The 142316-nt window shown below is 40.9% G+C and overlaps 4 protein-coding genes across 7 annotated transcripts; 2 read left to right on the top strand and 2 right to left on the bottom strand.

Moving 5' to 3' along the window:
• Nucleotides 1-4863: 4863 nt before the first annotated feature.
• On the bottom strand, nucleotides 4864-10533 carry CEP20 (centrosomal protein 20). 3 transcript variants are annotated; one of them, XM_082490406.1, is made up of 5 exons: nucleotides 10487-10533; nucleotides 9788-9985; nucleotides 8522-8606; nucleotides 7552-7694; nucleotides 4864-5308 (listed from the first exon to the last, which is right to left on the bottom strand). In XM_082490406.1, exons 1-5 carry the CDS (start codon nucleotides 10512-10514, stop codon nucleotides 5232-5234), a joined length of 531 nt encoding a protein of 176 aa, XP_082346532.1. In that variant the 5' UTR covers nucleotides 10515-10533; the 3' UTR covers nucleotides 4864-5231. The 3 variants fall into 3 exon arrangements, with proteins under 3 accessions (XP_082346532.1, XP_082346531.1, XP_082346530.1); XM_082490405.1 differs by having other exon boundaries at nucleotides 7552-7691; nucleotides 9788-10510; XM_082490404.1 differs by having other exon boundaries at nucleotides 9788-10510.
• Nucleotides 10534-14430: 3897 nt separating this feature from the next.
• On the top strand, nucleotides 14431-71219 carry ABCC1 (ATP binding cassette subfamily C member 1 (ABCC1 blood group)). 2 transcript variants are annotated; one of them, XM_082490447.1, is made up of 32 exons: nucleotides 14431-14537; nucleotides 27537-27713; nucleotides 28474-28599; nucleotides 29976-30113; nucleotides 31241-31366; nucleotides 34363-34424; nucleotides 35344-35475; nucleotides 36496-36723; nucleotides 37380-37557; nucleotides 38309-38470; nucleotides 39233-39325; nucleotides 40526-40729; nucleotides 43264-43410; nucleotides 43789-43876; nucleotides 45266-45335; nucleotides 46262-46388; nucleotides 47535-47711; nucleotides 48752-48919; nucleotides 49291-49468; nucleotides 54262-54306; nucleotides 56211-56295; nucleotides 57590-57728; nucleotides 58454-58661; nucleotides 59507-59817; nucleotides 60678-60877; nucleotides 61311-61437; nucleotides 62919-63020; nucleotides 64049-64195; nucleotides 65438-65596; nucleotides 67270-67436; nucleotides 68215-68409; nucleotides 69683-71219. In XM_082490447.1, the coding sequence occupies exons 1-32, from the start codon at nucleotides 14490-14492 to the stop codon at nucleotides 69789-69791; spliced, it is 4623 nt and encodes a 1540-aa protein (XP_082346573.1). In that variant the 5' UTR covers nucleotides 14431-14489; the 3' UTR covers nucleotides 69792-71219. The 2 variants fall into 2 exon arrangements, with proteins under 2 accessions (XP_082346573.1, XP_082346574.1); XM_082490448.1 differs by lacking the exon at nucleotides 54262-54306.
• Nucleotides 71220-77616: 6397 nt separating this feature from the next.
• On the bottom strand, nucleotides 77617-103660 carry ABCC6 (ATP binding cassette subfamily C member 6; the record flags this gene model as incomplete). The annotated part of the gene is made up of 31 exons (XM_082490810.1): nucleotides 77617-78073; nucleotides 78619-78813; nucleotides 79293-79459; nucleotides 79702-79860; nucleotides 80415-80561; nucleotides 81302-81403; nucleotides 82009-82135; nucleotides 82820-83019; nucleotides 83766-84076; nucleotides 85141-85348; nucleotides 86481-86598; nucleotides 87115-87178; nucleotides 87675-87858; nucleotides 89324-89491; nucleotides 89922-90098; nucleotides 90573-90699; nucleotides 91414-91470; nucleotides 91771-91868; nucleotides 92597-92743; nucleotides 93352-93555; nucleotides 94153-94245; nucleotides 95804-95965; nucleotides 96407-96584; nucleotides 97453-97665; nucleotides 98256-98387; nucleotides 99172-99233; nucleotides 99810-99935; nucleotides 101013-101150; nucleotides 101721-101846; nucleotides 102205-102381; nucleotides 103607-103660. 31 exons carry the CDS (start codon nucleotides 103658-103660, stop codon nucleotides 77965-77967), a joined length of 4530 nt encoding a protein of 1509 aa, XP_082346936.1. The 3' UTR covers nucleotides 77617-77964.
• A 586-nt stretch (nucleotides 103661-104246) lies between these two features.
• LOC309677532 (BOS complex subunit NOMO1) lies at nucleotides 104247-134125 on the top strand. Its single transcript, XM_082490351.1, has 31 exons — nucleotides 104247-104378; nucleotides 104761-104850; nucleotides 106099-106144; nucleotides 106570-106670; nucleotides 106794-106900; nucleotides 107081-107153; nucleotides 107681-107833; nucleotides 109653-109790; nucleotides 110571-110660; nucleotides 111284-111389; nucleotides 111788-111938; nucleotides 113195-113372; nucleotides 114140-114281; nucleotides 115222-115353; nucleotides 116118-116254; nucleotides 116533-116620; nucleotides 117538-117601; nucleotides 118805-118900; nucleotides 121072-121281; nucleotides 121535-121617; nucleotides 122621-122780; nucleotides 122901-123027; nucleotides 123661-123774; nucleotides 124439-124566; nucleotides 125130-125271; nucleotides 126105-126188; nucleotides 127950-128060; nucleotides 129898-129999; nucleotides 130207-130326; nucleotides 131284-131376; nucleotides 132295-134125. Exons 1-31 carry the CDS (start codon nucleotides 104250-104252, stop codon nucleotides 132424-132426), a joined length of 3627 nt encoding a protein of 1208 aa, XP_082346477.1. The 5' UTR covers nucleotides 104247-104249; the 3' UTR covers nucleotides 132427-134125.
• The last annotated feature ends 8191 nt before the right edge of the window (nucleotides 134126-142316 follow it).

Here is a 142316-nt window from a genome sequence, read left to right on the forward strand (position 1 = left end):
CCTGTGGATGGAGACATCCCAAAAAGGGAAAGCTAGGATCCTCTAGGAATTCCCATCAACGTGCCAAATACAAAATACCGAAACAACCCCCTCTCAGCAACAGACTAAATATGGTGTATACCCAAAGGATCAGAGCACAGTCCTGGGTGAAATAATTTCTCCTGACATCAACAGCCCTGTCTTCTCTGGAAAATAAACCTTCCTGGGGAAGACGGATGAGGCTCATACTGGTCTTGGCATCCTAAAAAAAAATACCTATGCGGGGAGGCTGGGCTGAAGACCTCTGCTGTCACTTGGTCAAAGCACCAGCACTTGCAGGTTTGACGGACCTGTAGCCCCTTCTTCTAGCTCTGGCCAGGGGTGAACAAGTTTGGGTAAACAGGAGAGAAGGGAAGAGCATTGGGGTTTCTTCCCTGCAACACTTCAGAAATACAGGGTACAGACTCATGTTCAGGCCTTAGCTGGAGAAGACGAGATTTGCTAACACAGTGGTGTGGTCCCAGCAGTTGCAGCCCGTCCTTCCAGATGGAGGGTCAGTGTCCGCCGAGGTGCGGGGCTGCCGCACAGCCATGCAAAGCCCTCCCAGGACCCGAGAGGCAGCAGTGTCATATCAGACTCATGCACGTGTGACTGTGTTGGAGCAAAGCCAGGGAAAATGATCGCCAGGACGTAAATCCAAGAAACTTGCCCTTGTTAGCAGAAAGTTCCTCACAGGGTAGTTCACCCTGGGTTTTTTTTTTCCCCGCAGTTTCTTGGTTACAAACTTAGCTTTGAAATAGGAACATAACGCATATAAAATAATGAAATGCAAGGGGATCCTCTGAAAAATCTGATCATTTTAACATTCCTCAAAGTTATCCTAAGAAGTTCCTTTTAAACCCATGCAGCTGTTTCACAAAACCAGACACATTTTTAATAGTAGCTTAAAAAGGAGTGGAAATTATTCCGGCTGGTTTGCAAACCGCTGCATGTGCACACGCAGGCTTGCTGCCCGAGTAGCGTGTTTAACAGAGGCAGCAGTGGAGGGTGATATATGATGTGGCATTAAATGGAGCTGGAAAGTCTAAAAAGTACTACTGCTGGGACTGAAAGAGTTGCACTCTCGAGCTGTGTGGGGTAGGAACTGATAAGCGTAAGCGTGGCTTCCAACCTCCGCTTAAAAGTTAATGTAAGAATATACTAATATAATAGCCTGGTTGGAGTTTCCTAAACGTTGTGGTATTTTTTTAAACCAAAGTTGCCTCAAAATGGAAGCTGTGGATTCCCAGTGGACGATGCCTTTGTGACAACAAATAAGCTTTATTTAACCCCCCTGATTTGTTTATTTGTTTTAATTACTTTTCTAGAAAAAATAAAGTATTGAGCGGCCTGCCCTTAAAATATCTCCTTGCTGAATTTGCACTGTAAATATTGTGCTTGGAAAAAGTAAAAAAAGAGGACTTGGGAAGGAAAGAAATGAACTTTCAGCTGCCTTACTACGGTGTAACCTGAATGCAACGGAGGCAAAAAAGAAAAGCGCGGATGGTGATGTTAGTTTGTTAAATAATGTGTGTCAGGTAAGCAATTTTTTTTTGTGTTTAAAAATGTTTTTACCGAAGTTTACCAACCATGTTTCCCTAAGCTGACATACCTAATCGGAACTGGCAGGGGCACCGGTGGGTAACCCTCTGTGTTGAGCTCTGCTCTTGTAACAGGAGGGACAGACTGTGTCCAAACTAGAACAATTAATCATGAGAGTAGTCTGACGAGGTGAAATAGTCACCAACTGCTTAATGTTAAGCTGTGTGATTAACGCTGGCTGCAGGTCAAGCGAAGTACGTGAAGCGCACAGGTCAGTTCTGAATCAGTTGGACACCAGCTGCTCCTGAAAGGCTGCCTTTGCACCTGTGAACAAATATTTTGTAGTTTCTTTTCCTAAACGTAATCACCCAATGATAATCACTCCTCCGGAAAACTGATCAACTGACACTGAGATTCGGCTTGATACGAAGGGCGCTCAGGAAGGAAAGCGTAACCGACTCCTTGGAGCGTGTTGATAATAAAGCCTAGAAAAATATCCCCCTATGCATGACAGAAACTAATACCTCTGAAAAAGCACTGATGCTGTAGAGTCTATAAACATAGTTTCCTCTGACTCTAGGGGAGAGCAAAAAATTTGATTTTAAAGAATTTTTTTTTTTAAACTTGTGGGTTTAAGTTCTTCCAAAGTGCTTTCCAGATCTGATATCCACGCCAAACTGGCTCCTTGTCACCTTCACTTGTGATAACACGCTTAGACAAAGAACAGCCTCTTTTAACATAATTCCCTGCATAACAGTCTCAGTTACAGCATTCTATCTCCAATAAAATTCAGAAACGCATTTTTCTCATTATAACCCCCAAACTTCTACATGCTTTTATCTTTTTTTTTTTCATTTTCTGATGTCAGTAAAAAGAATAAGGGCAGTTAATGCAAGACATCACAGTCTGTAATTAAGCTAGATGGAGCTGCTTAAATTATTTGAGAAAATAATTTTTGTGCATGCTCAGCTAGGTGGTGATTTTGTCTAAAACCTGAACCTGTGACTCTAGGATTGTGAATTTTCATCTAAATACTGACCTCGCTTAGCTTAAACTTTTAAGGAATGATTTTTTTTTTTTTTTTGAAGTGCAGCCATATTGCACAGGCTCTGCAATTCCTCTCCATCCGTTAACAAGCAGGGCAGCCTGGCATTCACAGCCCTCGCTACACGTCTCTTGTATTTCACGTACTGTCAGGATAAATACTAGACCATTAATAATGTGATTAGACCAGTATATTTTCATAGATATCTCAAAGCTTTGTTGTACAAATAAATATCACTGAAAATACACTTTAATTTGATTTTAATTTGCTTGTATGATGACTATACTTTGAAACAAGAGATTGTTCCAAAACCCCCAATCTGTACTGTGAGGGCATTGGGGAATAGATGAAACACATGTTGCACCGAGAGTAAACGGGCCAGATCCCACCCTCCCACCCACCCACCCTCCCAGCGCAGGATCCTGGCACAGGGCTGCAGCGGCAATCCCCAAAGAAAATATTTCTGAGATTCCCTCTGTCTGAAACAGATTTCTCCTCTGGCGTCAGATACACGCTTTTACCTGGAAGCTCAGTGAAGCACGCCCTTGTCACAGCCTCTGCTTTCGTGGCCAGGGAGACCACGAGCCTGCTGAGCTGTGTGCTCGGGGAGAGCTCAAGGACTAAACTTCCCTCTGCCCTCTTCCACCAGGACAGAAATTGTATTTTATTTCTACCACTAAAAATCTATTTCTCAAGGAGATCTGTGGCACCCGGGCAGCTTCTGTATGTTCCGTGGTGGGAAGACAGAAAGCCGACGCAATGGTTTTGGTCGCACTGGAAGATTTGCATAGCATGGAAGGTTAGAGCTGCTGTGTTTCCCAGAGCTTTGTTCCTTGCCCTTGAAAAGACAATTCAGATGCCAAATATACGTAACAATTTGACCTACTGGTTTATGGAGAAACGGGGTCTAACATTTAACCTCTGGAAAACCAAAGTAAAAAATTCAGGGATTTTTGTGTCCAAAGCAATTGTAGCTGCATTGTTCAAAAGTTCATTTTTGTGACTTTCCGTAGAGGTACTTTCAGCTCATTCCAGAATTAAGGTAATTTGCAAATAAAGGCTTTGAAGACCATTTTTCTACTATATTTTTAGACAGAGAAATTGAGAGAGATCGGTGATTGTGAATATTGGCATTGATGTGGCAGGAAAGACCCTGGTAATGAGGCAGAATCCCATGGCGGTGGTTTTTACACGGATGGTTCTTCAGCCAAGTAGTTGAACCTGATGGTGGTGGTAGCACAGAGCAGACAGTGAGGGCATACAGAAATAAATTTGCTTGCTCGACCCAACGGTCAATTATAATTGATGCAAAGCTACAAAAGACTCAAAGATGGATTTGATTGAGGTATGTTTGCAAACACATGTCCTCCCCTCCTGGAAACAGTCCCGAGATACTTATAAATCAGCAAATGGGGAGCTGGCAGCATTGCCAGTCACACGAAGGGGATGAGCTCACTGCTGAGGCTTCAAATGGATAAATACAACTGCCCCTTTCAACCCATAGCTGTTCTCTGCAACGTCACATTAAAGTAGTGGCGAGGCTGCTTATCAAAATAAAAAACCACCTGTAATACTAACTGGGTCAAATCAAGATTAAGACAAAACTTTGCGGTCTGTACCGCTCGGAGGCCTTTCACTTAAATGCACAAACTTCATGTTCTTTTCCTCTCTTTTTTTCCCCACTTACGGTACCATTTAGTTATGATTTTTAAGAATGCAACCCTAAAAATTTATTTATACAAAACTCATCTCAGTACCGCTGCAAGCAAACACTAACATCTATACATTTTGTTAAAACAAGCAGAGAAAAATAGCTAACTTGTTATTTTTTTTATGTACCCCTGTAAGTTTAGCTTTTAAAATACATTACCATTTCAAAACACGTAAATACCTTGGCTAAAAAAAAGTTCTGGGAATCAGTAATCTATTCCCAACTTTATTTTTAGCTTTGCCTGACTTTGAGTTTCATGTCGTTTGGGAAAAAAACAGAAGTTCCTCCCCTCTCATATACTCTGTGTTACACCCTACAATTTTTAGCAACTCCAGATGGAAAAGACTTACCCTCATTTGTTTGTTGGCAGGAAGATAAATATAGTCCTGATTTCCGGAGAATTAAAAACAACTGTTCCTCTAAAGCACTTTAATTTTCTATTAAAATTTATTTTCCCATACTTATCCGAAAGTAGCAGGTTCTTCTTGAGGAAGAATGATAAAAATGCTTAGTTCGAATAATTTCAAAATACCACAAAGAATAAAGCTGAAAAATTTTATTACAAAAACACAGGAAAGACACACAAAGATGTAACATACTGAGGAAAGTGCAGAAGTTATAAGTTATCTGATAAATTTTTATAAAGTAAACCCGGTATTTTTAGGCCCAATTCTAGCCACAGGCTTCGCTAATCTGACTTCATATACAGTTTTCCTTCTATCAGCACTAGAGGAAGAGAGCCTTTGCTAACATTTTTTTCTTTGACAGTAAGTATGACCCTGCCATCCTGTCTCATGGGCAGATCTAACAAGCTGAAATGGTCCCACTGGACATATTGAGGAAATTTATACAAAGAAGAATTTCCTAAATTAACTCTCACATAACTTTACATGAGAAATTAGCATATAACAGATATCATCTGTTTATACTTTGTAAAACAAGGGGCTCTCCGAAGCTCGTGCCAGCCATCCTTCCTGGTTCTGGAATTCTATCTGAAAATGAAGCACAATTGTAAATATTCTCACACATCTGGAGATCCAAAGGTATAAGTGTTATATTTCTACTACTATCAACTTTGATACAGAATATCATCATAGGAAACTCGGGCAGTTTTACAAATATGTTTTTCCATGCAACAGTATGAGGTAAGAGCTTTGCATTACGAAAGATTATATTTCAGACAACTTCAAGTCAGTTCTAGTGAATGAATTAACAGAAGCACCAGATTCCACCTGTTGTATCAGGATTCCCAGTCTGTATACCAGTTTATTGGAATATTCATTCAACTAAATAAGCAAGATAATTTCTAACATGAAAAGCCAGTTAGATGTTAAATATGAGTTTTGGATGGTTGAGTTTATGAATGGACTTGATTACTTTAATATGCAGCCTAATTAAAATAGCTAGATAATTAGCATTTTAAACCCACTGCCGTTAGGTCTCCACTGACATATTCCACAAACACACACAAAAAATAATTTCAGACTATAGTTACTTAAAAGTTAAAAGCCTTAAAGCCATTATATTATTGTTTATTTCAAAAAGCAATGTGCAGTCATGTCTTATGATTAATCCTGAGTTTTGTAACTAACTCTAAACAATTAAATCCCCACGTGAAATTATACTGGAGTCAACAGGTCAAGGTGACCCTGCCACAGTCAATTTCAGAACTGACTTACAAAGTTATACTTAAAAAACAATTCATCCATATACTGAGTTTGTTTTAAAAATGGAGAAATTTCTGATAGGAATAATTATTTTCTAACAAAGACAATTTATAGCAGTTTTGGTATTGAAATTTTATTTCTTCAGCCCCCTCTTCTGGCAGAATGGAAACACCATTGGCTGAATGAATTAACTGTTAAGGTGGTTAGTACTTCTCTCACACTTTTTAGATGTCAATAATATCACAGGCCTCATAATTTTCAAATTTTTGGATACAAAAGAAATGGTTGATAGTACTAAATTCTCACAGTAGAAAGTGAATACACCAAGCTGACTCTTTGAAGGAAAAAAATGGACCAATGATCCCTTTCATTCTGTAGCTTAGGTGGTATTAATTGTAACCAGTCAAAAAGCAGACCAGAAAGGGAAAATAAGATGTAAGTGTTCTACTACAGAGCAATGAACTTGGAGCTTAAGTTTCTGCAGTCAATGGGATATGAGTTATGTCCTCGGACAAGGCTTATGCCCATATACAGAATTGACAGCTAAAGAGTTAAGAACTTTCTGTGGAAATTAGGTAGAGATACGCCCACTAGTTAATATATTTTACTGAGAATTTGGGTTAAATTCTTATATTAAATTGCCAATGTAATAAGACTGTCCCTAGCTGACCCATTCCAGACTTGTAATAGTGTAAGGGAGTACAACTTGGCCAGTTTAACTTTTAAGGAAATGGTAAAGTGATTTGGTGGATGACCTTTCTGATACCGAGAACAGGGATATTAATATTTTCCGGTCTTTACCAGCAACTGCATAGCAGTAAATCTCTGTTTCCAAAAGGATAAATGGCATGACAGATATTCTACCATCTACAAATTAGAATAACACAGCTGTCCAATTTAAATGAGTTTTCTGGTTTTAACAGTCTTAACAGAATAAAGCTAAACAATTATGTTTTTTTCCCCTTCTTTCTAGTAACTAACAAGTAGCTACAGGTACCACAAGGTAACAGGAGCTTCACAGTACCCTCCACTGTTGAGAAATTATATAAATTTGGCTGTCTGCAATATTTAAAAATGTCAGCTTTATAAATAAAATACATTCCCAAGTAAGAAAGTTCTACTACTGACACATCTGAAGGCCAGTCAAGCGCTTCTAAAGACAATCAGATTTGTATGCTGTATATGCTGCCTCATTAGCATACCAGAACAGAGACGTAGGCCTAAGAGTTGGTGTAAGTTGGTCACTTGTTTAAACAAAGGCATGTATATGGGTTGTTTTAGAAATCACAGGTGGGTCTTTCTTGAGTTGGATATAGTAGGACCTTTCTTAAATGAATAAGTGAGCACAGGGTATGGTCAGGTCACACAGCTTAATGGTATTTTTGAGGTATAAACATCATTCTGCTGAAGAATTTTTCTTACTAAAGAGGCGTCAGCTTAAAGCATTCCTTGCACAGTGAAGGAAGTACGCTGTGTCCATCTGCACGTTTATACTGTTACAAACATATGCATCACATAGAAAATCTTGTCACAAATAAAACTTCTGCAAAAACGACCAACACCCCCACCTTTTTGATTTCTCTCAGTAGTTGTTTTGCCAAGGTTCTGCGTTGAGTAATTCAGCAAAGACACTTTTGGAAGTGTATTCTGGGTACTTTCTTCTTTACCACCACGTAAGAAATGAGAGAGAATTCCGTACAAGAGAGGTCTGCTTAAGAGAGAAATGACAAAAGCAGTCTATGAAATACTGAGCATTAAAACCCACCCTCAGAACTTCTGAGAACTTAATGTTTACTTCTAGAATACATACAGATGTCTTTAATTATTTAAATACATTATGCCACGTGGCATTATATAAAGAAGCATAGACCTAAGCCCACCCTAAACACCAACACTCTCCTAAACACCTCACACTGAGACACTCGGATAAGCTCCAGATCCCCTGCAGGTGAAGAACCGGAGCATGCTTCTTAGCACAAGAACACAGATCCACATTCTCACTCCTACAGTACAAAGGATCAGATTTTGGCGGGCTGCACATCCCAAACTTGACTCTTCCTAAGCACCTGACAGATTCTGACAGCACAAAGTACAGAGAAGAGTGAATGTGTTTAAACCTGCTTTAGTGTCCTAGCTCATTAATGCGGTCGTATCGGAACACTGTGAATTTATATCTAATTTCAGAGTACAATAATCTTTTTATTGCTCTACAAAGCAATTCACTGATATACAAAGTGTATCTGTCTTCTACTTCTGACTGTATGGAAGACTGTACTGATAAGAGACTTGTGTTTTGGTGTCCAAGTATACTATCTGGAGAATGCTATAGAGCTGGCAGAATGAAATGTGAGTTTTGAGTATGTTTGAAAATGGCCCTATATGTTTCACATTATGAGCCTGAATCCAGCATGTCAGAGCAGCCATGTGATCTAGTCACATTTCAATTGGTGAGAACATTTATACGCAATTTATAGTAACACTAAAGAGAAAAATATACGCAGAACAGAATATACTGTGCATTCCAAAATCAATCCTTACACTGATTTTCCATTCGTGTCTTCGACTATGTTCAGCTCTTTGGCAAGAAACTCTCTATCCAACGGCACTTCAGGCTGGCCAGATTCTGGAAAAGAGATTTCCTCAAAATTCTTAAGATTGGTAAGAAAAACATCACCAATTAACTTTTAAAGACTACTCAGGAGACTTCAAAAGAGAATGAGAGCACACGCATTGACTATTAATATCTAACAGTATATTGTAATTCCAGGGAACTCACTCAAACATTAGTGCTTCGTACTCTTATAATTTACAATAGCATATTACAATTTTTATCTTCACTCTAAAGGAATCTAAGAAAAGTATTAAAGAAGTCTTACAATATAAAGATAAATTAGTCAGGCAAACAACTCTTTCTCTAAAGAAGTACTGTTATCAAACAGATTCCATACGTTAACTATTGTACAGACTGTCTCCATTCCCTCTTGTCAAGATGAACCTTTGTGCCTGTAATTTTAATAGTGAAATATATAAAATTATTAAATAGCAAAATGTAATTACTGTATCTAAGCACAACTACAGAACTTCAAATACAAGTTAGCAATAGCTGCAAAAATAAGTAAGTGCTGTACCATATAAATTACAGCTACTATTTAGATGTTGTAGTCTAAACAGCTCTCAAATATTGGTATTTTAGCACAGCCAGTAACAATAGTACTTAACTGAAGTTGTTAAAAAATACAGACCTTCTTCATATTCTTTCTTGTTATTTAAGCTGAGGACATCTAACCACATTTCTGATACAGTCTACATGCTTGAATTGCCAGAATTGCCATAATTCAGACTATCACTACTTTGTGTACTTTAAATTATTCCTCAAAGTTTTGTTCATTTGTAGGATTTTTATTTTTTTATTTTACCCAAATGCCAGTGAGTACAAAAATGTGACGTATGCTTTAAAATACTGTTAGCCATTTTCCAAAACAAAAGCAGACATTTCAAGAAAGGTATTTTGATTTTGCAGGCTGTTATCACGTTTTCTTGTTCTTGCAACAACTGCTCTGTCAGAGCATTTACCTCAAGGATAAGGAGCAAAGGGTAAGTTTTCTGGAAAACTTATGGTACGATGTGGCTTAATGCTGCAAGTAAAGCTGTGGAGAGAGCATTCGTATCTTACTTATTTCCAGGGGAAGACAAGATTGTGCAGCTTTGTCCCACTTTTTAATTTCATAGTATCAGTGGAATTACTCAACCAAACTATAAATATCTATTAATACAGAGATGACAACAAAAATACAGCCCCAATACCTGCAGTTAAAACAGATGCTGCGTATTTGTATTTGTTATATTCCAGGTATTCACGAATTAGTTCATTGATTAAGAGATTTTCATGCGACAGTGGTGGCCGTGGTTCACTTTGGTCATCCAGTGCGTTAAAAACTTCAGCTCTGATCCTTGCTTTTATTTGTCCAAGAGCACCTCTTTTTTCCAATGTGTCCCTTAAAACTATTACCATAAAAGGATCTGTTAATATAAAGTCAAATGTATTCAAGCAGCATTTATCACCCATAAGATAAACATAGTTTCGACGTATTCACAGTGAAATAAAGACACCCGCACCTGTGCATATACCAGTCGGTAACATCACTAGGAACGTTACAGATAAACGTTCAGCCTCCAAAGAAGTCACAATTATATATTTTTAGCACTAAATGTACGTTCTAGATATTTCAGAGGTGGGATGTTACTGGACCAAGATGTTTTTAACACGTGAAAACCAGACCAAGATAAACGATAGGGGCGGAGTGCTTGTGTGGAGGTTTGGGGACGCTTCTCCTGCGGCTCCCCGACGGGCGGTGTGAGGAGCCGGCGGCTGCCATTAGCGCCCGGGGCCACTAGGAACCCCGACCAGCGGCCGGGTGCACGGGAAAAAGCGAGCTGCCCGCCCTGCCGGTGTCCAAGGCGCCTCCGCCGCCCCCCGGGGCTCCCCCCCTCCCCCAATCCGACCTGCTTTCAGCTCCGCCACCGTCGCCATCACCTAACGGCCGCGCCGAGGACCCGGATGGACAGCCCGGCGGCGGCAGGCGGCCACTGCGCAGGCGCAAGCGCGGGGGCGGGCCCCTGTCGGCCCCGCCTCTCGGCGAGCTCCAGCCAATGGCACAGCTCCGGCGGGCGGCGCGTGCAGTTTGAGCTGGGGACGGCGCACTGCCTGCGGTTCGCGGGCGGGGTCGCGCGCTCCCTGAGGTGGCTGAGGCTGCGGGCGGGTTCCCCCCGCGCAGGGACCGACAGCTCAGCCCCGGGGCGAGTCCTCTGCTGGTAGGCAAGGTCGAGCCGGGGTAAAATAATTGGCAGTGCCTGCCCGGTGTACATGGAGTTACCGCTCGGGATCCTGCCTGTGCCCGACGTTCAGTCCTGTCAGCTGGGGCGGGGGGGAACGAGCGGCGTTCCAGGGTGGCTGTACTTTTTTTTTTTTTTTTTTTTTTTTTCTTCTTTTCCTCTGTAATTTTGTCAATGTGCCTTATTTGGAGGGCGAGTGGGTGGGAAGTGAAAAAACGAAACATGGAGAATGAGTGAGAGTTTCTCCCTGATGTGTAGTGGAGGAGTTTTGTACTGAGCCACTGAAAGATGAACTTTTAATCAAAGGGACTTGCCAGAAATTAGCTTTTAATCAAAAAGTCTTGCCAAAATGTAACCGTATACGGGGTGTTTTGCAAGTCTGTGAGGATCCCTGGTGTGTGTGGAGGCATGTGTATGTGCTTCGTGTTGCTGGGATGAGTCGACAGTGTTTATTTCATGAATGTATTAATTTTTTCCCAAAGGAAATGCAGTCACTATGGATGAACAAACTGGATTTGTCATGATCTAGATGGAGCAGCCTGCTTGGGCTTGAAGGAAAATGTGAGTCTTCTTAAGCAGTAAATCACTTATGGCCTTGAAATGTGGGGTGGGGTGGGTTTTTTTTGTGTGGGTTTGGTTTTTTTGGTGTTGGTTTTTTTTTTTTTTTTTTTTTAAACATTTCCTCTGAAAGCAAATATTTCAATTCTGAGCTTCCAGAGAATCTCTGGCAGGGAGCAATAAACAAAATTCAGGAGACGAGAAGTCTTCAGAAGTAATGGTGAAGTTAATCTGTTCCTTTAACACAGCAGTAACCTTCAGTGAGTCAGCAGCAGTAAGTGCCTCTGTATATGCTAAGCCTGCTGCCTAGATCCCTGATGAAAATCCAGTGATGAACAGCCACTTACCTTTAACGTGCACGGCATTTTTACAACCTAAACATTTTTCTCTGCATCGTTCTAAATTTCTCGATGTTGTTATGGGCGAATGTTCTATTACACCTAATTTCTAGTTGATAAATTGTTGTTATTTTCCACCCTATATTTCCTATCCAGCTTTAACTTGTATCCTACAAAGCAAAGTTCAGAATCCAAAGTAGAATTGGGGGGTTTGTGAGAGGGGAGCTTCTAGTTCCCCTTTTTAAATAAGATTGCAGTTTCTATTTTATATATTAATCTGTGTTTTAAAAGATGCTTTTATAACAATGGTTTGTGAAATCCATGTTCAGTGACTGGTATTCTGGAACCTTGCTTCTGCAGGTTTGCGCGTCAGTTCTGTTTTTTCTCCTCCACAACAAATATTTTGAGTCTGTTACATGTTGCTTTGAACTCTTATGCTTCCCCTGACATTTAATTATTTACTCTGCATTTTGACTGTACTTTGTTTAAAATCTGTGTTGCTATTGTTTAGCGTTTCTAAGGGAAGGAGAAGGAACTAGTTGGAAGGGAACTAATTTGAGATGCAGATCCAAGTATCTTTATCAGATGAGAAACATTATTAACCTGGTACATGAGCATTGGTACGGGGATAGTTTGAGGCTGAAAAAAAATTATATTGAAGTACTTGGAAAGTTTGAATCCTGAAAGTGTAACTTAAATTCTGTTAGTCTTCTAGCATACAATAACATCTTGAGAAAAAAATGAGTGGGTAAAAATTTGTTTTCCTTGACCTTCCTCACTTCATGCTTGCTTACTGTCTTCTTGTTTGGAGCAATCCCTGTGATATGATCTCCATATCCTAAATAATTTTCAACTATACATTTATATTCTATTATTACACATAAAAAATGCGTAAAAGTGTAAGTTCTTAGAGGCTGTATTATCTGTTTAGCATTTTTTTCCGGTTTACTATGCTATTAATAATGCTATTAAAAAAAAGAAAAGTTCTTCCAACTTAGTGACTGGGTAGTTTGTATTAATTCTCAGAGCTATTGACATTTATATGCACTGCAGAGCAGCCAGGAGAAAAAAAGTATTCCTTGCAGCCAAGGGGCAGTAGGATAACAGATGTTGGAGTGTGAGGTAGCTTTTTCAAAAGGACTTTTACTGAACATCAAGGCATCAAAAATCCCACTGAGGTCTTTAATATGATTTTAAGATGAATGTAGAGAGTGCACAAAACAGGACAGAAATATTCTTAATAAAAATAAGAATGATTTGACTTCAATGTTTACTATAAAGATTTTAATATGGTATGAAATAAGGTATGGGTTAAACTGACACAAACTCGTATAGCTTCCAACATCCGATTTGTTTGCTTTGGTGTTTCTGTGATGATTCTGCTCAGTTCATTAAGGCATATGTGACCTTGCCGTGGGCTGAACTCTGCTGCTGCCACTCCTCGACCTGACACCCTGGGAGAGAGAAAGCTGGGGGGATAGACCAGAAATGCAACACTCAGATGGATGGTCAGGCCACAGCTGTCCACCGGCACAGCTCTGAGACTGCAGTGGAGTGTGCGGGTGAGTAAGGACCAATTGGTGATACCTTTTTTGTATGTGTGACGCTTGCTTTTTGGTTATACATTGACAAATGAGACCTGTGTCTCTTCTAACAACTTTGTTGGTTACTGTAATTGCTCTGGATGCAAAAGAACATTTTAAAATTGAGGTTCTCTATATAGCTTTTGTGATTAAAGCTGTCAGATGTTACTGTAGGGTAGTATGTAGCCACTTTGCTCTTTCCTGCAGCATATGATGCCATTCCTACATATGCACCATCCATACTCCAGCTGGCCTATTCTAGTAGGTGTGATAGTCAGCTGAGCATGGATGCTGTCTGCGGGTTAAACCGATGCGTTTCACATAGGACGTGAAGAGTGCAGTGAGACACAGCCGAATGCCACCACAGGGGCTGTGTGCAGTTATTTCAACTAGTACCTATTTTGGATGAAGTTATTTTGGTTCAGTTTCGGTTCACGCTAGTCAATCCGAAATAGTACAGTGCTTTGAAACTGGTTTAACTGGTTCATGTTGAAAAGTGAAATATTTGAAGGTGACCTTAGGCTTTCACTGTGGCCTCCCCCAAGGACAGTGCCCTGGCTCTGTCCCCCGGGTGCCAGCAGGGCACGGGGGCTGCGCGGGGGTCCCTGTGCCCTGGGGCCGGAGCCGTGTCACGGGGAGGGGGATGCCGCGATGCCCGCCGGTGGCTCTGGTCTATCCCGGCGGGCAGGTGCGTCCGTTGCCGGCGGTGCGGCTGGGAGGTTGCTGCCAGGGGCGGGCAGTATCGCGTGCTGCCGACACGGGGAGGGAGGCGAGGCGGAGGTGCGCCGGGGAGGGGGGCGATGCTTCCGCCCCGGTTACCCTGACGGGGGCGCGGGGGATTTCTGCGTCGAACAAAAAAACACGTGTTGGGCTCTGGTCCAGCTCGCAGCCTCCCGGGCCCGTCCTTCGCCGCGGGCCGCCGCCTGTGCGGAGGCGACGGGCGCCCCGCGGGACGCCGCCGGGGCGCGCTGGGGCGCGCAGCGCCTCCTGCCCCCGCCCCCGCCGAGGCGGAGCTGCGCAGCGCGGGCGGCGGCGACGACGCCGGGGCTCGGCATCCCCGTGACCGCGGAGCCAATCAGGGCGCCGTGCTGGCGCTGCCGACCCGTCTCCGCCCGCCGCCGCCCGGGCACGGAGAGGTGCGGAGGTGGAAGCGTAGCGCTGCCGTGGGAGCCCGCGGTCGCCTCGCCGCGCCCCATGGGGATCGAGAGCTTCTGCAGCGCGGACGCCTACGAGCCCTTCTGGGTGAGCGGCGGGATGGGGCCGCGGGGTCTGTGCTCGGCGGCGGCGGCTGCCGGTGTGGGCGCTGAGGGATGGCAGGGAGCCGGGTGGGACGGGGATGGTCGCGGGCCGTCGGCCCCGCCGGGCTGCGCCCGGCGGCGGGGAGCGAGAGCGTGCCGTGCCGGCGCTCACCTCGGGCAGAGCGCGGCGGGCTGCGGCGCGCCCCGGCCGTGCGCCAGCCCCTCTGGCCGCCGCGGCGTGCGTGCGGGAGTACCGGCACCGACCGGCCGCGGGCTGGGTGGCGGGGCAGGGCCGTGGTCGGGGGCTCGCCGGTCTCCGGGTGGGTGCGATGTCCCCGCGGCCGGGTCGCAGAGCGGGAGCTGGCGTGCCTCGAGTGCGGGTCTTCCGGCAGGGAAGCGCTTGGAGGGGGAACTAGTGGGTGAGTGCTTGCCTGGGAGACTGGAAACGAGGTTTCCTAGTGACCGGAGCAGTCCCTCTCTGCTGCTTTTGGCCGCTTGTCTGCGTTGCTCTGTGCGAGTAAGAACAATAACGGTGACTGCTAACTGCTGCTATCCTGCTAGAGTGGTGTGCTGTCCTGTGAGGGAGGCCAAAGATACACTTTCTGCAGGCTAGCAGCTGTATCACATGTTTGCGTAGCAATATTTTTGCTCTTCATTAATGAAGGGTGGTGAGCACAGCCTGCTCTGGGTGAACTGAAAACCAGCTATGCAAAGGTGAGTGATGTGGAAACGTTGCAGTGTTGCTGAGCTGAGACCCAGGGCCCCTCTGCAGAGGCACACAGGTGCAGGCAGCAGTGAGGCCTGTGTGGGGGCAGGAGGGTAGTAAAAATCCTACTAAGGAGGAAACAGGTCGTGTGAAGGAAGGGAGGAGAGAGAGCTGGAAGGTTTTGGTTTGTTTTGTTTTTTTTTTTTTTTAAAAAAAAAAAAGGTGGGATGAGAGCTGCTGAAAGCAATGTGCAAGTAAGAGGGAAACACGTGGATTTTCTTAGACTGTTCAGAGAACTTTTCACATATTCATCCGGTATTTGCCAGATAGTATTGAGCAAATGAGCTGCCTTACTAGGAAAAAAAATATAAAATCGGATGTCTCAACGAATGCCATTGTACTATTTATCTCAAGAACCATTAAAATATCACTTCGCAAATATTGTTAAAATGATTAAGACTTTAAGATATTTAGCCTTTTTGGCTGATCAAAAGTGATTCTGTTTACCTGCTTTTACATCGTTTAAGTTCATACCTCTTTTCAGCTAATTTTTGTGTTTCTCAGAAGTGGCTACATTATGAGTTGTCATCAAATGTATTTTTTTCCTCTCTCAGGATGAGATATTTTACTTAAAGAGCTTTAGAGAATACATGTTTCAGAATTCAGCTTATGGAAAAACTTGACAGAGTAGTAGTTTTGTGAAAAAGAGCTGCCAGTTCTTTGAATGGTGGAATTGAAACATCAGGTAGAAGCAAGAACTACACTCAGGATGGTGGAAACAACTAGTTTATATAGAATTTCTGATGGCAAGTTCTTTCATTATGAAAACACAATTCTTGTATATACTATAGCCTTTTCTGATGTTTGTGGTGTGTCATAACTATTCCATACTTTTTTTTTTTCCCCCACTGGTTACGTTGGTTTCCAAGAATATAGATGGTTTTGTGATTTGTCATACTTCTTCAAATCATGTGGAGTCTGCCTTTCGTTTCTTCCAGCTAAAGATCCTGTGGGTGTGGTTGTTTGATTTCTGGATTCTTCTAATCCTGCAAAAGAACAATTGTGAATTCCAGTTGGTGTAAGATGCATCTGGAAAAATCTTCCTTGCTGAACTTGTCCTCATAAACAACACTCTGTATCCACTTTGTTCAGTTGTTAGCAGTAGTGGGGAGGATATTAATGCTAGTTTTGGTGCTTATGGATACCCTGCATACCGAATTTTCTGGTATTTCCATTGTTGCTGCTATTTGAAGCTGAAGTTGTAATGGATTTTCAGAAAATGCCTATGTATATGGTGTTCCACTGGACTTCTAGGTACCACCTGTGTGTGTGCTACTGTCCTTCCTATCTTGTGGTCTGCACTCTTCTGCTTCTCAGAGCTGGGTGCTAGCCGGATACCCGGTGGCACGTGTTATTGCATTCTTGTGGTGAACTATATGGCCCCATCAGCTGTTTTGGTTGGTGCTGAAGCCTTGCTAGTGGATCAGTGGAATCTCCTAGCGCTGCCAAGCTTGGCTTCAAGGAAAAGATGTGTTGTCTGTCAAGGGTGGTGCTGAGTTTGAGGCAACTCAGTTTTAAATTGTGGGGGAGGCTTTGCAGGTTGAAAGGACCTAATGGGCCCTTAAAGACTGTATGCTAATCTTCTTAAGCTTGGCTGGCCAGGATTTTTCTTGTTTGCACACCCAAGGAATGTTATTGTTGAAAGTTCTTGTCTGAGAATTAAACAGATTGGTTTTATTTAATACTTCCTCTGAAAGGTCAACAGCCCAAGCAAGTTTGCCATCTTCTTCATTCCTTTTTTTTTTTTTTCCTTCTCACTATTTAACCTGTCTGTGTCCCCACTCAACGTATTAACTTCACTGCAATCAGATTTGCTTACAGAATTTAACTGTTTCTTACTTCCTTTGAGCCAGACTTCCTTTTTGGAAGGGTACTGTTTCATCCTTGCTTTCTCTGACATCAGGGAGTATCTCAGAATGAGTATCCCATCCACAATATAAAGAAAGGTACAGCTGTGTAAGATAAAGTTACTATTTACTAATAACTGGTGATGATGGTGAAAGATTTAAAAAACACTAGTGGGCTAGGGGTAGCATTTTGCACTACTTGCATTTCAGTTCAGTGACTTTAAGGGCCTGTTTAAACTGGAAAACTTTTCTTGTGACCTGACTTACTGAGATAGCTTTGCCTAGAGTATCACTAGTGTATGAGTGCAGTCTGCCTTGCCTCAATACCAGCACAAAAAAACCACCCGTGAAGTGAAGTGAAGTGGGGTGGGGTGAGGAATTCTGTCATTCTAAGTAAGCAGAGTAAGTGTGAAGGCAGATCTAGAACTTAACGTACACTTTGGCCTGCTGACCTAGCTGTCTGGATATATGCACAATTGATGGTGGTCTCAGTGTGGTTCCATTTTGAAATGGTCTGCTGGTTTTCCTTTCTTTTGAATAAAATATCAGTTTTTCAGAGCTTGTAAGCTATGCAGTATCTCATTTAGAGAAGTGTTTTCATGTTTGAAATTGATAAAGGAGGAGGTTAAGAGTTCATGTGACACTTTGGGAGTTAGCCTTAAAAACTCAGTAGGGCTTTTATGAAAAAGACACAGGAGATATGAAAGTAAAAGTGAGTTCAAACTAAGCAGTTCCTTACAGTGCTTGGCCAAGTTTTACAGGAAGTCTCAGTTATTCATTCATTAGAAGACGCTTATAAGTCTAATAGAATCTTAAACTTTTGAGGTTCTTGCTTATACTTAAGGGAATGTGAGAGAAATGGCTGATATTTATATAAGCTTTTATCATGTCCTTAACAGGGAAATACATTGTGTTTTTTAAAATGAATTTATTTTCTATTTCTTCTTTATGTCAGTGGGAACTTAGTGGATTTTTTTTTCCTTGTTTTTCTAGTTGGACTTTTGATTGTTGGGGAAGGATTGAAAGCAAGTAATTTCATTCAGTTCTAGGAGAAAAGCAAGTTTTCATCTCCTGTTTTGTTTTGAAATGCTTGTAATGGTGTATAATGCTTCAAGATGTGTCTGCCTGTTTAAATGAGGCCTGTTTCTTTCCTGTTGGTGCAGAAAGCTTTTGTGGAGCCTCTTCTCTGTCAGTAAAGAAATTGCATCCAAACGCTAGGCCTAGCTCTTCTTTGTGTGGTACCATGCTAGAGTAGGTAAACGGAATGGATGGGAAAAAGTGAGGCAGAGCCTTGGATGCAAAATCCGGGGACCAAGTTGGCGGGATTGGGCTTTGCTTCCCTTGCTATTATGTAGAGTTCTGTCTGCCTTAATAAATGTATTTTCTTGAGTGTTTGTCCAAAGACATTATGTTTTGTATTTGGGCTGACAATGTAGCTAGGGGAGATGCACCAACCTCTCTCGGCTGGTTGCAGACATGTTAGGAACTTCTAAGACTGTAATGTGGCTTAAAAGGCTTTTATTAAGAAGAAAAAATATTCTGTAAGTCATTATAATGATTAGCTGACACTTGGAAAGTGATATTGTGTTAGGTAAACAGCTGCTATGCTTATGTTGTTTATGAGGATACTGGGACACCGATAGTTTTCCTGAAATATACTTCTGAAGGAAAACCAGATGTTTTATGTAAGGAGTAATTTCATGTTCTCAAGTTCTGTGGCTTATGCTTTCATGTGTTAGATAAGCAGTGAATTAGCATGTCTCTGAGAACCTTGCAGCTTTTTGCACTGTAAAATATGTCTTTACTGTTTTTTCAGTGTGTTTGTGGGATTTTGAGGTGCTGTGAGCGGTGCTGAGTGGACTTGGTAAAAGTTACGAGTTTAGGCTCTTCCCTTTAGTTGTAAAGGTATCGAGCTTATGAATGCATTTGTGACCAGCTACATATTAAGGGTTTGAAAGAGTATGCAGATCAGAATACTACTTACATTAGCTGACATAGGAAGGTCGTACATGGACAGCGTTTGGAACAGAGGAGGAACAGCACCAGCAGAGTGTTAAACAGAAAAACCTTTACACAAGATGCTGCCTTTATTATACTGAACAGCTGATTGCCTGATTTTTAGTTGTTGCTGTTTGGTTTTTTTTTTTTTTTTTTTTTTTAGCAATCAATGCCAGAGGCTTGTCACCTTTCTCTTGTTTAAACCTGTAAAACATTTTTATTGGTCATGTGAACAAAGATCTAAATTTGCATAGAATTTATACTTATATTAGAAATTAAACTTACCTCTCTTCATCCAGGATAGATCAGTTTTGGGGAAATACAGGGAAATGAAGGGTCATATTCTGTTGTTGATGGAGGTTTCCTTAACAGATGACCTGTCATTTTACAGCTGTCAGTTCAAGGTTGCTCGGAAAACTTAAATGAGGGGGAAAGAAAAACCCCAGCAAAATGTCTGAATAACTTGTGCTGTTCCTTGCAATTACAATGCAGTTTACGTTGAAACACTGTGCTATACTGGGACTAAGTGAAGGTTAACTCGGGTTGCACTGAAGTCATTCTGGGTCACATCTCTAAAAAGCCTACTGCCGGGTACTGACCTTTTGCTTACTTTTAATAGAGTCAGAATTCCGTGCATTACTGTTTTCTCACTGTTTGCATCTGTGTTAGCTTTGGATACAGTTTATTCCGATTTAAGCTGTTACCTTAGTCCCTTTGTAAGATTATAACCCAGGTGTGTTCAAACATCTCACAGTGATTTGAACTTGAAATACGGGCTGTTGCATTATTAAGCAGAAGTCCTGGTTTTGATGCAAAAAGGAGATGAGAGCAGGAATCTTTTTTTTTTTTTTTTTTTTTTTTTTTCTTTTCTGTATGCTTTTAAGTGATTTCACTGAAAAATTTTACAGAAGGGCAAAACCCATCCATTTGATTCTGAAACTGAATGGTAAATATTTTGTTGTCATGTGGCCAAATGTTGTCTCATGGTACTTGTAGACATGTCAGGGTACAGAAATGCTGTCTGTAGAAAGAGGCTAAACATTTTAATTTTGCAAGTGCAGAATGTATTCTTTTGTATGTTTTCCTGACACAAAAAATAGGCATAGTTCAGTAGCTTTGAGCTTCTTGGATTGTAAAGTTCAGCTCTTGTAAATTCTGCAGCTGCAGGTGCTCCTTTCTCTGGCAACTTGTTAGCACCAGCTTCTTATTTTAGGCTAACGGGAAACAAAGGCAAAACATGCTTTTTTTCTTGTAATTTTACACACAGTTTCAGCTGATGCAGTGCTGTCCGTAACAAAGGATTTCAACTCTTTGTAAACATTAGCAAATACCGATGTTGGGCTTTTGGACAAGGAGGTGCTGACATCTGATTTACATTCAGGACTAGGTGTTGGAAGGTAGAGGCTTTTTCTTCGTTGTGTTAACAGGTCAAATCTGTATTATATAAGTCATTACTGTTGAGAATTTAGTCTTGCTAAAACCATTTCTAATAGAAAACATGAGAAACTAAGGGTATTTTCTGTTGCTAGAAACACTCTTATTTTTCCCCCTAAATCTTCTTTGTATAAATGATTTTAAAACTTTAGGATCCCTATTTATTATGTGATTATTCATTTCTTTAATGTTCTCCCTCTTCCTCTGATGATCTTGTTACAATGTTAAAAGATTATAAGAGTAAAGCTTAGGTTTCAGAATTACTTTGAAACAAAGGAAGAAGAGTCATGGTCTCTTTCCCTCATCTGAGGTCTCGATCTGAATGTGGTGTTTTGGGAGGCTAGGCTAGAAGGCTTGCTTGTGAGTGATTTAAGGCTTTTTATTCAGACACAAGACTCGCACATCAAAATCTTAATTGAAGATCTGTATTTTTCAATCTTCTGCTAAACTACTATCTGTTCCTTGCTTCCCTGACTGCTACTAGCATTTTAACCAATGAACTTCAGATTTAATAGCAGTAGTTTTGTTCCTTTCATGGTTTTATGGGGAGAAATGTTTTGTGTTCTTGCTGTTTGGTGAACAAACGGGAGAACACTTCTTTCTCCTCCCTGCCTGCTCCCCCCCCCCCCCCCCGACTCTAATGTAAAGTAAGAGAAGATCCTCAGTTGCATGGTAGGTTTAGTTGTCCTGTAGGAAAAAACACTCAACCCCCCAAAAAAAACCAAACCACTAAACTATGGTTTTTCTGTGGATGAACATGATCTCCATGAGAGTTGGAGATCTGAATCTCATTCTTACATCCCAATGTAGTAATTAACATTAACACTTCTTACTTCACTTTTGTGGCAGTAGAAGAACAAAAAGGCAGAAACTTACTGATCTAATAAGGCTGTTTCTGGCCTGAAGAAATGTCTGAGGACTTTGTGGGGATATGAGCACCTATCCTCAGATGAGACCGTGAAGGGAAGTCCTGAAGTCTCTTCCCAGATCAGCAGTCTGGCACACTCTCTGTTCATTTGTTCCATTGCTTGTGGTGGGTGGTATAGTTCTGTGCAGGAGCATAATTTTGTCATTTCTTCTGGCAGAAGTAGTTTTTAGAGTCTGTGGAGGTCTGGGAAGAAGATCAAGTATTTGGTTGTGTGGCTTTTACTTTTTAGTAGAATCCTGGTTTTGCGTGTTCTAAAAATAAAATAAAAAAATCTCTCCTGGCTGTCTTTCACTAAACATAGGAAGTAGCTGTTGGAAAGATATTATTGTAAAATCTGCGTGAGTATCTTAAGTTTTTCTTCTATTTCCTCTTTCCAGAGTACACTCTTAGATGATACAATAAACCACTAAACCTTTAATTTCCTGTAGTTAGTATAAGTATTCAAATGAACTGGTAGTGTATTGAAAGCTTTACTTAAATGCAGCATGAGCTCACTTTGTGTGCATCACAGCAAAGGTGCCATTTTACTTGTACATTCTGCACTAACTTCAGTTGCAAGAATAACTACATTGTGTCACAGGAGAGATCTGTGCATTCTGGGTAACTTTGGAGAACTCTTTTGAGTTCATCACTTGAAAACAGACCTCCTTCTAATCTACAGCAAAATCTGCATCACTTTTGTAGTTCATTGTTTTCCTTAATTCTCAGCGTGGTCAACAGTGTCACTGTTTTTACTATTGGTTTTGATGGAGAAGGGTAGTCTCTGGGACTTTTAAAGCAAGGTCAGAGTTCCTTTAAAGCAGCCTTAAAAGGAGAAGTCCTTTTCTGCTAGAAGCTCTTCTGAGGGTGTAGGCTTAGCGAGATCAGGCAAATCTTCTGTCTGGGTAGAGGCAGGCAGGAAAATTAGGCTGTCCTAGATAGTGTAGGCTAAAGGCCGATGGCCCTGTGGCATCTGATGGAGAATGGTTGAGTCACCTCATGGATTTATAGGTGCTACACTGGGAATTTTTTTTTTATATGATATCTAGAGCTGCCAGATTTGTGAGACTTCCTATTTCAATGAGAAAGTGATGATACTATTATAAGGAAAGGTGTCAGCTGCAATGACAGTGTTAGTGCTGGAGAGAGCTAATTACTTGCACTCTACTAAATGTAAGCACTGCATTAAATGAAAAACGGTTTTTATTGTTAGGAAAATAAGATTGAGAAATCATATCTAGGTATTACAAAGGAAGTGGTTCTTCTGTGGGTGATATTGAAGTAGTGGGTACACACTGATGTCAATGTCAAACTCCATTTGAAGGAGTAAATGTTGACCATGATATTAAGATTTCAGTGTGGTTTTCTAATTTAATTTTCTATGTTAGGTGTGTGGTAATGTTTAAGTAATTTTTCAGTCACAAATTGTTCATGCAGGTGGATTTAATAGTGTGGCTAGCAGCCTGCATGTCTAGCACACTTGTGCACAGCAGGCGTGAAACTGAGCAATTTTGTTGCCTCCATTTCTGCCAGTGAGAATTATAAAATGTGCTGTGGGTCAAGTAGGATTATTGATATGAGGACAGGCAGCTGCTGGCTGCTCACTTAACAGCCTTTCCTAGCTGCCAGGAGAGAGGCAGCCAGCCACAAGGTCCCGTCCAGTGTCAAATAAGATTAGGCACACTGGAGGCATACGGCTTCCCTGTAGTCTTCCTTCCTTCAACAGAGGCAGAATAACTGATCTTTTGTGTTGCAACTTTGTCTTACAGTCCTACTGCCAATGTTTTTCTCTCTCCTGTTCCCGAATTTTTAGACAGGAATGAATATAGTGTTCTCTTCCTTGGCTTTATGCACTGTTAATAAGTGGTTTACCTGTGAATAGATCCATGGGATTCTAGGGAACACCAAGCATTTTTTGTGCTCTTCTTGGAGATAGAGGGTTTCAATTCAAATGTGATAGGAAGCCTTTTTCTGCTGTAACAGAAAATGTGCCATTGGGCACAAAAACTGTGGACTGTGTTGTGTTTGGTTTTTTTTTTTTTTTTTTTTTTTTTTTTTCAGCGGTAGTGCTGGTGATGGAAATGAAAACTGAGAAATAGGTCGGATAAATTTAAAAGTACCCATTTGCTATTCTGGGAAACTTTAAAATTATCCAGGGATTTTAAAAGGAAAAAAAACAACCCCAACCTGAAACAGTTTAACATCTGAGATGTGGTTCTTCTGGAGTAGACTAAAACTAAGCCAACAGCACACCTCTTCTCTCCAATGTCTACCAAGAAAGGAAGAAGGATCACACTGATTCTTCTCCTGGGGGTTCCTGCAGTCATGGCTTAAATTGAAGGCTGCTTCCGGATTATAGAATCTAATAGCTATAGATCCAACCCCTTTTTTCCTCCTCCTTCTCCATTGCAGGATGCTGCTAGTTTGTGTAGTCTTTCAGTAGATACTTGGGTTTCTGTCATTTGATGTACTCTTGCAAAAGAGAAGATTAGCTGATCGGTCAGTGTGAAAATTGATATTAATCTTTGAGATGTGAAAATAGGGCAACTTAGTGCTTTAATAGGACTTGCTAAAATAGTGTTTCTAAAACTTGAGTCAGAAGAAATGTCATAAATTTTGCTAATTAATGTCTGTTAAATACAACAGCCTGCTTCAGTGAGTGTTCCTGCATTGACTTGCAAAGAATTTTGGTTTGATAAAACTCTGTAACTAGGTTTATGTAAAGCAAAGGAGAAGCATGTACTTCAGACTGGCAGAACTAGTCTACACTTGTGTAACTGAACATTGTAATTTGCATATGAATACATGTTGGTTTCATGATGAGAGTGACATATTTTCCAGCCAGGATTGAGCCTCTCAGAGCTGTGGTATCCTTTATGCAGAACTTAGGGTATGCCTTTCTTTTGTAATGGATTGAGTTCTGCTTGGCTTTGCCCACTGAGGGCGTTAACATCTCAGTTCAGACTGGGAGCCTGCCTCTGATGTGACCTCCTGACAGTCCCCTGTCCTGCTTGTTGGTTTACTGAGTGTCCCAAGTGCCTTTTGGACAGGCGTTAACTGGGAAACGTGTTCCAGTGGCTGATGGGCGGTCTGGCCAGTCTGCGGGGGAGCCTTCAACTTGTCCTGTGCAAACCTGAGTGAAAGGTGTGTTGTAAGGACATGGGGTGCTCAGCAGCAAGTGTTGGGTCTAAAGCTCTGTTCCTGCCTGTGCTACTGCCTGCTGTAGACATAGCCTGAGAGAATTGCACCTAGGGGATCACCAGGGAAAAAATACTACCATGTCTCTCTCTGCATGCATGCTTTCCTCACCTTTTGTCACCTGAAATGAATCTAAAATGAAAGGGGCCTCTGCACCTCCCCTGTGTGTAGCCATTTCGCTTGTACAGAGGAGAATATTTAAGCTAAGCAAATGATTTGATATCAACAGCTTCTGGATCAAATCCTGGAAAATTGTGAAAGAAGATACACTGTTGCTGTAGCTGTTAAATTCTGGCAGTAATCTTACCTCAAACTGCCCGTTTGTCCCAACTTTCTGTTCTTAACCCTGAAGTACCATTGCGTCATATACCCTCTTGCCTTTCATGCAGAAACACCTCCAGATAACTTGCAAATATGAAGGTCAAATGAAAGATTGCACCTGTTTTTAGAGTATCCCCCAGGCTTATATGCATAGCAGTCATGCATAAAACACTTCTTTTATTTAGCCATGTGGCAGTGACATGTGTTTTACCTGCTCTGTCCTTTTTGGTAATTGCCTGATTCATTTTACAGCAAGCATTTAAAAACACTGAAAAAGGAGATAGTAACTTTCTTAAGCAGTATGTAGATCTCAAAAAGTTTACTCGATAAAATGTCAGTGCTCTTGTTTGTTGTAAAGCTAATTACATCCTGTCAATTTACGTGTATAATCATATGAACTATCTTAATTTGTGAATTGTAAACTGTTCTGCAGAGTCATGAGACTTTTTCTTGGCTGTTGTGCTGGAGCGGAGCAGCTGGGACTTAGAAAGGCAAAACCGTTTGTGCGGTGGCTAAATGTAAGGATGACTCAGCTGAATTTTCTGATGATGTTATGCAGTTGGGGAACTTAATAAGCATGTGGCTCGGCCACAGTGTCTCACAGCTGCTGCCTCGTCACGAACAACTTACATGACCCCTGTGCAGATACACTAAAACATAATTAAGCATTTTTATGCTCTACCAGTGTAAATTTCCTTGAATTGGTGCTATTAAGTTTGGCAATTTTAATTTCTTTTTTAAACTGACAAAATTAAAAATTATATTGAGAAGAATTCTTAGAATGCTGTGGGATTAGAGGAGAAAAATAACAGCTGCGTGTCCTGTGCGTATTGTCTGTTGTATCTAACCAAGAAAGAAGTCCTAGATTCTGACAGAAATTGAGAGGGAAGTGGGGAAGGAAAATGTTTTTGTTTATACATTTTCAAGAGAAGTTTGGGTATGTTTTTGTTGTGTGTTGTTTTTTTTTTTTTTTTTTTTTTTTTTTAAACAAATCTGCCCCAAACCAAATCAGTAGAAATTACCATTTTAATACAGAATGGTCAAATTTAAGGGGAGACCTGCTCTGTGATAAAATAATGTCTGTTTAGCTTTAAGGTGAAATTTTTGCAAGTTATATCTTTGATTTATCTTTAGATCTGTTTTCCTCTCTTTGTAATTGTGTTAGAAACTGTTTAATCAGTGGAAGATGGTGACAAATAAAGATCAAAGCCTGGCGATTCAGAGCAGTGGGATCTGTTTCCAGCTTCACTGTTGGAACAGAAGGGGCAGGCGCTACAGCTCCTTTTGGTTCTATTTCCTCATCTATAAAATGTGGATGAAGGTGCTTGTTTCTGTGACCAGCTCACAGTTTTATAGAGGAGAAGGATTACTGACTGCCATTATGTCCCAGTTGTGATACTGGTGTTCTGTGCAGTTGTAAGCTGTGCAACCGTCTGAAAAAATGCTTTGCAACCGAAAATGACATTATAGTTAACAAGCCTTTGGGCGTGGGACTGCTTCTCTTGGCTGTGTGGCTTTTAAACAGAAGCTTGTGAGCTATGCTTTGGCTGTTGAATACCACAATCTGTCTGCAGCAGCGATATCTCTGTATTGCATCATTGTGGTGGAGAGTCAGAAAGCTACAGCACTTAAGAAGTGTCCCTTGTGATAATTTTACAGGAAATACAGTAATTTTAAGGTAAAATTTCCTGCAAGAGATTTCCCTAACTCAAGTCAATCATAAATATGGTATGAAAGTTCATTTTACTAAATAGCCTGTCATTGTAAATAGTCCGTGTACCAGTAATGGAAATGGTGATCATGTTTTTATTACTCTGTTAGTTTTTGTTTGATTGTGAGGTGGTTTATCTTGTTTTCAAGAATAGTGTTGAGAGAAGTAGGAAAACATGGAATTACATTGACTTACATTTTCCTGTTGTTCTGTAGGAAACAGGCTGTGAGGGTGAGCCCTTAGTTCTATGCCCTGTTGTTATGAATTACAAAAAAGTCTCAATCGGTTTTCTGCAGACAGCTTGGGAGCTGTGAGACTACTTTACAAATAGCGATGTTGTCTTGTGCTGTTCACTTTTACTGTATGCCAGATAATGTTTCCACACTGAAATTTAGGAATGTGGTGTATCTGAGTATTTATATGGATGTGCACAGTGGTTATAATGGGAGATAGCTGGCATCGTCACCTTACTTTTCTGCAATGATAATGTGAAAATCCTTGATTAATACTGTTTTAATACTGTTAAAGATCCTGATAAGTACTGTTAAGGTATTACGTTCAAGTGAGTTATGTGAAATGGTCAGCTGTGTAGAACCAACAAAAGTGACAGTAATGTCTTCTTGTGAAGGTTTAAAACTTCTGAGCTATGAAAAGTGCAATAAAATCATATACAACACAGAATGGAGCAAGTTTAATACAAGTATAAGTAAATACTCAATAAGAGATACAGAATAAGGCAGATGGCGACTATTTCTGGGTTTCAAAATACTGAAGTTCTGTGTTTGCTTTTCCTTTAACTTCCATCTATTTTCTCTCCTCAGGACTGGAATTTGACATGGCACACAGAAAATCCAGACTTCACCCAGTGCTTTCAGAACACAGTCCTGGTCTGGATTCCTTGCATTTACCTGTGGGTCTGCTTCCCAGTGTACTTCCTATACCTTCGTTGTCATGACAGGGGATACATACAAATGTCAAACCTCAACAAAGCCAAAACGGTATGTGACTTCTTAAAATTGGAAATTATTAAGCTTATCTGGAGGTGTGAATATATTTTCAGCCATGTTTTAGCACACTGTTTTTGTTGAGCCTGTGTGCACCATATAGCTGTAACTTAACTCGTTCTGCTTGTGTTTGATTTCCAAGCCTTGAGTGTTCCTGTTGCCCTCTTATCAGTAGGCTTTCTGAAATTTACCCTGCCATATCAAAAAAGCATGCAAATCCTTTGTAAGACCAGTTGGAGAAAACTATTTTAAGGCACCTCAACCTCAAGGCCTTTATTTCAATAATAAAAATAATTTTTCATCCCATCAACTTCCTAAGTTATGCAGCATAGATTTCTAGAGCTGCTGCAGGTATTCTATTCCACTTCTATTGTGAAATAGGTACTCAAATGTTTTCTTATTTTTTTTGTTCCTGTAGAATAAGTGAAAAGTTTTAAGAAGGACTGTAATAGCATGGTGGATTGGAGAGTTTTTGTCTCTGCAGTCTGTTATTCAGGAGTGAGATTCACCAGCTTTCTGCTTCATAATACACTGAATTATATGGTACTAAAAATTAGTAAACCCTTTTCTTCTAATGGGGATCCAATAGGTAAAGCCGAATTACTCTTCTTTTGTGCATGTTGTAGAATTGCCCAAAAGAGGTGATCTGATTTTGACTCCTCTTGTACTAACACATCACATCTAGTGTTCGTGTATATATTGTGCTGCCTACTATGTGTGAACTGATGTATAAAATTCTCTTTTTGTATTACAGGCTTTGGGCTTAATGCTGTGGATAGTCTGCTGGGCAGACCTTTTCTACTCTTTCTGGGAAAGAAATCAAAATATTTTTCGAGCTCCATTTTTTCTTGTTAGGCCTACAGTATTGGGTATAACAATGGTAAGTTCTTCTGTTATGGCCTTTGTTCATGCAAAGTCTTAAGCAGTAACATGCATCTTAGTATTATTCACAGTGTTGTAATTGTTTAAGCTACAATCTTTACATACAGATTTGATCTGCTGTTGAACTATGAAATATTGACTCTGAAATGTCTGCTTCTTTTTAATTTGAAAATTTAAAAAAAAAAAAAAACCAAACAAAAAAAAACCCAAAAAACAAACCAACAACCCCAACCCAGCTGTTGCATGTCAGCACGCAAGCCAGTGCTAGTTGTCTTGCCGTATTTTGGTAGCCTTGAGTTACCGTTCATAAATAGCTTGACTCAAGCATGGGGTGGAGGAATCAAGTTGAGAACTGATTAAATGTAGATAATACGAATCACACTGAACTTCGTAAAAGACTGTTGAAGGCATTGCATTATTAAGTATCTTATTACAAACTCTCTTGCATGTAACATTCTTTAGTGCATGTTTTCTTTGTTACATTTGATGACATGGTGGAAAGTCTTAAATGCTGTGAGGCACATACATAGGTGTCCCCAGCTAACTCTTCCTACTTAGGTGCGCAAGTATTGTCTACTTTCACACCAGTATCTCTGCAGCCTTCATTTCAAGGAAAATGCCTTGCTATTCATTTAATTTCAGTTGCCTTACATTTATCACAGACTTGGAATGGTAGCGATTAAACATGATACTCAAGGGGGGACAGGACGGGACAGGACACAACAACCCCAACAGCAGTAACAACAAAAAAAAGCAAAGCAAAAAAACCTCAACAACCCTGACAGATGCAAAAGCTGCTAGTTTGTGGTTACTTAATAATGTAATTGTCAAGCTTTTGTCAGGCTGGTTGGAAATGCATGTTGCAGCAGCCAAGTGAGATTACTGAATTATGCCAGCTTCCTAAAAGACTCTGAAAACACACAAAATACAGAAATAGAGTAATATTTGGTCAGTGGTGTTTGGTGTTGTGGCTTGTGCGTAAAGAAATAATTTTATTTTGAAAAGAATTAGTCAGGAAATACTTGGAAAGGACATAGTGTCACTATAATTGCATGTTGATTTGTGATGTAGAACCAGAAAAGTAAGGAAATAGACTGGCAGCTTTTCACAGTGCTTTTGTGTATGTAGTCATTTACTTCTATGTAATACATATTCCTTTTCCCATTTTTGCAACTTCCTATCTTTACTGCTGCAGAGAATTTCCTATTTAAATATATTTTTGAATTACACTTAAAATCTCTGGGTGTTACAACGTATGGGAGATTCTGGATTTGAAATGTTAAATAAGCACATTTTAACACAGTAACTTGTATACGTGTATAATGTCTTGTAAAACTTAAAGCTTGTGAATGTATTTTTCTTATTTGTCCACAGTTGCTTGCTACATTTTTAATACAATATGAAAGAATAAAAGGAGTCCAGTCTTCAGGTGTAATGATGATTTTCTGGCTCATCTCATTGTTATGTGCCACTGTGGTTTTTCGATCCAAAATAATACATGCCTTAAATACGGTAAGTCATTGCTAGCCTCATTCAGTTGAAAATAATCTGAAATGGCAGCAGTAATAGAGTAGTCGCTTGCTAATTATGCTAGTCAAGCCAGTTAATGATCCATTCCATGTGCCTTCGTTCCTTGAGTTATAAAAACAAAGCAAGCAAGACTTAATGGCCCTTGTTTTGAAATGCTAGTGAAATTTGTAGTGATCTTAACTGTAACAACAGTTGCCAAAAAAATTCTGCCATCTGTTCCAGAAAGGGGATGTGTGCGCTTGAGTACAATAGAAGTGTATAATCTTTGATATGAAACCGTTCTGGGAGTTTACGTCGTCTTCCTGTTGATTATACAGTGGATTTCCTGAAACACTTAGTTTGACGGTCTCATCTGATGAGACAAAATGAAAGTGTAGAAATGAAATGTTTTTATGTCAGTCTGCTTTATAGTAAGGCCACTTCAAATATCAGATTAATTGTGGAGCTGCCTGAAAATGGCATATCACTTCTATTTCTTGAAACCTTTAAGGCATGTTGTGAATTTTAGAACTTTCAGCCAACTTTTGGCTTTAGCTGTTGGGAGTGGGATTTTACTGGTAGGGGGTGTGTGTGTCCATCTGTCCCTGTGCTTTGATTTCTGTGGATTATGCTCTACTTATCAGTCCCAGTCTAAAAAATGGAAGTACCTCTGGAATTTGAGCACAATGCAACAAACTGTAACCTAAACTCTGCTCCTCTGATTCTTATTTTCTGTGTGCATACTGATTAACAAATTTGCTTTGAAAAATCCTTACTATCCAGGGCACAAATGCCTTTTGCTTGTAAAGAATACTTTGTCTTCAGATTGGGGCATGCTGTGTTGGTACAAACCATGTCTTAAAGAGAACTTCTCTACAGAAGAAGTTCATGCTTGTGTGTTTATGGCAGTGATTGTTTAAAAGTAAATGTTATCTTTCATTTTCTTCACCCTCTCTTCACCTTCCCTTTACCAAAATATACTTTGTCTTTAATTTGCATGGGAGCAGCTAGTGTAACATTTATGTAGTTTGCAGACTTTACAGTAAGGAGCTGTTTTATGTTTAATAGTAACATGTTGTTTTAAAGAAATTCCTCAAGCCTTCTAATTGGAATATTACTTTCCTTTGTAGGGTGCTGAAGTGGATGCATTTCGTTATGTCACCTTCTGCATCTACTTCATCCTGTTACTTGTACAGCTCATCCTGTGTTGCTTTCCAGAACGACCACCTTTGTTTTCTGAAACAGTGAATGATCCTGTAAGTGTTCAGTCTATACTGAGTGCTGAGTATCATACGTGCAATATTCTGTACAATGAGTTATAAGGCTGTAGTCTCCCAGATGCCAAATAATTCAAATCTTGTTGACTTGTTTGCAATAGAGTGTTCTAGTTGCAGAAGATGAAGCCCATAACATGCAAAGCAGGGTGGGCTGTATTTAAAAGAAAGAGCAAAAATACTGTTTCAGTCATTCCTGAATAACATTCCAGAAGGTTAAGTCATATGTATTTATATTCAATTGTGCTTCTGGCAATTGGTGGGAAATACTGATTTGAAATGCCCTCCTAGTCATCTCGTACCATTCGGTAGGCAGTCACTCATAAGGATGTGTATTCTCTTCCTGTCAGGTAGAATCTACACCTGGAAAATTTTTGAATCTGGATAGATACACTTGATTTGCATATTTACCTCTCTTGTGTGAAGCAAAAATTTAACTAGCTCCGTTGCAAAAGCAGTTAGTGTTAGAGGCTGGTCTGAATGTAGAAGTTTAATTTTGTCTAGACATGATCTTTTTTGCATGTGTTCCTAATTATATGTGCTAGCTACATGGCATGGAGCTAAAGAGACCCAAGGGATGCTGGACGATTACCCTGCTTGTTAGCCCCAAGCTAGACCTTCTGAGTCACAGTGCAGCGACACCTGTCACTGCCTGGTGTTTGGGAGTGCAAAGTTTAGAAACCTCAGTTCTATTTTTTTTTTTTATAAGGTGTAGTTCTGGTTTGATGGAAGTTAGGTGGCGCTGACTGATGAAGGAAGGTGTGAAATGTGTGAGAGGGGAAATAAATGTAACTTTGTAACTGTGGAAGAGGTCTGTAACCAGTTGTACATAATGAATTCCACAGTTACCTTCTCTGTTGATATCCAGTGTGCCAGTGGTGCTCTGTATTGCCACTGGCAGACAGTCTGCATGTATGTGCCTGGAGGGAAGAGTATACTCCTGAGTCTTTTGGATCCTCTTCATCTTTGGGTTCTTTTCATCTCATTCAGGGATTAAATGTATTTGAAAGGATACCGTGGATTTATGGAAACCCTCTTTTCTGCTTTGATCATGGTAACAATAATTACAAGGTGCTTTGAGACCACAGTAGTTTGTGTATTCTGAGTATTTCTAGGATTGTCTCTAGGAAAATGGCTAGACTTCAAATTTTAACCTTTTTTCATGAGTGGTGTGTTTGTTGAATGTTATGATGGGGAAAAGAACAAAGCAAGTCACGTTAATCATTCTTAAATTCTCATTATTATTCCCTTATGCCAAGCATTTCCAAACTTGAAATGTTTGTGAGTCTTCAGTAAAATCTTATTATATGTTTACTTAAGCCAAAAAACTACAGTGAAATTTCCAAGATGTAGATGCTGATGTATATAGAAGTCAAACAATGCATTTTGTCTCATGTTTTCACTTTGTTCACATTACCGAAGTGCAGACTTGTTCCAACTTGTCTTCCTTCTGTCTGGCATGAATGTCAATGGGATTAATAATTCTGTGTCACAAGTATTTAATTTTGTCAAAATACCATTATTTTAACAGTAATCTAATATTTTTTTAATGTTTTATACTTTTGCTTTATGGAAATGAAGTCCAGTTTTTGGTAATACAAGATCTAGTGGACTCGAATTTAGAGTTTCCACCTGCAAGTAGATTAAAAAAAGTATAAAGGAAAAAAGTAATACAGTATTTTGTTGGTGTATTTCATGAAGTAGAAATCTGTCTGTCAGGAATGTTGATGTGGCCAAAGGCTGAAAGTACTACTCCCCACCCCCCAGCCTTTTTTTTTTTTTTTTTTACTACTTTGAGTTTAAGAACTTGTATTTATCCATTAAGGGATGGTGTTGGATTTGCTTGCAATCATTTTGTTGCAAGAGTTTAAATACTTTGGATAAGTGGAACTCTTATCCCCTTTCAAAAAAAGTGACTGTCTTATACATACTCCTATTGTTCCCTACAAAGTTGCAAAAAAAGTTGCCTTGTGAAGAGGAAATGCAGGAGTCTGTTTTGTGTAGCTTGATTGCAACGAACTTCAGTATAGCTTAATGGAGAAGCCATGTTACACAAACATAAGTTGAAAAATGCAAATCTTGGAAACGCTTGGCTCTGTTTTAATTGTAGTACTCTAATGATATTTGGTGACTTTTGTGGATGGAAATACCTGAGTTGCTCCAGTTATAGTTGGTGATAAAAACCTAGTGGTTTGTGTGCCAAAGGAGTGGCTGGTTTTAGCATTCCTTAGAAGTTGTTCAGAGCAGTGAAAGAGGGAAGAGAGAAAACTGCACTGGAATTCTGCAAGTAAATCACCTTTAGTGCCTTTTAAATTCTTCCAGCCTTCCTTTCTGCTGTTTTAATCCAACTGGATGAGGAGAGGATGTTAACCTGAACAGTAATTAAAACAGTCATTGTCCTGGATGTAGAACACGAGCTAGCAGCATACCTTTATGGATACTTAAGATTCCCATGCTTATTGATGAGTGAGAAGCAGCGGTTTTAGGGGCTGTTTTGGGGTGCTTTTATGGAGTTTACAATTTTTTTTTAATTTGTGCATCTGTTTTGATGGAGTCACAGCACTTAACTGCTGTAACAGTAGAACTGAATTCTTCATTTATGACTATCTCTACCCAGTTAACATATTTATGCTCTCATATGGTAGCATACCTTGCATTGATATAGATGGGCACTGATTGTGACGTCTTGAGAGGCTGTCTGGCTGTACTATCTTATAAAACTCCCTCAACTATTTGTTGCGTTGTTGATATGGAGCACTGCTATTCCTGTGTCACAGTGGTCTAGTCTGCTGACAGCCCTGAAGCTGTGGTTGTATTTTCTGAACAAGTTCTCAACAGCATAAATGACAAGTTTAGTAATGTGGAAAAAAATACTATAAACAAAAGGAATTTCAAAAGCATCTTTCTGCTTGGTTTGTTTCTTTTGGCACTGTATCAGTCACTTTGTATATGGATTGATTTCTTTTTTTCTCCTTTAGAATCCATGCCCAGAGTTCAGTGCTTCTTTCCTCTCCAGAATCACGTTCTGGTGGATCACTGGGTAAGACTAACTGGTGCTTTATGCATCATCTTCAAGTTAGATTAAAGTTAGGATCCTGCTTGCAGTGTTAAATTAGTGATACTCATAAAACAATAATTTTGGTTGTTTGGGTTGGTTGTTTTGTAGATAGATTAATCAAATTTGGAAAAATAAAAATCAGTTTAGTCTTTTAACTTCTTTGTAGTGTCTTTGTAATTTTAAATTTTTGCCAGTATATATTTAGTATGTTTGCTGAAAGAGTATGATTAAAAAAAAATCTTTAGAAAATATAAGAAGGTAGAAATTATCTGCTGCATTTAGAAACTAAGGCATTCAAAACTGTTCACTTGTCCAATAGATTCTTTATTTTCATTAACTTATCTTTGGTTATGCTGTATATTTGATAACAACACATGTTCTTGTGAGTTAAAACACAAGAACATGTAAAATAATATTGGTGTATAGTTGTTGTTGGTACTTGGCCAGAGTTCCCATGGAAAGCTAGATGAAAGGAATTGCTTTGTAAAATTAAAGGGTAATAAAGATTTTGAAACTTGGTAGGCATGGAATATTAATTGCCTGGCTGACTTTCAAATGAGATCACTTCATCCTTTCTTTTATTTTCCCTGAAATTTGAATTCAGTGGCATATTCTGGATCCTTAGATGTTCTGGTGTCTAATTCTCACAGTAAAGACAGGAGGATGTATATTTATAAAGACAGGAGGATGTATATTTTGGCATCTGGACCTCTGTAGCTAGGGGTACTAACTCTAGCATGCATTTCTGTGAAGAGCTGGCTCTGTTTTGGGGCTGAATGTAAGGACCACTGTCTTACGACATATATATATGTCGTGTGTGTATATATATATATATACACACACGCATGCACATGTATCTCTAGTGTTCTTAAATATATAGTGCTGATTCTTTCCAACACAGGTTGATGGTTCAGGGTTATCGGAGACCTTTGGAAGCCAAGGATTTATGGTCATTAAATAAAGAGGACAAATCAGAGGAGATAGTGCCAGGTTTGGCTAGCAACTGGGCAAAAGAATGGGCAAAGACCAAGAGGTAAGTTCAGCTATCCTGGCTGGCAGTTCTTTCAAGATGTGGAAGTTCAAAAGCTCAAGTTACTCAGCCTCTACTTAAAGGTGCTTCTCATCTTTTATCAAGCCTGCTTTTGTAAGGCCCAAGTGGCAGCTCCGTATTTGTCCTTAAGTGCATACAGAATAGCAGCCAAGTAGGGTGTTGTGTGTCTTCTTCATGAAGAGCTGCATCAAGCTTCCCTTAGTCTTTCATGATCCAAAGCTGATTATTGTTATTTTTGATGTGTAGTTTTTCCCTGAGGAGGGAAGCTTTTCACACAGTCAAACTTCAGTCATGTAATTTAAGAGCTTGGGCTCCCTCTATAGTTAGTGAAGCCTCAGGAGGGCAGTTCAGGGTGTAAAAGTGTCAAGCTTATTTCTTTCCTGTGACTATATAGGGAGCCTGGGCATCTAAACCAGATGACTAAAATTAGAAAGACTGCATGCCTGCAGTTTTCGTCCTACTTTCATCATCCTTTTCTGCAGCGAATAGAAGTACTTTTTCATTGAAGGCAAATTGCTTGCTTGCTTACACAGTGTAAATACAGTTTGTCCTCAGAAGTTTGGAAGTATGTAGTTTGGTGTAAGCCAGATGTGTGAAATGAATGTGTTGAGTCCATTGAGGATGATGTGGCATAAATCTGACAGCAATCTTCTAACTCCAGTGATACAGTGAGGCCCTTATTTTGATGAAAGCTCAGCAAACTGGGTTCTAGAATAATAATGTCCTTTGCTTTTTAAGTTTGACACAGGTTGCAGCCCTATTCCTTGTTCCCCAGGGCAGACTTAGAGGAGAGATGCAACAGGAGTGTTACCTGTCGCCACAAAGGCGGCCATTTTTGAATGGCTGGTTCATTTAGCTATGGTTGTATGATTAAAAAGATGTTTGATTGACAGTAAAACCCAGTAAAACTATAAATAAGGGCAATAAAGAGCTCATAAACATCTCATTTTTCCAGTTGGCTTTATGCGTGAATAAAGGCTACATTATATACTTTTATTTCAGGCAACCGTTAAACATGTTATATGCGCCTAAAAAGCAGCAAAAATCAAGTGACTCAAATGGTGATGTGACAGAAGAGGCTGAAGCTTTGATTATAAAACCATCTCAGAAGAGCTCTGAAGCATCTTTATTCAAGGTGTTATATAAAACCTTTGGACCATATTTTCTCATGAGCTTCCTGTTTAAAGCTGCACATGATCTCTTGATGTTTGCAGGCCCAGAAATTCTGAAGTAAGAACTGTATACTTTATTATTGTATTAAAAGTACATGAACGGAATTTAAAACACACTGGTATTTCACTCGCCAAGCTGCTTTGCCTTCAGCTGGTTCAGTAGGGAGGAGTTGTCATGCAACTTAGACCATTTACACAGATGATTTTGGTTCACTGGGTTTCAAATTACAACATAACGCATTAAATGTTTGACTTTTTATGTTCCTTTCCAACACTAGGAAGGGCAGGAAGGAATCAACAATAACAGGGGTAATGGTTGTAGGACTGCAAAGCACAGTATGTGAAGCAGCAGAGAGCTAAGGGGGTAGGAGGAGTTGCATTGCTATAAGGTGAGAAGAAGTAAACCAGCTGTAAGCAGTTGTATTTTAGCTGGAGGGAATATGAGACTTTTTAGCGTAGCTCCAAGAGAATGGTGTACATGTAAGATATATGATACTTTATGTTCTAAAGTGGTACATTGTTAGGAGGAGGAAGTGATGTGTGCAAGTATAAAACAATCTCCAGTTTCTAAGAAGTTTGCTTACATGTTCTATCTAAGTTTGGGACTTTGGTTGCTTGTGTGACCCACATAATGTTTGGAATAATCTAAGGTTGTAACCCTGACATTTCATTTTGATTTGCATCTATCAAGAGAACTAATTCTTCTCTCCACAGATGGCTAATCAACTTCGTAAATAACAAAGCTGCCCCAAACTGGCAAGGCTACTTCTATACAGGACTGCTCTTTGTTTGTGCCTGTCTTCAGACTTTGATTCTTCACCAGTATTTTCATATTTGCTTTGTAACTGGAATGAGGCTCAAAACAGCGATTGTTGGTGTAATTTATCGAAAGGTAGGTGTTTCTTTATATATATATATATATATATATGGCAGTACCTCTTGGTGACTGTGTGAATGCGTTGCTTAAGTCTGAATAATTAGTTAGGAGACTCTGGTAGGCTGATTCCTAACTCTTAATAGAAGCAAGAGAGTATCTAGTTTATAAATAAAACCTTTAAGATAGAGCAATCTTCTAAATTACTAGTTAAAGTTCAGGCACCTTATTCTTCCCACTGCCAAACAAGAAACGTTGTCTCATTTAAACTAGGGGTGTGAAACTGCTTCAGATTGTGCAGAAATTAAGATGCATATACATTTACAGTTTCATTTGGGACTTAGCAGCAGTGCTACCGCATCTTGGAATAGGCTGGAACCCTTTAGAAAGCTGTGGACTGATTGCTCTGTGTGATAAAAATGTGTGACAGGAATAAGATTCTGCTGCTTACACTAAAACACAAAACAAGCAAAAAATACCCCTCCGTGTCTCCCCCCGGAATAAAACCACCGACTAACCAACCCTAACCTCAAAGGCTGCTTGTTGCCTTTAATTCTCTATTAGTTTAAACCCAGCTGCTTGCTTCAAACTATGCTACTTCCATTTTGTAAGATGTGCAGGGTAAACAGAATATGAAGCAGGAAAAGAATTGTTTGTGATTTTAAAGATGAATCTCTATAAAGCAATTGAATTCTGTGGAGAAAATACAAATGATTCAGTCTTCCTTCATGTTGCCTTAATATTTTTTTTATGTTTAATCTGCACCTAGGCACTTGTTATCACAAATTCTGCTAGAAAGTCTTCTACTGTGGGTGAGATCGTGAATCTAATGTCTGTGGATGCTCAGAGATTCATGGACTTGGCCACCTATATAAACATGATTTGGTCTGCACCTCTCCAGGTGATATTAGCGCTGTACTTACTGTGGCAGGTGAGTATTTCGTGTTGTTTCCTGTTTTGACTTTGGCAACGTGCTGCTTCCTATGGTCATGACTACAGACAGCTGTTGTTCAGACCACTGGAGAGCTGTGGACCACTGTGCAGAAAATGCTGTTTGTTTAGAAACCATTTAGAGCTGCTTTTGTCACTGCTGTAAAGAAGTCAGGAGGTTCTTAATTTGCACATCTGAGTGCATGTGGGGAGGATGCAGATGTGAGCTACTATCTTTTGGGGGACTGCAGCACCTATAGTATCACACTTGTCACTGAAAGAAAAGCGGTCTTGGTTCTGCACTCTGAGAGTCACCATATGAGATGTTTGCTGTTTCTAGTCCAGACAGTCACTAAGCTGACTCTTCCTGATTCTTATTGTCGGTCAGGAAGGTAATGAAATTCCCAAAGAAGTCTGTCACTCCCTGCATGGATCTCTACTTCAGAAGAACAGACAAACCAGCAAAAACTGGAAAACATTAAAAGATCTCATTGTGTATATAGATAGGTGTATATATAGAGAGGTTGATCTGTATCTATATATACAACTCTATATGGTGGCTGTACATTTGTTTCAAAAATCAAAGCACATAAACATCAACCCAAGACCCTACTTGATCTTCCTCCTCTTCCCCCAAGCTGTTTTTGGAAGAGGAAGAAGAGGTTGAAAAACTAGTTCAGAATGCTTTTCTGTAGTATATGCAGTGGTTTGACCCAAGATTTTTAAAAATAATAATAACTGTTTACAATTAAATGCGTTTCAGAATTTAGGTCCTTCAGTGCTTGCAGGCGTGGCTGTCATGATCCTTCTGGTTCCGATAAATGCTGTCATGGCAATGAAGACAAAAACCTATCAGGTTAGAACCTTTATATATGCAACAGAGTGCTTTTAAGAAACACGTTCTGTTCCTTGACATGTTCCTAAGTTTGTCCTTTTACATTTTTTTTTCTCTCCCTATACTTATCCATTAAGAAAAAGGGAAGGGAAAGAAAGGTCAGAGGTGTTCTGTATGCAGAATAAACAAACTCATGTATTTTTCAGCCTTACAGCGTATCTGTACATAATGTCTAAAAATTTTGCAGTGGTTATGACCAAGGTAGCAGGTTAGCCAGCCTCATGAAATACCTGATGATTGCATTGTAATTAGTTTAGTATTTAGCTTGCTGTCTAAGAACTAAAGTGCAAATGTAAACTACTCTCTGCCTAATGAACCTTAAGTGAAATATTCACACTTCTTCTCATGTTTTCTACTACAAAAACTACTTCTAATAGCCCCACCACATGTTTTCTGGTGCAGACTTCATTACTGACTGAATTTATGAATGTCAGAGGAGATTGATTTCTTTAAATGAAACCTTTTATGTCTACATGTTCATCAAAATATACCACAGCATTTGGTTTCTACATGGGACGAGGAGGGATATCTAGCCTATCACAGCCACGCTGCCACTAGTAACAGCTGTCGGGGATAGCTGTACCAGTGCAGTCTACTGACTCTGCCTAGTGTTGAGTCAGAACATAGTTTCTGCTTTGCACTGCTCTCCTTAAAATATTTTATGAAGATGGAAACTTCTGAGGAGTAGACTTTCTTCTTATGGCTGAATGAAAAGCTTTTTACCTCAGTGCACCATCAGAAGGCCATTGATAGTGCTGAAAATAAGGCAAAACCAAGTTTGGTCTAAGGTTAGATGCACACTGCACATCACTGAATCTACATTATAGTGACAGTTTTTTAACTGCATATTATACCCAGGAGGAACCTGAGTCCCAGGGCTCCCTGATGCAGGGTTAATCCTACTTAAACAAGTGCCACAACTGTTTTGATCTTGGTTTGGATTTTTAGTTGTGTGAAGCATTCTTTTAATTGGTTTAAAACATTTTGTTAATTCTGCATGTTTGTTTGTTAGATAGCATCTCAGATTTCCTGCTTGGGAAGCTAGTAAGCTTTTGATGATAATGAGGTAAATTTTGCCATTGCAAAATACAAAGCTCAGAACTTTGTGGGTCTGCCAAGTTTTGTGCTCTGCTAATTATTTTTTTGCAATGTTGTTTTTAGGTGGCTCAAATGAAGAGCAAAGACAACAGAATTAAGCTGATGAATGAAATTCTCAATGGGATTAAAGTTCTGAAACTTTATGCTTGGGAATTAGCCTTCAGAGAGAAGGTATTAGAGATCCGACAGAAAGAACTCAAAGTTCTAAAAAAATCTGCTTACCTTGCTGCAATGGCAACCTTCACTTGGGTTTGTGCTCCTTTTTTGGTAAGTGAAACAATCTAGAAGTCTGCTCTCCTTTTTGGGATCATGCTTTCCAAGGCAGTGCTTAAGAATTTCTTTTGGTTTTGTTTTTTAATGAGTGGAAGAGTCAGAATGCCCTCCACAGTGGTGGGAAATTGAACATTTATATCTCTGCTTCTCTATGAAAAGGCACTGCTGTTTTCTTTGAAGCTTAGTAACATCCAAGTTGGATGTATTCTAGAAGTTAATGTCTGAAGTATTTAGAAATAAAAACCTCCTCAGCATTCCCCTCTGTTTTTGGTGGTGTACTTGAGGAACCTGAGATTAAAAGTACTGTCAGATTTAGAAGAGGTTACTAATGTGCACAGTACCCTCCAGGTGGTAGCTGTGGCTGACAGAGTAAAACTTCCCTTATTTCAGCATCTTTGTGAGAGCAGCAGGTCCTTAGATAAGAGTCCTTGATGAACTGGGACATTGTGCACCAGGCATACTGCTGGTCTGGGTTCTTCCAGCATCTGTTTGAGAACAACAATGTGGAGAGTTAGAGCCATTATGTACCCTAGGATTGCTTTAAATTCTTATTTAAAAAAAAATATTCTTGATATGTGAAACATCCCCACTGTGTTTGTGGTTAGCTTACGTTTCAACTAATAAAAGTGAGAGAAGGGTAAGAGCACATCAAAATTGCTTCAGACCCTATTAGAACAAGGGACCATTGCTCTTGTCTGCAGAAGCAAATAAAAGCCATGACTACATTAGGATAAAATATGTGCTGTTCCAGTTGAAGGTGTTTAAGTGTACTTTCCAGTCTCAGATTCCTCCCCCGCAAACATTTTTAGTGTTTACGTTATGTTTTGGGCATGATGAAAGGCAGAAGAAGCAGTGCCCTGGGTAGGAAACATCAGCTGCATTCTTAGTGAATGCTTTTCTAAAAGAAGTCTGAGATGCTTTTAATATAAATACATTATTAAATGAAGTTTCTAAATAAAACTCTGCAGGTGGACTCCTTAATGCTCTTATGTGGAGTCTGAGAAGACAAGTTTGCCTAAGGAGTAGCTCTGTTTCAGCACACATGCGAATATGTGGCAACGGTCCTACACCATAGGGGGTTTGCCACTGGGGCAGAATTGGTACACACCGAAGTGCAAGCCTGCTGTTTAACATCCTGTTTCTTGGAGTTTTGTTCTTTTGTATATGTTCTTCTGAACTTCTGAATAAAGAATTATTGAAGTGCCTATTTGAAAGCACTTTTGACATGCAAAACTCTTCATTTCCTCTATTCCTTCTCCTGTTTCCATGGCCAGGGCTCTTTAAAACATTGTTTAATAATGGTGTCAGGAACTATTAATTTTGCAGTACCTCCCCTACTGCTGTGTGTGCTGATAAGGGTTTATTTCAGACTAATTGCTGGTAACACGAGAGTGCAGACATGCTGCTTGTGAGGTTATTCTCTGGACCCTGTCTTGTTTTTGATCTCTGTGGGAGGGCTTTCTCCCTGGGATATGGTTGTCCAAACTAAGGATTGTACAAACAAGCTACTGTACCAGGCATAGCTGTGTCAGCTGCTTTACGTAGAACAATACATGTCTTCACAGCAGTCAGATTTTTAACAGAAATACTAATGTCTTCAATGGATGCTGTGCTTAGATGAGACTGTGTCCTTAGGCATTGGAGCTAATTGTTTCACGTCCTGTGAGAGGGGGAACGCCAAAGGTTAACCTACTTTGATTTCTTGTTTTAAGTGGCAGGAAGGAGTTGCTGGATCTTGTGATATACTGTGAGGTATAAGTGTTGTTACCATGGAAGAAAACACTGTGAAGGGGATAGATCTGAAAGTGGACGTTTGGTTTTACTTAGCTTACTTTAATTTTGCTATAATTTAACACATTTTAAAAAAATGTACATAAGTATGGATTTTTTGAGTTATTTTTATACCTTATGATTGATGATAACAATGATTCAATGTCATTTTCTTGTTCAGCATGGATCTTAAGCTTTTCCGTTGTAACTGTTTAGGTACTATAAGGCTTCATCTTTGTTATACAGTAACATTTCAAGTTTCTTGGAAAACAATCTGTCCATGATAAAGTGGGCTGTACTTGGAAATCTAGGGTTGTGGTAGTCGCCAACTAAATATTAAATGGGTTAGCATTGGGAAGTTTCTAACTTTTATGTCTATACATGTTACTGATCCCATATCTGATACCATGGGGAGTGCCTTAAAACTGAAAGAGAGCAGGGAGAAACATAAGTGATCATTCCTCTATTTCCCTTCTGCAGTGTGACCACAAATACCCTGGGACATTTGTGGTTTCACCCTTGCTGTGTGAAGAAAGCGAGCACTTGACACCTTCCCAAGAGGAGCCATCAACTTCTTTTTACAACAATAGATTTAACACTTTTTGCAAAACATTTTCTTTATCAGGAACAAGGAAGTTATGAGAATATTGTTCTTTCTTTGATTTGTAGAACTCTGATTCCAGTTGTCAGACTGTGACTCCTGAGTTAGTCGCTTTAAAAAATGTCACCCTAACTGTAACCATTACACTTTGTTTCAGGTTGCCTTGTCCACGTTTGCTGTGTATGTCACAATAGACAAGAACAACATCTTGGACGCTAAGAAGGCATTTGTTTCCCTAGCATTATTCAACATCCTCAGGTTTCCATTGAACATGCTTCCTATGGTTATCAGCAGCATAGTAGAAGTAAGACTTCAGTCATTAACGGGTGTTTCTGCGCAGAAGTAGCCACTGGGTGGAAAGATTACATTCTTGTGCTTAGAGAATGTCCACTGGTGAAAGTCAGCTGCCTCAGAAAGGGAGCTTTGAATATCCTGTGTGTTAAGTGCTGTGCAAGTAAAATTCTCAATCCTAGTTAAGGGTGGATGGGAGTTCCCCAAAGCAATCATATTTCTTGTGGCTTGGGAAGTGCGAGTTTGATGACTATCCAAGAAACTATGCAATGGATTTAAGGGGGGATTAGGAGTGCATAATAATGATGTAATGTATATGTGGTGCAAAACACCAAGCTCTTAAATGTAATGAGCAGAGTATAAGATAGTTTTGCATCCTTTTCCCATGCAGGCCAGCGTCTCCTTGAAGCGTCTTAGAGTGTTCCTGTCTCATGAAGAGTTAGATCCAGCCAGCATAATCAGGGGTCCCATCACAGAGGGTGAGTTTCGTTTTCCTGTTGAAAATCAGTGCGTGCAGGTTCGATGTGGCTTTGCAGTGTTTCTTTTGCTTTCTGTAACAAATTTAATGCATTTTGATGGATTTCACCGATAAATTTTAGTCAGAAAGCAGAGAAGGGAGAAAATTATATAAAGTTTCTACCACCTTCTCAGATAACTTCTTTCTTTTCCCCAGCTCCTGTGTCCAAACTACAGAATGGTTGCATCCAAATGCAGATGGTCACTTAAAAATTACTTGTTAGGCTGTTTTAAGTGTAGCCATTTGAAATTTATAGGCAGTTAACAGAATGATAATTAGTGCTGTGCCAAACCCCAGCATATTGGAGAACGGTTGTGTAACACTTCAGCACCCTTGAAGGAGAAAGAATAACTCCCGATTCTGGCAAATGCTTCTACTTTCTGTTTTGTGCAAAGGGTGTTACTCCCAGCATCACTCCCACTTTATCCAGCATTGCCGGACCGGTTATATAGAGCCATTTAGGAGATAGATAAGTATGAAGGCAGATTTACTGAAAAACTAATGCCCTTTTTCTTGCAAAACAAAACTTGACTTTAATTATGTCAGTCACTTCTAAATTATTTTTCTTACTTCCTTTTTACAAAGATAGTGAAATCCCCATCACTCCCTCTCGTGCAGTTAGCTAAGCTCTATATCATTTTCCGGTAAGCAGTCATCTGCTGTATTTTTTATTTTTTTCCCCCTCCATCTTCCTTTTGGGAAGATCTCTTCCCCTTTCTCATCTGATAACCATGAATACATTGCTCACAAATCTTTAGTTCGGGGTTTTTCTGTCCTTAATGGGTTGTACTTGCATACTAACATAAATATTTACCTAGGCTAAGTATTTATTGCATACTTGGTTGAATTAGGAGTGATATATTTTGAGTTGTCACGGTAAAAATCTACAGATGCCGGTACCATGCAACTTTATTTGGTAGTTTGATTTATTCTCCCTTATCATTCTTGTAGTAACTTGGCTTCACACATGGAATTGGCATTTTATCTGATGCTTCCATTGAAGCACAAGTCAGACTGAGGCTGCTAGTTTATTGAACTGACTCTGCAGTGCTGCAGTGGAGTTGTTGGATAAAGGAGGGTGTAGCTGAATAAGTCAGGATCTTGCTATAGTTGGCATTCATGTACCTCCTGGTTACTGAATTAGTGTAACCTCTGAACCTCTGCTGTCTTGATCAATTCAGTAAAAGCAGAACACAAGCTTTTGGTAAGCAGTGGGTTGTTTTTCTGCCAGAAAAGTAGCTTTATACCTCTGTCTGTCTGTGCTTAGATTGAATTCTGTGGCATGATCCTGAGCATACAATTTAGCTGCTTGCATTGGCACTCTTATAAATATGAATTTTCTATTTGTCAGCTGAAGGAAGCATTGTTGTAAAGAATGCAACGTTTAGCTGGTCTAAACATGATCCTCCTTCACTGAACAGGTAAGAATTAGTACACTTCGTTCTGCTCCACAATCTTGCTGCATCATAACTGTCCTGTATTTAAATTGCAAAAACTACATGCAGAAGAGTTTGTTGCCTTAAACGAACAGGAGAACAAATAACAGTTGTTCTCTCTCTCTCTCTCTCTCTATATATATTTTTTTAAACCAGGGCTTCATGAACGAGAGGAATTTACAAAGTTTATTTTACATATGGAAAGCATAAAGGGGAGTAGCAAGAGGTATAAAAGGAGGAGAGAAAGCCTCAAAGATTTCAGGCTCTTGCTATGTCCTGCAGATGGGGTGAGCTCCATCTAGAGGATGCAGCCAGTTTAGCCCCTCATAATTCTCCACAGTCCCTCATGTTTACACTATGTCCTCAGAGTCTTCCTTTTAAAATCTTATTCTCGCTGACTTGTAGACATCCTTGATCTCGTGCTGGAGAAAACCAGTGAAGAACTGTGCACATGGTATGACTAACCAAGTAACTGGGGTGATGCAGCTACGAGCAGTGTCTTACCTGTGCCCTGTCCCCTTCCTTAATTTCAGCTGTTCTTTCTTGGGTCTTAAATTGCATATTCTTTGGGACAAGGATGCTGTTTGGGAAGCATCCATTGGTATTTACACTTGTGTTCACAGAACATTTGAGAGAAATATTGGACAGGTTGTGTCAGTGCTTTTTTTTTCCCCCTTTTTTTCTTCCCCTTTTGACTAATTACATATTAAGATGCTGTGTCTTACATATAAGAAGAGCTGGGTCCTTTCTGAATAAGAGGTTTGTATTTGCAAACAGTTAAAGTTTCTGTGCTGTCAGCATTTGCAGTAGGTGTTCCCATTGCATCTGGCTTTATATGGGCTGTTCAATAGACTGTTTAATTACTGGGATGTGCCAGCAAGCAAGGCTGTATTATGTGCACTTTATTTCAGCATTAATTTCACCGTTCCTGAAGGCTCCTTGGTAGCAGTTGTTGGTCAAGTTGGCTGTGGAAAGTCTTCATTGCTGTCTGCATTACTGGGGGAGATGGACAAAAAGGAAGGCTACGTGGTTGTCAAGGTGTGATGTGTCTGAAGAATTGTTCAGCTATTTGTGGGTATTGCCAAAGGGATTCTAGATTTCCAAGTGGTGTGAAGAGGGGAAGAGGCAGCCTTTCAAATGAATGGGTTTTTAGCTTGATTTCCTCGCAAGCCATGTGTATGCACTCTGTGTAATTGCCTGTTAAGCCTCGACCCAACAACTTCTAAATCTGTTGGTTTCAGGTTTAGCCAAATAGACAGAATGACTGAGATTGAGGTCTCAAAGATAAGTATTCTGGTTAGTCTTGTTGGCTGCCAGCGTGAGGCAGGAAGACCCTATTATACGTATTCCAGCCTGAGGTTCGTACCTCCTCAGACATCAGAGAATTACTAGGACAGAGGGTACACCCAGATACCCAAACACGGGAAAAGCTGCTGTGTACTTTCTTAGACGTCAGAGTTGCACAGAGCTCACTGAGGAAAAATGACCTGTAAGTAAATAAGTAAAAAGTCCTTATTTTGGATTTTGCTGCTGCTGTAATGTATGGAAAGAGAATTATTTTAAGACCAAACCAAATACTTTGCATTTAAAAGAAGGCACGTTTGGTCACCTCCAAAATTGTCCTGGAAAAATAAAGTAGGTGATATCTGAATCACTGATTGTTTGTGCAGAAAGAGAAGGCAGAACTAATCTTCAAAGCAAAATATTTCGGAATAGCTTAGTCTCTTCCTTTGAAGTGACTTTTAAATAAGAACTACTTTCCCTACTTTCTGCAGTAATCTCTTGGCAGGGATGCATTTGTGAAACTCTTGCATTACAGATTAAATTGTCTTATGGAGAATATAATTTATAACTATATGAAAGAACTAATGACTTTTGACCTTCAGTAATTGTGCAAACATATTCTCTAAACAAGTGTTTCCTCCAAGTTTATGTTAGAGAATCATATTTTGTTTGAAGTCCTTTATTTTCCACCAACACTTTGTTACATTCACTTGTAGAGAGGATTATAAAAATAACATTTTGGAGGAGGTGGTAGCCCAAGAACTACTTTGTGCAGTTTTGAAATGACCATAGGCAATTTGCGAGGTGATTAGCACTGCCTGCCTCACAAAGTTCTGCTGTGCTTTGACTTTGTGTGCAGACTTTTAGTCTAATGAATAAGGAACTTTATTTTTCTTGCAGGGCTCAGTAGCCTACGTTCCTCAGCAAGCCTGGGTCCAAAATGCAACTCTGGAAGATAACATTATCTTTGGAAGGGAGATGAATGAGAGCCGGTATAAGTGCGTGATTGAGGCTTGTGCACTGCTGCCTGATATAGAGATTCTTCCTACGGGAGACAAAACAGAAATAGGAGAAAAGGTATTTAAATACCCACTCTACCATAACAATGCTATTGCTTGTACTTCGGGCCATATGACTTCTAGTCTACTTTATCTTAAAGTTGTATTGAATTTGAAACATTTGGAGTAGAAATCCTCTAGAATAAGAGGCAAATTTGAACAGTATGTTTTCCTTGTCTTTAAGCCTCAAAGGGGAGGAAATCTTCCTCAATTACAAATGCAAAAGCATCTTCCCATGGTTATAGAGCAGAAAAATGTATGGAAACAGGAAGAGAAGAATCTTCTGAATGCTTCAGTTTCATTTAAATCAAGCAAACAGCCCCCACCCTCCTCAAAAAAAACCCCAAACCTCAAAAGCAAACCACAAAAACAACCACCACCCCAAAACTGGCACTTGGTTGCAAAAGTATGTGTGGTGTAGGATTTAAAAACTTGCATAGAGTTGTAGTGCTCTGCTATGGGAGCAAATCTGGGTGTCCCCTAACCAGGTGGCAGGCAGGTTGTGTGTATGTAACCTGCTTGGCATTCTGCTAAGCTGATGTTCTTCAGAAGACAGGGATATGTAGGGGTATGTGCTTTGCCTGCTGACCAGTTATAGACGGGGTACAGCTGCCACCTGGCAGCCCCACATTCAGTAAAGGGTGCAGCTTTATCTTCCTTATTGGTCAGTAGGCCAACCAAATTGTAGAATGTGAACAGAGTTTGTTTATTAAATCAGAGACAGTGCTGCAGAAATACAGCTGAAAAGAAAAGTAGCCTCTGAGTGTACGGAATTAGGTAGGTTGGTCTGGATTAATTGCTTTATAAGACTAGCAAACACTTTTTGTCTAGCCGCTCACTGATAGTGGGAACTTAAGAGCCGTGCTTCCTTCCAAGAGGATTTTGACTGTGATTGCTTGTGTTATTGCAGTAGTGAAATTATTCATGATGGAGATCTGTTTTATACAATATTGAAATTTCTCTAATTTGCATAAACCACCTATGACTTGTGTCTTTCACAAACTGTAGCACATCTCTTTTCAGCTGCAAATAAAGGATTGTATTTTCTTGTTTCCCCAGGGTGTGAATTTGTCTGGAGGACAGAAACAGCGAGTCAGTCTTGCTCGGGCGGTTTACTGTAATGCAGATGTCTATTTATTTGACGATCCTTTATCAGCTGTTGACGCTCATGTTGGGAAACATATTTTTGAAAGAGTTATTGGACCAAAAGGAATCCTGAAAAATAAAGTATGTCATAATGAGATACTTGTCTCTAGAGAATGATTTGTTTTTCTTTGAGTTCAATGATTCCAAGTTTGTCAAGTTGCATATTCAGATTTCTGTTTCAAATATCTGATAAATGAAGGAATCCTCCTGAGATTTTTAGGGGAATTCTATAAAATACTGAGTTCTTATAACAAAATGTGCTCTGTTTTCTGTAATTAAGAATTCTTAGATGTAAAAATCAAGTCAAGGACAGCATTTTTTCTTAAAAATGCTGCCTGCCTGTCCATAGTTATTCCTGTGTTATACACAGAATTCAAGCAGCAGGAGCAGTAGTACAACCGTTGTATTTGAGATGTTATAAAAACTTTTTTTTTTTTTTTTTTGCTATTTAGACACGGGTTTTGGTAACCCACGCAGTCAACTATCTGCCTCAAATGGATACAATTCTGGTAATGACTGATGGAGAAATCTCTGAGATGGGCTCCTACCAGGAGCTGCTGAAGCAAGATGGGGCTTTTGCTGAGTTTCTTCGTACATACGCTAATGCTGAACAAAGCATGGAGAACATTGGTAAGCTTACACACAAATTCTCTTGGGATAAGCTGATATGTGGCATGTTAAGGGAGTCTCATTAAAGGAAAAATATTGGTAGTGGAAAAAAAAGCTAGAAGAAATTATTATTTCCTGTGATATACCTACAGGTGCTTCTTTCTTGAGGGCATTGAAGGTTGTGAGATTAAACACACATTTTTTCTTCACATTAAGGAGAATGTGGAGCAGATCTGTAGTAAAATTCATCTCACTTAAAGCAAAATTCAGATGGTTGTGAGATCAAGTAAAGGCCAGCTGGGGTTTATAAAACCTTCCCCTGCTTATTAGGATGTGTCTTCTTTATGCAGATAATTCCTTTGGGGAAAGGGAGGAGGAAGCAGCAGCTCATTTTTCTGTCTGACATCCTTGACTCTTGCTATTGCTTTATAAAACAGCTGTAGAGCTGCACTGATGCAGGAATATACTTCATATATAGGGTATTTTTTACCTGCACATGGTTGCAATATTGGATTTCAGTAAAGGAACTTAGTCTCTTGCCTCCAGCCTGTTTTCTTCAGCAGCTTGCCTGTGCTGATTTCCTGACGCTCCTCCATATGCTCATGCCAAAAAGTATAAGGGGTGCTTGCACTGTGCTGGCTGGGGTTAACTTCTTGGCATGTGTTTGAGGCCTGTTTGGTAGCAAATACCTGCTGCTGAGTGCTGCAGAGCAGGCTGTCCGTAACAAGGAAGGGATTTAGCCCACTTTTCCCTTCATCTTCCATTTGGAAAACCTTTGGTTTCCCACCCATTCCCTAGAGCAAAAGCAGAAGCATTTTTTTAGTCTATTCCTCATGTGCATATCACAGGGAAAACAGAAATGGTGTAACGTTTAGCTGCACTGATGAAGCTGTGAAGCATTAGAGAGGTGTTGAATGGCTGTCTTTGGCAAGGGGCTGCTCCTGATGCTCATCTAAAAGTTCCTTGTGTGGGGGCTGTGGTGGTCTGCCTTACTCTGAAGCTGCCCTCTACTATCCAGGCTGGCAACGCAGACTGCCTTTGGAGACTGTGAACAAGCAGAGTCTGTTTTCCTGGATGTGTACAGCGGCATCTTCTCCTGGCTCCCTCTCCTTTGTCCAGCCATCCCTGATGGGGAGCTGGATTTGGGGGCAATGTGTTGAGCTGAGGCTCAAGGTCAGGATGCCCTGCTGTAGCCTAGCTCTTCTCCTGGAAGAGTTTCTTGATCTGTCTCAATTGGTGTGCTGCAGACTGGGATGCTGGTTTGGGTGGACACTGTCTGTAAACAGCGAGTGCTGTATGGGTGGGGTCTGCCACTGTGAAAAGCACTGTGGGAAGAGATTTTACGGAAGCAGAATCCAGCTAACTTCTGCGTATTTTCTGTAGGTGCTCCTATTAGCTACTTTGAGCGCAGCCAGACGTTGCAATCTTCAGTATACGAGACTTCTGGAGACAATTTTTTTCAGTGCTTCCCTAGGAAGATAACAAGTTGACTCGTACAAAGATTTGCCTCCTTTAATAGCCTTGTTCTTTTAGCCTTTGTCTCTTCCCCTTTCCAAGTTTATGGTAGCTTTTGAAGTCCTTTACGTTAAACCAAGTTATTTTACTTATCCATTTAAATACTGAATCTTTTTTTGCAAAGTGCTTTATTTTTTGCCATGCTTCTCTGTAGTTGTCAAATAAAAGGCACTTTAAAGTATGACCCCAGTGATTCAAAAAGAATTGCTGTATCACAGGGTTGGCCTATTTGCAGCAAATTTGTTTCACAGTTTTGGTTGAGTGATCTTCTGCCAATGGTAAGCAGTAAAAAATAGGGGCATTGTTTGTCTGGTTCACAGGGATAATATTAATATCTATCAGATGTGTAAAAGATCACTAAATATTATTAAAAATCACAGGTTCTTGGATAAACAGGGTAATCTATGATGGCAGTCAGCCTGAGGTAGCTGGAGGGGATCTGCACACCCACTTTAAAAGGGAGTCTCCCTTATGTCTGAAGCCACGTGTTGGCAGCCTGAAAGTGCTTAAGTTGGAGCACAGTTGAAAACTGTGGATTGGTGCTTTCTGGCTGGAATACATCCTGCTTCTGGAAGGGTGGGAAAGCCTCTCCTCCTACCCAGCCTCTGAGGTTCAGCTGTGAGTCTGCTTTCCACTGCCTCCTAGCCATTCTCTCCTGTTTGGATTCCTGAGGGTTACCTGTCTGTGTGCTGTACTGCTGCCTTTCCCATCCTCAGCTTCATGGTGTTTCTTCTGTGTGTGGGGAAAACTCCCCACTCCAGAAGGCTGCTCCCGTGTGAGTCTTCGGGATGATTTGGAGGGAAGGTGTGAGCCTCCTCCTTCTTCTCTAGCATCCTACTTAATGCAGAAGGCAGTGACAAGGATGGCAGCAGTAGCTGCTCAGCCACAGGGAATGCAATGTGCAGCATTGCTGTTTTCAGCTGTGGATATACGAAATGGGTGCCTTACTGTGTCTGCGGTGTGTAATCTCCAAAGTAACTGGAACTACATATAAAATAACCTACCAGCCTGTATAAAAAGCATCCAAATTCTCTTGCTTTTAGCAGTTGTTCCATTCTCTGGCATTTAGTGTAGCTGATATGCTGATGCCTGTGCTGTACTGCTCCTGCCTGTGCAGATTGGTATGGAGTCATACATGTGCCCTTGACTCCTGTGAGTGCATTTCTTTTTTCTTGTCCTCCCATGTCCCGCCCTCCCCCTCCAGACTTTTGGCTGATGCTGCAATACCTCTTGCTGTAGAGGCAACAAAGAGTTACTTTAAGATTACCTTTCTTATGACTATTTTCCTTTTCCCTTGTCCCTTTTCCCTTTCCTATTTTCCCTTGTCTCCCATACAAACTAATGCAGCAGATATTAATTTTTGTTTTAACGTGTGTGTGGATTGGGCTTTTACTGTTTTTTTGAATAGCTTCAGCATAAACTTTGGTTTGTCCTTGAAAAGCCTGGAGCTATTTTTAGTATTTGTGGGGAGTAAAAGTGGCTCCACAGAAGTGCAACTGCACTGTAAGGTTGAAATACTTTTTTAACTCTGGTTCATCTTTGGTCTTGAGTGCATTGCCTGAAAGCTAGAGATGTACAGCACAATTAGTAATTCTAAATCTTCTTTACATGGTGTGGGCTGTGCTTCAGAGGGCTGTCCTCCCCAGCATTTGGCTCAGTGACTTTGCAGTTCATATAAAGAGCTGAAAGGCCTTTCAATGGCTATTCAGTGTGTTGTGGTTGTTTGTTTGTGTTTTTTTTTTTTTTTTTTTTTTTTTATAGGAGAGTTTTCAGCACAACAGGCATACTCAGTTTGGTTTGGAGGGAAAGGGGGGTAAAAGTATGCTGAGAACTGCTAAGGGTCTGGACTGTAGGGTTTAGTTCAACAATCTGCATATCTTGCATATTTTGAAAGGAAGTTTCTTGATCTGTCACTTGTAGCTGTTCAATTTGAATGTCTTTGGGTTTTTTCTTAAATTTTGTGGACTTAATTTCTCAAATTCTGGCTGTTGTCCTGTACAAAGTAGAAATCTACTGCCTGGAAAAGGTGGTATGGTACAGGAGTAAAATTTGCAGGGCCTTGCTCGGCCTCTGTGTAAATTGCTTCCCAGTTGCATCAGCAAGGAAAAAAAAGATTTATTTTTAAAGTGCTGAATTTGGAAGAAAGATAGTTTTCTTGCTGAATGGCTTTGTATTACACACTAGGTGGTAGTGTGTATTTCATAATAAAAATTAACTCTGCGTTATGGGCTGGGATTTCATATCTGGAAGGAAAAATGTTGTGCCTTCATGATCATGGCCTCCTAGTGAAGCCCAGGACACCTGTATTTTGTGGCTGTGCATCTTTCTAACAGCATGAGGCTGAGGTAAGCTTACGAGCTATCTTAACTAACCAACACTGCTATTATGATGCCTGTAGGGATGGTTGGGTGCTTCTCTCCTATCTGACTCCTTGGAAGGCAAGAGTTAAATATTGAGATGTGTTGGCTCTCTTCCAAATGTGGTTGTGGAGTCTGGACCTCAGTGGTAACTCAGGAAACACCTGTCTGTGTCAGGAAATAATTTGACTTCTCTTAAATTCATTTTACTTCTAGCAAAATTCAGCTCTTTCCTTTATCTCTCCTATTTGCAGCCTCTGCCCCAAACGGCAGAAGCAAATACTGATTCAAGATGGGTGCTATTAGGGTATCAAGATGCTTGGCAGAATGAAATATCTTGCTACTTCTTACTAATCTGTCTATGCATGATGATGACTGGGGACTACACATGGGACTAAGTAAACCTGTGCTACCACAGCTCTCCTTCTGTCATTGCAGTTGCATGACTAAAGCAAGACAGAATAGCATAGCTGTGGGATGAGAGATGTAGACAAAAGTTGCTACTCTGAAAACATGATGCTTTGCATCTTTTATGTTAAGGTCAGGGATTCTCTTAAGATTCTCGAGTAAAGTCTTTTCCCCAGCTCTGGGGAAAATGCGTGTGGTAGTTCCCTATAGTGAGGTTTTCCTGTAATTATCAATATGAGACCACTTTAGAGTCACTTTTTTTGATTCTCTCTTCATTAACGTGTATCTTAAAGAAAATTTGTTGATCTGTCACTTGTAGCCATCTGATTTGGATTTTTTCTTTTTCCTCAAGTTTGTCTTTTCTAACTCTGTGTGAGGCTTGGGATTAAAGAGATCCATTTCAGCAACTTTGTTCCTGCCTTGGGCATTTTATGGTTTTGTGGTTTAGGTTGTGCTACTCGGATGCATTTGTGTTTGTAAACATTGAAAATGGTTGAGTGTATTCTGGAAAAAGTTAATGATATATACTTTTAGACTCAGATCCTTCGTTAGAAGGAACGATTCAACCTCTGGAAACAGGTAACTGCTTTTGTACCATGTGGCTTTATATTACTGCTTGTGTTGGAGTAATACGAGTAGCTGCAGTTCCTTGAGTCGTTTTTAGAAGAGTTTTGTCTGCACAATAGAAGGTATCTGCTTGGTTTGCATGTTACTGGTTTGTGTGATGCTTCAACAGTTGGTGTGTCAGCTTGTAGATAACTCATCAGCAGCAATTCTTTATCTTGAACGCTTCCATAAGGAAGCTTTAACTAAACTTTGAAGGTGCACCCGGGACTTAGGAGTGTGGTGAGTGTACCGAAGAGGCAGTGGTCAGGATTGAGACCTGAAGGTCCTTTTTGTTCTCATATGTGTATTCAGTACTTCGCAGCTGTTCCCACAGGGTCCACTTAGGTGAGTTTATACCCTAGGTGCACATGCCAGATTTACTAGGGCAATCTTGGGCATTTTTCATTCTCAAGAGGTAAATATACTATAAGCAGGAATTGTAGCCTACGGCATGAAATCAAATTCAAGAGTTGTTAGGGGAGGATGGTTTATTTCTGGTTTTGTTTTGTTCATGTGTGTTTAGAACTTTAGTGATGCTCTAAAGTGATAGGACGCTGGAATGCTTACTGGCTTTCATAAGGGAGCCTTTCAAAAGACATGCTGTCAAGTACTTAAAATAACCAGCAGTCCCGTATTGGTATGCTCTCATTTGTATAAATAAAAATAAGAACTAAATCATTGAACCTTTCACCTTTTTGCATTTTCTGTTGTTTGTTTTGGTTTTTTTTTTTTTTTTTTCCTGCTTCTAGACACACTGAACAGTTTAGCTTTGAGTTTTTGGAGTAATGGACCAGTGTTCAGTTTGCAGACACAGAAGGGAACAGCTTTATGTTCAAGCAGTCCACACTTAATGTATTGATGAACTGGTTTATGCATATATTTTCCTTTAGTATAAAAACATGAAAGCTTCAGATTTTAGAGCTACACAAATTTTCCTATGTATCTTTTGAATAGATGCAGGTGGGCTTTTTTTGTTTCCATAAACTATGCATAAATCATTTAAAATGCAAAATTCCTTTTTTTTTTTTGTTACATATTCTGAATTGACTCTTGTACTGGAAAATAGAGTTCTATTTAATTGACAGTTAATATTTTAGGAGTCAGTCATTTGTTTTGTATTAGGAAAATGATGACATAACTTGAACATAGAAGTTTTACTCATGGCCCTGTATTACACTGAATTAAGTTGCTCAGAGAAAGCTCAGTATTTCAAGCTCACAGGTTTTTAGACAATTGTCTCGTGTACTGCATCTTGTTACAAATGGGATGTGGGATAACAAGATTATTTTTTTCTTTGAGAAGTGGCATTCATAGAAAGATCTCTTGCTTAAATTAATCTGATTCCTGTGATTGCTTAAAACTAACAGGCTTTTGCACGTTGCTTCTTGCTTAATTTTGCAGGAAGCCTCAAAGTTAATAGCACATGCCTTCAGTTCTTACAGCTTCACTCCATCATTTACTAGAATGTCTTCTCATTGCACTATAAAATGAAAATAATGTATAGTTAACCGTGTAAAAGATGTTGTTTGACAAGGAGTGGTTGGATTGGTTGGGGTTTTTTCCACAGAGTGAGTCATAGTGTGACTTGGTATTGCATGTTTTAACTTCAAGTATGTCCTCATAATTATTACATTATTACTATTGACCTATATTGGCAGAAAAAAAAATGTTCACTGTCTTGGCAACTAATCCTGTTGGGACGGAACTAAACTGATCTGTTGACCTGCTCAATTATCTGTTAGGATATGTAAATACTTGTGTTCCTCCCTTTGTTTGCACATCAAGAGTGCACCGGGCATTTAGGATTGAAATTAAGCCTTTGTATCTTTTTACTTACCATTTTCATGTTGACTTTTACACCACCCCCACCCCCCCAGATACAAATAGTCCAGCTGGAAAGGAAGGAAAGCCTGTAGAAAATGGAGTCCTTGTGAACGAAGCCCCTGGAAAATTGATGCGTAGGTTTGTAGTCTCTCTCTTTTTTTTCTTTTCTTTCTTTTTCTTCACTGCCCCCACCTCCTCACCCCTCTTCTTCTCCCCTCCCCCCCGCATCTCTTTCTGTCCTGTTACTCGGTTTGTGGACAAAGAGTAATTTGGTGTTTATGGTATTTGTTAAAGGATCGTGCTGGATCCAGCAGCCTGAGAGAGTTGAGGCTGCTGCTGCTCTAGGTCCAAGAGTAGCAAGGCTGAAGATGTACTCCCAGCAGGCACACGCACATAGAGTGTACATACACACTGCATATATACATGGCTGGCTACACTTAGAGTACCCACACAAACACAGCACCAAATGGCCTCATCCTGTTCCCATCTCTGCCTGAGCAGGACAGAGGTTCACTAGCGAGAATATAATATATGTGTACATACAAGGTGGATCCCTCCATGAGTTGGGGTTGAACACTCAGTCTGCCCAATAGCTGCACCTGAGCCCCAGTTGCTAGCACCTGGGCATATGAACCTTTGAGGCTGCAGCCTTGCTCCAGTTGCTGGTACAGACTGTTGTGTATGCATGTCTGCACACACAGAGCTCTTGTGCTACTCTTCTTTCCATGTGAAGAAACAATTGTGTTGTAGCAAGGTACCATGGGTTTGGCTCACCTAAAGGGAGAGTATTGTATTGGCTAGTCCAGTTTTCATACGCTTTCCCAAGGCTTCTCCATTTGCCTGCTGTCAGATAGGACGAAGTGCTAAGTGGACCTTTAGTCTGACCTAGTACAGCTACTGTTATGCTTGAGAGAGGCCAAAGGCAATCACTCTGATTATACTTTCCTGAAAAACAATCTCATAGCCTATGCCTTATTCTTATGGCATTCTAGAGATACTGTATTTTTGGAAGCTAATAAGTGCCTGGGAGTACAATTGCCCATTTTGATGCTAGTGTGGGTACCCTTTTGCATTTCAACAGCTGTACTGTATATGATGATAGGGTTTGTAAAGGCTGATGTTGATGATCACCAAGCATTTTTCTTTTGGGAGTTTGATTGCTCAACCAAGACTTGTTTGACTGGCTAGCCTGTTACTTGTATCTGAAGATAGATAATTGAGAATTGAATGCCATCATGGAGGATTAGAGGTGCACTGTGAGAGGAGGAGGGAAGCACTAGTAACTACTGGCCCTGTGGTGACTGGTTAGGGGATTATTATCACCAGAGTAATGTAAGCCACTGACTTGGACCTGTGGACTGTTGAGTCTATGTATGGAGTAAACACCTGGCCTACATCATGCTAAGACTGAAAAATAAATGTCTTCAAACAGGCAACTCAGTAACTCTTCAACATACAGCAGAGACACTGGGAAGTCACAGCACCAGAGCAGCACAGCAGAGCTACAGAAGCCACTTGCTGAAAAGAATTCCTGGAAACTAACGGAGGCTGACACAGCGAAGACCGGGAGGGTAAGGTCTCCCATCCCCACTTCTGCACTCTTTTTCAGTTTCAGGAAAATCCACAGGTTTCAGAAAAAATAGCTTCCAAAGACAACGTAACTGGGGTGAGAAAGGTCCGAGTGGATTCTTGGACTTGTTGCTTGTTGTGTAGTACTTCATGGGAGTGTTGCTGTGCCCTCTGCTCCCAAAGCTGAGTCCCAGGTTTGCGTGCAGAAAGAGTGCTGACACGGAAACTTTTGTTTAAGATGATGAGCCTGACCACATCAAAGTTCTTAAAAGAAGAAATGAAAACCTTTCAGCTATTTCTTGGAGAGAGTTTGTGATGAATTAAGTGACCTAATGAAATCTGCCCTTCAGCATTAGGAGTTGGAATTGACTCAGATGAATTTAAGCCAAGTTTCCACTGTAGACACAAGTATCTAATCCCAGGATACCCAGGGCTTTCTGAGAAACCTGAGAGTGAAGTTCCTGGGAAAATGGCAGTTACACCTCCTAGCAGTGTTGCTTGAATCCTCTGGTTAAAGATAGATCACAGGATACAAGCCATGTGGAGCAAGGATTTAATTAAATCTTGTGGTAGAAAGAGAGAGCTAAAAACTGGAACTCCTAAGTGCTTGCCCTGGAAGGATGTTGGGTTTGGCGTGTCTCCATAGAACATTGCTGGTTTTGAAACTTAACCTGCAAAATGAATGTGTGTTTTTTTTTTTTTTTTTTTTTTTTCTTTCTGACTTTAGGTAAAAGCAACAGTGTACTGGGACTACATGAAAGCAATTGGACTCTTCATCTCTTTCTTGAGCATTTTCCTCTTTATGTGTAATCATATAGCCTCCCTGGCTTCCAACTACTGGCTAAGTTTATGGACAGATGATCCTGTTATCAATGGGACACAGCAGTACACAAATGTCAGACTGGGAGTGTATGGAGCACTGGGAATTTCTCAAGGTTTGCTTGGTCTTACCTATTTCAAGATTAGCTGGTTCAGTGTGTTTCTAGTGCTCTTGGTGACCTTGGATTTGAGTGTGGGTTGTGTGTTTTTTTTTTTTTTTTTTTTTCCCCTTTGTAGAGAGATGAAAAACTTGGGTGAATAAAGAAGAAAAAAAAAAAGGCAAGCAAACCGACCTATAAAATTACTCAGTGAATGTCGTTTTCTTTTGTTTGTACAAAACAATGCTGAAAGTGGTTTGCAGGGCTTGATGAGCCAGCAGTTGGGGACAAAAGGTCTGACCCAGGAAATGGCTCCTTAGCCTGTAAAAGAACTGCGCTGGCCTGGTTTGCAGGGACAGTTTGCCACAGGGGACCATGGCTATACTACTTCTTGCAGCTGTGGCCTGGCTGAGCTGTGTAGGCTGGTGTTTCTTCTGACTGTTTCAGGGTCCATCCAAGGTACCATGGGGAGGCCAGCTCAGCAGCTTTTTGTGTGTCCTCTTTGTGGTCAAAGTTTGTTTGCCATGAAACCTAACACCCCGAGTACCCCACTTCAGAATTGCCATAAAAATCTTGTAATAAAAACTAAGTGACACCTTAAAATTCAGTGGTCTTTACTCAAGGAAAGTGCTCAAATATTACACAGTATTCTGTAATGCAGAAACAACTTCCATGAGAGAAACGTGGTGTTTTCACTGATATATTTTTTTAATTACTTGCAGTAATTGCTGAGTCTACCTGTAGTGAACCCTGGTTCTCAGCGTTATTGTACTAGAGATGTGTGAATGCTAAGTGATGACAAAATGAAGGAAAGTGTTTTGTGTGAGAGGCAGAAGCAGTTAAAAACAAGTTTTCTTTTCTAGGTATTGCTGTGTTTGGCTACTCGATGGTTGTGTCAATAGGGGGAATATTTGCTTCACGACACCTGCACCTTAACCTGCTGCACAATGTCCTCAGGTCTCCAATGAGTTTCTTTGAACGTACACCCAGTGGAAATCTGGTGAACCGTTTCTCGAAGGAGATAGATACAATTGACTCTACTATTCCACCAATTATCAAGATGTTCATGGGCTCGACATTTAACGTGATTGGGGCTTGTATCATCATTCTGTTGGCCACACCTATAGCTGCTGTCATTATTCCACCTCTGGGACTTGTCTACTTCTTCGTGCAGGTGAGAGGTGTTAGGGGGCACCAGTACCAGCAGTCACTCATCCTCTGTTAAGACAGTTCTTACTCTGTGCTAGGATGGATTTTAATGTGTTTGACTTGAGTCATGCTTGACTGACTGTGTTTTGCATGGTTTATTGATTAGCTGACGTTAGCAGAGCATTTCCTTCTGTTGTCATGTGTAGAATGACTTCTGTGCAGAAGGTAATCCTTTAATACTTAAGCAGACTTTGTAAAAATGCTATTAGATTTTGAGGCAAATTTTGTTTAGCTTGTTGCTCAGAGCCCAAATATGGAAAAGTGTGGCTTTTTCTAAAACTTGCTTCCAAACAAGAGAGTAGCCTTTAGAGGAGTATGTGTGTGTTGCTGATGTGCCTGTTTTGTCAGAGTATTGATTACAAAGTAAGAGAATGGTGTCAACCTTCCAGTCCTGTCTTGGGTAGGCAGGGTGAGCTTGCTTCACTCTTGCTTTACTTTTAGAAATCTAGCAGAGCCAGTACAGATCAGAGAGAAGCAGCTGGATTTTGACTTTGACTCTTGAATTAGTGAATCTATCGGGGTCCATTGGTAAACCTTAAAGGCAGTGATGTGTGTGTTTTATACTGTTGAACTAAGCTTGCAGAGAAAAGAAAAAGGAGAAAATGGCTATCGCATGAGATGGTTTGATTGGCAGTTGCTTGAAGACAGCGGAGCATATGTAATGGTTTCTTTAGGCCTAAAAGTGTTGGAGAAGGCTTGTATTCCCATCTGTAAGTTGAATTTCTTTAACTAACAGCCTAAATGGCAGGGAACTCTCTTATGATTCACTTTGTCTTTTCAGACACAGTCTGGATATAACCATAATTCTCATACTCTGATTTGCAGAGATTTTATGTGGCCACTTCTCGCCAGCTCAAACGCCTTGAGTCTGTCAGTCGTTCTCCTGTATATTCTCACTTCAATGAGACTCTCCTGGGAGTCAGTGTTATTCGAGCCTTTGAGGAGCAGAAACGTTTTATAAAGCAGAATGACGTGAAAGTGGATGAAAATCAGAAAGCTTATTATCCGAGCATTGTTGCAAACAGGTAACAGTGGGGTTGAAATATTAAAAGGCAGTTATATAGGGAAGGTGTGGTTCTGCTGCCTGCGCACCTTATCCATCACAACTCCTTGCATATTTATGCAAGGTAGGGAATCCTCTGTGGGTATATCTGTTTCACAGATGTTTTGCTTAAACTTCTGTGATGGAATTAAGATTACTTCTGACTTTCTTGCCTTTCTTGCCTTTCTGCCTTACTTCTGGGTAATATTTTTGTAAAAGTTTGGATTCATTGATCCCAACGTTAACCACAGCTGCTTTCTGAGCTAAAATGGGGATTTATACACCTGAAAGACTTATTAATTTTGGATACTAATTTTTTCAAAAATAAGATGTGTGACAGAACATTAGTTGGTCGTATTCCTAATTCTCTGTGGGTGAATTACTGGAAAGGTGCATTACACTTTTCTTTCTTGCAGGTGGCTGGCTGTCCGTCTGGAGTATGTGGGGAACTGTATTGTTCTCTTTGCAGCGTTGTTTGCAGTGATTGCACGCAACAAACTCAGCGCAGGACTTGTTGGCCTCTCAGTGTCCTACTCACTGCAGGTAATTTTAACTTTTTTTTTTTTTTTTTTAAAAAGCTCTGAATTGTAAGACTGCATCAGAAAGTCAGAACCTGGCTATGGCTTTGGAGGGAAAACTAATACAACGGACATGAAAAGAGAATAATACCTACAAATAGCATCTGGGAAGTTCCTTCTGTGCCTTGCCTGGTGAGGGGCTGTTGGCTAAAACAACTCATCCTCTGCATAGTAAAGGCATCTGGACTTTTCTCCTATCCAGCACTGGTTAGCCAAAATCTTATCCGTGTTTATCCATTCCATGAACTTGCAGTGCTTTGGTTACTTTGTGTTGTGGTGGGTTGACCCTGGCTGGATGCCAGGTGCCCACCAAAGCTGCTCTGTCGCTCCCCTCATCAGCTGGACACGGGAGAGAAAAGTAATGCTCGTGGGTCGAGATAAGGGCAGGGAGATATCATTCACCAATTGCTGTCACAGACAAAACAGACTTGACTTGGGGAAATCTAATTTAATGGTTGTTATTTATTAATTATAATGATTAATTAATATTACTAATCCAAATCAGTATAGGATAATGAGAAAAAACCCCAAATCTTAAAACACCTTCTCCCCATCCTTCCCTTCTTCCTGGGCTTAACTTTACTCCCAAGTTCTAGACCTCTGCCCCTCCAGCAGCACAGGGGAATGGGGGTTGCAGTCAGTTCACCACATGTTGTCCCTGCTGCTCCTTCCTCCTCAGGGGGAGGACTCCTCACACCTGTGTAGGGTTCCTGCTATGGGAGACAGTTCTCCACAAACTGCTCCAACGTGGGCCCTTTCCACAGGGTGCAGACCTTCAGGAACATACTGTTCCAGTGTGGGTCCCCCATGGGGTCACAAGTCCTGCCAGCAAACCTCCTCCAGTGTGGGCTTCTCTCTCCACTGGGCCACAAGTCCTGCCAGGAGCCTGCTTTAGCACAGGCTTCCCACAGGGTCACAACCTCCTTTGGGCATCCCCCTGCTCTGGTGTGGAGCCCTCCATGGGCCACAGATGGATATCTGCTGCACCATGTGGAACTCTGTGGGCTGCAGGGGGACAGCCTGCCTCACCATAGTCTTCATAGGCTGCAGGGGGATCTCTGCTCCAGCACCTGGACCACCTCCCCTTCATTCTTCACTGACCTTGGTGTCTGCAGAGTTGTTTCTCTCGCATATTCTCGCTCTTCTCTCTGGCTGCAATTGCACAGTTTTGGGTGTTTTTTTTTTTTCCCCCGCTTCTTAAATATACTTCACAGAGGTGCTACCACTATTGCTGATAGGCTTGGCCTTGTCCAGTGTCAGGTCCGTCTTGGAGCTGGCTGGCATTGGGTCTGTTGGACATGGGGGAAGCTTCTAGCAGCTTCTCACAGAAGCCATTCCTGTAGCCCCCCCCCAGCCGTGCCCCACAAACCTAAAATGTGTGAGTTTTATTTATTGCAGGTACCGTATTTAGTGTAAACTGCTTTTAGACTTCTTTTCTTCTTGCAGATTACAGCGTACTTGAACTGGCTAGTTCGCATGTCATCTGAACTGGAAACCAACATTGTTGCTGTAGAAAGAGTTAAAGAATACGCTGAAATGGAGAAGGAGGTACATTGAGTTGTCCACCATACCTGTAGAAGTCAGTGCCCTGTTCTGAGGTCTCACCCACAGCCTGGCTGAACGGGTTGGGGAGTGCAGCTGGGCATGCTAAGCGATGGGATAGAGCTTAGTGCTGTCAGTGCCCTCCCTCTAGGGACAGGCTGTATCTTTAGCTGGTAGTTCCTGTGGGTGCTTTTGAGGTGTATCCACTGATATTTACAGTGTTATGTAGGAAATGTGCTGTTCTGCTCTGGGCTAAGCAGTGGACCTGTACAAATATTTTGGTTTCCTAAATGCTTAAATATTATTTTGTTATTTGTGTTTCTCTTCTTGCTCTCAGTGTGGGGATTAAAGATGACCTTTTTTTTTTTTGGTTTGATTCAAATCACCTAAAAACTCATTTCCTCTGCAGTTGTGCCCCTTTTGGCTACAAAACAGAGTTCCCTGTGGCTTCTTTGCCATGTCTGTCACTTGAACCTGACTTGAGTTGCTTTTTTGCAGCCAAACCTTATGACAATCCTTCCTAGAATTTTTTCTCAGGTTCTGGTAGTAGACCAGTATTTCTACAGTTAAAAACCTTTTTTTTTGGCATTGGCAGTGAATGCAGTGGGATGTGTTCTCTCTCCTTCCACCTCTGTGGGAGACTGAGGCAGCAGCTGTTTACCAGTTTGTTAATCTTTTAGTGCTTATGTCTCCGTTGAACTGCTTCTAGTTGCATGCCTGGCTTCCCCAATGTTTTCCTTACTGCGGTGGGGGTGTACAAGCAGGTTATCTGAATACGTGCTGCCTGTAAGATTCTGCCATTTGTAAGAGGAAAGTTTATCCAGCAAGTGGTACTTGTGATAGCAAAGCCCTCGGCTACATAACCACTTCATCTGCCTTGGAGCAGCTCTTTCACTTCCTTCCTGTCGCCATCACAGCTCCTTGTGCAAGTTACACATGAACAATGATTTTTCTTAATTGCTTTCCTCAAGTCCTCTGAGTGCATGTCCAGTTGAAGGAGGAACCGATGAGATATGTTTGTGTTGTTCTTACAGGCTGAATGGAGTATTGAACAAACCGCCCCAGCAAGTACCTGGCCTGAGGAGGGGAAGGTTGAATTTCGAGGCTATGGTTTACGTTATCGGGAAGACTTAGATTTGGTTCTGAAAAACATAAATGTTACCATAAATGGGGGTGAGAAGGTAACGAATCTGAATTTATAATAGAGTGTGTTGTCTATAAGTCTGCATGCATAAGCCAAGATACACTACAGAAGAGTGTAGTGTATCTTGGGTCCTTAAGAACTAGAAGAGCTTCTGTAGAATCAGTCTTTTTGTAACTGGCAGTTGTAGGGGGCTCTTATCTTTTTCAAGGTGTATCCTGCATCATGGGATAAAGATACACTATTATGTGGGCTTGTGAAGTATCTTTTGATCTGGTTTCATGAGGAAGTGAGGTTTATGCTGTCTTCTTTCCCCTTCCCAGGAAATTTTGATAATTTGTTTCCATAAGCAAAGAGGAATACAGGTTGCAGAGAGATTAATTGTAGTCTAGAGAAAATGAGCTACTAAGTAGAAAGGGGAAGATCTGATCTAGTGAGTCAGAAGTTGCAAGGTGAGACTCTGCAGGGGAAAAATGGGACTTCAGCGTAGATTCTCTGGATCTGGCCAAACTGAGGGCGATATATGCATGTGTCTCTCCCACTGCTTCCTCGCACATGTACTTCCATGCTTCCCACCCCAGTCCTATGTGGATTTTCTGATGTCTAAGAATACTGTGATCTTGTACAGCAGCATAAAAGGTAGCTGCAAGACAGATCTATTATCTGGCTTCCTTACTTGTGGTATCCAACTACGCATTTCCTTTTTTCCTGAGTGCACACTTTTCTACCTACAAATAGGGGCAGAATACTACCTCAAGAGTGGTTAGAAAGGACAGATAGCAAGACATATATCAACCAACCAAAGTAGCAATCTTTTATATTTATTAAAAAAAAAAAAAGAAAAGAATTGGTGAAGACTTCAGTCTAACTGGGAAGCAAAACATACAGTATGAAACTGACTGCTTTTGGTATATTTTTGCTATAAATTCAAACAATATAAAGGTCAAGTCAGCAATTATAACTGTGAAGCATGAACCAAAAAAGAATTGGGGAAACATTGGCCTGCTCTACCCAATTCCATCTGCCTTTCTAGAGAAATTGAAAACTTCTGTGATTGGCTTGCAAATTTTGAGACTGCTTTTTGTTCTTTTTTTTTTTTTTTTCTGTATCCAATGATTTTTTTTCCTCCCCTTTGATCAGCCTCAATTTGTTATGCTGTTTTGGGGTGTTGATAGCCCAGCAAATATGACAACCTTCTGAAAATGTGTCAGTTTCAGGTGGGTGCTTAGAAATGCTTTAACTCTTCCCTGGAGTAAGTTGTTCCTGTATTTCTTCCCTACAGATTGGAATTGTTGGAAGAACAGGAGCTGGAAAATCCTCCCTTACTTTAGGTTTGTTTCGGATTAATGAAGCAGCTGAAGGGGAAATTATTATTGATGGAATTAATATTGCAAAGATAGGGCTCCATGACTTGCGCTTCAAGATCACCATCATCCCTCAGGTAGGTGCGAAATCCTGCCATTACCAGAACTCGTTTTGTAACAATGCTGTTTCTGTAATGTACTGGGGAGAATATATTTATTCCTTTTCTGATCTATAGCTATGAAATAGTTGTTTCAGCATGCTCTTTCATGGACTTAAACCCAAGCTTTATTCCTAGACTGGCTTCTGTTTGCTTGTGCTGGGTAGCAAGTAGGAGCTTGGCTATGGCCGAGTTGTGATGTGGCAGCAAAACCTTGGCCTTCGGACTCATGGGCTTTGTCAGCACCCCAGCTGATCACTTAAATGCTATAGACAGCTTAGCCTGACTGGGGGTGTCTGATCACAGCTGATCACCTGATCAGGGTCTCTTGCTTTTTTGGCCAGTGGAGGGGAAGTCAAGTCTGAGTATTTCCACTTGTGGAGAACCGTCAGGGGAGTTTTTCTAGAGATTGGTTTCTAATTTCATTTTAGGTAGTTCCATTCTTGTTAGAGATGAGAATGAAGGTACTGTGTAATCTAGTTGTGAGGGATTGGGATTTTGCATTGCTATTTGATATGCACGCTTTGGGCCTTTGTACAAAGCATTTTGACTTTGGCAGGATCTCGTGAGTGTACTGTTCACACGTAGAAACCCATAGGTAACACAGGAAGTTCCGTTCAAATACACGGAAAAACTTCTTTACGGTGAGGGTGACAGAGCACTGGCAGAGGCTGCCCAGGGAGGTGGTGGAGTCCCCTTCTCTGGAGATTTTCAAGACCCGCCTGGATGCAGTCCTGAGTAATGTGCTCTGGGCAATCCTGCTTTGGCAGGGGAGTTGGGCTAGATGATCTCTAGAGGTCCCTTCCAACTCTGAAAAAATTCTGTGATTCTGTAACCATCCCAGTCTAGCCCAGCAACTGTGGGTTTGATAGTCCAAAACGTTTGGAAATATGGCTTTATAAGAACTGGACTTGCAGCCTCAAGTCTTGTTCTTATTGCGTAGCCTTTATTGCCTGCCTGTTCTCATACAAAGAAAGACCATAAAATGTAGTTATATAAATCACCATTGCAGCACACTGGCAAAGATGAGTGAGCACATTGTAAAAGGTTTTCTACACTGCTTTTGGAAATCTGGGGGGGGACTTTGCTTTCTCCTTTTGATCATTTTGCATCAGTCTGACCCTACTAGGTCAAAAGTATTTCCAAAGTAGTATTTCTCCATGTCCAAGAAGGAAATGCATTCATTTCATTAATACTGCAGCTGAAGACTTTTGAAATATTTACAGAGGGTGTCATTTCTTAAGAAATGGAAATCTGACCTAGTCGTCCCTGCTGACAGAAGGTTGGGCAGGGTTTCCTGTTCTTTCTTCTTACTGGGCTACTAAGTTAAAGTTGGCTGGTTTTTTTGTGGGTCGGTTGGTTTGTTTGTGGGTTTTTTTTTGTTTTTTTTTTTTCCCCCCCCTTCTGGATTCATGAGTTACTGACTCATGGAGAGGTCTGGATTGCCAGCGTCTGCAGAGGGCAGAGGTCAGGCCCTCAAGAGGAATAAGGATGAGAGAATAACTTGAAAAAGTGAGGTCTCACTCCTAAATTCAGTAGATTAGCTTGCTTGCAACTGCATCTGGACATGTTTTCCTTTCACTGTCTAAGAATATTTTTGGAGCACTTGCTATGTTCTGTATACATTGTCAATTACCTCTTTCTATGAATAGGATCCAATATTATTTTCTGGCTCTCTGCGTATGAATCTTGATCCTTTTGACCAACACTCTGATGAGGACATTTGGAGGTCTTTGGAATTGGCTCACCTGAAAAACTTTGTATCATCCCTTCCTGATAAACTTAATCATGAGTGTGCTGAAGGTGGAGAGAACCTCAGGTATGTCAAAGAACCATGCTTGTGAGAATTGCCTTGAGAGCTAAAAGAGAACTGAGAGGGGGTGTGTGTGTGTGCCCTTCCATCTGCAACTAGACTTTCCACTTCCAGAAACCTTATAGCTCACTTGGGACAGGAGGTAGCTAGACACTAGCAATAGCAATGCAGTGTGCACCCCCCCCGCCCCCGTATGAGAATCTGTGGAGGGAGTTGGGGAATTCTTAATGCACGATCAGGCAATCAAACAACTAGATTCTATTCAATGTGTTTTAAACCCTCATGTTTGGGAATTCAAAGTAATTTAAGAAATACTCAAAATTCTGCAAAGTTTGACAGCTTGGGCAGTCTTGGAAAGGATTTTAGGAGCAGCAGCAACAGCCTGCTATTTATAGTGGATCCTCTGAACTTACCATGGCTCTTGCCCAACAGATGCAATTTTTCTAAGGGAGTTGTTAGCTTGCTTTTTGCACAATAACAGGGATATATGTTCAGTCTGCAGAAACTATTTAAAGTCCAGTCCTCAACACTGCATTGATTCAGATATACTGACACTATGTGTAATATATTCTCTCATTACATTGCCAAGATTTCGTTGTGAGGGGGATGTAGTTTCAGATGCTGTTAGTTACTTTGCAGTGAAGGAGTAAGACTGATCTTAGCTATTTTGCTGGATTCTTGGCACCTGTACTTTAGGGGAGTTCTTACAAGGAATTGCTGGGCTTCAAAAAGAATGCTACAAACGTTTGACTTTTTTCCCCACCCTCTCATCCCATCTGCGTAGTGTGGGACAGCGCCAGCTGGTGTGCCTGGCACGAGCTCTGCTCAGAAAGTCCAAAATCCTGGTTCTAGATGAAGCCACAGCTGCTGTTGATCTTGAAACAGATAAGCTTATACAGTCAACAATAAAGTCTCAGTTTGAAGAATGTACCGTATTAACTATAGCACATCGTCTGAACACAATCATGGACTACACAAGGTAAAGTAATACCACTTTTATCTTGAAGAATGGCATGTGTGACCTGCATTGCGCTCTACTTAAATGAGTATTTTTCTATTAGCTAAATGTTTACTTGTGCGTTTTTAGCCACCTCTCTGCAGAGCTCCTGGAACCTCTGTTTTGATGGGTGGGGTGTGTGTGCGTTCTGGCTTGCGGTGGCTGTGCACTGTTGTGCCATTCCTGCTTAGGCAAACCAGGAAGGGGAGGGAGGTGAGGATAGGAGTCTATTTCTGGGTCTTGCCCTAATTTAGGCACAGCTGGAAGAGTCATCAGAGCTTTAGGGACTAAACTAGGCACAGACAGTGTAAGGAATCAAAGGGGCAAGTCCTGTACTTGTCTGAAGTTTGTGCAATGTTTCTCTTTCCATCACTTTTGGCTATAGTTCATACAGCCTCCCTCATCCTCAGCTGCCTTTCTAAGGTGTGGTTGAAGGCAGAGTTGTTGTCTCATAATTTGAGTTTTAAGATGACTTGTCCTTTTTATTACAGAATGGCAGAGAGTAAAGTGACCAATGATAAGATATTTTTTTTTTTTGGTGTACTTCTGTAGACCTCTGTTTGTGCTGTCAATAGTGGAAGATAAGAGACAGAAGCATTGCCTGTGCCAGACCCAGCATCAGCAGTACTGTCACCAGATGAACACCCAATTTGGTCAGGGCAGTGGGTAACACCATGCAGCAGCACCTGCTAAGGGTCTTACAAGCATCTCTGCAGTGCTAGGGCAATTAGTGGAGGTAGCTGAAGGCAGTGTTTTAACTGTGAGCTGACTTTACCGACTGTGGTAACTTGCTTTGTAAACTCCCTAATTCCAGATGCGCGTTTGTTTTGCAAAAGCTATGTCTATGTTTGTACTTTCTTAGCAGAATCTGTATAACAGTAGTAGATGTGATGCAGTATTATGGGAAGGTCATCCCAGGTCTTGCAAGGTCTTAGGGTTTCTCGCTCATCTTGACAAGAAGTGCTGCCATCTAATTTCTGGCTGGCTCAGAGCACAGCCAAAAGTCTCATGGCTGCCTGCAAATGACTGGGTAAATATACACTACCTAAAAAATAGACCAGACAGACCATTTGCAATGAGGTCAGGAAGGACAGAGTTGAGAATGTCTGTTCATTCATACATTCTGGACTGTCTTCACTTGCATATAATGGCTATGCTATAATCGTTGTCTGTCTGTACATATGCATCTGTTTTCATTGGCTCTCTGGATCTTCTTGTGACCATTTTTTTTTTTTTCTTTCCTGTTGTTTTACAGAGTTTTAGTCCTGGACAGAGGAGAAGTGGTGGAATGTGGTAGCCCAGACCACCTACTTCAGGAAAAAGGCATTTTCTATAGCATGGCCAAAGATTCAGGCTTGGTGTAGCATTTGCACTTGGTTAGTTCGTGTGGGGAGGAGGGAGGTTATACATTCAGAGAACTGTACTTCCCCTGAGCTCGTGTGAACTGTGCAGTTCAGTTGCAGACCTAGTGAGGTCAGCCAGTGTATGGCAATGGAAGTAACATAAAAATGCATTTTTTTTTCTTTTTTTATTGTCCTTAGTATTGATTTTAGCCAGCTCTAGGAGAAGCACATAAACTGCGCAAAACACTTCAGAGACTTTTAATTTTTGCCTGAAATCTGTCGTTATATGCTCAAATGTAAGGCGGAGTGATTCATCAGAAAAGTTCAGAAAAGCTTTTTCTTTTCATCTGCTCCTATGTTCTGAAGTGTCCCACCCCCTTTTTTTTTTGTTTAAAATATTTTTGCAAATGCTAGTTACTTGCTTGTTTGCCATTTTCTCATTTGAAGAGCCATCTAATGTGGGAGGCACTTGGAACATTTTGTGGCATATAGTACTATAGTCCAAAGATTTTTCTTCTTGTGAAATAACATGTGTGCCAGACTTTCTCATTATGGCATTTACTGTACATGGTTAATGCTTTTATGCATTCTCCTAAAGGTTTCATGTGTTTACAGTGTGTAGCAGCAAGTTCACTATAATATGTCAGTAATGCTGATGTGAAAAAGCACAGTCAACTTCAAAGCAGTATTTAAGCATGTCTAGAATGACAATCACTCCAAAACCAAATTCTTGCAGCAGTTGGTGTGTTGCAGTATGCAGTACCTGATCTTACACCGGGTTCACTCAGGAATTCTGACTTGGGTGGCGAATCCTCCTTGCTATGCCTGTGGGGACTAGGCTGAGAAGTGCGGATTTGCCTGAGCGGAGGTTGCAGGCTCGATGTGACATTGATTGTAATACCCTTGGCTTTGGCAGTTCTGTGCTTTAATAGAAACTCTGCCACATCAAGGACCATTAGCCTTATATCGAAGAAACATGCCCTTCATGCTGCTGCTGTTGACTCTTAAATTTTGTGGGAAACTGTTCTGTTACAATTGTTTAAAAAAAAAAAAAGTTCTACTGTTTTTAAAAGTTGTGTGTCAGAGGGGTATAACAATTCAATTAACAATGGAGTCTGGTTTTCAAGATCTGTGTTGAATGTTCAGTTTTCTGTGGGGAAAAAAGAGTTACTTTTCTCATGTTCTGATTAGTCTTATTTTAAAGGAAAATGCTGGAAGAAGGCAAACTAAGTCAGATGGACCCATTGCTCAGCACTGAGAATGTGGACTTCTGTGAATGATATTGCTGACCTTAATGCTAGACAATTGTTTTCTTTATTCTAAAGCTATTTATTTTTTTGTAAATTATGAGTCTCTGAAATTGAATAGACTGAAATTTTCTTTGGTATTTTTTGTAATGACTATACAAATATTTGCAAAGAACTTGCAGTAAAAAAAATTGACAGATAACCTGATGTGTCATTTCTTGCTTTATATTTGACAAAGGGTTAGCTTTGTCTGTTCAGGTTTTTGCCTTGGTACTGCTTAGACTAGCCAAGCTGCTTGGCCTGATGTCTGGGGAGTGTTAGGGTGGGTGACGAACCATGTAGGGCTGGTTCATATCTCATGGTTTCTTAGGGGTTGGTACTGGGACCAGTACTATTTAACATCTTTGTTGGCACATGGGCAGTGGGATTGAGTGCATCCTCAGCAAGTTTGCCGACAACACCAAGTTCTGTGGAATGAAAGGATGCCATCTGAGGGACCTGGACAGGCTTGAGAGGTGGACTTGTGCAAACCTCATGAAGTTCAACAAGGCCAAGTGCAAGGTCCTGCACATGGATCGGGGCAATCCCAAGCACAAATACAGGCTGGGTGGAGACTGGATTGAGAGCAGCGCTGAGGAGAAGGACATGGCTGATGACTTGTTGATGAGCAGCTCAACCTGACCCGGCAAAGTGTGCTTGCAGCCCAGACAGCCAACTGCATCCTGAGCTGCATCCAAAGAAGTGTGACCAGCAGGTGGAGGGAGGTGATTCTGCCCCTCTACTCTGCGCTTGTGAGAAGCCACCTGGAGTATTGCATCCACCTCTGGGTCCCCCAGCATAAGAAGGATGTGGACCTGTTGGGTCCAGAGGAGGGCCATGAAGATGATCAGAGGGCTGGAGCACCTCCCTATGAAGACAGGCTGAGAGAGCTGGAGTTCAGCCTGGAGAAGAGAAGGCTCTGGGGAGACGTTATAGCATCCTCGTAGTACCTAAAGGGGGGCCTATAGGAAAGCTGGGGAGGGAGTCTTTATCAGGGAGTGTGGTGATAGGATGAGGGGTAACGGTTTTAAACTGGAAGAGGGTAAGATTTAGATTAGATATTAGGAAAAAACTCTTTACTGTGAGGATGGTGAGACACTGGAACAGGTTGCCCAGGGAAGTTGTGGATGCCTCATCCCTGGAAGTGTTCAAGGCCAGGGTGGATGGGGCTGCAACTAGATGATCTTTAAGGTCCCTTCCAACTCTAACTGTTCTATGTTCTCTCTTTGCCTGTGCAACTATTTATTATCAACACCTTCCCCAAGGCAGAGCTGCGGACAACATCCAGTGAAGAAATTCAGACAAGATTTCAAATACATTTGAAAAATCTTGTGGGTTTAGTGTAGTTCATTACTGAGATGGGGACTCTGCAAATACTCTGCCCGTTTGGGATTGAATTCAAAGGAAGCTGTATTGTTAGTGTTCTTACTTCAGTGGAAACTGATTTCAGATTTGAGGAAATGATGCTTTCCATTGCGCACTGATGAATCAGATTTACAAGCCTTAACATCTTCATGTGAGGAAGTTGTTTGAAAACAGTGGAACTGCACTTAGGACCATGGTTTGTTTTAAATACAGAACTTGCAGAATAATGCTTCTGCTGTGTAAAAACTTTGCAATGGAGTTGTCTGTGTAGGGTTGACTTAAAACTGCATTTGCAATCTCAAACTGGGTACACTGGAAAGTGTCACTGGATGTTCTCGGTCCTATTCGTGGGCTGTTTGTGATCATTTGGGGAACTGTATGTCCAAAATGCTGTATTTTGCAGGATAACCCTCTAAATAGTGCAGCAAGGGGTCAGAAGACCGCTCTTTGTGTGTGCTTTGGTCTTGTTCTTTTTCAATGATGTGGTTGTTAATATGCATTACTGTTCTCCCAGTTTTATATATTTACGCACTTGCTAGCACAAACCGTTCTGCCCCAGCTCTGGAGTAGTCTTTTCTGTTTGTTCTAAATACCTGTCGGTGCTTTGTGCTGCTGCTGCATTGATTCATGGCCCTGATTCCAAATGTCTCTCCTCATAAAAATTATGAATATCTTGTCTGGATGTAACTTGAACAAAATTGTATTATGCATGATGAGGATCAGTCTGAACTAACCTTTACTGCACACAGAGCTAGCTGAACAAATGCAACTTTCTTCACACAGAAACTATGTGTTAGAGTAGTGTCATGTAGGTACTTTGGGGTACCTAGAGGTAGGAGTGGTATGGCTGTGAGATCCTGCTTCAGCTAGGAAAGGGAGGGCCGTGTGTCGATCCCTGCATGCAGTGTTACTGGGACCAATTGCAGGAAAGGATATAACTTGCTGCAAGGTAAGGTATTAGAATCTGGCATTAAAACAAGTAGATTTTTCTCATTTAACCTGTTTTCTTTTTTTTTTTTTTTTTTTTTTGCATGTGTTTGGACCTAAAGTCTATTTAGTACTTGCGACATTTTCAGCACTTTTGGGTAAGTGAAATCTAGCCTGACAGCATGTGACCTCCAATACAAGAGCGCCTGGTGCCATCCAGCAGGGATCAGTGGTATTACAGGCCAGGGTGATGAGCTGTCCCTCCAGCTGTTGGAGCGGGAGCACTAGTAAATTCGGGGGTGTGACACTGAATTCCAGCAGCTGAGCTCAGTTATGTAGCAGACACCTACTTTATTTAAATGCCTTAATGTCACATATGTCTCCTTTATGCAGCAAAGCTAATGCCAGCTCTGAAAGATGGCATCTGGGACAGGAAGTGGGAACTGTACCGCGAGCGTGCGCTGCAACGAGCAGCTTAGTCCTTGGGAAGGATGTGAGCTGGGCACCTTCATGCAGCTGCTGCAGAGCAGGGTTTCCCTGAAGTGTATGGCTGTGGCATAGCCTGTGTTTGTCCTCTTTTTGTCCTCCAGGTCTCCGCCTGGTGAAGAGAGAATTATCTGTCCACCGGGAGGATCTTCATAGCTGGTAGTCTTGTGCTGCTGTGGGTGGGTAGGTAGCCACTACCTACAGAGTACGTGGAAGCCTACCTCCATGGTTTTCATCTTCTTTTTTTATATACTTTTTTTTTTTATAAAGATGGCACAACCAATTTCATTTAGATCAGTGGAAAAAATGGAAACCTTATTTAGCTGCATTGCTGGCTCTTTAAGTGTATTTTGTGAAAAATTTGCCAAATACTTGTCAGGCCCAAAAGCAAGTGCCCAGATGTAGCATCCTTGCTCTTACCTAGATAAAGACTGTGCCTCTCTCCAGTTCATTCCATGCTCTTTGCTCTATGGACTATTTCTTCTAGTCTTTGGAAAGACCCTTATCTTTCAAAGCAAAGCTCTTTTCTTTTTCTCGGAACCATTTTGTTCCAATCTGTTCGTTAAAACGTTAAGAATCTATGGAACTAGTTCAGCTCCTGCTGTGCTCTATCTTCTGTCTTAGAGCAATACTGTGTGTGCCCCTGCAGCCCATGTGAATCTAATGGTAGTGTTAATAAATATTAAAATATTTATTATAACCATGTTAATATTTACAAAAGAGTAAAAGGAAACCATTGAATTAACTGTATTGGATTTCAGTGCGTGTTGATGTGTCCTGGCTGACATTTGCTTCGATATTGAAGATACCTCACATCTGGAAGAGCTGATTCTGCTGAAAAAACAGCTCGGGATTTGCAGACTTGCATATAACACCCTAGTTCTTCATGGATGCGAATACAGCTACTTCTGTAAAACTGTTCCGAGTCTTGAGACATCTCTGAAGATATCCTTTAGTGGTCCAACTGCAATGTAGCACAGAAACAGTTGTGCTCTGGTCACCGATGCCTTTAACATTTTGGCATTCCTGTGTACATTGTGACCATCTAGGGAACTAGGAGTGTGACTTACAAACTGCATGTTTAGCCTGAACTTGGTGTAAATCAATGCACGGTACCTTCATTCATATTTCCTAGCTCTGGCAATTTTGGTATTACCTTAAACTTGGAATCATGGGAAAAGAGTCTTTCTCCTTTTTTTATTTTTTTTTTTAGGTTGTTTTTGCCTCCTGCATATACTGTGCTTTCACTTTGTTTGAGAAAGCCTTAAATGAGGAGGAAAGTTGCAGTCCAGTCACAGCCTGCCTCAGGTGGGAACACAACTCAGACTACCCACCTGAGAGAGTGGTTGGAAATACAGGTTCTCCCACAGAAATGCAGGGATATCATGTCGTCTTGCTGTGGTCTAGGGAAAAACTTGGTTTTTCTTGAGTCCCCGCTAGACCTTGAGTGAAACGCTTGGTTTGCTTCAAAGAGGAAAATAGAGTTGGAAAGCCACAGAGATGTCAATAAACCCTCTTTAGATTAATGGATTTTATTTGGAGTTTGAGTGGGTAGCTACTGCTGAGCTGAATAGACACAGCTGCTCTGTGTATGTTGCAGTTATACTGCATGATAGCTACTAAAAATTAATGCTGCAGAAGTGTAGACAGGGCAAGTCCAGGTGCTCGTCTTGATCAGCTCTAGACATTCAGATTACTGGAGGTGTTGGACAGACTTTTATTTCTTGCTATTTAAAATTTCTTCAGAGCAACTATGCTGTTAGCATAGTTCTGAGCCTGCTGTAGTTACCTCCTGTGCTAATTGCGTAATTCAACCAAATAGTCTATTCTAGGAAGAACTACGTTTGCAAAGACACAGACCTGTCCTCTTAAACATCGCTTTTTGTTCCTTAAAACAGATTTTCAGGAGAGGATAGTATCTCCAAGCATTAACACCTTTATATGTCTTGCTTTAACCAACTTCCAGATAACTTCCTTGTGATGACCTTTACCTTTTTTGTGAGACTTGAGCTCCTGATTTGCCATTTATGCCCAGTACCACTTGGACGTAAAGTTGGGGGCTCTGGCTCATCTGAAACACGAGGCGTTTTGTTACATGTAACTTTAGGAATTGCTTTTCTTTTGCCTTTTCAGCACAGCTTGACCTGTGATAGCTGATGGTATTTTCATTTGCTTTTACTTTGTGCAAGCCAACAGCAAAACCATGCGCTCTCAAAGATTACCAGTTTGAAAGTATGTTTTGATTATTTTCTCATCCTGTTGCTGTCTCTCTTCATTACCAACTTAGGAAAGGAAAGTGAGCATTTAAAAGATTTATATCGGAGATTATGGTATGCTAAAAGATGTCTGTTTCAGAATTAGCCAGCAACTTGGGCACTTCTGTTTCTCTTTGACTTCAGTTAAAATAAAAAATACTGAACTTGTATCTTGCTAGTTCTAAATGCTCCTGGTTCTGAGATCCATTGATAAACCTTTAGAGTGCTCATAACTTGTATCTGTTGTCAGAATTTTTTTTTTTTTCTCTGCCCTTGAGTAAGGTTTGGAGTAAGTAGAGGGAAAATACTGCCTCTTTCCTGGTATTTGAGCACTAGTATGGCAGCAGGCATTGGACTTTGGTATCTTAGGCACTTGTCCAGCAGAAACTGTTAACTGCTCTTAACATGGGTGAAGAGGCTACTGAACAGCTGTCAAGAGAAGAAACTACTGGATTTTGCTGGTCTGGGTTGAGTCTTGCCAATTTGAACTCTCCCATCCCCTCCCCCATTACTCCTTTTTATAGTATATTTACTTTAGCTTACTGACGAGAGTCATTTCAATACTTGATTCTATTTTTATTTCAGCTTTCTAGAAAATGAAGTGCTTAAACAAAAGTCACAGTAAACAGCAGTATCTCACAGTGTGACTTGTTTGTCACATTTCCTTGTTGGAATTCCTGAGGAGAGATTTAGGGACAGCTCTGACTGCAGCTCCTTGGCATTGTGGGAAGCCCGGGAAGGCTTTGCTTTCAGCTGCTGTTTTGGTTTGTTAAAGTAACATCTGAAAGATAACCATGCCAGAGGCTCTGCAGCACCTGGGTGGCACATGCAGGAGGTAAACCTGCACCCAAGAACACCACCAGCTCGACAGGTGAGTCCCTGCTACTCTCCCCATCTGCCAGACTGCCACACTGCAGGGATCAGAGGAGGACACTTGCCACCATGTAACTTCCTTGTGGCCAAATACAGTTTGAAAATGTTGGTCTCGGCGTTTGGACGTTATCCAAACGTTATCCAACCAGCATTTGCCAGCAGGGCTGCTGCGAGCCTTCAAGCAGAAGGAATGATGCTCTGCTGGCCACTCCCAGCCAGACTACTCTCTCCTGCATCAGTGAGCCTGTGGCTAAGCTGGCTCTCTTTCTCCGGGCAGTCTGTCAGCCCTCTGCACAGCATGATTCACTCGGGGGCCCCTCCAAAGCTGACACAGAAAGAGATGGAGTAGATCTGATCCCCAGCTGCAACAACAGGCAGCCCACAGGCAGCTGTAAGCTCTCGCGCTTAGTGGCATTCCACTTCCCTACTTGCCCAGCGTTTGTGCACTTTGGGTGACTAGTTCCAGCCGCTGTCTTGGAGTCCACCATACCTGTGTAAGAACAGCGCTCAGGTGAGCAGTCCTTAAGACATTGGCAAAAGACTAAATTTGTTCTGTCTGGAACTTAAGACAAGCTGTAAACAGTTAAGTTTGTTTGCTACCACTGAAATTCTTGTTTGCTGCCCATAAAATAATCTGTGTAATCTTTAAGTATGGCAGTATATTTGGGCTCCATTTATAGTATAAATCAGAAATGCTGTGATCTTTCTTTTGGCTTGTTTGCTTTTATACTATAAAAGCAACAAGGCGTTTAAGTTCTGACTAGCTCATTTTCAACAGTACAGTGGGGTTTTGGTATCCGGGAACATAACGAAAATGGAATTGCTAAGTTTCCTATGGAAATAACAGGTATCCCAAGTCATCCCTTTTCATCTCCTCACTGCGGTTATAGCTCAAACAAGATTTGGTTGAGTGTCAAGCATTTTTGAGTGAAACAAGATAACTCAATTACAAGATCAATTATTCCTGATAATAGTGGCATTATGGTATACTCTGCAAGTGAGTCATGCAAGGCCCGATTCTTCCATCAGTCTGTAGAACAGTCCCTTCTGAGCTATTAAGTGTTCCGGAGTATCAAATTCAGCTATCCGACCATTTTCCAAGACTAAAATCCTGTGAAAATTAAAACAGAAGCGTAAGCTTGGGGATACACCAGCAGCTATAATAAACTTAGTTATTTCTACTTATTTCTAAACCAAATTTCAGTACTTGCTTGTTATTCAAGCTTTTCAGCAGCTTTTCAGCTGGGAAACAGCTGTGGGTTAGAAATAGGTTTCTGATGAGTGACTATTCAAAGTACTGAGTTTGTGGGAGGAGAGTTTTTTGGCAACTGAGACTGGAGTAAGATTTGTGAATGTGTATTTTAGCTTCATGATTTTAAGATGAAGCAAAGAGCTGTAGCTATGGTTCGCTGTCAGTGGGGGAAAAAGGGGTAAGACAGCAAGAAGTGCATCGTGTCTGAATAAATGATCTTTGATTAACCTATTGGTGCCTACAATGATGTAAGATAGCTCCTACAATCTCTAAAGCAAAGTTTTGAGGGTTAAACAAGAAAATGACAGAAATTAAATTGCTGTTCACTAACACTGTGGTTTGTCTAGTTCACACAGGTTGCCTGTGTCTTCCTTCCTCTGTAGGAAAGTGGCTGAAGATATTACCTGTTGCAGTCCATGATGGTGTTTATCCGGTGAGCTATTGTTAACACCGTGCTGTCTTTGAAGTGAGTCCTCAGGGTGGACTGAATCTGAAGATCAGTTTCTAAATCTACTGCTGCTGTGGCCTCATCTAGAATGAGGATTTTGGATTTCCAAAGAAGTGCTCTGGCCAGACAAACCAGCTGTTTCTGACCAGTGCTGCAAGTAAGAAGAGGTATGGTAGACTGAGAGCAGTAGTCACTTTTCCCTGGCGTCAGAATATGTGATTAATTTGAAAATTGTAATGAAAAAGTGATTGTTCCCTTTCCATGAAAGGGTGATTGGGGCTGGTGGCACTGCAGGTAACAGCATGAAACAACCTAAGGAAATGAAGGGAGTGTATTACTGTAGCACCCAGGAGACTTGCACTTGGAATAGGATTCCAGTGTGTAAAGCACTACACAAACTTAAGCCACTACAATGATTAAGTTTTGAAGGTCTTCCACTTGGTGTCTTATAATTTGATGTCATGCTGCTAAATAGGACAATAATGCAGCAATTTGCTGTCTCCATTCTGGATCTCTCTTATTTTTGTTTTGTTTTGTTAAATGAATTAGACTCCTTGTCCTACTAGCTGTATGTTCCCCTAGCCCACGGGCTGGCACTGCCCTGCCACTGTCTGTCTGCAGATAAGGTACCTTAGGTTTTCCCCTTGGTCAGTGCACTTATATTCCAACTGGTCTGGCAAATCTGCAACAAAGGTCTTGAGCTGAGTCAGTTCCAAAGCTGTCCAGATGTCCGAATCAGTGTATCGGTTTAATGGGTCGAGATTCATTCTTAGAGAGCCAGAAAACAAAACTGGATCCTGAGCACAGAGACAGTACAAAAAAACTCCTAAAATTAATTATAAAAATGAGCTGTCCAGTTTTCCCTGCTGGGTGCAAATCTGGGGCTAATGTCATATTGAACGGGAGACAAGCATGGCAGAGAGGTTATGTCCAACTTTGAAGTTTCTGAATGTCTCTCCTTTCACAGAACCTTCATAAACCCTTCCTAGGTGTTAAGACTTTCAACACTGCTGGAGCATTTTGGAAATCAATTTCGTACCTGGGGAATGACAGTTATCTTGGTTCTAAGGTCATGGAGACCTAGTTGAGCAATATCTAGTCCATCAATTAAGATCACTCCTTCCACAGCTTCCACTAATCGTAGCAATCCCACAGCAAGAGTAGATTTCCCAGCTCCTGTTCTTCCAGTTATGCCAATCTGTAAAGTGCAATGGAAGGCTTTTGGTTTTGATGTTGGTTGTTTTTAACAGTTGGACAGACCTGTCATGTAATTCCTCTTGGCCTTTTGAAGAGAGACAGATTTCATGGATCAAATCTTCAGGATTCAAATGTTCAATATTCACATAGTCTAGTAATACATTCCTCAAGGGGTATAATTTATAATTTGTAATTGTTTTGTATGAAAAGGAATTTTGAAAGCCTCTGATGAGAAGAAAAACTACAAGACTTATCAAGGCCCTGTTGTAGCTGCTGTGGCGTTAGATTTAAAAGTGAAATTCCTTTGCTGTGACTCTGCTAACCTTCTGTGAACCGAAATTTCACTTAGAAGAACATCTAATGTATGCAGCAATTCTGGAAACACTTCTTTGTACTAGAAGAGGTGTGATAGTCGGGCTCGTACCTTACTGCAGCTTTCACGCTTGCAAGTTACTGTACCTTGGTGTAGGGCAGGGACTGTATCTGCCCAGATCTAATCACTGCAAAGCACCGTTCACACTTTGTAGCTCTTCTGAAACAAGTGGCTTTTCTTACCTTCTCTTGCCCATTGATGGTTAGATTGATATGCTTCAGTGCTAACTCCAAATTTGGCCTGTATCGCAGACTATAGTTTCTAAATTCAATTCTTCCTTCAGTGAGCCAAACTTGATCTTGAAGTTTGCCATTCAGAATCCAGGGTGCCTAAATAGATGAAAACAAACAGTGATGTATAAAGCTGATTTAAACTACCAAAACAAGTGGCCATACTGAAATGGGAAAATTATGAAGACATCTGTGCCAAATTCCCCCACTCTATTTACTGTTTCCAAAAGAGAAAAAGGCCTCTAACTTTCATATTGCAAATGTTGACTTTTTACTTTATGCAAAGATGGCAATCATCTTAACTGAAAATGAGAATAGACATTTGTTTGCATGTCAGAGTTCTGACATTATGAGTGGTTCAATTAAAAAAGATTTATGTGCCCTTGTAAACAGAACTGTGAAAGTTTCCTTTAGTAGGATCTCAGGGCAGCATATGGAGAAATAATTTCAATGATTACAGAACAAAAATGATTGCACTGGAGACTTCTAGTGGCTAAAAGGCTATCTAGCAGTCATCGAAGAGTTGCATCTGAACTTGCACAATAAGTATATACTCCAAATATGGGCAGAAAATATGGCTCATTCCATGAGTGTTAACAAGTGAAGCTATTTTAATGGCAATCTAATGCTTAACTGTCTTAAGGAAATAATGATGATCAGAGGTTATAAAACAAGTCCAGTCAGTTGGATAAAAAACAAATGCTGCAGTTCTTTAAAGGAAACATAACTGGCCTTTTAGAAGGGGAAAACTAGGGGTTTGTCCTGGTGGGACAGAGAAGTTGTGTTTAGTTTGCAGAGATCTTCACCTCTGCTAGTAAGGTCAGTAGTTATTTAGCTACCTCCTTAGGAGTCCTCAAGTATTCTCTCACTCTCTCTACAGAAACAATGTTGTTCTCTAACTCTGTCCAGGAGCGCACCATCCAGTTCAGAACACCAGTTATCTAGCAGAAAGAAACAGAAATATTAGGGCAGATAAGTCTTGACTGGTGCTTGTGAGGTACCTGGTACTTTGACTTAGTGTTTATTTACAAAGACCTCCTAATCAGTGAATTACTTCACAAATCATCCCTTAAAAGGCAAAGAATTAACCATGGATCCTTGTGAAAGTTTGTAAAGCTGTGTTTAAAGAGCCTAGCCAGCTCCCCATATAGCTGCTTCTCAGCAAGTTTCTAGAGAATGAAATGCTACTGACTTGGATGCTAAAAGATAGTGTAGCTATTTCTTACGCTATTGTGTGACTAGTCTACAAGCAGATAACACAGCCGTTGAAGACCTTGCTTCAGTGAGTATGCTGTGACTTAAGTAAGAGTTTAGATGCAGGAGGAAAAAGATGGCTGGTGTATGTGTTTGAGGTTCATTATCTAAGGGGCCATGTGTTCCAGATGCTCTGAGTTTCAGCAATGACAGCAGGGTTTGGTAGGAGGAGGCATCCAGACAGTCACAGAAATAATTCGTGATTTCTTAGAAATTAAAATGGTAGCAGAAACTAAAATGCAAGTTGCTTTTGCTGAAAGGCAAGCATGATATTACTTCGATTCTGAGTTACCTGAAGAGCATATGAAATGGAGAAGCCAGCAGTTCCTGGACTAAGATGTGTTCTGCCCATTGCTGCAAATAGTGCTGCAAACAACACGATGCCATTGCCTAGAAATTCCAGGTTTGTAGCAAGCCACCTGCAAGAGGAGGACAGTACAGGGCTATTGCTGCATGCCCTCTTCCTTTGTCCCAACAGAATCTGTGATTGCTTTGTAAAACACTTGTGGAGCTGCTGGGGTACAGCAGCTCAACAAAGCTCTTGTCATGCACTGGTGGTTCTTATCCAGCCACCTCGGAGGTCATGAATGGCTCCAGTCTGTCTGAACTGGTTGGCTTATTGGCTGTCTTAGGATATTCTCTAAGGCCTGTTGGATGAGAGCAGCCAGTATGCAGTTTCTTGGACGAGTTGGTCTATGATCTCTGTTTGACAACTAGTGGCTGATTGCTCTATTGTCTGATGGGTTCTGCATATACCACAGGCCTCATGCACTCTGTCATAGGATGATGGGCCTCACCAGGCATGTACAACAGCTTCCTGCGTTTTGGACACCAAGTGATACCTCTAGCAGTGTGTCAGCACGGGTGTGTGCCTAGCCACACGACAGAGATGGGACCGTATTGGCTGTGTGAGGGGCACGTTGCCAGAGAGGGGCACGGTGTGAGTGACAATGAAAGAGGCTACCCTACCCCCAAAACACTGTGCACCACTGTCTCAACTTCTGTGTACCTCCACCCAAGCCCCAAGAGCAGCTATCTCCACTCACCAAGGCTGTGAGAGTAAACTATTTTTTTTTTTTTTTTTTTTAACTGCAGATTTGTACCTGTCAGCAACTGCTCCAGGGAAGCATACTCGCTGATTCTCATCCACTAGAAAATTGCTCTTCAAAATAAACCTCTCCTGGTCCTTGTAAGCACGGATCACGCTGCTCCCTTGGAAAGTTTCTGAAATGTGGGAGTAGATGGGTGACCTGCTGGCAGCCTCTGTGCGTCTCAGCTGGCAGGAGGTGATGACGTAGAAGTGCTGGTATGAAGGGAAATGGAAGGGGAAGGGATTAGAAGGTTTATGCCTTGGGGGAGGTGCTCCACAGAAAACTTGGGAAGGTGTCAACAAGTGCAATAGTATCTACTATCCTAGTGTTACGGAACCTAATGTGCAGGTGACAGATGCACTTAAAAGGTGAGGTAGCGTTTCTGCCTGTTATGTCCTATCTTCATTAAGAATAACCCTGTGGCTAGTTAATGCAAAAAAGCCAGGGTATTCTGAACTTAGTAAAGCCTCTAAACTCACACTTACTTTCTCCTGTAGACCAGCCCTTTTCTTGATGGAGAACAGAGGTGTCCTTGCACCCTTACTTGCCCTTCCTTCATGTTCAGTCCTACCTGGCAAAGCATTTGAGGTTTCAGAGCCCAATGGGAGAGGTGAATGGCATACATGGATATATTAAAAAGCAGGAGGAATTCTGGAGGAAAGGAAAAATGCTTTTGGACTTAGTAGGATTGCATTTACACTAACAGAGACAAGGAATATAGCTCCAGATTTGATCTGGACAATAGAAAAGTACAAGCCTCCTTATGAGGTCTCTGGGATGCTTTGGAAGGCTGACGTGATGTAGGAAGAGCCGCTGACGTTAGTCCTGTTCAGGTGCAATCTGAAATGATGAAACTAGTTTCTGCATGCCTCCACTCCTAAGAAATGGAACGCTTTCTGCAGAGACATGACCCTGCTGCTTCAGCCTCTCCTGTCTGTGTATCTCTATGAGCTCCTACCTGGATTGCAGCATAAAGAACAGTCAATGGCACTATGGCCATTGCTGCCCTCGGTGTGGCCACTATTATCACAAGGTAGATCTCCAGCAAATTGAACAAGAACCCCAGCAAGGACTTTAGCTTGTCAGGGATGACAGAATCAATAGCATCCATTTCTCTGGAGAAGCGGTTCAGCAAGTTTCCGATGGGTGTTTGCTCAAAGAAGACCATTGGGGATCTAGCAACGTTCATCAGCAACTGCAGGAACAGCTTGTGTGATGCTAAAACGCCACCTAGAAGGACTGCTGTTGTGGAGGCAAATCTGCCAAGGGCTGTAATATAAAAAATAATAATTATTACTAAGTCTGAACAAACTCACCTTGGAGTTCTCCTTTGTGAGATCACGATTTTCACTTAGTACTGTGAATGCTATACTAGTGAAAGGAGCTGACTTTCTCTTTGGCAGCAATTAAGCCAAGCCTCAGAGCTGCAGGGTAAATTACAGAGGGGTGGAAGACCTTCTAAGCAAGCTTGATGGGGGCCAAGGATTCAGCTTAAACATGCAGGACAAATTCTTTAAAATGAGCTTGACTAGAATTACTTTGAATTACTCAAAATTTTAGGTTTCCTACCTACAGATTCACTGTTAGCACAGAAGTGTTCCCATTCTTCAATTTGTTCAAAGCTTTCTCAATCTTTTATCCCTTGGGCTGAGATTTTTCCAGATTTGATTTCTGTCCTAAAACAAGTTACTCTTTTTTTTTTTGTTTTGTTTAAAGGCTGACCAAAAGAATTGTGGCCGTTTTTAAAGAGAAACTTTTAAAGAAATGCAGAATTCCACAAGTTCCTCTTTCTCTCTCTCTCTCCTTACACTCAAAAGACCTAAACCAAGCTTTAACTCATCACAGAGAAGAGTCACTGCTTGCACTTTACTATGATTAATCTATATGGGAGAAATGGAAAGGGATATGAGGAAGAAAGGTATGCAGAATATGTTGGATACAAGGGGGCAGGATACAAAAATAAGGATGTTGTAGTTCTTCCATTGTTGAATGTTTTTTAGGGGCTCAGGTCATTTAGTTCCAGCAGGAAATATAGACGAAGATGCTACTCATCATGGTCTTCTGAAATGCACAGAAGAACACTTCTAGCATACCATGAAGTAGAATTTCAGGCAGTAACACTGGAAATATTGTTCAGATCCCTTAGAAATCCTCCATGTGCGTCAGTGCCTGTAGCTTTAGGTCTCATGCCAAACCTTTAGGGCTGGTGCCAAAAGCCCAGGAGGCTGAGAGCCCATGGGTATGCACTTGTTTATATTCTAAGAAAACATCCTGGATATGGGGAAAAAGAGATGGAAATACAGAGAAGAATTAGGCGAGCAAATTAAACGAACCTTGAACAACTCCTAGTGCACCAAAGACTCCAACTCTCAGCTCTGTGTGCTGTTGTGTCCCATTGTGAACAGGGTCATCTGTCCACATGCTGAGCCAGTAACCACGAGAAAATGACACAGCTTGCTGAGACGTGAACAACAGAATGATGTACACACACAGTGGTAAGCCTGTCGCCTTCAGGTAGGCCACATAAATTGAAGTATTAACCTAGAGTGAAAAAATTGGGGAAAAACAGGAGAGGTTGGGAGGATCAAGCTTGTTAGCAAGGAAAAGCAGCTCTGAAACAGGGAATGATTTATTATGGCATATGTACTTGGTTATATGTCATGGGCCATAGCAACCATGTTAATTCTTTTTTTGTTTTCCTCATGGATGAATAATGAAGCCATACTTAAAGAAATGCATGGTGTTAATGAGTGATTACTATCAACTGATGAATGTTATCTCAATAGGATTGTGTTACTGCTGGAATGCATGTAAGGCTTTCCTTATACCAGGCAGTGGTTTTCATTTTTCTCAGCGTGAGAACTATCACGTATCCCACTGACTGCTTGTGTGAGTTACTGCTGATCAGTAGAGGTTAGGAGATCCCAGTCTGGCTAATACTGTGCTTCCCTAGGGGAAGAGCTGCCTCCTTTGGGGTATCTGACTTCTTACTCTCAACTCTTCTCAGTACCAGTGGGTAGCCTCAGCTATTTGTTTCCTCCCCACGTTGTACTGCTGCTACGATGTGCCCTGAATACACACCTCATCCATGCCTGACTCCTCCTAGCTGGAATCCCACATCTACTTCTTTTCTTTCACAGTACCCTCCTTGCCTCAGCCTTTTGAGGTGTTTCCCTTGAGTAAGATGAGAACATTGATGTGCCTCTTTGCCCCTTCCCACCAACCTCAAGAGTTTGTGGGCTGACTCAAGATTATAAGTCCTTTGTTAATCTATCCTCTTCTGTTCCTTACCACCATGTCACCCTGATTGCCTCAGTGTGCTTTTCCCCCTTCAGGTCAACTCTTGAGTCAGGATCTATCTCCTCAAGTGGTCACAAACTACTTTTTTTTCCCCCCTCTCATTTCCATAATGTGCTTTCTGCAACGTACCTGCATTATTTCTATTTTGGAACCAGTGCTTACACCGGGGCATCCAGGGAGATACAGTTTGCACAGAAGGTACTATGTAAAATAATGCTGAAATGACTTTGTTTCAGTTACAGGGCAAACTTGTAAAGCTCAGCTGACTTCCCTGGTTTAATTTAGGCAGTGAGCTGACCCCACGTGCCATGAGTGGGTCAGTAATGAACCCATGGTATGTGTCTTTGCCTTTATAGGAAGGTGCTGTGCTTACCCTGCCGTGCTGAGTTTTCTCTCCTTTGGTTAGTCTTCCTTTGGTGGCTGCAGCAGTGGTACAGTCTTGACTTACAGGAATGCTCTCCCTTTCCGTAGCAGATTTGACTGAACTGTCACTTCATAAAGAAAAAAAAATCCTTTCAATTTTTAGCCAAGGCAATGAGTATTTTAAAGCTGGATCTCTCTACCCATCCACCCCTACATTCATGCCTATTTTGAGGGCTGCAGTTTTGGGGGTCTTCCAAAGTGACCCCAACCATTGTCCATATTTATCACAGGGACTGCGCTCTGTCAAGCTATTAACATAGGCTTTAAGCATTCACTAGTTGTTGGTTTGACATGAGTCAGACCTAACAGCCCCACTGGGAAGTGAGCAGCAAGCAAACTTGTCAATGTGCCTTGTACGTGAGCACTGGAACAAATTCTGGATCCTTGTGAAATGTGGAGAAAATGTTAGTCACCCTCCACATTCAAGAGCAGTTTCTTACCTACTCTTGAGTTTTGCTTGTTTGGTCTTACTATTAATTACAGATCAATCCCAAATATGTATCGTACTCAGTAAGAGCCTCCATGTAGGCTTGTATGGGCTTCTGGAGCAAGTTTTTCAGTGTCTGAGACAGCTTTAAGCTTACCTAAAGAGCTTCTCCTGTGCTGGACCATTTCTAGAGGTGATGGTGCATCTGGTATCTCCTATAGCTGTGAAAAATGCATATTTTTTTTTTTTTTCCTAAATGCTTTAGAATCCCATTTTGTTCTGTATAGCCTTTAAGAGACTGGTAATACGGAGAAAAGATTCATTACAAAGAATTGTTTCTAAGGGTGGAAATACCAAGGTGAGGCTTAAAGAACAGCATATATAGTGGGTAATTCTGTTTACTGCGTGACTATTGTCTACTAAGATGGAACTGTTTATTCAAGAACCAATTTTGAAGTGATGAGTCAGCTAATTTGACAGGCACATTTTTCCCCACACAAAGCGACAGCTTACTGTGATTGGATATCGGCTTTAAATGTCCACAACAAAACAAATATAAGACTGGCTTTTCCAGTTTTATTTTCTTTTCCCTCTTTTCTCAAACGTGAACACCAGCAGACCACCTTCCCTCTCCCCGTTCTTTAACATTAAGTGTAATATTAAGGAAACAATTGACTGATAGACCTGGGAACAATGATTCTAACTCATTTGGGTTACCTGGAAAGCCAGCGCCTGCCTTCTCTTCCGCAGTAATATGTGAACGAAGAAATTCTGCAAAGGCCCCATTTCTCTGTAGAAGTTCTTGGTAGGAACCAATTTCTGAGATTGTTCCATCCACCAGAAAAACAATGTTGTCCACTTGAGGCAAAATGTTGACTGTGTGAGTCACCAGCACACGAGTCTGCTTGAATAACAAGGGAACAGTTACAATTGTTCTGGTGTTTCTCTGCTCACTCCAACTGTTGCAGTCAGCTGTCTTCTGAAGACAGACATGTACTCAGTATGAGCTATGATTGTTACTAACTTGGAGATATTTTTATTTATCCCTATCACTTCTTACTGGCTCTTTGATGAAGTTTATCTTTGCAGCACAGCTTTGTGCCCCTTTTGAAAGTGCGGAGCTCGGGAGTGAATCAACTTCCTTTGTGTCACCCACAGCATAAAAGAGTGAGGATGGGAACTGAAGCCTGAAGTCCCAGGCTAGCACCATGTGTGTAGGAGAACCTGTTGCTTGGCTCGCTGACCAGTTCCATGTTGCTGATTCCCCTCAGGCTGAAGCCCTTCAGTAGAATGACGTTCATTGAAGAGTACGTCACACTTATTGTCACTGATATCAATAGTTCCAAATTGAATTTGTGCCTGAAAAAATCATCAACCTAAATGGAAATAGAGTGCAGCTCCTCTCATTTAAATTTCTGAGCATATTTGCACAGATAATTACATGTAGGAAAGGACATAAGGAAAGTAATTTTTCCCTAGATAACAAATTGGCATGGTATATATTTCTAATTTACAGTCAAGCTCTTTGAGTACTGCTTAAGTCTGATACCTGCTTTCTTTGCCAGTCTTTCTATCTTTCAATACTATAATTACATTCTGATACTTGCAACCTATCTACACATGGAGAGAGATATTTATAATCAGACATATGTTTTAATTGGACTTTCTAATGAAAGAAATTACCTATTTTCCTTCTACAACTTGAAATTGAATCACGTATTTGTAGGCAATTTATACCATGAAACAATTAACAGTTGCCCTAGCATCCCTTCTCATGTAACCACATTTATTATACAGATTGCCTAACAGCAGAGAGATACCAAGGAATAACAAAATGCAACCAATGGAAAAACAGAATGGAAGAGAAGTGTTTAAGAAGGATATTAAGACTGAAGTTTAAGTGATGAACATTTGGGTGATCAGAACTGTAAAGGCATCACTGAACTATTCAAAAGTGATGGGATTAGACATTATGATAAGATACAATGAGCTGGAAGAGATTGAACAGCTCTTCCTAACTGTACTAGAAGTAAATTTCAAAAAGGGAGAAAGATAAAGTTTCTTGGTCTTCTGTCAACATTAAACTTGCTGTAGAAGTAAGGCTGGAACTAGGCATGTGGTTTGTATGAGGATAAAGCCACTCTTTTAGGAGAACTGAACTTTTCAGTCTTCCTTCTAGGTGAGATTGATTGCAGAGGTTACCCATTCCACTTCCACTGTTAACCGTAGCACACCTGCTGCCACTAGCAAAAAAGAATTTGGGAGCCTTTGACAAAGTGAGTAACCCACCTCACTGGAAAGGTTTCAGGGGCCCTGATAATTAGACATATTTTGCCATCTTTTACAGTTCAGGAATTATAACGCACCTTGTCCTTCAGTAAGCCGTTGGGTCCAAGAACATGTTCAAAAATGTGCTGTCCAACATGGGCATCAACAGCCGAGAGGGGGTCATCTAGTAGGTAGATTGAAGCTCCCTGGTACACGGCACGAGCAAGATTCACTCTTTGCTTTTGCCCTCCAGATATATTTATTCCCTGTAAAAATGTATTGACACTGTTTATCCCAAAGCTACAGCATGTTTGCCAACTGTTGGCTCCATTTTACACTGAGGTTTTACAACTTCCTTATTTTCAAATCAGTGCATTTCTCTCTCTTCCCTCCCTCCAAATAGGGCTCTTGAGAAGCAGGGGCAGATTCTTTTGAGCAACTCCACTCTCCTGCAAAAGAGAACCCAAGAATGACCTGGATTTGTTGATTTTTGTTTTAAGCAGCTCTCATATCTCTGGTTAGGTTAACTGTCAGGAGCTGGGCTTCAGACCCCGTTAAGTCATGGCCTGATTCTTCAGAAATTACCGAGCACCTGCCCCCTGCAAGTTTAGTCCTTCTGTAAGTGTTTTAAGCAGGACACCCGAAGCTGTAGCTACTCATGGAAAAGTTGGCCAAAATATAAACCTAAGTCAGTACCTTCTCTCCTATTTCACTCTTCTGCCCTGCAGGGAAGCACTCCAAATCAGGTTGCAGTGCACAAGCATCTATCACTCTATTGAACCATGCTTCATCCATCTCTTTCCCAAAGAGAATATTATCTTCCACTGAAGCATTTTGTATCCAAGCTTGCTGGGGGACATAAGCCGCAGTGCCCTATAAAAGTGGAAGTGAAAAAATGTTAACAGTCTTTTTCATAAGCTCAACTTGACACTGTGGGAACCTGTCTTTGAAGAATAGCTCTCCCAATTAGCTTTGTAGAAATCTGGAATGATCATCACCATTAACAGGTCTCAGAGGACTTTGCAAAGTGTAAGTCTGCAGTCTCATTATATAGGGGAGGAAACAGAGGTGCAAGTACGTGTCATGATTTACCAGAGTGCCACTTCAGCTCACTGTCAGAGTGGGAAATGTAACTGGATCTTTGAAGTCTTGTTTCAGTTTCCATTCCCAAGAGCCAGGCTCATCCAAGAGGTCTTAAGCACCTTCAGATAATTAAATGCAGGCTGTTACATACAGCCTTTGTTAAAATTCAGCAGTAAATGGGTTTTCATCAGGTACCTGATGCCTTGGTTAATACTGTTCCTGAAGACAGCCTAATTAGAAGCCAACACTCAGGGGAAAATTTACCTTCATGGTCACGCAGCCGTCTGTCTTCTCCAGCTCACCAAGTAACGCTGACAGCAAGGAGGACTTTCCAGCACCCACCTGGCCAACTACAGCAAGCAAGGAGCCTCGGGGCACGGTAAGATCTATCCTAGAGAGAAAAGATAATCTCTTATCACCTTTCAAATACACTTTCTGGAAAGAAAACGACCAAAATTCTTGCTACCGTTTTGTAGCAATAAAAATAACACCAACTAAACCCCCTACTTGAGGCCTCAGTTACACTGGGTTACTCTTCCTGTCACGCTGACTTTTTTCAGCAGAACAGGAGTCATCCCTTCAAAGATGCCTCCAACCAGAAAGTCTTCAGCCATGTCTCCATCTGAGTTTCAAACTCGGACCCAAGACCCAGGTCCCCTCTCTGGAGATAGGCTAGACCAAAGCACTGCATATAAAACATTCCTGAGCATCAGAACTTTTCAACACTGTTTCTTCTCTAAAACTGCAATGCCTTTTGAAATAACCAGTGATGTCTTATATAATATCTGCATACCATCAACTCTACTTTTTTTGACTTAAATTACTGTAATTCTATATTTGGACAAGAAAATTGTGTAAGGAAAGTAGTCTCCATATATTAAGGCAACATCCAGATACAGGCATCTTCCCATTTACATGCTCCCAGGCATAAAATCAAGATTACATTTTGTCTGACTTTATAATTTTCAGAATTCAATGTTAAATACGCAGCAAACTCAGAAGCCTCTAGATACTCCATGCTGGTTTCACTTAGGCTCTAAGGAATTAGTTCACCCAGCATCCACCCTGAGCCACAGAATTGCAATGACTAAGGGTAAGTCTGTACCTTCTAAGACAAGAAGTTTCTTTGCTCCAGCAAAAAGTCCCATTTCTTATGGTGATACTTGCCTGTACTAAAATATGAGAAGAAACAGAACACTTGTAAATTGAAAGGTAGGTACAGAAACATCGCTGTTTATGTGACTTTATGTGTCAGTGTGTATTTATATTACATAAAATGAACCTTAAGTATGGAAAGAAGGGGTTATTACCAAATTAGATTTCATCTTTGGATGTAAATAGGCCTGAAAGATAAAGTGACAGTAAGGGGCAAACATTTAGGGTGCCTACCATAGTCAAGAGAGAAAAGAGTGGAAGCTGAACAGTGCAAGCTACTCCTCTTATAAGACAACGATGCTAACACGAAAGCTTACCACAGTCAGAAGTGCTTCTGCTTGAGCTCTCGGGATTCAGTTCTTCCAGATTCAGAAAAGCTGCTAAGCGGTTTAAAGAAACTTTGGCCTGAAATGAAGAAGCACACAAAAGAATAATTTAGAATAGAAAGGGAGCTAAAATGTGAAGACTCAGCTTGAAGACCCACTTAGATTGTTGACTAGGTGCTATGTTGCAGATGCTGTTGGCTTAGATCAACAAATGAAGCTCTTCCTTATGTTAACTGCCTCTATTTCCACTTAGCTTAGCAAAAAACCATATTCTTCCCTGTGTTTTCTATTCTGTTCACACAGTGAAATTGGTGTTTTTCTCCAATTCATCCTGCAATCTTTCCAGAAATTGCTTCTGTACACGAAGAATTGTGGCAGTCATCTTAGAGTGAAAGAGGGAAGTGCAATTTCCCAATTTCTTACTGGTCAATGACTTGCTTTTCTCTCTGGCCTGGGCTAGCAGGGTTTCCACTGATCTCCTATGGAGATTTTGCTCCATCTATTCAGATTTCTGTGATTAAAAACAGAACTGGAAGCACCCCGGAGATCTAATGGTCCATGTGATTGGTCCCAAAAGACTTAAGAATTTTTCTTGATGACTGTTTTGTCAATATATGGAGCCTTTCTGAAAAACAATGCTACAAAGTACCTTTAGCTGCAAGTCCTTGCATTTCACTGTTTCACAATAGCAATTAAATAGCTAGCCCTTACGTTCAAAGCCCTAAGACATCCCTGCCTTTACCTGTTAATGGTGATACGTAAAAAACACTTATGGCCAAAGAAAAAGGAACACAGCCCGCAAGTAACCTGGACAGCGGCGTTAATGGAGAATGGCAGGAAGGAGTGCGCAGTGTTGAGAATATTGATCAGTGTTACAGATACAAAGGCCTTTTGAGCATCCAGGACGTGTGTGGTATCCACCAGGGTGTAGACAGCAAACATGACAAATGCGATCTGAAAGGGAGCAAAGGAAAAGCAAACCATTTGCTTCAGACAGGGAAGAGAATGGTTCAAGGGTGACAGGCCCCTTTCTAAAGACTCTGGAACCCATTTAGTTAAATCCAGGCTATCACCCATATACATGATACCTGTCCTGCCAATATCATAGGCAAAGGTCTTGCACATTGGTGATAAAACCAAGTCTGATCATTTGACACTTGTTCTGCTTTAAGGATGTTTTGTTGCTGCAGCCACAGCAAGGTGAAAGCTTTTCCCATTGAAAACACACATGGCTGAGCTGCAACAGCAAGTGCAAAAGTGGCCTGTGCGGCTACTGACTGTGCCATGAACTCTGTCTAGCTGGAGGTCTCCAGGCGGTTCTTGCAAAGCAGGCTCACTCTGCCCGGAACACATTGCCAGACCAGATGACTCATCCATAGAACTGTTAGGACAGTGTAAATGACTGTGTGGCCAGTTCTACTAGGGCTTAGCAACTCCTGTGAGACCAACTCCTCCAGGCAGACTTTATCTTTAGCTGTCCCACAGGAAAAATCTGTCCAGAGAGGGGTAAAAAGATAAATGGAAGTAATAGCATGTTTTACATAGGAAGGTGAACCACTCACCAGGAAAGTTGATGAATGGAAAGAAGCTAGAGATGCTGAGAAGAGAATCTGAGATTTTTTTAGGGCCTGAAGTTCTTGCTTTCGGATACCAAGCACTTTCTCCATGAAGGTTTTCTCCCAGCCATACAGTTTGATTACTTTAATGTCGCTGAGAATGGCATTGGTGAGTTTGGCCCGCTCATCTTTGTGTTTCATCTGGGTCTCCTGTAATAAATGTTTGAGTTTTATCATTCAATAGGTTGAACATTTAATGGTGCAATTATTCTGAAAGACACCTTATTCCTGCCTATGAATTCTGAATAAATTTCCCTGCATTTGAGCTGTGTATACTGTTTTGCTTATGAACCTTCTAGTCTGGGAAATAATTTGCTTTTCATCTTCAGAGCTTTATTTGTACTGGCAATACATAAAAAACACAGAAAAGGTGCGCAAACAAGATAAAAGACTGAATGTGCAAGAGCTTAGTCTAAACTTCCAGAAGGTCTGCAGGCTTCAAATCCTCCTAGGCTCCTTCAGACAGTCATGGTCAGCCTGAATAATAAATATTAAGCTATCACTCAATGTTGTCAAATGTTAGTGATATGCTTCAGTACAATACTACTTTTTTTTTCTTTGTGTGTTGTTTTTTTTTTTTTTTTTTTCTTTTTTTTTCCCAACATGCCTACTGCAATCATCAGTAGTCTTGGGTTCCATGTGATCCTTTCCTGGAAGAGCATGGCAGCCTTTAACTTAGATTTAAAAGTAGTATCCTAGCATAACTCAAGTCAGTAAACCACTTTATTTTTATGAAGCAAAATGTACCTGAAACTGACTCCTCTTCTTGGTGATCATGAAATTCAGAGGCAAAAGACAAAGGAATACAGCAATTGAAGCCAAGGCAGATGGCCCAAGAAGCTGCCGGGAGAGAAAAGGAAAGAGGAAGAACTTCTGGTGATTACTAGAAGCAACTGTTTTCCATTCCCCCTCACTTACCTTCCCTCTTATTTGAACTTATGCCTAATATTCCTAATGGCTAAGGCTTTACTCCAGTCTTGCCTTTGCCATTCCTGGGAATTGTGCTCCCTAAGCACTGTGGATTGTTAACTCTCCAGGCAGAGGAACTCCTGTTACCATGCTCTGCTGAATTTATTTGCTTCCCTAAAAAGGAACTAGATTAGGGCTGAAAGTGATCCAGTAACTTGCTGGAAAGTCATTTCTGTTTCTGCCCATCTGTTCTTGGATGCGTTAAGGAGGACATCTTGTGGCTGGCATAAGTAAGTGACCAGAAACAAAACCAGGTTTTGTTTAAAAAAAAACAAACTCAAACCCTCAACAAACGAAATAACTCGGCTTGTCTGAAACCACATCAACGAGTGAGATGAAATGGTAGCATTATACTGTGCCACGTACTCTTGAGACAGCTCTTGGATACCAGGGTTCATAATAACCTGAGTATCAAAATAGAGAGCTTGTTTCTCATGGTTTAGTGACATCTCTCTACAGACAGCATACGTTGGCTAGAGAGGTGAGTGCTGGTATACACAGAGAGATAAAAGTATTGTCTACACAAATGGTCCATGAACACTAGCAAACAAAATGTTTGCTAGCATGTTATGTTCCAAGTACATGCAACCATGTTCAGCTTGTCAACAGTGCTAGAGAAGTGATGATGATTTTTCAACAGTCTGTACCATCACTACTAATTTTCCAAGGTCATAGTATCCTGCCAGGTACAAGGGATGGTCCCTTCTGGTTAGCAAAAGAAGGTCTCAAAGGCCTCTGGAAAGCTCCTGGGAAGCACCTCTCTCTGTAGTGCTCGTACTTCATTTGGTGTGCTGTCAAAATCAGGGACTAAGAAATAGGGCTTTATCCTGTTGAGAAAATACCATACATTGAATTGGGGGGGAAAAATGGATCTTTCAGATCATCATCCTATATTTCTAATTCAGGTTTTGCTCTCTTGTTTCTGAATGCCTTGATACCTATGAAATTCAATGTATCCATTTTTGAATATCATATAACTTTGCTTCAAACTGTTTCACTGATCTTGTGGTAATCAGTCTTCAGGATAAAGTATGTCAAGTTGCTGTTTCCGACCATTCTCCTTTATGTTCTGTAACTACATTGAGGAGCTTGAACTGGATTCTCAGCCAGTACCGGGCCACCACATTTTGATTGAAAAGAGAGGTGGCAGGGGAAAATCTGAGGCAGAAGTTTCAGTCAGCTCAGAATAACCATATTCACAGTCTTTTTCCTACAAGAGACTGAATGCTGAATACACAGGTGAGAAGGTGAAGTGAAGGATCAGGTAAGGATTCTATACCAATAAAAATATCTTCTGGAAAGAAAAGTGAATCCATGGTGCTACAGAGCTAAGAAAAATATGGCTGCTCTAAGCAGAATTTTGAAAACTCCTTTTTCCTTTGATACCTAGAATAGAATGGGATTGATAGGTACTGTTATCATATTTTACCTGCCACAAGAAGACAAAGCAGATGATAATCCGAATAGGAGCAAGCCAGGTCCCATTGAAATAGATAATCAAATCCATTAGCTTTTGGACATCAACAGATACCAGATTAACAATTTCACCTACTGTTGCTGCTTTCCTTGATGCATTTGACATAACTAGGATCTAGACAGGGTAGAGAAGAAAGGAAAGGTGTCCTCAAACAACAGCTTTGGTCCAAAAATCAAACAACTTTCTTTTCCTTATGAAGAAAGAAAAAAAGAGATTCAGAAAAATGTCAAATCCTAGGTACTGAAAACTTGCTGTTGCCTGGGACTTCACTTTAAGATGAAGAATTTACTTCTTTCCCCAACCATAATCTACAGTATAAGAAAGTTTACATGGCTTTTTCCTCTTTCCTTTTCTTGGCTTTTCCTTTGGAGCTAAGAGCTGAAAAACAAATAGTAAAATACCTCCCACATACTGTTCAGAGATGAATATAGCACAGAATTACATCCTAAAAGTAGTTTCTAATAACATCTCCCCTGATGTTGTTAAGAACGAATGGCATAACTACTAATGTAGGGGTAGAAAAAAATGAGGCTGAAAAGGAAGCTACAGACTCACCTTCCTGTACACAAGCCCTGTTACTGCAGTTTTCAGTCTCAACCCCAGAACAAGACACATGTACATATATCGTTGTTCAAACAGAGTCTGGAGACAAGCCAAAAGGAACATAGTAAAGGCATAGAAATAGCCATGCCAGCTAGGTGCTTCTTGATCTTCAATAAACTGCAGGAAAAGGCTGCAAGGCAAGAGCAAAATGTTGATGAATCCATGTAGAACTGGTGAAATATCAGACACACAAAAATGCAGAAATACTAGGGCTTTTTTTTTTTTTTTTTGTATTCTCTCTGGCTGGTGTTTATCTGTAAATCGCACAAGAATTGGAAAAACTGCTAAGTATCCTATGTCAGTATCCTGATTTTTGTCATTTAGCCACCCTTGGTCTTGAAGCAATCTCTGATCTCAGCATCTTCTAAGGGGAGACCTCATTTTCAGTGTTAAGGATGGCTCCTGAATTTCATGAATTTGTTATAAATATGCAAATTAGGAGCCACAATCGAAGGAAGTCATTGACAGTTCCAAAACTTCTCTTAATCTTAATGATTAAGAAATTATCACCTTGAAAATATACTGTAATGCAGGTTTGTGTTGTACCAACACAATCCACAAAGCATTATGTCAGCTGACTAAAGAAGCTATTTAAGATGTGTAGGATGCACAGCCCTGCTTTATAATTAGTCAGGGAACATGGAGCATTAAGACTACAGCAACTGGTTGACAGCCTGTGCGAATGATGTGATATGTAGAACCATCAAATAACTCACTCCTGTTCTAGTAAAGTAAAAATGTTTAGGGCAGCTTGTCCCTAGAACACAGCAGTGGAAAAAGTGCACAGCTTTAGACAGTGTTTTGTTTTTTTCCCCGCTGAGCTGGCTGTGGTCTTAGCACAAATGATAATCCAGCTCTTTTCATCAGCAAGAGGAGATTTCAAAAGGTAAGTGTTTGTGTTCCACCTCTGTGGGTGTTGGCAAACGCACCTCTGTGTGAGGTCATGCATGCAGCAATCTTGTACCTGTGATAGAAATACATTTTAAATATGCACATACCTCAGTAACTTTGGGATGGAGAACAAGAAGACATCACAGATAACTAAGCAGACAGTGCTGAGAAGGAAATTGGTTCCAAACATGCTCCAAAATGCTTTCAGTAAGGGCCCACTCTGACTGTGCTCTGATTGCAGTAGAACCTGTGTTTCTTCAGCTTCTGCTATGCCATTTTCACTCTTCTGACTCCTTTTAAATGTAGCAGATTCAATTTTTCTAAAGAAAGAAACAATGAGAAAGCTAGCCACAACTGGAGAAAGCTTGGGATCTCATGGTTTCAAAAAATGATTAAGTATCTCACACTGGGTCTCATACCATGTCCAGTACAAATGCTCATCAAAAAACTCTCTCAAAAAACCTTTGAGTTCCATGCTTCTAGGAATGGAAGGACGTTCTCCAGCAGATTTCAACACTTAAAATCAGATTTTGCACAAAGGAACTCACTCACTTGAGCGCTCACCCACTGAGGAATAAAGACCCCCAAGTTTTCATAGCAGAGCATCACTCGGACCATTTTATGTATGCTCTCCTTTTCTTCTTGTTGTTTAATGGACAAATAATTCAGTGGGATTGAATCTTTCCACCCTTCTCTTGTCCAGATATGAAGCACCTAGCAGAGCTTACGTCCAGAGCCTGAATATATGCTGAAGCAGTCTGTCTTACCACGCCGGGGTAAATGGAAGCGATTAAAGCCTGTTCTGAGATGACACACCAGCATCTGTGAGCATATTTGTTTATATCAATGAGAGGCAAGAGAGAAACTGCCTGGCTGAGACCACGACACACTCTCTGTATCAAGTACTCACTGCTGGGTTCTGCTCTGATACTTCTTCCACTCTCTTTCAGCCCAGGCAACGATTTCTTCAGAGGAGTCCTCTTTCCTCGCTGGCCACAAGTCATCCACCCCCAAGGACTGCTTACAGCCTTTCCAGACAAGCCTGGAGGACACAGAGACTGCTGTAAGGTAAGCACAGAAGAATTTGTTGTGCCTGTAACGTTTTCACAACAGATGGGCCCTAAGTCAGTGCACCACAGTCAGCACATAGAGACTTACTTGCATAAAACACTACTTGAGACTATCCTTTCCCAGAACGAATATGAATGTTCAAGAACAGCCGTTTTGCTTCAAATCCCCATGCTATCTTCTGTCAACGTAACGAGGATTTGCGAGTAAGCCCCAATTTCTAGTCCATATTGAGAGCTGGGTCTTGGGCAGTGGGGGACGAAGTTCAGTTTAACTTACTCTGCAGCTCAGTGAAACACAGCAGGCATTAGGCCCAAGATATGTAATCATTTTACTTCTGAATGCTAAGCAGCAGGCTGGGCCAATGTCCTCACTCGCTATTTTCCCCTTGCCCATCCCTTGTTCCAGGAAGGCCTGGCAGGCAGATAGGGCTGTGCTGGTGTACAGTGATCTTTTGAGATTGCTGAGGTCTGTTTCAACATTGGGAGGGCACTGGAAGGGTAGTTGGAAAGGGGGAAGAGAATTACCTAGAATCACAAATTTGTGTTTTGAACTACTTTGAGAAAAGTAAGTTAAACTTTTATAATTTGATCTTGTAAGAATCTCTCAAGTCCCCAGAGAAAGAATTTAAATCCTTGCCGCATAAGATAACTCGGGGGCTGAGATGTTTCCTACTGGCTGTCATCTAGACCCTCTCTTATGCTGCTGTTTTTTTCTGATATTCTGGCAAAACCACGTCTTTTTCTGTGTTTTCTTACCCAGAGAACCACCAGTATGTGATTTTGGAAAGAAAAGAGCTGCTGGCTTCTGGACACTGATTCTGATGGGAAGAAAAACATGGGTGATATTTATATATAGAAAAGGGTATTTGTCAGATGAATATAATCCCCTTCTGTGCTTCCCCAGGAAAAGCAATCAAAAAAGTTACACACACCCCATTCATTGACCCTGACAGTGTGAACGTATTGTGGAAGATCAATGGGTTCAGGAGACTTTGGAGAATTAGACTTTGAAGAATGTCTCAGATGGAGGAACAAAGAATATCATTCTTCATAGCATTCATTTTCTGAAGTGCACAGCTATGCCATACTTATACCTCAAATAGAGTACTGCTGCACAGGAGAGCGTAGGGGAGCAGTATGAGCCCTATCTACTAGTTTCAATGAAAATAAAGATGAGTATGGATAGAAGAGGCTTTTAGTTTTTCAAAACATACATAGAGAGACAAAGTACTGTTATCCCAGATTCTGCCGGTTACCTTTTAAAACCATCAGCCTTTATACAGAATGATGCATCTTATATCTCTCAGATACTCATGTCCCTGTACATCCCCATAAATTTAAATTCCAGTTTGAGCAATGAAGTGATGCGTTTTGAAATGCTACATTATACTTACAGGATTGTTGACTGCTTTAGAGAAGAAGGGAGGGTGATCAACTAAGCAGAATAACACAAGTTCTCCTAGCACCAGGCTAGCATAAAGGTAAGTTGTAACATGGTGGAAGTGGTCTTCCAGGAAGCCCTAGGAAACCGAATACTCTTGAGAATGAGGTAAAAACCTTCATGTGAAAACAGCAGAGAAAGAGGGCTTCTCATGTTCTACCAGCCATAAGCTCTGAGTTTTGGTTTGAACCATGAGGTACATTTATTTAAACAGTAGTTATGTAGAGCTACTTAAATAGATCACTCCTGAAACTGGAATATCATAAAATGCTAAATAATGGACGCGTTTGTTATTTAAAGTGCTGGTTTTATGGTGAGGTTTCATAGCAGTCTAGTCAAGTCAGATGTCCGCATTGCATCGCTATTCAGGGAAATTAGGGTGCTCTGGGGGATAGAAGCTTCTTGCCCACCTAGTGAGATGAATTGTTGCTACAATACAGCAGCTGCCAGGTTTTATTATAAATTATGTGTATAAGGGGCTCCACAAAGGGCACTCCAATTAATTTTGTGAATGAGAAAGAGAAAAACCAAAGAAAAAGTCTGAGTATTTTTGGAACTGTATTTTGGTAGCAAGAAGTGGCAAAGTGTTATTTCTACAAGAGGTCTGGTGCCTGAGCATCATTCAACACAGCAGGAACAAGCAAGTTCCCAACTGTCTTTTGTTTAGTGGCTGCATGTTTTTCCCCTATTACTTAAACACAGAGGTAACAAACTTTTGTTTATTCCTTGTTGTGGTGGAAAGGTACAACTGTTTGCCCAAGGAAGATGGCCACTGACAACGTCTCAGATGTGTAAACTCATCCAGCACTCCTCCACAAATAAACATCCACCACAAATACCCAAACAATAAAAATGTATAGCATATCAACATATTTATGATGATAGAAAATCTGGCATAAGGCCAGTTTTTAGTGACAGCTTTTATGTTCAGTTTGCTTTTATTCATATGTGAAGTCTGCTCGGCTCTCAGAAAACCACTCTGTCTATATTGAAAGGGATAACATGGATGGAGATGACAAAGTGTCATCAATCATTTTTCTCAGCACATATCTTGAGAGGAATTTGGTTCTCCACCTCACAATCAATGAGGCAAAAAGAGCCCTGTTGTTTAGAGACTTCATACCCCTGCATGTTAAAGATAAGTGATTTCACTTACTCTTTCCAGGGCATCTTGGACTTTGGAACTAAATGTCACAACTGCAGCCACGAATGAGAGCAGCCAGTAAACCAACAAGATGCCTGAAGACTGGATGCCCATCATTCTTTCCGCTTGGGTAAGGAACATGGCAAGGATCTGCAAGGAAGTACAAATTTGTCCGAATAAATAGCTGGTAACGGAATGCTGAGCATTACTATTATCTGTTTAATGGGTACAATAGAGCAAAATCAGTTAGTTTCTTGCCCAAACATTTCAAGATGTTCAGAGCTTCAGTATTGCTCCTATAAGGCTAAAACTGAAAAGCATTATGTGCAATTTTGCATTCAAGAATGTCTCTCCAGAAAGGGCAAGTAATAAAACTACAGGCTGGGAGGATCTAGGCTATAAAGATGCAATGACAGAAGGGGAGGAATTGTTGTCGTCTTGTTGTGAGACCTCTTTCTAACCACTGCTGCCACCCTGGCTCTTGCGAGGTGTACTCTGCCCACCTGCAGGGCTCTGTGCTGTAGCTATAGGCCCAGTGGTCTGCCCCAGCTCCATACCCCTGCTGCGTCACGCAGCGGAAACTCACAGTGCCCGTCTCCAGCCTTCTACTCCCCTTGATCCCTGCTTGTGCTCAAAGACACTGAGAAACATGGGAAATACAATCTCTGCCCCAGGAGGGCTAAGCTGGGCCACACGCAGACAAAACAAAGGCAGAATTACCATTGTGATTCCCACCACGGCAGGGCTAATGAAGAATACCGGAGCCCGTGGGATTCCTTGGCTTATCTCCCACAGTATGAAGAAGACATTAGAAAAACACAGTATTACCAGGATGAATCCAAGGACCTGGGGCAGAGACAGCAAACACACATTGGGATGGACTGAAATGATGATGGGACGATCTACCGAACGGAATGCTCCAAGCAGGCTGGGCGGTGAGACTGGAGAGGTAGAAGAGCAGGTTTGGGATAGAGTGTTATAGGACGGAGCGGGGAACTGAATGGAAATACAAGGGAGAAGATCTTATGACAGTTCTTCCTGAAACTTTACTTGATTTATACTGAGCTACCTTTACCTGAGTGAGTGAATGTCAAAGCAAATAGAGAGATGGATCATCAAAAAAAACAATTAATGGTTTAGAAAAATTAGGTTCTGCATCAAAGTTGTGATAATGTTAGGATCAAACCCCATCCTTTACCCTTACCATTTTGGTTTTGAAGATGTGGGACATCCTGATATAGCCTTTATTTTTGTGTTGAAGATACAAATAGTAGAAAGGAAAACAGATCCAAAGATAGACACAAGGGATCCAAGCAACGACTGTACTCTCAAAACACCGGGTAAATCTCGGGTAGTTTGTATACCAGGTCTGGTTCCAGTCCTGTCACAGAATCAACACAGAAGTGAAACAGTAAAGTTAACATATGCAGAATTTCACCAGCTAATGCAAGCTGCTAGTGCAGATCTGCTATAATGTTAGAGGAATTTGATTTGGAGTTTCAAATATAAAAATATTTGGCGACAGAGGGGCTGCTGGAGAATAGTAAGGTGTCACAGGGGAGGGAGGGAGGACTCAGCAGTGGCGTTTTGGAGGGAATGGAAATAGAGAGAGGAAAAAAAGAAAGGACATCATGTATCAGAACTAGAGGGGGAAAAACACAGGAAATTTAAGTTACTGAATGCAGAATGAGAAAAAGTAATTTGGGAATGAAAAAGATTATAGGCATTTGGAAACTAACAGAATAGTCAGTAGGGAATAACCGGTGAAATGAAGATTAGGAGGAAAGAAGTGTCCTAGTCCATAAACTGCATCGCAATTGAATTTCCTCAGCTGTATTTATAATATATTTGGAATTTTTTGGAATGAACAAATAGTTGCATCTCATGTGCTAACATAATACTAAAAATACAGCAAACTGTAGATGAACAGGTGCTGGTATTTTTTCTTCAGCAGCTAGTGGAGGCGCTTAGAGTCCTTTATGTTGAGAATATGATGCAAAGCAAGGCTAGGGGAAAGGAATCACTTGATGAAAAGAGTAAGCAGATAATGGCTTACAAATTATTAGGGGAGTTTATCAACCTTGAAGAGGGAAATTCACATGAGGCTCATTAGAGCCCTTTTAAAGCTATTTCTCTAGTGGGTCATTCAGCAGATACTTTCTGAAGACAACAAAGGGACCAACTTCAGCACAGCGGTGCAGCCGGACTGGGTGCTCGCGTGCAACTCTCACCAAATTTACTGTAACTGGATGAAGACCTGAGCCGTTCTCTATTTGGGTGAAAACTTGTCCCAGGGGGACAAAGTCCACGACACCAGCAACCTCCGATGGGAACATACTCTACACCGCTTACAGCGTGTCCGCCGCCTCATTCCAACACGGCGCTGCCAACCTCTGCCCGGGCAGGAGGGCCCGCGGGTACTCCGCGGGCGGGGAGCGGCTCTCCCGGACCCCGCGCCGGCGGAACCCGCGCCCCCCGCGGCCGGGCCGGGGCTGGCGGCCGCCACCGCCCGTTCTCTTCGCTCGCACCGAGGGCCGCTCGGTCCGGGCTTCTGAGGGGGCGGCCCGGCAGCGGGACGGTGGCGCGGCCCCCGCCCGCTCACTCACCCAGAGCCCGGCGCAGCCCTCCCGGCAGCCGCACAGGGACCCGCCCGCCGCCATAGCGCCCGCGGAGGGGGCGGACCGCCTGCAGCTCCAGACCCTCCGCTGGGGTCCCCGGGGGCCGCCGCGGCGCCGGCGGGAGGGGCGTTTCCTTCACGGAGCAGCGGCCGAGAGCTCCCGTTCCCGCCGGGCGTGCGGGGGACTGGCGGGAGCCCCGGAGCGCCCCGTCCCGTCCCGCCCCATCTGGGGGCGGCGAGAGGTGCCGCGGGGGCAGCGGGCAAAGTCCGTCCGGGAGCTCCTCGGGGACGCGTCTGGGTTGGTGCAGCGCGGCGGCAGCAGCGCGCCGAGGCGGAGCCCCGCGGCGGCGGGATGGGGCAGGGACCGGGGGCTCCCGCGCCGCTCCCTCGCCTCGGCTCCGGCTGCCGGAGAGCGGGGCGCCGCGGCGCGTTGCGGCACGAAGAGTCTGGGATAATGCCCGCCTAGCGTTCCGTACCGCGCTGGGCGGTGCTGGCGGCGGAGGCGAGACGGCCCGCGGCGGGGAGCGGGCGCATAGCCCTCCGGGCCGACAGGGGGCAGCACCCGCCGGCCCGGCCCGGCCCGGCCCCGCTCTTCTCTTCCGGCGGCGCTGAGTCAGGGAAGCGGCGGCGGGATGGGGGCCTGGGTGGCGGCGGTGCTCTGCGCGCTGTGCTGCGGCCTGGCGCGGGGCTCCGAAGACATCGTCGTGGGCTGCGGCGGCTTCGTCAAGTCGGATGTGGAGATCAACTACTCCCTGATCGAGGTGGGCGCCGCCGCCCCTCCCTTTCCCTCCCCTCAGCCGGCCCGGGCCGGGGGAGGCGCCCGCCGCCCCGTTCGCTCTGCGGCCGCAGGGGCTCGGCCTGGCTGCGCGGCGGGAGCCGACCCCTGTGCCCCGGCCGCTGCTCGGGGTGGCTGTGGTCGCGGCCGGGCGTCGGTAGAAGTGGGGCTCACTGAGCGAGCCCGGGACTGGGCTGTGCGGCTCTGCCTCGCAGATTGTGGCCGCCTTGCCATGAACCTCCTCCCGTTACCCCCTGGGGACACCCCGGAGCTGCTGTGTAAAAGCACTTGGTTAGAGAATGCCGGGTTCCAGCTTTGCTCACGTTTTCTCAAGTATCTTTTTGTGTTCTTTTGTTTGTTTCTTTTAGATTAAGTTATATACAAAACATGGTACTCTGAAATACCAGACAGATTGTGCTCCAAACAATGGGTATTTCATGATTCCCCTCTATGATAAGGTAAGAAACTGAAATCCCAGTGCCGTCACCTCCGTGCTGGAGGCAGGAGCTGCCCCCACGTCCAGGTCTGCTGGCAGGTTTAAACATCAGCACAACACCCGCCCAGGCAACATTTGAATCTGGACGTACTTTAGTTTGGTTTGGACCCAACGTTCAGCTGTTCATTTTTGTACTAACCTTTATTTCTCAGTGCTAAGTATTACCATGAGAAAAGCCAGGTAACTTTAGCTCTTGCGTTTGTGCTGTTCATCTGAATGACTGTGGCACTGGGACCTGAGTTCCTCCCGGCAACCACGTGCAAGCAGCTGTACAGGGTCCTACAGAGTACGGATAAATCTTTCAGTTATCTGTCTATAGAAATGAAATGAAATCTGTATGAGAATATGTTTTGATATGACTGAATTAAAAATGGATAACAAACTGCAGATATTAAAAACCTCTTAAGAAAATAAAGATATAGGAAGGTCAGAATCTTATCAGAGGTTTGATGTCTATTTAGACTGGAAAGATGTTTACATTCAAATTAAATACAAGCTGCCCTCAAACGCTTTAAGTGTTTTGCTCTTTTAAAGAGCTAGTGAACTTAGGGATGAGACATAGAATCATGGAATGGTTTGGGTCGGAAGGGACCTTTAAAAGTCATCTTTCCCAAATCCTTCCCTTCCCGATCTAAGAATGTAAGATGCTTTCTAATCTTGGCGATTTCGCTCTTAGGTCTTTGAGCCTTTCCGTGGATGCACTTCAGAACATATGTGGCAGAACATATGTGGTGCCTGCTGATTTAAAGAGGATCTCTCTGTCGGTTAATACCCTTTTGGTGCAGAGCTTTTAATAGGATTGAAATTTTGTTATCCCGTGTTTGGGCAGAATGGTTGAGTAGGACCTCCCGGTGGAAATACTAAAGGCTCATTTAGAGCGCATCTGTTGGGGAAGGTAGAGAGATTTGAACGCTTTCTAACACTAAGCTGCTTGAACACGAGCCAGGTTTGGTCTGGAAGCAGTATAAACATGATGATTCTTAATTTTTGCTCCTAGCTGGCTGGATGTGAGCCCAGCATCCCAGCCTGTCCGGGCAGATATTGCTGCTGCTTTGACCAGAGTATCATAGGTAGGAGGAAAGGAGAATGGGCCACCTGAATTGTGTGTTACTCTCTGCGGCATGGTGCTTGTGTTCTGACTTCTTTCTTTCATCCTTTAGCTAAATTGAATTTAGATCAGTGAAGACAGTTATTGCTTTTTCATTTTTAGGGGGATTTCATTCTTAAAATTGAGCCTCCCCTAGGGTGGAGTTTCGGTAAGTGCTCATATGTCTTCTTACAACAGGCCAATGTATCTGCAATGTGGGACTTAAGTCTATCTAACTTGCAGTTGGCAGGAGAAATCAAGTGCTTTTCAAAGGAGATAAGCCCTGCTCTGTAGTTTTAATAGCTAAAACGTACTTACTGTGCCAGGGGAAAATAAAGCTACGCAGTAGACACTGACAAAGTAACACATGAACTGATTTGAAGGAATGTGGGGTTTTGACAGAAATGGCTGCAATGGGTGGGGGAAAGAGGGTTTTGAACACCAGGATTTTTGGGGGCTTTAACTTTGCTAAGGCAAGACTTCCAGAGCAATGCTTTTGTGCTTGAGTTAATGCATTTGTAAAGCTAAAGTAAAATTGCTTCATGATTGCTTTCTAACTAACTACAGTGCTGTTTCATTGTTCTTCCCTTCCAGAACCAACCAGTGTAGACATCCATGTGGATGGCATTAATGATATTTGCACAAAGGGAGGTGATATTAACTTTGTGTTCACGGGGTTTTCTGTGAATGGAAAGGTTAGACTCCTTTGTCTTTATTTATTCCATTTTACGCTAATTCTGCCTTCATAAAAACATTTTACTTCAGCTCTGCGAGTTATTTTTATCTATTTATACTCTGGTTTCTCTTCATTTTGTCAGGTTCTCAGCAAAGGTCAGACATTAGGTCCTGCTGGAATCCAGGTTGTACTGAGAAATGCTGGCAGTGACATAAACATACAAGCAACTATTACACAACCTGGAGGAAAGTGAGTGTGGGTGGTGCATACTGTTCATTTACACAAGATTCTTTCAGTTCTGCAATATCGACTGTGATTATCTTAGTTCTGAAATATTTTTTGTAACGTGTATAGAGTCTGAATCGTTTTTCTTTAAACAAATGTTTATGACTATTTCTGAAGAGACAAAACCCCTTTCTTGCCTTCCAGGTTTGCTTTCTTTAAAGTGCTTCCTGGCGAATATGAAATCTTTGCATCTCATCCTACCTGGATGTTGAAAGAGGTTAGATCCTACAAAAGTTCTGGTTTACCTGTTTAGTGGGGGTGGATCTGCTAGACCTTGTCTTCATCAACTAGTGTGAGGAAGGGTTTTTGTGAGTGGACAGGGTTAATGGAGTTTTCATAAATTTAATTTAAGTAGTCAAGAAACTGCCTCAGGCAGGCCCAGTTTGGTGATAGTGGGGCCAGCCAGGGAATGATTGGCAAATGAGCTCTTGCTTTTGGTCATCTAATCCTATATATTTTGCAGGAGTTTGAATATTATAGCAGACGCTGTAATCCTTCCCTCTCAGGTTGCTTGCTTTCTGAGGAGCTCTGAGATCCTGACCAATTCCTAAATCAATAAAACAGGGAAAATGCTGTTTTGCAAAGAGTCTTTGTGTTTTGAGTAGCCTGTGGACCCTCTTTGAGTACTGCTGCTCTGGCTTCTGTTTCTGTTATTGAATATACAGCTTCTGATTGTTATTTAGGTGCTGTAAATGAGATCTAATGCCTACTTTTGATGAAAATGTATGCATTTGTATATTTCAGTCAAACACAGTGGTACGGGTGACAAGTTCTAACGCTTATGCTGCTAGCCCTCTGATTGTTGCCGGCTACAATGTTTCTGGGTCAGTAAGGAGTGATGGAGAACCAATGAAAGGGGTTATGTTTCTCCTTTTTTCTTCTTCAGTCACTAAAGAGGTAATGGTGTATTGGTACCATTTCAATATGAGTATGGATGTAAATAAGAAGCATCTAAGTAGCTTCTAGATTTGTATTGCCCTGTTACTCATCTCTGTCATTTGTTGAGCTTGGCTTATAGAAAACATAAACTGTACAACCCCTCAAGCTGAATTTTTTTTTGTTTTGTTTTGTTTTTTTTCCAACAAGGCCCTTGCAATACAACATTTGTGTACATGCTGAGTTTTCACATGATGTCCATGGAATTACTTGGATCTGTAACGCAATGGCTATCTGTTTAAATCTTGGCAAAATTGAGGCTTAAGGTCTACATATATTTTGGACACAAGAAATTGGAAAATTCTTTTAATTTCAACTCTCTTGAACTCTTCATTATTGTTTTCAAACAACCAGGTTCTTTAACAATTGCTGTTCAGGGACATAGAAGACTAAGGCCTGAACTGAAGCAAGCAACAAGTGCAAAGTATAATATGGTTCATAGCATGGTATTGATCTGTGTGTATTCCCTGTAGGTCAGCAGGGTTAAGGGTGTTATGGTTTGAGAGATCCATAACAATTTATTGTCGTTTAGACATTCATTCTATCACCTGATGACCCCTCCCTGCTCGGGAAAGAGAATCGGGAAAAACAAGGAAACCCGGGAGCTGAAGTATAAACAGATTTAATAGAGTAAGATTAGATAATTAACATTAACAGCACTAAAGAACCAATATTGATCCCGACACCAATACAGAACATGCAAAGATTATAGTCAGCCAATTATATAAGTAGGAAGCTGCGCACTCCCAGCAGTGGACAACAAATGTTGAACACTGTGAGCGCTGTGGCTTCAGGAGGAAGGGAAGACCTCAGGAGTCTGGCACCAGGGCACGAAGTTCTCAGGATGGCAGCCATCAAGGGAGAGAGAGAACTTTGCGGCAAACTTTCTAATTTATATTGAATATGACGTTGATGGTATGAAATAACCCTGTTGGCCAGCTTGGGTCAAGTGCCCGGGTCTCACTTCTCCTCTTCCCTGTACCTGGCTGGCTTGAAAACACTGAGACCTTGAAACCCACACACCATATCTGGCTAGAAAGTGAATATTTTCCCAAATTCAGACACTAGAGTCTTCTAAAAATGCAGTCTTCCCAAGTATTAGAAGAGAAGTTAGTCCTGTGTCGCTCAAACCAGGACAAGGGCTACAATTTTAAGGCAATATTTTTCCAGTTACACCTTTTTGCATGTTAAACGTTGGTTATTAAATGGGTTCCCTCATGAGGATGACACTCCTCCATGGTGAAAGACCAGCTTCTGGCACAAGACACAAGATTTTGCCAGGCAAATCCTGAAACTCGCTGTACAGTAGCTGTAATTTGTCTTCAGCATGAGGTCTTAATTGCTCTTTGCCCTCTTGATGTGGAGGCAAAGTTCAACAGCTTCTATTGCCACCTTAAAAGTGTGTTATGAAATAAGTGTGAAACATTTGGTCGTGTACTGTGATTTGTTATGTAGAGTAGAGCTCTGTTCTGTAATGTTAACCTTGTCCACAGAACTGAAGTCAATTAATATTAAGACAGGCAGTACATTTCTCGGGTACTGGAGGATGTTGAATTTTCCAGTTTTCTGTCCTTGTTACCATAATTGATTATTTGTTGTTTTTTCCTCTTTTTCCTATACATGAATTGTAAGCCATGCTGTCAAACTTTTCCTCTAAAATGGTTTTGTACTTCCTATCCTTCATTGACAGTATAGTATTTTGAACCCTCCTACATCTCCCTGAAATTATTTTCTCTGTTCTCCCATGGGAAAAAAAGCTGTGTTGCATTTATTGCTACAGGATGTTGTGGGCTGCAATATTTCTCCTGTGGATGGATTCCAGTCAAGAGATGAGTCTCTATCTTATTTGTGCAATGTTGTATCAAAAGAAGATGGATCTTTCAGCTTTCTTTCTCTGCCAAGTGGGAAATACACTGTGGTAAGTACCTAGAAAGTTCATTGCTTGTTTATTTGTTAGGTTGTTAACTTTCATTTTCTAAACTAGATCATGCATAACTTTGTAGATGTTAAAACAGAAATAGTTGAAATATTTTGAATTGGATGACATAATTGGAATAGGAACCTCCAACCTAAAGTATATGACAGTCAAGTAAGTTGCTGTGATAGGGCTCTGTGGTGTGGTTTCTGAGGAAGGACTTCTTTGCAAATCAGGCTCTGAATTACCTGAATGCACAGGCCAGTCACAGAACCACACCTAGGGCTGCTGGGAGACTGAAAGTTTCAGTTGACTACAGAGACCTTGTGTGCTTTAAGTTCTTTGTTTTCTTTTTTGCCCACTCTGTTATGTCCGGGTAGTGTGAGGGCACAGTTGTCTGTGCACTGCCTAGAATGATTGTTCTGCATTCTCAGTCTGCGTGATCTCGAAGGGGGATTCAAACTTCTCTCATTGCTTTAACCTTTCTGGTGAACATAGAGTTTCCTATCTGTCTGTAAGCTCTTGCACGTCCAACTACCACTGCTGTATTCTGAATAGAGGATTACTTTTCTGTCTCTTTGGATAATTTCATATGGTTTCCATCAAACAGTCTTGAAATACTGCCTTTATTCTTATCTCCACCCCTCCAAGTTACTTTTTCCAGAAAGTTTGTGGCCCATTTGACCCTTCGTAGCGGTGTCTGATGGTGATAAGGACATGGGAAAGGGTAAACAATCTGTTGTCATAGCTTCTTAGGAGTCAAAATGATGTGTCTTCTTTCAGATACCATTCTACAGGGGAGAGAGAATTACCTTTGATGTTGCTCCATCTAGACTGGACTTCCTTGTAGAGCATGACAGTTTACAAATTGAGGTAAGGCATTCAGAGGAAATAATCTTTTTGTGCCGTTCATTCCTGTAAAGCTATACCTGATCTTAGCAGAAAGCAGGTGTATTATGGAAAAACTTATTTGTAAGAAATTTGAAGACATTTGTTATGCATACCCTCTTGTATAGCAGGTAGAAGACAGTGTCTGGCATTGTGCTGTATTTCTACATTTCAGTCCCTTTTACTAGGAAGAAACAAAATGGGGAAAAGCTGCCTACTACATTCACTTTCGTGTGTGTGATGCAAACAGGCAATAATACTTCAGGTTGCTTAAATTTACTCATTCAGGCTCTTCTCAAGAGATTTGCAAGTTTGTATGGTTTGCAGAGTGCCTTCTGTAATGGCATTATAATCTGTGACTTTGGCCTTCTGAACTGTACTGATGCGGATAAATTGAGAATCTGTTCCTGTACTTAGGGGAACAGTATGCCTGGAGATTGATATGTACTTTCATTGTGATTATTCTGGTAATATTTTTTCCTAAAGCTGGAAATAAATTTCCTTTATATGTGTGTGTGTGTGTGGGGAAAACAGTCGGTGTTGACTGCTGTAGGTGTGAGTTTGCTTTTACTGAGTAAAAGTTAATGTTCACTATTTTCCTATTTCAGCCTGTTTTCCATGTGATGGGTTTCTCTGTCACAGGCAGGGTATTGAATGGCCCTGAAGGAGAAGGAGTTGCTGATGCCACTGTGACTCTGAACAATCAGATTAAAGGTATGCAGTGGTCTTGGTGTTTGTTGCTACAGTGAAGCCCGTGTTAAGCTTAAATGCAGGAGTAGTGTATGAGATGGAATTAAGCCTTCAGGATAATATACACTATTTCTATTGCAATTTATTTGAAATATTAAACTGTTTTTCATGTGGTTGATTAATTTTGCATTTTCTGGCTTAGATGAGATTATTAGGTGTTCATTTGTTTTGCTGTAGAAAATTTTGTCTGTTTCCTTTCCACCATATGCCAAGTTGTGCTTTGAAATACGGAAATGAAGGTTGGTCTAGTAAGAAAGCATAATACTGTTTCTTTGTTGTGCAGTGTAAATTATCTTTTGACACATAAGGATAGACAGTCAAGACATGCTCTGTTTTTTAACTCATCTCTTTATTTGTTACAGTAAAAACAAAAGCTGATGGCTCTTTCCGCCTTGAGAACATAACAACAGGTACATACACAATTCATGCCAGGAAAGAGCATCTCTTCTTTGATACTATTACAGTGAAGATTGCACCAAATACACCTCAGCTAGCAAACATCATTGCAACAGGGTAAGTACTGGTGGTGTGATAAAAATGTAATTTGATATGTGGACCAGGTCTTGAAAATGGGCGATCCTTTCTCATGTCGTGCCCAGACTTGCATATTGTTGTCAGGAGCTAAAACTTCTCAAGAAGTTCAAGGTAAATAGGACAGTGTCAGTGCAAGGTATTGTTTTGTCAACAGTATTTTGCTCAATACTAGTTAAGGCTTAGAGCACCCTGTTAACAACCTCTCCCTTGCAAATGAAGGCGCAAGGACATGGATATGTTGAGCAATTGCAGCACTGTATGTGAACCAAGAAAGGAACAGAGAGGCTTTCTGCTGCTGATGCAGCACTTCAGATACCCTCCTTCTGTGCAAGAGTGGAGTTGCATAACTCTCTAGTCCAGTGTTGTACCAAACATCTACATTTTATTACCCACCACTCTCAAGGTCATAGTTGTCATTAAATATATTGTCTTTTTCTTGTTTGGGATTCTTTGACTGCTGGGCATAAGCCTGTGTAATGGTAACAGGGTGGTTTTGGCAGTGTAAGGCAGTAGTGGGAGGTAAGTGTGAGCTGGGGAAGACAAAAGGGGTGTGGTTCTCTGTCCGGGAGCTTCTCCTGGAGGAGAAAATAGTGGCAACCTTCTGGAGAAGTGAAAACTAGGAATTTACTAAGGCAAATGTCAACTAGCTCATGCAGACTTAGCTAGCTAATTAGAAAAAAACCTTGCATGCTTTTAAGTGGTTACAGTTTTTTTCAGTCGCTAAATATGTTGTACTGTTGAAGGTGAAAAGTAAAACTTCACAGCTTCAAATTTGTCATCTTGTCTTGTGTTTTCACAAAAGTAGGTGTACTAGGGTAGTGTTCCAGTGAATTACCGATTACACTTGAGGTCTTTGACACAAAACATTTCAAACCATTTAAAACCTGAGGGATGGCAATTCTAAGTCAATTGCCTGCCTAGCCAAAAAAAAAAAAAAAAAGAAAAAATAAAAAAGGCTTGAAGTGATTGGGTTGGTGTTGGGGAAGAGTGAAGCAAGTTGCTTGCAAATGAAAACATAACGTAACGTCACGGTGACTTCATTGTAAAAGAAAAGATCCCATTAATGATATGTGAGTTTGCACTAGCTCCACTGTGTTTGCTTGTAGTAACTGCTTCACGTGTTAGTACCTCAACATAGTGAGGTTTACTTTTTAAGGAAGTTTTAAAACAAGTATTTTTTAATGAGTTTTGTCAAATCAAGATATTTATTCTGACGGCTGGCTTTTACTTGACAGATTCAGTGTGTGTGGCCGGATCTCAGTAACTCGTTTCCCTGACACAGTCAAACAGATTAATAAATACAAGGTAACGATGATGCCTCAAGACAAGGACAAGGCATCACTGGTTACAACAGAAACTGACCCTCATGGAGCATTTTGTTTTAAGGCAAAATCGGGTACATACAATGTTCAGGTAAGAATGAGCTTCTGTTTCTTCGTTGTAGGACTGCCATGAAGTGTTAGAAGATTTTTAACATTTAATTTCTAAAATTTGAGAAGTGGAATGTAGATTTTCCTGGTCCTTTCCTCCTGTTTGCAGTATTTAAACAATGTCAGTTATTTTCTTTTTGGTTTCTTAGTAAGCTGAGATTCCCGTGCTCCTTGTCCTTTATGCTTGTTCAAAGGAGATCAGGCCATTGGGGTTGAAAGTTCCTCTTTCTCTTTCCTCTTAATTGTGATGTCCCTTAGATCACTTCTTATTGTATTTATGTTATCCTGTGAGTGAAACATGTAATGTGTTCCTTTCTCAGGTGCTTAAATGGTGCCTGAGATTATAGGTCACAGCGGAACCTGTAGCAAAACCACAGTGAATTTTGCATTGTGGGAGATAGTGCAGGCTGGGCGAGAAGGAAGTGCATGGTTAGAAGGCCTCTAACTGTCCTCATAGGTAATGAAACAGCCTAACGTAGAAGCAGCAGTATATCCTGAAGTGAAATTCACTCAGGCTTTTGAAACTGAGCTGTTTGGACAATTTTTAGTTCAGTTTTATTGCAGTTCTTTGGAGGATTTTTGGTACATAATTTTGAAAAGCATATTTGGGAGACTGGTTTTTGCTTTGCCTGGGATTTACAGTAAATTTCAATTTTCTAATTTCTGATAAGTGTATTGAACTCAGCAGAGTGAGTGTATTTGGACTGGTATCTAAAAGCTGGTGATGTCTTGATGTCGTATACTCTACAGGTAATTATTCCAGAGGCTGAGACCAGAGCAGGATTGGCTTTGAAACCCAGAATGTTCCCTGTTACTGTTACAGACAGACCAGTAATGGATGTGACCTTCTCTCAGTTTTTGGCGTCTGTCTCAGGGAAGATCTCTTGTTTAGGTGAGTAAATTTTGAAAGTGAAGTAGAGATGGGAACAGAGAACTTTAGCACTGCATGTGTGAACAATTATTTTTTAGATCAAGACACTTGCTGTGGTTAGCCCCATGAGCAGATAAGTAAATTAACTTCCAGTGCATGGGTAAAGCAGCTCTTTTTTTGGGAGACCTTAGAGCCTAATAAGGTACCTTAATAAAGTTTGGAGTAAAGTTATGTACCTATTTTTAATACTTGCTAGGAATAAACAAGCATTCCTTCCTCAGGAAGGAATTCTGCCCTGTTTGCTTTCCTCAGAAGATGGGTTAAGTTCTGGAAGGAAATGCTCCTGCTGAGATTAGGGGTACTGTACGTCAATCAGAGAAGTACTGGAGGCAAAAAAGACATTTAAAAAAAAAAAAAAAGCAGTGCCTGTAAAAACCTGTAGGATAGAGGCTCAGGCTGTTAACAGAAGCTTGCAATCTCTGTTGTCTTTCATAAGGTTTTTGTCTTTATTTTAGTATAAGGTCCTCTCTCCTGCCGTTTTCCTTGATTACCCACTGATTTCAGCAGTTGGTGATTGTAGCCTGACTTTTGTCATTTTTACCTCTTCCTTTTCCCTCTCTGAATCCTCTCTGCACTTGGTCTTCTCTCTCAGGTGTTTTCTGGGCCCTGTAGTCTTTGCCGAGTGAGGTGGACCCAGGGATTTTGTTGGCCTCTGGTTGTTAACTTGCCTTTAGATAAAAGGATATGACTAACAGTCTCGAACTTCCTAAAGAATGCAAAAAAGCACTGGTAAACACGTGCTTAAGTAAGAAGAGTAAGAGTTTTAATTGGAAATGTTCTCTACTGGAAGAGAGTAATCATTTTGATCTTAGTACATGTGCAGCTTGCTTGTAGCGGGGTTTTGGAGGCAAAGCTGGAAAGACAGAATGCAGTCTCATTTTCTGCTGTTGTTTCTGCACAGATGCTTGTGGTGATCTGATGGTGACATTACAGTCTGTGAGCCGCCAGGGTGAAAAACGCAACCTGCAGCTCTCTGGAAACACAGACTCAGTGGCCTTCACATTTGAAAATGTGCTACCTGGCAAATACAAAGGTAGGATTATGGGGAACTGCCTGAAGTGTTACCTTAGTAGCTAAATTTCTGACTTAATCTGTATACTTCTGTTATTATGGATACCGTTTACAGTATGCCCAACATGGAACGAGTTGTGAAACTTGAGAGAACTGTATACCAGTGCTTCAAGTTTTCTTAGTCTTGTATGTTTAACCCTTTTGTCAGGTTACAGGTAACGGCTCCCCATAAGTCTGTATGGCTGGAGTGAGGAAAAGAGGCTTTGTCATGAACTGCCTTGTCCCAAGCCTAAGAACAGGGGCACACCCTAGTTCTTCTGCTTCCAGAATACCTCTTCTAAGAGCAATACATGTTTTGGCCAGCCTGCCTTGACCTACTATGAAAATAAATTGTTTTCCAGGGAAAGGTGTAGAAGGAGTATATACAGATGCTCTTTTTATAGACGAGTCAGAACATCTTTCCGCCAGGTGAAATTGGAGTTAGGGTCTGATGTCCTTTAGCCTTCTTTGACTTATCACAATGGTAGTGCACATCGCAGAACTTTCCAGGGTGACCAGACTTCATTATTCCTTTATATAATAGCTTTTTTGTTACAAGATGTGCTGGATTCCTGGTGATGCTGCAGTGCTGCGAGCCAGGTCTGTTATTACAGTCATTGTTGTATATCTGGCTTTGAAGATTATTGCCAGGGAAGTTAGAGTGATACAAGCTTTTTATACCACAAAACCTGTCCTTATTCACACGGTTTTACATTACTAAAATGCTTTGTGTGGTGTGCATTCTAGTAAGCATTGTACATGAAGACTGGTGCTGGAAGAATAAGTCTTTGGAGTTGGAAGTCATGGAGGAAGATGTTTCGGGAGTAGAATTCAGGCAGACTGGATATATGCTGAGGTGTTCTCTTTCTCATGCAATTACACTGGTACGTAGGTAACAAACATCCTTGTATTTTTTTAATGAACTTGTGTAGGTAGATTGGATTATGCTTGGAATCAAGGCTTTCTCATGTCTCTAGGGAGTCATATAGCACAGCAACATTGATGTTTAGAGGGCTTTTGAGAGTTGTCTTTTAGATTTGGTAAGATGGTCTTGCGTTGTTAGCTGCTATAAAAGAGAAGCATTAATGTATCTTCAGGCAGATACTGTTTTCATCTTGTTGTTTGGTAGTTACTAATAGTGAATTGTGTTGTGACTTCACAGGAATTTTATCAGGATGGAAATGGACCAGAGAACGTTGGTGTTTATAACCTGTCCAAAGGAGTTAATAGATTCTGTCTTTCAAAGCCAGGTAACAGCTCTAAAATGTTAGTTTAAAAAAAAAAAAAAACGGAACCGGTCAACTAATACTGCTGGGAATTTGAAAAAAAATCTGTTGTGGTTTTTGAGAGGCGTTGTTTTTACATCTGTATATAAATGCTCTGTTCTACATTTTTATAATTCTCCTACTATTTAGCCCTTCATCTAAGTACAGATTCCAGAAGGAAAATAATTTCTTTCCTTTTTGGACTAGGTGAAGGGCTTTGATCTTTGATGAATGAAGAGCACGTTAAAGTAATTTTGTTCACATGGGTTCTATTTATTAGTCACATTAGAATGTGACTGACAAATTGAAGTTTCATTTCAATACAGGGTTCTTGAGGGATAGCTGTTAAAAGTACCACAGGGTTATCTGCACTAGGAAAAAATAATGTTTTAAAATCAGGGTGGTGTTTGTTTTTTTTTTTTTTCTCCTTTTAATGTCTTAGAGCTAGTTCTCTGTTATGGCCCCTTAGCAAAACAGTTAACAAATATGTTTGGTTTAATTCAGTTTTCAGCTTTGAACATTTCATCCTTAGAGCCAATGGTCTCGTTCACAATATGATAATAGAATGGTTCTATAATCAGTCAAAGGGTACCAGCTATGGGACCATAGTAGGTTACTTCTGAGCTTGCTTGGTTTGTTGTGTTTGTAATTATGTTTATCCGTAGTGACACCTAATTGTGTTTTATATCAGCATGCATTAGAAATGCCATGCAACTTCCAATAGTCATCTATGACTGAAGAGAGGTGAATTAATTTAAAAGTGTCTTATGTGAAAGGCAGTAGATATGTAGTCAAATTTTGTAATTGTTTCCATACCTCAGGTCTCATGTGATCTTGAGAATTCAGTCAACACAGTAAGCTTGAATTTTTCAGCGGGTCATTCCTTGACTTAATGTTTACAGGTGTATACGAAGTGACCCCACGTTCCTGCCACCAGTTTGAACATGAGTATTACACTTATGACACGTAAGAGCAAAATCTGGTTTTGATCTTACACATATCGGTATGCTTTCATAAAGCTTTGTTCTGCTGCAGCTGTTTTCTTACAGCAATTCAGGATGTTTTGCTACGGCTGTCTCTAACCTATAGAGGGAGGCTTTAGCAAAGTGTAACACATGTTCTCTTGCCCTTTCTAGTCCTAAAAAAAAATATCAATTAATGATAGGCTTTAAAGGTACTTTTGCTGATTTAAATGGATGTTTTTGTTAGCCTTCTGTCTGTTTCGTATTGGGTTTGCTTTGTAACAAAGCAGAGATATTTCAGTGAAACTGTTGATCACTTGTGAGAGTTGAAATGCAAAAGATAGGATAGTAGGTGTACTAGGAGGCATATACCACTGTTGTACGTCCCTGCTGCCATGGCTCTGTGGTGATTTGATTCTGCTCACCCCAGTTTTTGCAAGCTGGATAAATATTCACCCTAATCGCATGAAAGCAGTGCTGATCTTCCTAAGTCAGCCATGTTTTATTAGTTATTTATAAGTTATGGTTTGGCAATGGGCTTAATGGCTCTTCGCTTCCAAAAAGAGGATTTCTGCTCTGAGACTATTTTTGATTCATAGAATAATAGAATCATAGAATGGTTTAGGTTGGAAGGGGTCTTAAAGATCGTCTAGTTCCAACCCCCCTGCCATTCATTAACGTGTCAGAAAACAAATTTGGCATTCAAATCTGATTCTTTTCTGCTGTGTCAATGAATTAAAAGTACTTAAAAGAGAGATGTGCTAAACATGAGAGCCAGCGCAATGTGAATGAATGGATACAGGCAGAAAAACCTCTTGGCAGCAAAGCACCAAAGATATCTTGGGGCATCTTGGTGAACTATGTCTAATATGACAAACTTTTGAGTGTCCTTCTGCTGTGTCTAAAGGGATTGTACATATGAAATCAATCAAATCAGTGTTAGCTTGAGAGGAAGCAGGAGGCACAAAGGAAGGAATTGATTTGGCCACTGTCATGAAGTGGTTTGGGGTTCAGAGCTGGAAAATGCTCCCTTTCCAATATGCCATCATCTCAGCACTACAGCTTTGCTGTGTGATTTGTATATCATCTTTTATAAAGCACTTCAAACTTAAGAAGGGAGCACAAACTCTGCTAAATAAGATTTGGTTATTTTCTTTAGGAGGTCGATGGGACCTTAAATTAATCTCTTTGTTACTTTGATTTACAGGTCCTCTCCTAGTATACTGACACTCACTGCAGTTCGACACCATGTCCTTGGCACGATTGTAACAGATAAACTGATGGATGTGACTATTACCATTAAGTAAGAACAAAGAAATCTTGGGCCTATAAAAAGGGGAAGAAAAAGATGTCTCTGTCATGAAGTTTTACTCTGGTTTTAATACTGCAGTGGCTGCTTTCTAAGGGGATGGCATCCAACTCTAGAATGCAAGAGGTTTTTATGCTAAGCTGTGTTTTGAGTTCTTTGTAGAATAATTCCCAGCCCTCGTTTTGAACATTGTCACTTCATTTCAGTATAGCCCCTTTCTACTTGTGTGTCATGGTAAAAAGGAGTGATTTTCTGAGTTTTCATGCACTTTAATGAACTGAAATTTCAGAATTCAGAGGGTATTGTTTTAGCTTAAGTCTGAGCTCTTTAGTGCTGGCATCTATTTTTTCCCTTTTTTGTTTCCTCAGAATGAGAATCTGCTGCTTTAGAGCATTGTTACTGGTGTGAAGAGGATTATAAAAGCAAAACCATGCAGAGTGATTACACACTAATGGGCCAATTTATGTTTAGCTGAACAGACAGCTCACTAGGGAGCACTGATTTGTGAGCAGCTTTAATTGTATGAGGTGCCAGATCTGCTTGGAAGTGTCTTACAATGACGAGTGCTTTATTAATGCTCCGCTGATGTCCACTTGTTCTAGACTATGGGTTCTCAAACTTTTTGAGTGTAGAAAACATCTTTTCAGAGAAGAAATTACCTGCATAGCATTGCCTCAAATTCCCTGAGTTTAGTGAGCCTGTAACTGCAGCTGCTGGACAATTACAGCAGCTGGAAAAATATTGAGATAGCAGAGAGCCAATAGGATTTTTAAAACAACTTAGTGAGGAGATGAATATTGTACCAACCTTCTAGGCTGGTTCTTAACAGTTTTTGATGTTGGCTTGTAATGTTTGAAAAGAGAGACTGCGGTAATTTATTATTAGTATCACGAGACTGTGTGCATGTCTGTACAGATTTTTAATATGTTTTAAGACAAAAAAGGTTTCTGATACGTATTTATATTGTCTCTGGACTGTACAGAGAGAATTTAAAGCCTTGATAAAACTTAGCATGATAGAGCAATACTATCTGTTTCTCTTAAAAAAGACAAAGTAGAGCATAGATGAAGACTGAAGTGGGAGACAGAACTACCCTGATAATCTAAAATGGTTGTAGGAAAAGTAATTGTGATCATTTCAGTTCACTCCTGATAGAGAATTTTGTAACGTTCTGCAACAGTTTTTCAGAACGTTACAGAAAAGACAGAAGATAAGATACAAAGAATGGTTGGAGACTAGAAGAAATTGCTAGGAAAGAGAGTATGCAAGATCAGGGAAAGTGAAACGAGATGCATTGTTCTGCGCTGATTTAAAGAACTTGGTTAAACTTATCTAACGATCTGTTCAGTGGACAGTGACAAGATAGCTGGATAGTTCAAATGTATAGGGCAGATAGGTTAGAACTCGGACATTTTCCTGGGAATTGCCAGCTACTGGAAGTATTTATTTGTGATAGAAGTTATTTTCTGCTTGTATACTCTACTCCTGAGAGGTAGGTTCTGAGGGAAAGTTCCTAGTACTGAAAAAATAAGTGAGCTTACCAGTCTTTTTGTTTATTTCTTTATTAAGCTTGTTTTCAGGTTTGGAATTCTAGCCTTTCTCTTTTAGTTTAGGGCTTTGTTAAAGGTACTCTTGCAAACTGATCCTTTGGCTTAAGAATTTACCACTCCTCCTGGCTTGTCAGTGCTTCTGTAGGAGGTTATTGCCCCTGCAGCAGAGCTGGTGACTGATACTTGGTGCAAAGTCAAGACCCTCTGCTTACCAAAACCTAAGCTAGTATGCTGGACTCTGCAAAGTGGTTGAGCTGTAGGTCTGTGGCCCTGGCTCTGCAGTGGGATGCTGAGGCATGGCAGAGGGGAGGAGGAGGCTACAGGGCCCTAACTTCTCGAATGGTTATGGTATGATGGGGCAAAGTTTGTGAGAGTTGCAAGTAGGTCTCTTTCTGCTAGGCTAGGTAGGTTGGCTTTCTAGTAGTAACTGACTGATATAGAGGTTAAAAGTTTTAATTATGCTTGGAATAAATAGCAGAATTAAAAAGGAATGGATTAAAAAAAATATCCTAGGACTCGTCTGCTGTGGTATATAGGCAGTAATTAACAGCTGTAACAATCTCTTATCCTTTTGTACGAAAGGAGATGATTTTTTTTTCTCCTCCATGTTTTCAGGTCATCCATTGACAGTGAACCTGCCTTAGTTTTAGGGCCCCTGAAGTCTGTACAGGAGTTACGTAGGGAGCAGCAGCTGGCAGAAATTGAGGCCCGCCGACAGGAGAGAGAAAAGAAGGGTCAAGAGGAGGAAGGAACAAAGCCACCAGTGCAAGAAATGGTGGAGGAACTCCAAGGACCGTTCTTATATGAATTTTCATACTGGGCAAGGTAATACCAAGCTCCAGTGGACAAGCAGTATTCTTTGTACTGTTGTCTGGTGTTTCCACAAAACAGAATGGTGATATATTCCATATAGGAAAGAACTGCTGTATGGGTACTTGTGCCTGTTCTTGTTGACTGTCAGCTAAATGGAAACTAGTACCATGTGATACATGGATTCTTGGGTCAGTATGCAGTACTCTGTTCTTCATGAGCTGCTAATTCCATTTTCTTCTAATTGTATCTTATTTGTGTTTTATAGGTCTGGAGAGAAAATTACTGTGACACCCTCATCAAAAGAGCTGCTTTTCTACCCGCCTTACGTGGAAACAGTTGTTAGTGGAGGTAAATATAAACAAAACCTAGTTTGAAAGGGGTAGATTTTTAAGGCAGGAATGTATTCTTACAGATGAATGTATGACTAGCTCTTCAAAGGCAATGTTAGGAAGGTTTCGATTGCAGCTATTTCTTTGGGCCAATTTCACTCTGGAATTTGGAAGCATGGGGATTTCGTAGAGGGTGCAAGTAAAGTTTTTACCAGTGAAATATTCTTCCAAGTTCTGAAAGACCACCTGGCACAAGAGGAAGGACTACATTTCTGGTCATGACACCAGGTTCTCAGAATTGTTCATATTACTCTTATCTAGAAACATAGTTGTGCAAAAGCAATGTTTGTATTCTGAGTTTGTTACCAAATTCAAGTTTATGTAAGTTTTGGTTGTAGTAAATTACCATAATAAAAATACTCACAAAAAAGTAAACTTCAGAATGATCAGAGTTATCATCAATCAGTTGATGCTACTTGTTAAGTCAGTGTCCATCTTGCCCTCAGGTTCCTAAGTGAACATACTTCGTTTGAAATCCCTTGAAAATGTTGGCTGCCCCTTCTTAAGTGCCTCTTTGTTGTGCACATTCTAAAATACATTGTAGGGGAGGGGGAATAAAATTTTACTTATGTCTTCAAACGTGACATATGCTGACCTGAATTTGATCTCGAAAAACTTTGTCAAAGCTCAGTATACTATCAGCTAGAAGGGGGTACTGTTGGAATCTTCTCCATGTGGCTGCAGTGTATGTAACTTAGTGAATCCTCAAAGCACTTAGCAAATGCAGAGTGTGTTTTGGAGACGTGCTTATAGCTTTGGAACTTAGTTATTGATTTTGTGAATGTTCAGGTGTTTTAAGATGTGTTGAGAGGCTATAAAATTGTGTGCGTTGATCTCTTATTCTAAGGTAAAAGAACATTAACTGATCAGTTTGGAAGTAGTTAAAGTCTTGCTCTGAGACAGAATGGTGAGTGTATTTTTTACTTTCTTGTTTGTCCTAAATCCCTTTTGCAATGACCAAGAGAGTTGTCCTGGAAAGCTGATAGAGATTCATGGAAAAGCAGGCTTATTTCTGGAAGGGCGAATTCATCCTGAATTGGAAGGTGTTGAGATTGTCATTGGTGAAAAGGGGGCAACTTCTCCACTCATCACAGTTTTCACTGACGACAAAGGTGCTTACAGGTAATTGACGAATTTGTTTTGATCTTTTGGATTGTTTAGTTTAAGTACAGTGGTGACTTGACAATGTGTGTGTGATATCCAAGTGCTTTTTTAAAACGAGTTCTTTCCTTTTATTTGAAGTGTTGGACCACTCCACAGTGACTTGGAATATACAGTAGCTGCTCAGAAAGAAGGGTTTGTTTTGACTGCAGTAGAAGGAACAGTTGGGGACTTCAAAGCGTTTGCTCTTGCTGGGGTGACATTTGAGGTAATGTTCTAAACTCTTTGGGTTCTGAATGAATAGTGTGTGCCGTTAGAGCTAAACGAGCAAAAAAGTTAACCCACATGTCCCAGCCAAAGACAAATGGGTGTGGTATTTGGGAGTAGTTTTGTCATGGGGAAACAAATCTCAGTGGATGAGCTTTGTTGTAGACCATGACTTGCCATGCAGAAGATATTTTGCAAGGTTTATAGAGTGAAAGTTAGAGCCTGCAGTCCAAAAGACTGGCTTTACTTGCTTTTGTAGAGTTGGGCCACCTTCTCTTAATGAGTTTTATCCCTCAAGGTCATTTTTTCATGTATGTTCTGGTCCAACTAGTGCCTGTTCTAGTCTTTGGGATACTTTGCTCTGGCCCCCAGCATGTCCTATGAAGTGATAGAGACTGTTCTGGTGGCACATGCTATGTGCAGCTGTGACTGCCCAGATGTTGAAAGCACAAGCTTCTGTAGTCCTGCAGCCTCACAGGAGGGGATACACTGCAGATGTGGCTCATTTTCCTCTCCTTACAGCTGAGTGCTCAGAGCCAGCACATCTGTGCACTCTTTAAGAGGCTTCTGAATTGAACCTTTCTTTGTAAAGCAACTTTCCTTAGACTTAAAACTATTGCTTTTTCAAAAATAGATCAAATCAGAGGATGACCAAGCTCTTGCTGGAGTTCTCTTATCTCTCAGTGGAGGGGTATTTCGGTCCAACCTCCTCACACAGGATAATGGCATGCTGACTTTTTCCAATCTGGTAAGTTGAAATTCATTCTTCTGAATGTGGCTGCATGTGCGATGCTGTGTTACTTTGCCCTCCCAAACAGGGATGCTGTTGGCTCTCATCAGTGGCAGGGGAATGTATGGTCTCCTTTGAAATCATAACCCACGGTAAGAGATGTAGGTCCCTCAGAGTGGACAGCACTTACAATCTTAGCAAGTGAAAGATGTGAAATCTAAACTGGCAAGAGATTTCTCCCCAACACGTGGTAGATGATGTTGATTGATTTCAGTTACTAATTTGCAGTCTGTAAACATGAAACAAGCCAATTTGCTGATGATCATTTGAGAGTCTTTAGAGGAAAGAAATCTAATTAGGTTATTGATCTGTACACGGGTGTAGACATGCCTGAATAGTTTCCTTGCAGACATCTTTCTCTCTTGGTCACTTTCCATGTCCTTGAGGTCTTGTGGTAAGGTTTTAGGGCCATAGTTTCCTTTCCTGCTTCAGGCTTTATCACCTGGTGGGGTTCCATTGGCTTATTGTCCTACATGCTCCCTGTTTTTCAGCGCTCACATTTTCTACCCAGTTTAACCTACAGTTGGGACAGAGAACTCTAGCTCTTCAGGGAGCTCTTGCTGAGCTCACCTGAGTTGGTGAAATTTTGTGTCACTATCAGTAAACAGGTTTTTTTTTGCAGAGCCCAGGGCAGTATTATTTTAAACCCATGATGAAAGAGTTCCGCTTTGAACCATCATCACAAATGATTGAAGTGCAGGAAGGACAGAATCTTAAAATTCGGATAACTGGTTACAGAACAGCTTACAGGTCAGTAGAGCTGAAATGCTGTGCATTATGCAAAGTGTATGTTTTTTCCTGGTATACCTATGTTCTGAAGGTTTGTAGGGTACTTTTGAAAGCACAATTTAACTTTATTATGCTGTGTATAAGTACTTTTTTTAGCCTTTTTGCATGCGTGTGGCTAAGCCCAGATGGCAGGACTGTAAGGAAAAACATTGCTATGAAAATACTGTGTCAGTGGCACTGGATGTTGTTTGTGCTGTGTCCAGTGGGACAAGAGAGGGCTATTCTAGGGACAGTAGACCACTTCAGTTGTCTGATTTCAAGATGCTTTACTTGCCCTCAGGGGTAAGTGCTGCTGTTCATGGAGGTCAGGGAACTTGGATTCCTAAAGTTGTGCTCTGAACTGCAGTTAATTCTAATGCTTTAAACAGTTTTACGTATACATTATAAATTCCCCTTTTCTTCTTCATGCTATGCTAAATATATTAAGTACTTTTTCCATCAGTTATAACAATAAAATGTCTTTAAAATGTGCATTAAAACAGCACCTGCACATCTGTGGCAATTGTTTCTCTTTATACCTCCAGCTGTTACGGCACAGTTTCTTCTTTGAATGGCGAGCCTGAACAGGGAGTCTCAGTAGAAGCTGTGGGGCAGAAGGATTGTAGCATCTATGGAGAAGACACAATAACTGATGAAGAGGGCAAATTCAGGCTACGTGGCCTGCTGGTAAGGATTAGAATGCTCCTGTCATTTACTTTTATGTTAGTGTGATAATGGAGCAATAAAATGTGTTTCATTAATTAGCTACCTATTTCTGTTTGCCTATCACATTTGCTACATCAGATTCCCTTGAGTCTCCCTGTGTTACACTGTCATGTAGTGAACGTTTGTTCTAGCAAAGGGGGAAAAAGCTTTTAGTATAAGTCTGTGCGCTTTGCTGCCAGCATATTGTGATGGTCTCCCACAAACCCTGAACAGTTCCCATGATGTGATGTAAGCCCCTGGCCAACGTACGGAATGTGTGCAACAGGTGTTCAGGTGTTATAGCAGGGAATTCTCTTAGGCAAAAAAATTTGGGGAAGCATTAGTTTCTCTTGTGAAAATACTGCAACAGCGTATTTTTAGCAGGATATTGGGTGTAGGTATGATGTTGATTGTACAGCATGTATGTGCAGTAAGCTGTTCTGCAGGAAACTTGGAAGCTGAATTTCTGTGACCATGATGTACGGAGTAAGCAATTATGCTGAAGTAGAAAGCAGTATTTGATCAGGTTTTAATCCTGTTTAATGTATTTTTTTTTCTAGCTAAAACACTTCTCAGCAGATGATTTCTTTTAATAAACTAGTGCAAGTTCTGTGATAGGGTTTTTGTATTTGCTGGCAATAAACACCCCTAATGGTGTTATTGAGTTAAATTTTCTACTTGGGATAAGGGAAACTTTAACTGAATAGAGTTAGATTTGTTTGGGTGGTGTATCTTAAATGGAATCTCATACTGTCTTCTAAAATTAAAGTATGTATTATTCAGTGTTGGGATTTATCACTGAATGTTGCTTTTAGCCTGGTTGCGTGTATCATGTCCAACTCAAAGCTGAAGGCAATGATCACATTGAAAGAGCTTTGCCACAGCATCGTGCAATTGAGGTAATTTTTTCTTTTTTTGTAGTATCACTTAAATACAAAATGCATCTGTCTATGCATTATATCTCTTTTATCAGCAGCAATGTAATTGAATGCATTCTGTTTAGACAAGTGGCTTTCAGCAAGTTAGCTCCCTAAATATGGGCCCCGTATTGTGTGTTAGCACTATAGCTTAAAATTGAAATAAGATAAAGCCCGAAGAGTAAACAAGTGAGAAGAATTCTTTCACAGTCACAAAGACTACATCAAGAAACAAGAGAATAAATCTACAGAATACCTTTCAGCATTTCTTTATGGTGTGGAACAAAGCACAAGCGACTTGAGGATGTCATATATTGTCATATTATGCTGTCTTCTTATTTAGTTATTGATTGATTGATAGATTTTGTTACTCTTTATTTGGTCCAAATCCTGCAGTCTTGATGTAGATGAAATTGTCATTCAGACTAATAAATCTTTATAAAACGTAATAGTAACTTTGAATTAGGACAAGGGGTAATGGATTCAAGCTGGAACACAAGAGGTTCCACTTAAATCTGAGAAGAAACTTCTTCTCAGTGAGGGTGACAGAGCACTGGAACAGGCTGCCCAGGGAGGTTGTGGAGTCTCCTTCTCTGGAGACATTCAAAACTCGCCTGGACGCCTTCCTGTGCAACCTCATCTAGGTGTTCCTGCTCCAACAGGGGGATTGGACTAGATGATCTTTTGAGGTCCCTTCCAATCCCTAGCACACTGTGATACTGTGAATTGAAAACTGATGAAATCTTGTTAAATATTCCTCCGTCCTTACAGATTCAGATTAGTTGCCTCACATTTATCTCTTGACAGCCAGCAAAGGTTAATTACCCTTTGTTAGTTGTCCAGAACTTTTCAGTGGGAGATGGTCATTATTTGAGCTCAGACATGCACCTGACCAAGGTGCCCTGCTTTGCAGCAAAACAGGAGGGCAGAAATCTTTCAAGTCCTTAGCGTCCTCTTGCTAAGAGTGCTTACTCGTTGGGAAGGGGAAGAGAATGGCAACCTAAATTCCATAAAATTATATGAAGATTAAGTCCTGCAAGTGACAGCTGTACGCAGTAGCTTGTACTAATAGTGTCCTGGCTAGCCTGCCATTTTCTCCAGGAGAGAGAAGCATTTGAAAGACACCTGCAGGAAAAATTTACAGCCTCAGTGGCACCAGACTGTTGATACGGCGCCTGGTGGAACTGTAACCTGTCTGTTGCTGTAGTTATTATTTGAGTAAATGTCTTTCATTACTCTGATTGGAGTTCAGATTTAGAAACACAAATGTTTTGTATTTTAAACAATTTTGAAGAAGATAAAGTTATGTATTTTTAAAGTAGGTTATATTATGATATGAACATACTCCTCATTAGTCAACTGTATAAACATAGTAATGTATAAGCATAGTAATATGCATCTCTTGGCACAGATGCAAAATAGTGAGACCAGTGGTCAGACATCAGGTAGTCCTGTGTATGTAACAGCCTTTTCCAAAATAATGCATGCTTTTGATACTTCTTCCATTTTTAGTTTAACTTAATACCGTAAGCCCTGTGCTCTTAATGCACAAGTCTGTAATTGTGAGCTGTGCACTCTGGAGGAAAAGTACTTGCAACTGGAAAGCCTTCAAGTTTCCATGTTGCTTGTATAGAACAAAATTCATGTCTTGTTTAAAATTGTGAGCAATATTTGTGTTGTGCTAACTATCCTCTGTTAACTCTTCCTCTGTTGGTAAAAACATCCCTGTGTTTTGTGTTGCAGGTTGGGAACAGTGACATTGATGATGTTAATATTATAGCATTCCGACAAATTAATCAGTTTGATTTAAGTGGAAATGTAATTACATCTTCTGAATATCTCTCCACATTGTGTGTAAGTTCAAGCCTTTCATCTTTGTCAGGTATCTTTGCCACTGGTTTCCCAATGTTTTTTTGCAGGGTTACTGGAAATTGTTCAGTAGCTAGAGCACACATTTAATTCAAATTATGACTAATACTTTAATTTGAATTTGAATTCTGGATAGAATTAGGATTCCAGTGTTCCTCCCTGCTTTGTTTTAATGTTTCCATTTTTCATGGGAGTATGTTTAAGAAAGAATTTCTCAGGTTGCCCTGTACATTTCTGGGTCTGATTCCCTGATTAGGGATGTCCTGTCCATAGGGGAAAGCAAGACACCAGGGGTGAAATGAGTCCTCTGTGTCAGAAAACTGCATTAATTCCTGAAACACCTGGAATTCTTGACGTGTATGTCTGCTAGCAAGAAGATACCATGTGAAAGCAACGATACCATAGGACATATGAATTTAAAAGTACAGCTAGAAAAGAGAGTATGAGACAAATAGTAATAAACGCCTATGATCCTTTTGGGTTATACTGCAAATGCTGGAAGTATCTGCAAGAGTTGTTAGTGTGGTAGGAATTCTAGTACCATTTCTCAGGTTTAAAAGCTTCTTGAAGTGTTACCTACAAATATAAATGCATTGCCTGCATTTTTTTCAGACTAGTCTGTTATGCATCTCGGCTGCCAAGATCTCATTGCTAAGCTATTGTTTTTTTTGGGAGGCATCCAGAGGATCCAACATTCAGAGCAGGTGTGAAGGGAAAATGTATCACCTTACTGAAGAGCACCTGAGCGAGCTTCCTATCTTTCTGGGGAAATTTAGACACTTGCAGTTCAGCCTAAGCAAATAGGACTTGATGTCAAAATGTAACTATGTGGAAGTTATCCAAGCCTGTACCCATTTCGTATGAGGTTGGGTTTTGCGTTGCATGTAATGCACGTGTGCTGTTGATGGGTGCATATCATCACCCTTGCTTTCAAGGCAGAAATTTTTGTCTTTGAAAGATGTGCTAAGATTTGATATAGACACAAGGAAGCGGTTTTGTGACTTCGGTCTGGTCCCTTCTGGTTGCGTGGGCTTGATGAAACAACTGGAAATGCTCTGGTGAGCTGTGATTGGAGCCGCAACCATGGCAGCACTGGGCAGAATCAGTGAGAATTTAGTTGGGCTGTGTGTGCAAGGAGAGCCAAGTCTTAGCAAATATCTGATCCAGAGGTTTAAAAACAATGGGATAGATGCGAGAAGGCTGCTTCAGTGGTCCACAGAAACCATCACTTTTCTTCCTATGTCCTCTGGAGGAGGTGCAGTGGCTGATAAACATTTGCGTGTACAGGCAGTCTCATGTAGGGGCGCGCTGCTCCCCCTACCAGCCTTATTCAACTATGATACGACCCTCTTTAGTTATGCTGGTTTCTGAGCAAACTGTATTTGCTGAGGACTTCAGGCCTATTCTGTAGCCTGAGGATGTTAAGTAAGTTTAGAGAAATTGAAATCAAGCAAAATGAGCCTATCGGAGAAATAGAAACAACCCCCAGCTGCAAATTCCTCTGAAACTGCTGGAATTATTTAAAAGAATTGCTCAGTTCTGGTTTATGCACAGCATAGACTACTTTTAGTACACTAGATATGTGAAAATATCATACGTCAGTTGTTCCTAAATTATTTCAAGTTCTGTAAAAAGACTGTTTCTGTGACCTCACGTCCCAGAGTAGAACAATTACTGGTGTTCTTAATTAACAACTATCTGTTTATAAAACACATGACGAGTTTTGAAGTGCTTTTGTCCCTTAAGGTGTGGGATTTCTTAAATATCTATTGTGGTGCAGGCTCAGAAATACCTGGTTTGTGCTGTCTTCTTTCCCTCACAGGTGAAGCTCTACAAAAGTGAAAATCTTGACAACCCAATTCATACAGTCAACTTAGGCCTATCCCTGTTTTTCCATTTCCCACCACTGCTCCGAGATGGAGAGGTAAGAATATTAGCTTAGCTTGCTTTCATTTTTTTTTCCTAAGGACACTGAAGTGTTATTTCTGGTGTACCTGCAGTACTGTATTCAGGCTGAAGTGACCAGTGTCTCAGAAGATTTGAAGCCTGTTAAACTGCCTTTTGCCTTTAAATCTAATTTTGTCCCAGACTGCTACCAATGCTGTAGACTGAGTGTATTTTTTACCCACAGAATTATGTGGTGCTCCTGGATTCTACGTTGTCTAAGTCGCAGTATGACTACACCCTTCCTCAAGTTTCATTCACTGCTATTGGATATCATAAACACATTACACTGATCTTTAGTCCCACTGTAAGTACAAAATACTTAAACGTTCAAGTGTTCACCTTGAGACCAAGTATTATAGCCTGCATGTATTTTGTCTTGGCCAAACTTTCTATTAATGTAAATATAGAGGTTTGTGAGTGGCATTAAAGTGACAATGAGTTTGGATTTGGCCACATGTCAGGCATCAGGCAGGGATGTAATAAGGTGGTATATTATGGGAGGCAGGTAAGGAGTTCAAGAAGGAGTTATAGCCATGATACTAACTGAAAGGTTGCAGTAACTGAGGGCTGAAAGAGAAAGATAGGCTTGTTGTCAGAATTCCTTTAGTGATTTCTGTGTATATGAAAGAAGTATCACCAGGCCAAAAAGACATCTTTAGTTATTGGAGAGGAGGGAGAGGGTAAAGCAGAGGAGTTCTCAAACTAGCATCGGGGAAAACTGCTTTGAGTGAGAGGTGTCTCTTTGCACTTCTGAACAGTGCAGTCAGTTTAGTGAAGTGTTCGTTCTGTAATACTTAAATGATCTGTTTCTTTCTGCACTGCTGCATGTTCATATGCCAGTGAAACATGAGGGAAATGTGAAATGGCAGTTATAAATGAAGGATGCAGATATGCCTTGAAAGATGTTGTTCTAGTATGGTTGCTGTAGTATTATCATTGGGTTCATAGAGGTTTGGGCAGCATGTGTCAGGTAAATCAAAGCACAGCAGGTTGACTGTAAAGTGGAGGCTGACCGTCAGTGAGTTACCTTTTAAAAACAGCAAACCCCAGGAAGAATAAATGAATGAATCTGATCAAGGGGACTGTTTTGAAGTCGTATGTAAAGTAAATCTTAGAGCAGTACTTAGAAGAAAGTCAGACAGGAAGGGCTGGTCATGCCGCATGATCCTATTGCTGGCGTTGCTTAAAGCTGAGGGATTTCATAGTCAAAATGCCTGTTTAAAAAAACAAAAGAGAAATCCATGGTCCTCGTTGTTTTCAGAGAAAGCTGCCTGAACAAGACATTGCCCAAGGATCTTACATTGCATTACCACTGACACTGCTTCTGTTGTTGGCTGGTTACAACCATGATAAGGTAGGTCATGGGGTTTTTTTGTCTTACCCAAATATTATTGTCCTGTCAATTAATACTTTGTTAAGGTGGTTATCCAGACAGAGGTGCAGTCAGCAGTCACATTATGTGTCACATTTTAAGAAAAGCCACAATTTAGCCAAGTTTTTGGACAATGACCTTCCTTTAAAAAACTTAGTGTGACAGTGAGTTCCTGTGCCGTTTCTGAATTTTGTCTTCTCATTTGAGGGCTCTGGGGGAAAAATGGAATACAGAATAATTCAAATTCAAGTAGCCAGACCCAGTGATAATAGGAATGAAAAGAATTATTTTATTGGCTTTGAGAGCAATGAGACTGGAAAAAAACTTGCAAGTCATTGAGTCTGGTCTCTTTAGCTTTACACCCTCCCTAGTGAAAAGGTCTCGAGAGAAATATAACTACTTACAATATAACCCCCTCTGTCTTTGTTAAAAAGCCATGCTCTTCTAGTCTTCTCTGATATGGCTGGATTTCTGTTTTGCTGATAAAAGAAAAGAAATTTGTCTGTACAGCTTGATTTCCTGTCAAACATGGGTAAGAGAGCACAGAAGGTGGGATTCTCCAGGATTTTCTACAATGTCACTGAAAGTGCCTCCACTGAAAATAGCAGTCATCTTCAAGGCTCAGGACTCAAACTGCTGTTCTTGGCTAGATGACTGCAGGAAAAAAAGTTACTGACAATCATTTTAGGTTTTGACTACCAGAAATTCCCAGAGGTTTGGTTTGATTGCTTCCCAAGATTTGCTGCCATTTTTTGATGTCTTTGTAGATGTGCAATTTACACAATAGATTCTATTTGTTTTGGGATGCATGGGTCTAAAGAATGTTATTGTTCAGACCTTACATACCATTGTAATCACAAGCTGCTTCCCCCCCCCCCCCTTTTTTTTTTTTTTTCCTAGCTTATTCCCTTATTGCTACAGCTGACAACTCGACTGCAAGGAGTACGTGCTCTCGGACAGACAGGTTCTGACACAGGTGGCTTAGAAGATGCAAAAAGACAAACAAAAAAACAGAAGACAAGACGGACATGAGATGAAAGGAATGATTGAATAAAGCGGTGCTCTGTGAAACTGGAACCTGAGGAAGGAAAGCCACTAAAATGCATTTTTGTTGAATTTGCGGACTTTACATTTTCATTGTTGCTATGTGAGTGCCCTTTGTCATACTAGCTCCATTTTGGTTGTATATTTTCTATGGAGTCTATAGATTTCCTGTTGTAAAGTAATGAAATGAATGCCTCTGTTGTCACTGTGAGTATATCTCCCATACTTGAAGACAATTCATGATTTTTTTTTTTTTCTCTTCAGTGGAACAGGTCGTGTTGCCTTCACTAATGATTTGTAAAAGCAGTGGTAATAGACTGCTTGACTTCACTTTCAGTCTCTAGATTTTGGGATAGTTTTTTCCTTACCTTTTGAAATACCCACTTTACAGAAGCAGCATGCAGGGTTTTTACAAAATTGGTGGTGCTTGAAACAAAGTTTTGGGGGGCATACATGAGCTGGTGAATTATGTCTTTGGCACTTCCAGTTCAGCAGCTTGATTGAAGAGTCTGTCATCTGCACAGCTGTGATTTCAGTTCTTATCCAATGATTATGTTATCTTTGATTAAAATCAAGTTTTTGCTCAATGAAGACAAATTCTTAATGTCAGGTAAGGCTATTTGTTAATGTCAGGTAAGTTCTGTTGATCCTACTGCAAATGCGGTGTTTAAATTTCAGTTCCATACACAGTGTGATCTCTTTAGACCTGCAGTACTCCTGAAGTGGCTCCAGCTGGTTGTACTATTCTTTCCAAAGCTGTACTGTGTTGTCAGAGATACCTGTTTGCCCATGTGGCTGTCACATCTCCTGCTCAGGCCACTTGCAGCCTTTTTGCCTGTTGATTGATTTATTTATTTTTTTACTTTACTTTAAGAAATGTGAGCTTTTCAAAATCTTCAACGTGTACAGTCCCGATAATGTAGTCTGTAATAAATAACTGTTTCTTACAGGCTATCTTTTGATTCTTGTTTGAAGTAGACAGTTGGACATACACAGTTTAAATATTAATGGGGCTTTTTATTGACAAATAGTATAAAAGTTAATAAAGCTTTTGAAAGATGCACATAAATGCCTACAAATATTGCAAAGACACTGGTACTGCCAGTAAGTGGCAATGTTTCTCTTTTATAGTACTTGAAATAAAAGTCCCTTTACATTTAAATATTTAAGCCTACAAACCCTACCATTCTTAGAAATTTGGGTGCTAAAGGTTTTATGCTGTTTTTGCTGGTATTTTGCATTAGTTTGGGCCTAAATAATTAAAATTTCATTCTGTGATCATTGTCTCTCTCAGAGGGAAATTCTATCAAGATCATAATAAAAATGAAGAGTGATGACAAAGCATGTATGTATAGAGTTTGAAATGAAGCTCTAAATAAAATACCATGCTCTCTACTTAATGATCTTGAATTTTATATTGCTGTGATGAAATATATGGGGAGAAAATGAAGTGTTGGAAGACTTATAATAAATTGTATATTTTCAATACATCTTTATTTTAAGCTGGTGAATGTTAATAAAGGTATTGCTGCTTTGGGGGAATGTATGAGGACAAAATGCACGTGTCCGTGTGCCTTGAGGGGACTACCAGATATTCTGACCTCAGAACTGTGGGATTTGCTGATGTTTGACCTTAAACATTGAAAATGCTGTTACTAAAATGAAAAAGGAAAAAAAAAATGTTAATGCTTGCTAATTTAATGGTTGCTTCTAAACCTAGGGTTTGCCCAATGTCACTTCTCAAAATTTTCTTTTCTTTGCCTTCTGCAACACACTGGTGGGCTACCTGCTTCCAGCCCTGTATTTGAGATTTATTCTGCTTTTGAAGTGTTTATTCCTAACAAAAACTATAGCTTGCACTTTCTCACTTGGCAGAGAAGTCACAGTGCTCTCTGAGAACATGGGGAAAACTAATACATGAGATAATTTTCTAAAGCAGAACTGACATAATAAATGTCAAGAAATCAATATCTCCAATTATATTTAGAAACCAATAATCAGATACGGAGCAGAAAAATTAGCAATGTGGTCTCTCAAATCCCCAGAGCCAAATGCCTAAAGTGAGGATAGAGTGAGGTCTGTGCATGCTAGCCACGAACAGTCTGACTGGGGCACTGGGAGGGAATATTTGTATGAACATGGTCTGCATGAGCAAACTCCTCCTGCCTCCAACTGTCCAGCCCAGCTACCCGGGTGGTACGTGGTACCTCTGCAGTCTGTACGGCCCTGCACCCACAGACCTGGGGTGCTGGCAGCTCTGCCTTGTTGCTCTAATAGAGCATGTAGCTCTACAGGATCTTTATGCAGTGTGACTGCATTACAGTGCTTTTCCGTGCAGAAATGCGGGATTCATTTGAGGATTACCTTCTGTACTCTTCTGAGTTGAATATTTAGGCGTTATTTGCTCTGCATGTCTGAGGTTTGCAATTGATTTTGTGCTCTTAAAACCAAGACTTCAGTACCAATTGGACTGGCCTTTTCAGTATTTCCTATTGAAAATGTTGGTTAAAGCTGATTGTCGCATCTTTAAGTTATGTTAATACGGAGATTAAATGCAGAATGGGACTAACATTTAGATGTTGACTCTTACTAGAAAACTTCCAAGGCTCAGTGTTTACTACTTTTTGCAAGCACAATGGAATCATAGAATGGTTTGGGTTGGCAGGGACCTTGAAGATCATCGAGTTCCAACCCCCCTGCCATAGGCAGGGACACCTCCCACTAGAACAGGTTGTCCAAGGCCACGTCCAGCCTGGCCTTGAACACCTCCAGGGATGGGGCCTCAACAACCTCTCTGGGTGACCTGTTCCAGTGCCTTACCACCCTCAAAGAGAAAAACTTCTTCCTAATGTTGAATCTGAACCTGCTCTCTTCCAGTTTAAAGCCATTCCCCTTCGTCCTATCACTACACACTCTAGTAAAAAGTTCTTCCCCAGCAATACTGTAGGCCCCCTTTAGGTACTGGAAGGCTGCAATAAGATCTCCCCGGAGCCTGCTCTTCTCCAGGCTGAACAGCCGCAACTCTTTCAGCCTCTCCTCAGGAGTGGTGCTCCAGCCCTCGGATCATCCTCGTGGCTCTCCTCTGGATGTGCTCCAGCAGGTCCATGTCCTCCTTATGTTGGGTACTCCAGAGCTGGATGCAGTACTCCAGGTGGGGTCTCATGAGAGTAGAGTAGAGGGGCAGAATCACCTCCCTTGACCTGCTGGCCACACTACTTCTGATGCAGCCCAGGATATGGTTGGCCTTCTGGGCTGTGATCGCACATTGCAGGCTCATGTTGAGCTTCCCGTCAATCAGCACCCCCAGGTCCTTCTCCTCAAGGCTGCTCTCCAGCCTTTCCCCACCGAGCCTGTATTTGAGCTTGGGATTGCCCTGACCCAGATGTAGGACCTTGCACCTGGCCTTGTTGAACTGCATGAGGTTGGCTTGGGCCCACCTCTCCAGCCTGTCCAGGTCCCTCTGGATGGCATCCCTCCCCTCCAGCGTGTCTGCCTCGCCAAGCAGCTTGGTATCATCGGCAAACTTGCTGAGGGTGCACTCGACCCCACTGTCCATGTCACTGACAAAGATGTTGAACAGTACAGGCCCCAATACCGATTATAGTGAAAGGGTGATAAATTCATTTGCTTGGTGAACTAAATATGGGCAAATGGCTGCATTCTGTCGGAGATGTGAGTAAGGCCCTCCGGATAAAGATGGCATTGCATGTTACTTGATTTTTCTATCAAAAGCAACAATGAACATTACATATATTTGGTTGGCTCATCAGTGATGCACAGAAGTCTATTTAGCAATGAAATGGATCATTAATATTGAATTTTACAATTTCTTTATAGATGGTTCAGCTTGGTTTCTAAAGCATCGTATTTATCAGATGGATGTCAGATTCCAAAACCAAGTGTTTTTGATGCATGAGCAACAATGTTAAATAAAGATACAGCAATTTAAAACCCCAATGTGCTTAAAAGCAGGAAAACAAATACTTAAAACAGAGAAATAAGCATTCTGACCAAGGGTGGAGAAGCACGGGTATCTTCACAGTTAATAGTCTTTGTTGTGAATATTTTTAAAATCTAAATTTCAATATTTGCTGAGTTGCACTATTTAATGTAAGATACATAGTTGTATGAATCAGATTCTTGGGGCTAAGTGTTCATTTGTTTTTCTTAATTAAGAATGTGTAGGGGAAAAATGATAACGTAGTGTGAGATTGGGTCTGTAGATCTCTTTGGGGCTGAACAGGGGGTGAAGTGCCCAACATGCCAGCCAGCTCAGTGCTTCCCTTCCTACAGAGGATAGGATTTCAGGAGGAAATCTCAAAAATGAATGTTACTGCTCTATGTACTGCTATACTGACCAAGGCTCCTAACCTCCTACCAGATTACTTTTTACACAGCAGACTAGCTATGATCCTTGCCAACTTCTTTAACTCAGCAAAGGAAGAAAGAAAAGAAAATTAATTCAGTCAAGGCTGACAGCAAACATGACATCCTCTGATATAGCAGTTCCATGCTGTGGTGCTGTCCTTAGATATTTTGCTTTCTAGCAGCAAATATGTCTATACTGTGAAAATAAGAAGGCAACTCTGTGAGCCTTCAGCATCTCCCATCTGAGATCCCAACTTGATTCCTACTGCTTTTCTTCTTTGTGTGAATTTTGTTCTTCAGATATTGAAAGTGCAACTGTAGAATTAGCAATTTTAGTAAGTAATAAGTACCCGTCTCAGCCCTGTGTTGAGGAGACACAGACTAAGCACTGAAGCTTTTGAAGGTAAGTTGGCTTTGAAAATCCTACTAGAAATCTAAGTAACTGACTTGTCTAGAAGAGCTGAGGCTGAATCTGGAGTTGAACCCTGAGATGATTGATGTCTAATTTTCCTCTTATTCAGTATTCCCTACTTTGCATGGTATCTGTATTTCTATTTCTTCCAGTCTGAAAGTAATTTAAATTGGGCTTCTTGCAAAGGTAGATGCAATAAAATGAGTGATGTTGAAAAGGCCTGAAAGGCAGCAAATTTCCTGAGCTGAGCACAACAGCATTGGCTCAAATCACACCAAGTGGTGGGTTCATGTTATGTGTGGTAAGACATTTTTTCCTTGCAGATAGATTGGTGGCTTTAGAAAACCTCTGAACGTCTCTGAAAATCCAGTAAATCTATTTCTGATGCATTATTGACTGATGCCAGGACTCTGTAATTTTTTTTTCACTTTTAAAAGAACACCAATGAGTTTAGTCTCTGTCATTCAGTCATTTATTTAAACCTGGAACAGGTCCATACATCCTTGTACGAATGAAGAGCAGATCTACGCTAATTAGCATTCCCTAAGCCTTCATGGATTATTATTAGGAAGTGCAACTTTTCCCCCTTGAATGTTTTACAGAGCTTTTGTGAGCTTTTTACATCAGCTAGCTTGTCCTTTCAATTTTCTATTATACCTTTTGTAATTGCTTTCTGTCTATATTTGATATGTTGTTGCTTTACTCCAGTAACTTCCATCATCACTTTTAACTGTTAGTTATTACGGGGATCAACATGGTTGCATTATTTACTCTGTTTGCTTTAAATATCACTTTTTCTTTGTTCTCCTCCCTCCCTCCCACCATCTTTCTGGGAATATTTGAGCTTAGCAACATGATGCTGTCTGAAGTCATATTTGTTACCTTCATAGCCTAAAACCATGATTACTTTAAGCCCAATGATATATTATCATACAGCACTAAACACCTACCAGACCATTATTGAATTTATCATATCTAAGAGCTCAATAAACAGTGGAAAGATAAACCTGTTTTTTACTGCCTGTGGAAGTCAGCAGGTTGATTCCTCCTTTAATTCTCATTTCTGTCAATACTAGAATAATTAAATCCCCATCATGAAGACTCTAGTTTCTTCACAGGCCTCTCATCACACTGGGTCTAGCTACATTTTTTAAATTTATTTATTTTTTCAAAAAGCATAGGATTGTGATAATCCATCAACAAATTCCCCCTCCAAGCCTTCCTACTCACAGGCAAAAGAGAAAATAATAGGGGCTTACATAAAACACATGAAAAGGAACTACTTTGTTTCTATGGTCGCCAGTGGTTGCTGCATTAAAGTGTTTTCTACAGCAGTGATTAGGAAGCACGTTCATGCGCTCCATTCTGTACCGCAGGGCTTGCTCCCTCCGGAAGCAGGGGATGGGATGCTGCCCAGGCCCTCCTCTCCCCTCTCCTCAGTACCTGGGATGTGTGACAGACATTGATGATTTCTCTTAGCAGATGAACTCAAAAGTACATTAAGTGCACGTCTGCAGGCTTGGGGCCTGGGTGGCTTGTTTTCTGCTATGCAGGCAGGCCTGACAGAGTTTAACCAGCACCTGTGATTCCCAACCCATCTGATATGGCCCTCTCTGTCACTAGAGGAGCAAAGCCCTTTATGTGCAGAGAGAAAAAATATTTTGTCTTAATAAGCATGGAAATTGGATGCAAATTTGCTTATGCATTTAAAATCAGAAATGGTGTTTCCCTTCTATTCTGCTCTCCAGCTCTATGTGCTATTACCCTTGGGGAGGCTTGGTGCGATTGCAGAGTACGAGTACAAGGGGCTCCGTCATTCTTTCTGGCATAAGGGAACAAAAGACCAACTTTAGCCGTAAGTGTCAGCTCTGAAACAAGCTCTGTAAGCATTGTAAGCTTGTATTAATAAGGATTCATGCAGCTATGTGTGCTTATACAAAGCTCAGTCCAGCAGTGATATCTCAAGTCATGCTGAGCAGATGTGGAATTGGTAATGCACAATAAAGTCATAACTTCACAAAGTAAACAAGTTTTAAAAAAAGTATTCCCATGTTGCTTTTCATTTTTATAGCTGTATAACTCTTATCTGTGTTTGTGTTTATATTTTTACTTTCTCGTCAGTAAATTTTTTCTTGCCTCTCTGTGGTCCAGGTGTGAGAATGGAGTAAATGATGTCATGGCTGTGCTGAGCAGTGAGCACTGACTGAAGAACGGGAAAGACCACGAATTTCACTTTTTATAGTATGGATGAACTTCGTGAAATTGCAATTTTGCTTTCAATGTTTTTTATTTCTGGTGAGCGCCAGAGTAGAAGATGACCAAAAAGAGATATTGGTACTTTGGGAATTAATTTTCATTTGTCTGCATTGTAACTCCCAGCTCTACGAGCTGGCACTTTGGTTCATGGAGATTCAGATCCTGGGCTGAGACCCACATGCATGGAGCAGCAGTTCAGGTATCAGCAAATCAGGTTGTCTGTCTCCTAATCCTGCCAGAGCCACTTCTCAAAGCAGGAGTGGGGGGAATCTAGGCTTTGAAAATCAAGCAGTAAGAGTTACAATAAGTATACAATATTCATTATAAAATGAAAATCTCCGATTCTGGTCCTTGAAACCTGGTACCAGCTCTCCTGCTGTGTCTTAAATATATAGAATAGATGACGATTTCATAAGTGGGCCATTGCTTTTCCTGCATCGCTTGCCACAAGGGCACTGGGTAGTCAAACACCTATTACCAGGATGCAAGCATGATCTATCCAGGAGACTAAGGCTACGTCCCAGCAAAATGTTTGTTGTGTAGGTCCAGGCTCAGTTGTGGATACGTGTATAAATATAGCTTCAGTGTTTAGGTGTGTTTCTGTTTCACTTTAGCTATGTAGACAGTTCTTCTACAGCAAAAATTACAAAATACTGAGAAAGCTTAGCTTTTCAGTAAAGGTAGCCTGCACAATTAGAAGGCTTCCTCTTTGCTATAGCCTTCAGTCATTTAAATATCAGCTGAATAAATACAGAAAGGAAGTAGCAAAGAAGAGAAAAGATGAGGGCACAAACATATTTGGCTCTTTAGCTTTTATTCCTCATTGTGCTGCGCAACATTTCTTTTCTTCGTCAAACTAATTAGCAAAAAAATCCATCCATAAAGCCCAGCCAGAGCTTATTGCTAGGTCAACAAGCCTATGTTCTTTCTGTTAGTGAATGCTGTCTGTGATTACTGCATTCATTAATTTTTATATAGGAAATAATACCTCTGCCTTGATCTATATAAACACATAGATTTCTCTTCCAAATCAAACTTCCTCCATACTGTGTGCTGTTGCTGGGAGGGAAGCAGAGAGCTAGTACAGTGTCAAATCAAGTTAAAGAATGCAATTTCATAAAAATAACCAATAGTAGTTAGTGCTTATTATATTATGCAAGATAAACTGTGGCAGACAAGTTGCATTGATTGCATATTGGGTGATTTATAACTCTGAAACCAAAACACTGAGTATGCCCTGACTACAGACATGGATGTGCTCTGAGACAACTGAGCTCTGTTCTGTATGCTCAAGATAACAGCATTAGATAAGGCTGGACAAGGATCTGCATTCACGTATTTCCGCTTTTTAGAAAAAGGTCTTGTCAAGAGCAAGGAAATTTTTAATCTGCTTTTGAAGGCCATACTGGAAATTTAGGATTTTTTAGTGCTAAATGGCATGGACATTGTCCCAAATTGTTATTTTTATTTGCTAGCTGAAGTGTGGAGGCTTTCTGAAAGCCAAACTGAAGATGAAATGCTACATCGTTCTAGACACCTTGCTTATCTGCATAAGAAAGTGTCCCTACTTAATGCCACCAAGACCTGAAGAAGTCAAAACCACATCATAGTCACTAAACATTGCAATGCCCAGTCCCCAGATAGCTGCTCCCTGCTAGAGTATCCACACACCACCCGCCCCACACCCCCAACACTTAGAATTCTGGTGAGCAAAGCCTTTAGATGTACCTTCAAGACAGCTTGGTGCTTCAGGAATCTGGGAAAAGGGGACTGAAAGAAAGCACGTATTGCCACTGAAGTCCTTGGTTTTGCATCTTCTCCTAACGGCAGGAATTTGAACTTTACTGATTTAAGACAGAGCAGAGAGAGCTGGTCTTTCTTTAAAAAAAAAAAAAAAAAAAAAAAAAGATACAGCTCTCCTGAACGTTTGACAACTTCTTTCCTTCAAGTAAATCTTAAACATTTGCATGAGCCCTTCTTAGGTCTATTGTATCAGTTTTGTTCTCCATATTACAAGAGGAGAAGAGCAACAGATGTGTTTCTCCATTTTCTTCAGGGTCTTGCCAATCTTGCCTGGGGATATTTGTTAGTTTTTTGTTTCTTCTAATTTCCTTCTGTTTGAAAGAATAAGATATTACAGGGTGAAGCCATCTGCATATTTGTACTTCTCAGATGAGTATTATTTCATTTGCGAGGAGCTTAATGGAATTCTGAGGAATCAGATTTGTTTATGATTTTAGGGAATGGGATGACATTTCTGCTTAAAAAATAATTACTACAATATAGCACATTTGTGAGACTTTGCGCAGATTGAGAACACCCTCCCCCCATTCTCATGAGAGCTATTGGTCCTTTTGCCATTTGTAAAAATGACTCTAAAATGATGGCTTTAGTGATTAAAGATTGAAAGAAAGAGGTCTCAGAATAACCAATGGATTCTCCAACATATGTTAATATATTCTGTTTGGAAAGGTTACTTCCATTTATATTCCAGATGAAAATACTTTGCGACTTTATGGCATGCAATCACCTTTTTTTCTACAGAAGCTAAGTGCTCTGGTTAACATGGGGAATAAGAATGTAAAAGAAATTGTGATGGATTAAATTAATGAGGAAGTGTTGATTTCAATAAAAACACATTTTAAAAGACTGTAAATAAAGAAACATACTGATAGAATAATTTTTTTAATCTTAAATAATGTTTTCATTTTATTATATCATAGATAATAAATTCATACTATAATGGAAAAAATAAAAAATGGAACAAGAATTTTTAATTTAATAAAAATGGGTTTGTATGTGCCTAAAAAATTTCTGGAGATTTCATTTTACTAGATCTTTG

Source organism: Vanellus vanellus, assembly GCF_965231255.1.
Source record: "Vanellus vanellus genome assembly, chromosome: 14".
Taxonomy (NCBI): Eukaryota; Metazoa; Chordata; class Aves; order Charadriiformes; family Charadriidae; genus Vanellus; species Vanellus vanellus.

What these genes read in the sequence shown, in the direction of transcription:
- CEP20 (XM_082490404.1), bottom strand. Translation starts at nt 10,049, where the DNA reads ATGGGTGATAAATGCTGCTTGAATACATTTGACTTTATATTAACAGAT. An exon ending in AGCATCTGTTTTAACTGCAG is followed by an intron (nt 8,607 to 9,787) that starts GTATTGGGGCTG and finishes TCTCTTTTCCAG; the next exon opens with AATCTGGCCAGCCTGAAGTG. An exon ending in TACTGAGAGAAATCAAAAAG is followed by an intron (nt 5,309 to 7,551) that starts GTGGGGGTGTTG and finishes CTTCATTTTCAG; the next exon opens with ATAGAATTCCAGAACCAGGA.
- ABCC1 (XM_082490447.1), top strand. Translation starts at nt 14,490, where the DNA reads ATGGGGATCGAGAGCTTCTGCAGCGCGGACGCCTACGAGCCCTTCTGG. An exon ending in CCGAGCATTGTTGCAAACAG is followed by an intron (nt 60,878 to 61,310) that starts GTAACAGTGGGG and finishes TCTTTCTTGCAG; the next exon opens with GTGGCTGGCTGTCCGTCTGG. An exon ending in AGATCACCATCATCCCTCAG is followed by an intron (nt 65,597 to 67,269) that starts GTAGGTGCGAAA and finishes TTCTATGAATAG; the next exon opens with GATCCAATATTATTTTCTGG.
- LOC309677532 (XM_082490351.1), top strand. Translation starts at nt 104,250, where the DNA reads ATGGGGGCCTGGGTGGCGGCGGTGCTCTGCGCGCTGTGCTGCGGCCTG. An exon ending in AGGGAAGATCTCTTGTTTAG is followed by an intron (nt 114,282 to 115,221) that starts GTGAGTAAATTT and finishes GTTTCTGCACAG; the next exon opens with ATGCTTGTGGTGATCTGATG. An exon ending in CACTGATCTTTAGTCCCACT is followed by an intron (nt 130,327 to 131,283) that starts GTAAGTACAAAA and finishes CGTTGTTTTCAG; the next exon opens with AGAAAGCTGCCTGAACAAGA.